Consider the following 144,179-nt stretch of genomic DNA (forward strand, 5'->3'; position numbering starts at 1 on the left):
ATATTAATGTGTTAATCATTTTTTGCATATGGGTGCAATGTGTTTATCCTTTTTAATTCTATTCCTGGAAATGCACACATTTTATAGAGAGCAGTGAAATAGGCTGTCTCCTTCTCTTGTCTCCCATCCAAAATTTTGAGGAAATCCAAGATTCTAAAATCCGCATATCCAAACGGCCCCTTATTGTATCTGTCAAGGGTAAGCCCAAGTGTTTTCCATGATGATTAATGCTCCCAAGAACCATATTTATAGAGTGGGAAAGAAAAGTAGTTGTTATGGCTTTTCCAATGGACATGATGGACGAACCACAAACGTCTGTGGATCTAGCCGTTGGGGAACTGGCTGTTGGCATAATTCCTTGGACGGTCGACTGTCCCTATGTACGGTCATCCTTGGACAAGCTATGGTCGACCGTTCTGAACAACGGTTGTCCGTGAAGGCTGTTACAGCAGTTTTTTTCAGATTTTTCACAACTGATTTTTCAGTTATGTGTGCAAGGCATTTTAGATCCATTTTAAGTATGATTACCCTTCTTTAATCTATCATAGTGACATTACTCACATATACATTAACGAATTAGTTTTACAATCTAAGACTAGACTTATAATCTTCAAGTCTTCAATCTTGAGCTTGAGCACTTCTTCATTCTCCATGGATCTTCAATCTTCTTTAAACTTTGGCTTCTTATTCCAAGCCTTAACCTATGCTTCAATATGCTGCAAATTGATCTTTGTAGAGAATTCTTAAGCAACATTGAAACATTAGTAAAACAACTAAAATAAAATGTCATATTGTGTTTGGAGTCATCAATACATGACTTGAGAAAATGACCAAGGTTGAACTCTCTGCTAACATAATTATTAATGAAGTTGAACCAGTAATAGCTGACCAATGAAAATCGAGTTCATAGCAGGATCAAAACAGTGAAGTTAGGAAGTAAACATAGAGGTCTTGTACCCTCATTTGTAATGAAATGGAAAAACATTAGAAAGAATGATTAGGCTTTTAAGTATCCTATATTCTCCTTGGGTGGTACTTGTGCTTATTCCAACCATATTTATTTTCTACCCAGGTCTTATGGTTGTTTTTCGGCGAGACATTTGAGCCATTCCTTTATCTATTCTGTAAGACATTGGAATCATTGTGTTATGTAACATCTGACTCCAATATGTACAGGCTTTCATGACGGAGTTATACAATATAGCGGGTGTGTTGTATGCACTTCCATATCTTTTCTGTTTAGAGCACATTGTTAGAATGTGTAAATGTGCCTAAGGGCACTTTTGTCCATGTACTCTTCTCGTTTATATAAATACATTAATGAGGAGGAGAAGATCCTAACTCACTCTTTCCCTCTATTCTCGTCTCCTCTTTCTTCTCTCCCACATAGTATCAGAGCCCTAGGTTTATGGTGCCCTAGGGACACCATAGAAGACCATTTTCTTGTTCTTTTCCTCCTCCCTCACTCTTAGCCACTTCTTCTTCTTCGTCCTCTTCACCTTCTTCTCCTTCTTTTTTTCTTCCCTTCAGCCATTTCACCCCCTGTCCACCCCTTCTTCCCTTCTTCCCTTCTTCTCTTTGCACTCTACTTCCTACCCTTCTCCCTTATGACCTAAGTCTCTTTGTTCCTCCCGCGGCTTTGATTCTCTTGATGGAACCCTCTTGGTTGCCCTATTATGTCTCTTGTTGCTTCGAGCCCTCTTCAAAGCTGCGGTTCCCAATTTGGGCTCGTCTAGTGACTTCTTCGTACTATTTGCCTTGCCGTTGTTGTGGTTGAGAGTATTTTTCTCTCCCTGTCTCCATGGATCCTCCCGTTATTGAGGATCCCTCTCTGGACCCGACTTGAGGTCCGTGACACTCGACCAGCTTCGACTCCTTCTTCATCTACCCATTCTTCGTCAATGGAGGGTTCATTCCCACCAATGACTACAGTTAAACAAGACGGGTCCAATTACCTGAATTGGAAGATGGCCGTGAAGACCTACCTTGCTCGGGGTAAGTTTAGCTTCATTCGTCGCGATCCTCCCTCCTTCATTGATCCCACTTATGAGAGATGGGAGTAGGATGATGCTCTAATTCGCACCTTTTGTGGCAAAGCATGGCTCCTCACATTGTTGGCACCATGTTGGCACCATGTGCCTTCCGACGTCCAAGCAAGTCTGGGACCACACAACGATCCTCTATTCTGGGATTGACAACCTCGCACGCATTTGTGCCACCTATTCAAAGTGGATGCACCTCCGGTGTGGTGACACCTCCTTCTCTGCATATTACAACCCGTTTGTCTCCCTCTGTCAGCAGCTCAACGTTTCTATGCCCCTTACATCTGATTTGGCTATGGTCGCCCGACAGTGCGACCAGCTTCGAGTTGTTCACTTCCTCGAGGGATTGGGTCCTGACTTTCTACGTCTCTGTCAGTAGATATTTGGCTCCGGCTCTATGCCCTCTCTCATGGAGGTGTACTCATGCGCCCAGTTGTGACTCGTAGGGGATTCTACTTAGTCTGGTTCTAGTGATGGCTCTACCCTTGCTGGTTTTGAGCCTGGTGATCATTCTATCCGTGGTGGCAGCACCTTTGGCCGTGGTCGGGGCCCGTGGTGGTGGCCGCGATTTTGGTAGAGGCCATGGCCCTGGTAGGCGACCACAACCCTATTACACTCATTGTCGGAGGGAGGGACATCATGTTTACACTTGCTACGCTTTACATCCCGAGCTCCGTCCTCCTCATGAGCCTCGTTCAGGCCGCTCAGCACATGGTGGCAGCACCTTTGGCCGTGGTCGGGGCTCGTGGTGGCGGCCGCGATTTTGGTGGAGATCATGGCCCTGGTAGGCGACCGCAACCCTGTTGCACTCATTGTCGGAGGGAGGGACATCATGTTTACACTTGCTACGGTCTACATCGCGAGCTCCGTCCTCCTCCTGGGCCTCGTTCAGGCCGCTCAGCACACATTTTTGCTCCTACCCCTCCTGATGCATCGACGTCTGCTTCCATCGTCAGGCCCGCGGCTCCTTCTAATGGTTTCTATCTCTCTCGAGCTGACTAGGAGGAGTTCCAGCACTTACGATTGGGTAGTCGACCTTCTAGTGCGGGTTTTGCCCGGCCAGGTAGCTCCTCTACCTTCGCATTAGCCTTAGCTCTTGGATCATTGATTCCGAGGCCTCAAACCATATGACAGGTACTTCTTCCTAAGTTCATTTCGAAGCCTTGTCTCTACCTCTCATTCTATTACTTTTGTTGATAGGAGTACTACCATCTCTAGTATTAGTAGTATCTCTCCACGCCCTGGGCTCACCTTATCCTAAGTCCTGTGTGTTCCTAAGTCAGCATTCAATTTACTTTCTGTGAGTCAAATTTCGAAACATCATAGTTGCTTAGTCTCATTTTATCCTTCTTATTGTTTATTTCAGGAGCTCTTGACTGGAAGAATGATTGTTTCAGAAAGTTAGGTGGTGGGCTCTACCATCTGGTGTGTGGCCCCTCCCGTGCCATTTTGCACAGTTCCATCGATGCCTACCAGTCTATGTCACAAATGTCGTTTTCGGGAATTTCTCGGCAAGGAAAAATCTCTGGATATATTAATTTTAATTATTTTTTCGGGTTTATATCGGAAAATAAGCGGCAAAAACAAAATTATTTAAAAATAAATAAAAATATTAAATTTGAGAAAAAAATAAATTAAAAATATCTTAAAAATATTTGGATTATATCGTGATATTATCGGGATATTTTATGATAAAAATGAAAATATCATTATATTTTTAAAATCTCGGGATTAGTTCGGGATTTTGTTGTTTTATCAAAATCTCGCAATAAAAACGCTATATTTTGAAAATTTCAGAGATATTTGTGACATAGCTACCCGTGGCAGTGTCGTCGTGGCCATCCCTGCTTAGAGTGCCTACAACGGATCTTGGAAAACACCATCGTGTGTCACTTCCTCGTAGGCTTGTTAGTTGGGTCTCGCACCCTTTTGAGTTACTGCACTATGATTTATGGGGTCCCTCGAGGACTACCTCTCATTTTGGATATAGATATTTTATTGTCTTCATTGATGACTTTTCTCGTATGACATGGCTCTTTTTACTTAAAGAATGCTATGAGGTCTTTCCTGCTTTTCGCACTTTCCATGCCGAGGTCACAAATCAATATATCTGCAACCTAAAAATGTTTGCGCACTGATAACGCTTGAGAAATTTTTTCCAAATCCAATAGCTTTTAGGATTTTCTCACTGTCATGGCATCCTTCACCAATCTTCCCGTGCTTACACTTCTCAACAGAATGGAGTTGCCGAGTGCAGATTGCAGTCTTTACTGGATGTGACCCGTACACTTCTCATTCAAATGAGGGTTCCTAAAATTTATTGGAGTGATGCCATCTTCCACTCATGCTTCATAGGCAACTGACTTCCCTCTTCGGTCCTTGTTGGTACATCCCCATTTGCCGTACTACATCCTCACCATGATCCATTTCCTGTCATCCCTCGGGTCTTTTGTTGTGTGTGCTTTGTCCACAACCTTGGTCCTGGTTTAGATAAATTGGACCTTAGGGCTGAACTATGTATCTTTCTAGGCTATTCTCGTATCCAGAAAGGATGTCGATGTTATAGCCCTCGGTTACGTCGGTCCTTTGTCTCTGACAATGCTACCTTTTTTGAGTCCGAGCCTTACTTTACTACCCCTCATGAGGGTAGTACAACAGCCCTTCATTCGGATATCCCGCTTCCTGTTCCGGTTCTTCTGGATCTAGTGGCCTCTCCTTCTCGTTTCGTACCGGTTTTTAAGGTTATTCCGTATCTCGCGGCCTCTCCTTCTCTTTCCTTGCAGGTACCACAGGATTCTTCTCGACAGCCTCCAGCTATTACGAAGAAATACCAGCGGCGGTTGAAGTCTGCAGCCCACCTTCCTCTTTCCGAGCAATCGTCCTTACAGCCAAAGATCCCGGCTCCCACTTCTCAGGTACCTCTTCTTCCCTCTCCATATGTTGCTGCAGATTCTCCCATTGCTTTACTTACTCGTTCCCATAGCAGTTGGTTGCCAAAGGTTTTACTCAGACTTTTGGAGTTGACTACAGAGAGACCCTCTCACCAGTTGCAAAGATACCTTCGGTTCGGGTTCTCATCTCTTTTGTTGTCAATCAAGGGTGGCCCCTCCACCGGCTCGATGTCAAAAATGCCTTTCCTCACGGTGAGCTCACTGAGGAGGTTTATATGGAGCAATCTCCTGGGTATGTATCTCAGGGGGAGATGTCCTCCTTAGTGTGTCGCTTGAAGAGATCTATCTACGGCCTAAAACAGTCTCCTAGAGCGTAGTTTGGGAGATTTAGACTGGTGAAGTTACTTGAGCATTCTCCAGATATTGGAACTGAAACATCTAAAATTGTCGGAACCTTTGGTTATCTTGCTCCCGAGTGAGTTAAATACTTCTTTTTTATTCAAAGTAGTTTTATTTTATTCCAAGTAGTAGACATCCATTGCAATGTTACATGCTTGTCTATTATGTTCTAAAGCTGCCTTCTTGGCCTCTACCACTTTGACAATTTACCTTCGCAATCAGGTATGCTCGAGATGGATGTGTGACTCCAAAGTGTGATGTCTATGCCTTTGGGGTTGTTCTTATGGAACTAATTACTGGAAAACAAGCACTTGATAGAAGCGTGAGTGCTGAAAATGCTCAATGTATTGAACATCGATCTGTTGTGGCCTTTGTAAGTATGCACAACTTTTGTCAGTTCGTAATTCTCAATCCATAAATACTATCTTTACATGGCTTTGTTTGGATGCCAACTGCAAGGGATCCTCATGCAACCCCTACGCAAAAAAATGCAGTTTTTGGATTACTTGGTTTGCGTTTTTGCCAAAGTAACACCCAAAAGAGATTACCAGACAACAAAAAAGGTGTAATAATTGCATGTCTGGTGACGTGGTGTCATTTCTTTTTTCATATGAAATATCTTAAAAAAGACAAGATTTCATAGGTAATCCTCTCCTCTCTCTCTCTCTCTAACTTTCTCTCTCTCTCTCTCTCTCTCTCTCTCTCTCTCTCTCTATCTCTATCTCTACCTCCCTTGGTTAACTTGCATCCAGATCCAAACAGAATAAAGCTCATGGTTTTCCCAAGGTTCACATGACATCCAAAATCATGCCCCCTTCCGCGGACTTTACTTTTCTAAAGAATGCTTAAGCATCTGAAATTTACCTATTTATGGGATACCGGTGGTGGATCAGAGCTGGCTGGCGCCCTGGGGGGTGTGTTAGGCATTATAGCTATGATTGGGTTTAGTGTCACGGTTTCTTCTTGCATGTACAGAATGAAAACTTCATTCTCGATTCTACGAGAATTTTTGTGAAATCGTTTCATTTGTGAAGCATACTTTTGTATATGCAAGGAAGACTTTTGACTGGTTTACCCCTTGAGGAAAAACCCATAAGGTAGAACGAATGAGACGACCCTTTTGAGAATTCGTTTAGCAACTGATATGGGATGATGTTGAGTCACCGGAAGCGAACGGAGAAAGATTTTCAACCTACCTAGCCTAGCCTAGAGTCTAGGGCCGTTATTTTTTCTCTGACAGAGTAAGAACTTAATCTGGGTTCGAATCCTACTAAGAGGTCCACTAGAGATCAGAAATTGTTGAAGAAACAACTTAGTTGGTATATTTTTTCCCCGCTCTTCTCATTTACTTTTACTTGTACCACACTTGGAGTTCATTGTTTAAAAACTGAGTCAGTGCTTGAAAAACTTGCTGATTTGACTTGTCTTAAGGCCCAAAGAACTTGGCCAAGTGCATAAAAAATCCATCAAGCACAGCAAAAGCTTGAAAACATAAGATTTTCATAATCTTTTTTAAATAAAGAGCCCAATCATGTGCTAGCTTGAGTTTTGAGTGGACTTCATTTAAGGTTGTCATGATTTTTTTTCTTTTGAGAGCTAAGGTTCTCATGAATTATAAGTCATGTACTAACTTTCTAAACCTTATTTTTTTTTTAAATTGACATTTATTATTCCAAAAAGTGCCAAATAAGGGACAAGTTGTCCCCTAAATGGCTACAACAAGATCACCCCCTACATTATGTAGAAGTAGCTTACATATCCGTTATATGCTACCCATCCTCATTCCCCATTAGATTACCCCACTTTCTAAACCTTATTAAAGTCTGGTTTTCATTGATTTAATTGTAACTATAATTGTAACTATAATTACAATTTTCATTATATTGCAGTCTAGTTTACATGATCTAATTTCTCCAGGTGCTATCAGCTTTAGAAGATGACCATGAACTAATGGCCCAATTAGTGCAACGTGTTGATCCAAAACTTACGCACTACGATAGAGATTCTCTCATTCAGGTAATACATATTTTCTCCTCTCTTCATATTTTCTCCTCTCTTCGGTTGAGTAATTATTATCAGTCAACTTTTTCCTGGGAAATATCTTCTTCGTTTCCATTTATTAGAGGAAAATGACATGGTAGCTATTTTTGAGAATGTAGACTACATGCACCGTCCAGATTCCTTTTTCAATATGTGAAAATCTCAATGTAATATTGTTTCTTTTATTTTTTGGTGAATGATTTTTTATTGGAGATGAAAAGAAATAAATATAAGCCGAAATCTCAAGCAAGCCTAGAGAGATTTTGAACACCATCTCCCATTGCTATGAAGTTCTATCAACTAAGGATTGGAAAGCTAGCCAAATGGGGTGGTGGATGGGGTGAGGTGCACTAGCGATGTCACCACAATGTCGGCAGAGGTCCAGCAACAATCCGATTCCAAGGGAAGTTTGAAATCCTTTCCATTTGAACTATGGGAGTTTACAATGATTTTTCAAAGCCTTATTTCCCGTTTTGAAGTTTCGTATTGTAGTTTGTTTTTGGGTGCAAAATTTCTTAAGTTAGAAAATTGGGTTTTGGTTAGAATTGAACCCTTTGTTTGAGTTGATGCTAGTAGGCATTATTCACCTAAATTTGCTTGAAGTTTTGAGAGGGAATAAAGACATGTATTTTTTTTTTCTTTTTGATATTTAGCCTCTGAGTTTCTTGTTGTTATGAAGAATACTGCTGAAATGTATATAATATTTTTCTTTCTGTCTTGGGTTTTTTTAGATTACTTGTACATGCAAGGGCAGTGTTCAATAGTCCCAAATCCCCATGGAAGTAGAAGAAGAAGAGAACAGGAGAGTAGAAGACGAGAAGTGAGGGATAAAGAGAGGATAAAGAGAAGTTTGTTATGAGACCTCTGACATAATATGATATATTTATATGTATACTAGGGTTATATGTAAAGAACAAAATACCCCTCTAACACTCCCCCTCAATCTGGAGTGTAGATGTCATACAACCCAAGCTTGTTACAAATATCTCCCAACCTGGACTTTCCCAATGATTTAGTAAAGACATCCAGCAACTGATCTCTAGACCGAGTAAAGACGGTGCTAATCTCTCCACTTTGAAGTGACAATCAAATTCGATATGCTTCTTCCTCTCATGGAACATTGTATTGGAAGCGATATGAAGTGCTGCCTTATTGTCACTATTAAAGTATAAAAGATTAAATAACGCCTTCTCCAACAGTTTAAGCTTTTGGAGTAACTGGTAGTTTCGCATGGTATCAGAGCAAAGGTCCTGAGTTCAAACCTCCTTGATAGCAAAAATCCACATGCAACGACCAAACCCATAAGTGGGGCCACATGTGCCACGTGTAGACCATCCCAAAGAAATAGGGGTCACACACGAGGGGGAGTGTTAAAGTATAAAAGATTAAATAACGCCTTCTTCAATAGGTTAAGCTTTTGGAGTAACTGGTAGTTTCACAGTCTCAATAGATTAATGCTGGAGGTGAAGAAGGAAAACTGATCTGTGACAGTAGAAACCTCAACTAAGTCAACTCCCCACATGTATTGGCCATGGCTACCACCTCTTTCTTCTTACCTCTCTAAGACACCATATTACCTCTGATGAAGGTGCAATAACCGGTAGTCGATCTCCTATCTGCTGGAGATCTTGCCCAATCTGCACCGGTGATCCTTCCAATCTCATATGATTATACTTCCTGAAAAACAAGCCTTTTCCTGGATCACTTTCAAGTATTTAACTATCTGCAGGGCTGTCCCTAGCGTGAAGTATGAGGTGAACTCATAGTCTAGCTAACCACTCCACTGCATAAGATATGTCGGGATGAGTCACGGTCAAATAAATAAGCTTACCAACCAGTCTTCTATACCTTCTATGGTCCTCCAACAACTCCCCCTAATCTAGATAAAGCTTCAGATTTGGATTTATAGGAACCTCAGCTGGCTTTGTTCCTAAGGAGCCCATCTCCTCTAATATGTTCAGTGTGTACTTCCTCTTAGACAAGGAAAGGCCACCTCTAGAATATGCCACCTCGATGCTCAAAAAATTTCGAAGATGACCAAGGCCTTTGGTGCAAAATTCCGTCGAAGGGACCTTTTAAGGCATTGAATACCCGCCTCATCATCTCCAGTTATCACAATGCCATCTACATAGACAATCAACATGATATTGAAGGAAGGTTATCCCCTTCCGGCAAGATCACTATGTGCAGCGGAACAAAAATCGCATAGAATTTTAAAATTTTCTTTTGATCTTGCTTTTGTCCAAGATCCTAGAGTCTAGATTAGTTAATTAAGTTAATCAAACATAAATAAATACCTCTTTGAAGAAGAAATCAATGAATCACGCTGCTTGATCTACTCCTCGAACGGTTGCGATCGTTCTAAACGCTGCGAACCCCGCAAGTTGAACCGATGGATTCTTTTTCTTTGCTTAGACTATTGTGGATGTGAATAACTCTTATTCACCTATTTAAGGTCTGATCTAATCAATACCTTTGTTGTAGAGAATAGAGAAATTGATTTGAAGCCTTTCTCTTTGAAATAATTTCAATTGGAAGAGAGAGAGGGAGAGAGAGATGGAAAACTATTTTCCAAAGGGGGGAAGCAAGGGAGAACGAATTTTGAGTATTCCACACTTGAAATTTCATTCTCCCCTCTCTCTTTTATATAAAGTAGAGTTTTGGTTTGATAAATCCTTGTTTCTCTCTCCCAATTCCAATCCAATTGAGAAACCGACTTGAATTGAGACTCCTCGAGTGAATGGGACTCTCCCAAACCTCCAAGGCTATGTGGCGACACTAAAGATATATGGGAGAACTTGTATGGAGGCCTCCCTCCAGCTCTTGTGGCCTTATCTCATAAGAGTTGGTGTTGGAAACTGTTAACCGAGAGTTTAGAGAGAGAAATGAATGAGTTAGGGTAATCTCCCCATGACTCATATCTTTATACTAAAACATAAAGGAATGTACAAAGTCCTAAATGCCCTTAGGCAAGTTACATATTCCAACACTCCCCCTCAAGCTGGAATGTAGATATCATACATTCCAAGCTTGTTACATATATCACTCAATTTTGACTTATTTAAGGACTTTGTAAACATATCAGCTAATTGGTCCCCTGACCGAGTAAACACAGTACAAATCTCTCTTTTTTGGATTATTTGACGGATAAAATGACAATCCACTTCAATATGTTTGGTGCGCTCATGGAAGACTGTATTGTTCGTAATGTATATTGTAGCTTTGTTTTCACAATAAAGCTGCGCAGGAGAAGATGAAATGAAGCCAATTTCAGAGAGAAGTGAACGTAGCCAAATAAGTTATGTGCTTGTCTGTGCCATTACCCTGTATTCAGCCTCTGCACTGGACGTAGCTATAACATGCTTCTTACTCTTCCATGAAACAAGATTGCCACTTACAAATGTACAATATCCAGTGGTGGACCATTTATCTGCTGGGGATCCAGCCCAATCTGCATCAGAGAAGCCTTCAACTTTCATATGGCCATGCCTTTTGAACAGCAATCCCTTCCCTGGAGCCCCTTTCAAATACTTGAGAATCTGTATCACCGCAGCCCAGTGAGAAGTACGTGGAGAGCTCATATACTGACTGACAACTCCAACAGCATATGAAATATCTGGCCGAGTAACCGTGAGATATATAAGTTTACAGACAAGCCTACGATACCTGCCAGGATCCTCCAACAATTCTCCTTCTTCTGGAACGAGTTTCACATTAGGATCCATGGGTGCAGAAGCTGGTTTAACTCCAAGATTGCCTGTTTCTTTTAGCAAGTCCAAGACATACTTTCTCTGTGATAGGAACAAGTCTCTAGAAGAACGAGCAACCTCTATCCCCAAGAAATACCTGAGCTGACCCAAATCCTTAGTAGAGAATTCCTTTTGCAAGAAAGTTTTCGAACGCTGTATACCTTGTGAATTGCTCCCTGTGATGATTATGCCATCCACATAAACTATCAACAAAATACACCCAGCTGAAGAGTGATAACTGAAGACTAAGTGATCCACTGCGCATTGTTTCATGCCAAAGCGCATGACTGCCTCACTGAATCTCCCAAACCACGCACGCGGAGATTGTTTGAGGCCATAGAGTGACTTGCGTAGGCGACACACGTAGGAGGAAGTCTCCCCCTGAGCAAAAAACCCTGGTTGTTGCTCCATATTCACCTCCTCAGTCAGGTCGCCATGGAGGAAGGCATTCTTCACATCCAGCTGATAAAGAGGCCAACTATGATTAACAGCAAGAGACAGGAGCACACGTACAGAGAGAATTTTCGCAACTGGACTGAAGGAAGGTACCATCAGGAAGGTATTTGATGGAGAAAACCCACCGACAACCAACAGGACGGGCACCAGGGGGTAGGGAAACCAGATCCCATGTATCATTACTATGAAGAGCGCCCATTTCGAGGTGCATAGCATCACGCCAGCTAGGATGTTCAAGAGCCTCAGCCACTGACTGTGGTAAAGACATAGAAGACAAGGAGGAAACAAAGCTCTGGAAGATACTGGTGAGCTAATCATAAGAAACAAAATTCGAAATAGGAAATGCAGTGGAACGGGATCTCGTACGAGATGCAATAGGAGAATCAGAAACAACAGAGGAAGGCGGAAGAGAAGATACCTAAGAGCGGGAGAGAGGGATCATTGGCTCAGAAGATGATTGTGCAAGAGGAGGTAGAGATTTGTAACTTGGCACCGCTGATACTGCTGTGTAATTTTAGGTGGAGCTGGCTTCTCCAACGTGGCAGAAGAAGTAGAATTTGTAGAAGCTGCCTGCACCGAAACAAGAGATGACGGAAGAGAAGCAGGTAGATCTGGTAAGGGAAGCGAGACCTCGGACTCGAGAGAAGGAGTGAAAGATGCCACGCCATGTTGGAAGAATGCCTCAGACTCAAAGAACGTAACATCGGCTGAGACAAACTAGCAACGCAGACGAGGGCTATAGCAACGATAGCCTTTCTGCGTACGGGAATACCCCAGAAAGACACAACGCTCAGACCGGGGATCGAGTTTGTCACGGCCAGGTCCAAGGTGATGAACAAAACAAACGCATCCAAATACACGAGGTGTCAGAGGAAATTGGTCCTTACCAGTAGATAAAATCTCGAAAGAAGAAGCACCCTCTAAGACGGAGGAAGGAAGGCGATTTGTTAAGAAACACACCGTGAGAAGGGCATCACTCCAGTATGCCTTAGGAACACTCATCTGAAAAAGAAGAGTGCGACCTACTTCAAGCCAATAATGAAGTTTCCTCTCAGCAACACCATTCTGTTGAGAGGTGTACGCACATGAAGACTGATGTAGAATCCCATGTTGTGAGAGATAGGATTGAAAGCCATTAGTGTCAGAAAAGTATTCTCTAGCATTGTCAGTACGAAGACATTTAATATTGCAATTATATTGATTCTTAATTTCAAAATGAAATGTGCGAAAAGCAAAGAACACGTCAGATCTACTCTTCAGTAAAAATAACCAGGTCATGCATGTGAAGTCATCAATAAACACAATAAAATACCGAAAGCCAGTAGTAGACGCGACCCTAGAGGGTCCCCATACATCAGAATGGACTAATTCAAATGGACTAGACACTCGACTAATGATGACCCGGGATGGAAACGACACACGACGGTGTTTCCCGAGTTCACAAGACTCGCACTGAGTTCACAGGATTCGCACTGAGTTCACAGGACTCGCACTGAAAACTAGAAAAAGGTCCGGGAACCAGAGAAGTCTGCTGCAGCCGCTAAAGTGAAGGATGCCCCAGGCGACAATGCCACTGAAATGTATCCACAGAGCTATATAAGACAGTAGGCGGCTGGCAGTCAAGACGATAGAGTCCATCTACCTCACGACCCGTTCCAATCGTTTTCCCAGTCGAGAGATCCTGAAACAAGCAGTAAGATGGAAAAATGAGACAGAACAGTGAAGACATTTAGTAATTTGGCTAACTGAAAGTAAACTAAATGGTGATTTTGGTATACATAAAACAGAAGATAAGATAAGAGCAGGATGAAGGGAGATATGACCAACACTAGTGATAGGTGTAGTGGACCCATTAGCAAGGGTGATAGACTGAGAGGGAGACGAGAAAGAGCGAAAAGAATGAAGCTGAGAAGAGTTACCAGTCAGGTGGTTGGATGCACCAGAGTCAATGATCCATGACCCTGAGCTAGATAGAAGGGTAGTGGGTGAACTACCTGGTTGGACGAAACCTACAGAGGGAGGACGAGAACTTAGCCTCAGACGCTGGAACTCCTCATAATCGGCACGGGATAATGTATAGGCGGAATCCGCTGGTGCAGGAAAAGAAGCAGAGGGAGCGGAATCTGAAGTAGAAGCAGTAGTAGCACCCATGTGGGCCGAGCGTACCTGACGAAGCTCGGGATGCAGGGTATAGCAATGGTCAAAATAGTGTCCCTCGCGCTGACAGTGAGTGCAAAAAGAACGGCCACGGCCAGCACCACAACGACCACCACCACGGCAGGCACGGCCAGAGGAGGCCCCACCACGAGGCAGACGGTACTGCCATCATAGGTCGCGAGAGCAGAACCATCAATAGGAACAGATATCACTGGATAACCAGGAGAGCACTGCTGGACGCGGGAGTAAACCTCAGTAAGGGAAGGAATATCGCCAGAACCGATAATGTGCTGACGAAGATGCATGTGCTCTGGACCCAAACTCTCAAGGTACTGCACAACACGGATCTGATCCCTCTGATGGGCAGCCTCTGTGAGATCCGTGGTAAGCGGCATGTAAACATCAAGCTGCTGACATAGGCCAACAAAGTGGCTGTAATGGGTGGCAAGAGGGAGATCGCCACGGCGGAAACGCACGCACCCACTCAGAATAGGTAGAGCAGATCCGACTAATGTTTGCCATGCCAAAGTATAGAAGAGTTACCTGATCCCAGATCCGTTTCGCAGTAGGCAAAAGCATTAATGGCCCAGAGACGTGATGGGCCATACTCTGCCACAGGCAATAAGGTACTTCTCGACGGCTGCTTTTCAAGTAACGTAGTTTGCCCCATCCAACATAACAATAGTGATCTGTGGGAATGATCCATCCACAGAGAGAGATGATGACGAAGAAGACGCCAAAGAGGGTGTCGGACGAACACCAGGAGCCACTCCTGTGGAAGGATTGTCAAGCACCTCCTCCATAACAACAAGCAAGAAAGAAACAGACAAGCCAAATCAAGACGAATAACAGTAGACAACTGAATAGGTGGGCAAAGTAGGACACGCCAAGAAAGCTAGACGCGGCTCCAAGAATGATGGTCATCAACGAATCTTGACAAGAGGGAAGACATGGGGCACATAGAGGATAGGAGATGAAGATCTAACACATAGTAAGAGGGAGAAAAGAGTTTTAGGTTTTACCGAGGGATGAAAGGAAGAGGAGGAAAAATGATGTGGGTTGAAAATCTTGGGGTGGAGGGCTTACCTGCAAACCTAGGAATTGGGGGCTGGAAAAAAAAAATTTCAGGGGCGGGGCGGATTGCAGCCCTGTAAACTAATTTATGAGAAAATGAATTGGGGGGGGGAGGGTCAGAAAATAGTTTCCATGAAAATTTTGGGGGGTTGCAAATCCTCGTTCCTGGATAAAATTTTCCGGCCAGGAGGTGCAGGTGGCTGCAAGGGGGCGAACAAAGGGAGAATCAAGGGGTATGCGCAGGGAAGGAGAAGATAGTGGCGATGGGGGGCTGATATCGTCGGCTCAGAGGAAACGACTCCTTCTCAACAAGAAAAAGACAGCGTACCGTTGTGCCTCAGATGAAAGTTTGGCCAGAGTTGGGGTTAGGGTTTCGCGGCGAGAGGGAAGGGGGTTCGGCTATGTGAGGGTGGCGGAGAAGGTGGATGCTGATAGAGAACCCTAGGGATCAGAAAACCCTAATGCTTGGATACCATGTTAACTGAGAGTATAGAGAGAGAAATGAATGAGTTAGGGTAATCTCCCCCTGACTCATATCTTTATACTAAAACATAAAGGAATGTACAAAGTCCTAAATGCCCTTAGGCAAGTTACATATTCCAACAGAAACAAATTGCTTGCTTTGTAGATCCTATAATTTAGCAATTCTTATCCAACAAGGAGTTTGAGTGCAACTCAAAGTCCTTGAGCATTTAGAACTCTTTTTCCCAGCTCTCCAATTGATTTAGGAGTGTTGTGGGCCCCACAAACCTTATCCAAATGTTGTGGGCCCCATTTAGAACTCTTTTTCCCAGCTCTCCAATTCTTATGTGAAGAAGACATCAGACTTGTTGCTTCACGTGAGAGCTCGCGTTGGTGATAAGAAAAGACTTTGGGGGCCAGGGCCAACCCCTGCGATCGTGAAAATGATCTGGACCATTCATCGCGTATTAGTTTATACTATACCGGGACGTGATAAATTCACCTTGTTGAAAAATAGAGGAGTGATAAAATGAAGGGCGCCCTTGCAAATACTAGCTCCAAGGACGCCCCCATTGGTCCATCTCAATCAATGGTGTTTATTGCTCATTTAAGTTCATATTTTCCTTGGCCACTTTTATGTGCCCTTGTAAATGCCCTTTATTGAGATGAACCAATGAACGCGTGCTTGGAGTTCTTTTTGCAAGGGCGCCCATCATTTTAACATTCTTTTGAAGGATAATTTCACCCCCATTACCGGTTTATACTAGACTTGGCAAAATCGACCCTTGCCCACGGGTCGACCCAACCCACCCGCAAATTTGCGGGTACAGGATGACATTTGAGTTACTTGTCCAAATTGACCTACGGGTCACCCAACCCACCAAAATAGGGGTTTGTTCGGGTGAACCCGCAAGTACGCACCAAAACATGGGTTGGGTAGGGTGAACCCGCAGGTTTCGTTTTTTCTTTTTTTTTTCTTCTTCGTGAAGACGACATATGAGGGTATGTCCTCTCACCGAAGGCTTCGTGCAGATGGGCTTCGCTTTGGCCCTTGAGAATGGGAAAGCTTGGTCATGTAATGGCTTATTGATCCGGCCTTGAAGGAGGATCGAGATAGTGGAACTAGCGCGTGGACGTGAAGAGTGGAGTAGGTCTTGTGATAGACCGAAACACTATAAATCTTGTGTTCATTTTTTCTCTCTCTTCTCCTTTCCTTTTCTTGCACGTATGGTGAATGGTAATCTCTAACCTAACTTGTATTTGTGATTTTGATTGAACAAGGGTTAGTAAATGCACTTGATTGAAATGTTTAATCCCTAGGCATTATAATATCTATTTGAACAAGGGTTAGTTAAATGTACATGATTAGAAAGTCTAAACCCTAGCATTTATTAACATGCCTACTTGAACGAGGGTTAGACTAATTAGTGCTTAATTAAATGGATTAATTTTTAATCTCCCTTCATTAAGCCTAATATTTCTAATTGACCAATTCACCCCCCCTCTTGGGTTGTCACACCTGTATTTCATTTGGTATCAAAGCTAAGGCTCTTAAAGTGATTTTTAATTTTAAAAAGCTACAAGAGAAAAGACCAATGACAATCCATATGGATTTTGAGAAAGGTCGTTCCACCCTAATTCCTCCACTCTTTGATGGAACGAATTATGGAGCTTGGAAAGCACAAATGCAAGCCTATCTCAAATCCATAAATCTGACATTTTAGATGTCATTGATGAGGAAATTTCTTTTTCAAGGAAATGCACTAAAGGTGATATGAAATTATTGACCTTGAACTCAAAGGCTATAATTTTTTTGTGTTGTGGTTTAACTCCTAATATTTTTGACAAAATTTCAAATTGCATCAATGCAAAAGATATTTGGACTTCATTAGAAAATATTTTTGAGAAAAATGTTTGTCTCTTTTAAACTGATGAAATTCTTAGACAAAAAGAAACTTTACAAAAATCTTTTGCAAATGAAGTTTCTTTCAAACATTTAATTTCTAATTTACAAATTCAAATTGAAAATTTGAAATTGGAAATAAATGAAAGTTTGAAAAGAAATGAAAAATTAAGTCAATTAAGCATATTTTTTATAAATAAAAATGTTGACTTATTTCGAAGATGCAATGCCTTTGAGAGAGAAATTAAAAGCCTTGAAATCACAAACATTGAACTTGTTGAAAAATATAAGCATGTTTGTGTAGACACCCCATTTTGACCGAACCCTAATAGAGTCGTTAGGATAGAAACCCTATCAAACTAGTGTTTTAATATCCCAAATTTGTTCCCAGGCTAGCTTAGGGTCCCACCAAGGTCCCTGTAAATTTTCGTCAAGATCCGAGCGCGTTTCCCTACTAAGCGAGACGAGGTAAGTGTCGTGTTGCAGGTTTATAAGGGTGGCGATTCAGCCAGAAACAGGGGTGCGCAGGAGCCTAGAAAACCAGTTCAAATTTTTCGTAATGGGCTGTCCAGGAGGATATGTGGGTACACAGATTAGTGTACAGTATAATTGAGGGGTGCATTATTCGACGCTGGGGCAATTTTATAAATAGTAAAGATGCTTTTCTTCCCTTCAAGTTACCATTAGGCCCTAATCTAGATTACTAAGGGGTTAGGGGCTAGGATTAGTTAGGAGGCATCTTAGGAAGCTTCCTTGGAAGCTTTCTAGATATTTTTAGGGTTTTAATCCTAGCCATCCAATGCAAGAGGTAAAATGAAGGCCTAGGATTTGTGGAGAAAAACAAAATATTTGCCCCCTGTTTTCTGCTTAGGACCACCCCCTGCTAGTATAAAAAGATGTTTGTAAATAGATTAGAGGGGGGCTGTCCATGAAATAGTGGGGGTGAGGATTTATCATAGTCCCTTTAAATGCTAAACGAACTAGGGTTTGAAGGGAGGAGGGGATTTTTGCAGCCGCAAGGGAGAAAAGGTGAGGACGAGGAAGAAAAACCAGGAGCAGACAGAGATACAGAGAGAGATACAGAGAGAGAGAGAGGAAGGAGAAGGAGGAGAAAGCCATTTTTCTACCCCCAAAACCCCCATTATCCCCTCGATCTACCCCATCATCTTCCACCTCAAAACCCAGACCCACCTCCATCACCACTATCTGTCCTTTTCTCCATCCCGTCCACCATTGATTCCGGCCACTTCGCCGGAATCCGACCACCCTAACACCATCAGCCGCCCTTACCCCCATCACAGCCACCATCAAACCCATCTGATCTTTCTCCCATTTCTATCCCTTCCTTCACAGCCACAACCCATAAACCCACCTAGATCTAAACCCTATTCGGCTTCAAACCCATCTCGTTCGATCGACCATCTTCAACCTCCCCCAACTTCGGCCGGCACCACCATCTCCATTAATTCCGGCCGGCCACCTCTTCTTCTCCCCCACACCCACATCTCCCCATCAAACCCATCTCTTTCTACACACCATCTTCATCTACCATTTCTAGCCCCAAAACCCATCTTCCCCTTTATTCCCATCACAAAACCCATTTTCATTTTCCCTCAAACCCATTTCATTTTCCCTCAAACCCATTTCATTTTCTCCTTAAATCCAACCTCTGCAAACCCACCACCACCGTCTTCTTCAGCTCCTTTTTCTTCCTTTCTCTTCTCAAAGCCCCTTCCACCCAAACCCTTTTACCCCCATCAAATCCTTCTCCGGTAGGATTCTCACCGGAATCCGACCACCCTAGTCTATTCTCCGGTCTTCACCACCACCACCACCTTTTCTGCTACCTTCACCCTCACCACCTAAACCCTCACCTTCAAAACCCATTTCATTTTCTTCCATTCAAACCCATCGGATTCCGACCGGCCGCCGTTAAATCCGATCGAACCCCCTTTACCACCCCTATTCAACCTCTCATTTCCCTATTTTCATCACCATCTCTAACCCATTTCATTAATCCTAGCCTAAAATTTGACCTCATCCCCTTCTTTATACACCTCACTCCCACATCCCTTACCTCCTCTGCGATTCTGGCCAGCCACCTCCATCTCAGTCGCCACCACCCTTTCGCTCGAATTCCAGTAGCCAATTCTGGCAATCCCATTAATTCAGACCATTTTCCTCGGAATTAGACCTATCAACGGACATCCCTGCAAGACCCGTGTCATCATTGTCCGCACAACAATCTGCGGCTGAGGCAAATCCAATTACAGAGAGAAGAGTTCAAAAGGAAGGTAATCCTTATTACTTTTCTTTATATACTCTTCTCTGTGTGGTATGAGTGGCTTTAATCTTCAGATAGAAGTGAATTTTAAAAGGGCTTTTGATGATTTAGCTCAATTCCTATTCAATTTTGGGTTCTCTTCTACTTTTCATAAATGAAGTTTCAAGAGGGTTGTGATGGCTCAGTTCTACTCTTGTTTGATTTTGGTCAGCAATATTTCAAAGGAATTAAATTTTTTAACTCTTTTGTGGTTCAAATTGCAAATTCCCACCATTGATTTCTCCCTCTGTATCTTTTGGAAAATAGTCTCAATATCAACATGTTCATTAACTACACAAGCTCATCTTGTATTTCACAATCATGTGAGTATTGAGAAGCGGGACGAGTTATTGTATTTGAAGGAGTATGATTGCGGTGACATCATCAGGAGACATTAATATTTGCAATTCGTAATTGGTTCTTAGAGTAACATGTCTAATTATCCCATTTTGTTAGGAATTGCAATATAAGATCCAAATGAATTTTTTTTTACCCTGATAAGCTGGTTAGATATGTTGTCAGTGTTTTCTATATCCCTTCAAAGTGGTCTTGTCTCTTGCTCTCTGTTTCTCTATTCTTATAATATCTTTCATCCCTCGAGTGTGGCTCTAAAAGGAATTCTGATGGAAATAGTGTTGGTTTGCTCGGTATATTCTACTTCGACTTATCTCGGGCTTTGATGATTTTTTTTTATATGGGTTCCAGAATTTGCTAAGTTTGGAAGCAATGTAATAATCTTTCTCCTTAACTATGAAATTGTGTGTGAATTGTCATCATTGTGTAAATTCATCTACAGCTTAGCTGAATGTCCCTTATGTCTAATCATAGTTGCTTTGCAATCCAATCTATCCTTCCTGTTAATTGGGTGAATTTGTGACGGCCATTCATTTGTAAGGTTTTGTAGATAGACACTGTTGGCTTCTTCGATTAGGTGATCAAGGGTAAATGGAATAGTTGAGCGCACTCTCTATTCATATGGATCTGAAGATGTGTGCCTTTTTCCTTAGTTCTTTGAGGGTGCGGTTCAAGTTTTAATAGGAGATCAGTGTTTGCAAAGTAATGGTAATTACTTGAAGCCCCTCCTTTCTTCTCTCCTTTTCCCCCCTTCAAGTTTTCAGTTGATATTCAGGTTTCTAGAGTTTCCCCTGTTTTTTGGACTTTCATTGGAGTTCAAGGTTTTCAATAGCATTTGATATTGTCATCGATTTTGAGAACACTTCCTTGGGTTAAGACGACGATGGAACGTTTCTTGAGCCAGCCTCTTCCCTTTCTGCCTCAGAGTTTTCGCAGGTTAAGGGATTCTCTCCTCTTAGAGTGTTTAGCCAGTTAGGACCTTTCCTAAGTGACTGATCGTTTAATAGATCTTCTTATAGAGTTTTTGTCTGTCCCTTTTTGTTTAGGAAGCTTTTCATCTATTGTTAGTTTTGTTTTCGTCTCTTCGAGATTGTTCTTTTCTTTGGTATTTTAGTCCCCGCTATTTTTGATTTATTTCCCCTTAGGCTTTAGGGATCCCGTTTCCCTCTAAATTACTCTACCGCGATATGGTGGGTATAGAGGCTCTTCTATCGGATCCCCTTTAGCCGAAAGGGTGTTAACACACTTTTAATCGTCAAAAATATAAAAGCACTTCAAAAACATTTGAAAACATCAAAAACCTTTTAAAAAAATCTAAAGTGTTGAGTTTTGTAGCGTATTAGGAGAGTTCATTTCGAACTACGTTGGCTTGATCCTCTTCCACGAGATACGTAGTGCAGCTTGGGATCTTCATCCCAAGTCCAGCCAAACTTTGTAAATAAATGCCTTACCCCTTTTTCTTCAAAACCTTGTTTTCAACAAGATCTTCCTCTAGAGTTAGGAGTTTGTCCTAGATAGAGAGTTTTAGAGTTAGGAGTTTGTCTTTGATTTGTTATGTGCTTTGTTTGTGTTTGTTTTAGAATTAGGGGTTTGTCCTAGAGTTATAGGAGCGCCTCCGTCCGGTCAGTTGGCGATCCACATCGCCGACTGATGACTAGAATAGGATGCGTTAGTCAACCCTTTGTTTTCCTTAGGAAATACAGCCTAGTTACACATAGGTTGTAGGAACCACCTGCATTAGCTTAGGACTAACCTGCATTTAGTTAGGGCATATAGGGTGTCCTAAAATCTATAATTCACTGGAATTTAAATAATCGTACAAGAAGCTTTAATAACTAGTCCGGTCTTTTAGATCGAGTCTAAGATAGAGGTCTAGGTGTCTTAGGCATCATAGTTTAGAATAGGTGCGAAGAACTACATTGCCTTGATTCTCGTGGAGGCGGGGATACGTAGGCTTCTTTGGATGAACATCAGACCATCCGAGGACTCGGGCTAAATCATTTAGAGTCTTAGGATTTGTTATGTTGTGTGTTTTGTTATGTTCTCTTACTTTCTGGTACTGATCCTATACCTTTAGCTGTAGCTTGTATGTATTTGTCCATCAGAACTTAGACACCAGTTAGGTATGTCACTCATAACCTAGCAATATTTAGGTGGCGCCTCTTTCATTATTTTTTGTGTGCTTATTATTTTTATTCTCAGGAAATGCATGCTTAGATAGACGACTCCTGAGGATTGTTCCCATTTCACATAATTTTTGTCCAAAACTCTTCGAGGTTAATAATAAATGGCATAAGAGACCAAGTGTTCGCACTCGGGCGAATTGGGGGTGCTCTTCAGACCTTCTCCATTCGTCATCAGGCACGGACCTTTTGTATCTCTGGTTATCCATTGCAAACAGAGCATTTGTTTAGGTTCCATGGCGCATCCATGGATGACGACTCTGAGTTATTTTTAGATATATCTTGGTTTCGAGCCCTGGCTCATGATCAGGATGTATCTCTTTCTTTTTATATCGCCACTCATGCTATGCTGTGAGGGTGGCAACAGTTTCGAGAGTTCCTTGGTAGAGCTCTCCTTCACGTTGTGGAGATCCAGAGGATGTAGGGACTCGTTCCCTCACCGTTCCTTGGATCGGGGTCCACAGTTTGTGAAAATGAAGAACAAATAAATAAAAAACTCTCTAATAAGAATCAAAGACTTCAAGAAGAAAAAGATAAACATACTTCTAAGTCTTGTTATTACATTTGTTCCTTATCTACCAATCATTACTGTTGTACTCATTGTGGTAGATCTGGACATCACAATTCTGAGTGTAGGCTTAGAATTATGAAATCTAACAAGTTTATTTGGATAAGAAAAGGTACACTCATACAAACAAACTTAGATGCAACCAAAGGGATTTGGGTTCCAAAAGAATCCCTCTAAAACTAATTAGTGAATGAGTTAGTTTAGGGGTTATACTAAATTATTTTATCATTTACATTCCTGCTAGATACTTTAATTCACCGAATACTCTTTGTATCTAGTTTTCATGAGCTTAACGATATATCTTTTAATTTTGAGCTTAGATACTTATCATTATTCATGTTCTTAATAGTTTGTATCTTTGCTCTTTATGCTTAAATAATCACATTTTTTTGTGTGTGCGCATTATTGAATATTTTTTTTAAAAGCCTATCTAAGTGCAAATCACATCACTTGCGCACTTAGCATCCACAAAGTAAATCTATAATAGAAAATTTACTGTGAAAACCATATAAGTGCTTTTATGAAAATTGAACATTCTTTTTGCCCTTGAGTTCAAATTGATCTTTCAAGTTCATTCCCTTCATTCTTGAACACTATTTAGGACAATTTTCGCATTTGCTAGATCTCTGTATATTCAACTTAGGTAGAATATCATTTCTAGTAAAATTGAGTGTTAACAGCCATGTCTAAGGAAATCTACTCAAATCCTTTCTTAGACATCTCTTTTGCCATAGGTGAGTAAGTATGTTTATTACTATGCACCTAGTTGTCCTTCTAACCCATTCTTATGTGCTTAATGATTATCATTAAATACATAAGAAATCTTGATGGGTTAAATTGATGTATTCCAAAAATGTTTAAAATGAATATCCTCACACGACTAAGATAAAACTATCTAGTCATAGTAGTTCATTTTGGAATGCATGTCTCCAAGGTGTTCATCACTTGACATTATCTAGAAGTCCTTGGATTATTCTCTACAGTCCTGCATGAATATTTTTTTGTGTAGAGAATTGAAAATGAGTCTAGATTCAATGAATGAAACTGAATCGAGTAAAATTGAAAATGTCATAGGAATCTAGTACCATTGTTGGGCAGTTTCTCATTGTAGTGGTTATCATGTAACACATGGTGATGGGAACACTTGTATCCCACACATTTTGGTTTTCCACGGGCTTGTGCACTTTGTGCTTGTATGCCCTATCTTTATATGGTGGTTTGTGGATGTAGGCATAAATGTTTGGACCATGATTCTTGTGTCCAAACATGGCAGACTATCCATGAATGCTCTCACTTGTATGAGCCATTGATGTCTCTCTTAGACATGGGATTCTATTGATCCCTCTTTTAATGTCTAAGATTCTATAGAATAGTGCTTTATTGATAATATATATATATATATATATGTTCTATAGCTATATCCTTATGATATTAGGTACATGGTAAAGATGGTAAACTTAATTTTAAAAACTACTCAATTGATATTCTTAGTCATCTTACCTAGTAAGTTGGAGAGGGTAAACTCATCTTTAATTAAAATAACTAATTACTTTGGCTTCTAGCCAACATCTTAACCATGATAAGCCATATGTGCTTTGTATATTATACTTATATATATTATTTGCACATATTTAGGAGGGCATGGTTTGTTAGGTTGTTGTCATCTCTTTTAGTATCATATGACTACCTATAGCAAATCATGCATTAATGGCCCAAGGGTGGTTTGAAAATTATTCACCTTTAAATCCCTTGGTGTCCCTTTGGTTGGACAGCCCTTTGGATTCATACACTGTATGAGTCACTTTCAAAGGGAGAGCTATACATGCTCAATGTCTGTCCTTCCATCTTATCATATGATGTTTGATGTGCATCACATATGATAAGCACACTCATATGGAGCCTTATTGCTTCATATGTGTGATAATTGGGTCTTGCCCTGTTCTTTAATTATGAAACTATGTCTCTTTGTTGGCAAGTATTTTTAGCCTGTGTCTTATTGATATATTCTTTTAGTCTTCATCTTTATCATGGATGAACTCATATGATATCATCATCTCCAATGATAAGTATCTTGTTCTTGAGTTTGAAAAATCTCTAGAACTCTTCCTCATAAGATCATACTTTAGTTGATCATCTGGTTTCCTATGAGTTATCTCTTATCATGTGTTTTGAAGAAGAACATGTTTTATCATGATAAGATCCAATGGCTATACATTTAGAGACATGTCTATAGCCATTGTGTATTGTCATGCCTTATCCTATAGTTTTTATCTAAGGCCAATGACAATTGTTTGAGGGAGAGCTAATTCTTTGGGCTGGCAAAGTATCTTCCCTAATATCTTTGAGTTTGTCATTTCCCATTGCTAATCAGCTCACTTGTCTGCGACAGAAAAGACCAATTCAGATAATTGGCTCTTCACAGCTGTCTAAGGTACTTGTCTCTCTCCATCGTGCCAGATGTAATAAGATGGTAGATGTACACAATTTTTCTCTGTCCAATCCCATCTCTTTCCACAGTGAAGGATGAGCAGAGACTAAGGAAATTGTTGATTCATCTCTAAAGGCTGGCATGTGCATTTCATGAATCTCTTCAAGGATGATCTTTTGTTGAGAGAGAAAGATTAAAGACAAGTACACAGTCCCTCAAACCTGGAAGTGTGTTAAAGTTGCCAACATTAAGGACATGGATGAAAGGATTAAGCTCTGATTGAGGTTCTTCTAAACTTTCATCAGTAATCTTATATCTCAATTGTTTCTCTCTTGGAGAGTCATTTTGTAACTCATTTGACAGAGTCGAAAGGCTTTGCATGAGAGCTCTGACTATATGTAGAGTATTGTAGAGCTCATCTAAATTATTTTGAAAAAGAGTTCCGGAAAGTATGATGTGCAGTTCAGTTTTACTTCTTTCGAGAGATTTCCAAATCATTTCGAGAAGTAACATATCTGCCAATTCCAAGAGGATCGTTAATCATGTCCAAGGCTTCCTTAACAACCTTCCGAGCAAGGTATATGCTTATCATTTATTATGCCTAACCTTTATAAGCATATCCTTTGCTGCTTCATGGGTCATAGAAGTGCATTAGAGTAATTCTCTTCATCTATGCCCATTTTCAAACACAGATGTGCCTTACACTGGCATACCACATGTCTATGTTTGATTGTTCTTATCATGTATGGTTTAAGTTAGACATCTCATATACATGATAAGTTCTTTGGGAGAGAAATCATGATATTATAACTCGAGCTTTAATGGTTAAATCTCTTCCATTTTTAGTTCATGTATATAAAACTTTATTTTTATCCTATTCACATATATACATTTTCCATTATAGCGTTTAATGCTTATTCATCTAAATGTTTAATATCTCCTGCCTCCCTAATCGATTTGTTTGCCATCATCAAAAAGGAGGAGAACGTAAGTCCAAGGGTTCCCATAGGTTAATCATTCACCTTACCTTTTTGTTTTGATGCTAGCAAACTAAATTGATTAGCATTTATGGCCTGATGTGTTGCTTTGAGGTGTTGTGTTGTATACATGATTTTCATGTCATAATCGCCATTACACAACTCTTCTCAACACATGGCTTGTGGATCAAGGAGCAAAGGAACCAAGAGCTTGTACCTACATTGGAGTCATCCTCATTTGGAGATGATCAAGTCAAGAAGCTCAACATGAAGATCCCACAAGTTCCCTAAGCAAGTGTCAAGAAGGAGCTTGGAGTTGAACATGACATGGTGACTCCTCATGTACCTCAACATACATTGAAGATTAGAGGACAATTCACAAGAGCCAAGACAAGGTCAAGATGTTCACCCAAGCAGAAGAAGTCCAAGAAAGTGCACAGGAGAGAATACATTCCAAGAAGATTCAATGGTATCATTTTTAGAATGTATTTAGAGTCTTCTTGATTTTATGTTTAAATGCACTTTTGAAAGGTTTTCAAATGATTTTCATACTTAACTTTTCACATCTTTGAAAACCATACACACACCCAAAAATGTGTTTGAAAACTTAGGACTTAAGCCCAAAGACCATGGCCCAAAAGCCCCTGAACTTTTATAGTAAAAATGAGATTTTATACAGGGCCAGTCGACCGGGCTATACCGAGCGACCGCGGGATGGTACCTGGAATTCCAGGACATCCCGAAATTTATCGGGCCGGTAGACCGGGTCAAACCGGGCGACCGTAGATATGTGTCTGTTTCAAACAGAACAATCCATCATGAGTTTGAGCGGGCGACCGTCGTGGGTCAGTCGACCGTAAATAGGTTTTTGAGACAAATTGTTTGAGCGGACAGGTTGACCTCGCCGGACGACCGCCATGGGGCTGGTCGACCGCGACGGTAAGAAATTTGAAAATATAAAAAGGGCGCCCGATAGGGGCGGACGACCGCGATGGCTCGGTCGACTGCCGCAGTGGAGCAAACTAGCCATTGGGGCTTTCGCAGGTTGACTTTTTCAACCCAGTTTTTTACAGTTTTACCTCTAAACGGTCATGTTTCCAAAAACACTATATATACTTGATTAAAACCTATCTCTACAAGCTTTTGAACATTTTGAGAAAGATCAAATCCCATTTCTCTCTGAGCTTCAACATTTTATTTCAAAAGCAAAAACCACTTTGATCTTTCATTTCTACATCTTATCAAGAGGAACTCTATAGAGCTTGGCATTTGTATTTTCTTGGAGTGATTGTGAGCTTACAAAGTTGTAATCCACCTATTAAGAGGCATTGAGTGTTTTTCAATTTTTTCTTTGTTCTTCATTGATGGTCTCCTCTTTGGCCCGTTAAGAATCGTGAAGATGAGGGTTTCCTCTTCGGCCCGTTAAGAAAGGTGAAGACGGGATATGAGGGTTGTCCTCTCGCCGAAGGTTTCGTGCAGTTGGGCTTCGCTTTGGCCCTTGAGAATGAAAAAGCTTGGTCATGTAATGGCTTATTGATCTGGCCTTGAGGGAGGATCGAGATAGTGGAACTCGTGTTTGGACGTGAAGAGTGGAGTAGGCCTTGTGATAGACCGAACCACTATAAATCCTATGTTCATTGTCTCTCTTTCTCTTCCTTTCCTTCTCTTGCACGTGTGGTGAATATCTCTAACCTAACTTGTCTGTGTGATTTTGATTGAACAAGGGTTAGTAAATGCACTTGATTGAAATGTTTAATCCCTAGGCATTATAATATCTATTCGAACAAGGGTTAGTTAAATGTGCATGATTAGAAAGTCTAAACCCTAGCGTTTATTAACATGCCTATTTGCATAAGGGTTAGACTAATTAGTGCTTAATTAAATGGATTAATTTTTAATTTCCCTTAATTAAGCATAATATTTCTAATTGACCAATTCACCCCCCCCTTGGGTTGTCAACCAGTACTTCAAAAAGGCTGCAGGAGTCATCATGACTTCCCCAATCAGGAAGTGAAAAGTGTTGGTCGTCTCCCACCATCTCTCAGCAAGGGCAAACACAAAGCTTGTACCCACCCCCTCAGAATCGATATAGACTAATCTGTCTAAACCCGTCCTCACTATATAATTACCAATTCGTTTGAGGCGAATTTGGGGGAATATTCCCCCAATTTCGGGAATATTAAATATTTCCCCCAATTTGGTCGTTTTTACCGCTTTTCGCCCGTTTTACTCGCAATTCGTCCGTGAATTCCGCCAATCTTTCAGCTTTGGATTAAACCTGCTCACTGAGCAATCCCCAGACCTTTCAAATGTGTTTATTCGGAGTGTTCTCTGCAGAATCAAGTCTCCCGTACTCTCGAATAAATCGAGGATTCACTCATCTTTCTTTCCAAAGTCCGCTTAGGGTTTCCTTTAAGCATCAACCACCTCTCAGGCCTTTGCTTTGGGATTCTGGAATCCTTGGAGAGAAGCCAGAGCATCCTAAATCATCCCCAGCGGAAACCTAAGCATCTTTTAAAACAAGTCTCGTGCCGCGCCAAATTCAATCTGAGATGCATGAACATCCCAGTTTCTCCCCAGCTGAGTATGCCAATGTCTACCCGTTATTAGAAACTTTCTAAAGGCAATCTTATGCCACTCAAAGCCTCCCTTAACAGAGCAATCCTCCTCACCAGTAGAGTCAAAATTCTACGTCAGGACGTCTCTCACCCGGCGGACCAATCAATCGCCCTACGAGGCCAGGGGATGCCAAAATCATTTCCATAATGATTTGCCTGATAGTGGATTTATCCAAACATGGGTCAATCAAGATCAATCTCGATCTTTCGGCAGATGTTTACATCCCCTTCAGAATCGATTCTTCAATTCATCGACAAGATGTCGATCTTTACCTCCCAAATTATTCGGATCCCCTGCAGAGTTTGCAAAGTAAACATGGGTCAATCAAGATCAATCTCGATCTCTCAGCAGATGTTTATATCCCCTTTAGAATCAATACTTCAATCCATCAACAAGATGTCGACCTTTCCCTCCTGAATTATTCAGATCCCCTGCGGACTTGGCAACCAAATCCCCATTGGAATTTGCAATCAAGTCCCCAACAAAGTTTGTACCTGCATCTACAATTGAGTCTGTGACCAAACCAGACATTCAAACACCAGTAAAAGCTCCAAGAGGCATCATCCCCAACAAGAGTCTTTCTAAATACTTTCAAGCCAGAGTAAATCCATTTTCACGCGGTATCTAATCTTAGTTAACCCGTTATGGCGCGTTAACTCTCCAGGGGAAGTCTGTCTAAACACGTTAGCCCTAGCAAGCCAGTGCAAATCCATTTCCACACGGTATCTAATCTGAGTTAAACCGTTATGACGCGTTAGCTCCTCAGGGTAAGTCCTTCTGAACACGGTGACCCTTTTAACCCAGAATAAACTCATGACTCAATTTCCCAGCAAGGTCGATGAAATCCATCTAAACATGGTAGCCGTTTCAAACCAGAATAAACCTGTTTCCACACGGTATCTAATCAGCTAACCCGTTATGACGTGTTAGCTCTCCAGGGTAAGTCCGTCTGAACACGGTAACCCTTTCAAGCCAGTGTAAACACATTTCCACCTGGTACCTAATCTGAGTTAACCCATTACGACTAGTTAGTTCTCCAGGGTAAGTCCGTCCAAACACGGTAGCCCATTTCAAGCCAGTGTAAATCCGTTTCTACGCGGTATCTAATCCGAGTTAACCCGTTACGACGCGTTAGCTCTCCAGGGTAAGTCCGTCCAAACACGGTAACCCTTTCAAGCCAGTGTAAACCCGTTTCCACGTAGTAACTAATCTGAGTTAACCGGTTACGAAGCGTTAGATTTCCAGGGTATTCCGTCCAAACATGGTAACCCTTTCAAGCCAGTATAAACCGGTTTCCAAGTGGTATCTAATCCGAAGTAACTCGTTATGACACGTTAGTTCTCCAGGATAAGTCCGTCCAAACACGGTAACCCTTTCAAGCCAGAGTAAATCCATTTCTACGCGGTATCTAATCCGAGTTAACCCGTTACGACGCATTAGCTCTCAAGCGGAAGTCTGTCCAAACATGGTAACCCTTTCAAGCTAGTGTAAACTCATTTCCACGCGGTATCTAATCCGAGTTAACCCTTTAGCTCTCCAGGGTAAGTCTGTCCAAACACGGTAATCCTTTCAAGCCAGTGTAAACACGTTTCCACACGGTATTTAATCCGAGTTAACCCGTTACGACGCGTTAACTCTCCAGGGTAAGTCCGTCCAAACACGGTAACCCTTTTAAGCCAGTGTAAATCCATTTGTATGCGGTATCTAATCTGAGTTAACCCATTATGACGCGTTAGCTCGCCAGGGTAAGTCCATCCAAACATGGTAACCCTTTCAAGCCAGTGTAAACCCGTTTCCACGCGGTATCTAATGTGAGTTAACCCGTTGGACGCGTTAGCTCTCCAGGGCAGTCCGTCCAAACACAGTAACTCTCTCAAGCCAGTGTAAACCTGTTTTCACGTGGTATCTAATCCGAGTTAACCCGTTACGATGCGTTGGCTCTCCAGTGTAAGTCCATCCAAACACGGTAAACTTTTCAAGCCAGTGTAAACTCGTTTCCACGCGGTATCTAATCTAAGTTAACCCGTTATGACGAATTAGCTCTCCAGGGCAGTCCGTCCAAACATGGGACCCTTTCAAGCCAGTGTAAACCCATATCCATGTGGTATCTAATCCGAGTTAACCCATTACGATGCGTTACCTCCTCAAGGTAAGGTCGTCCAAACATGGTAACCCTTTCAGGCCAGTGTAAACCCGTTTCCATGCGGTACGTAATCCGAGTTAACCCTTTAAGAAGCGTTAGCTCTTCAGGGTAAGTCCGTCCAAACACGGTTACCCTTTCAAGCCATCGTAAACCCATTTTCAGGCGGTATCTAATGTGAGTTAACCCGTTACGACGCGTTAGTTCTCCAGGGTATGTCCGTCTAAACACGGTAACCCTTTCAAGCCAGTGTAAATCTGTTTCTATGCGGTATCTAATCAGAGTTAACCCGTTACGACGCATTAGCTCTCTAGGGTAAGTCCGTCCAAACACGGCAACCCTTTTCAAGCCAGTGTAAACCTGTTTCCAATCAGAATCTAATCTGAGCGAGCCCGTTACGATGCTTTAGCTTTCCAGGGTAGTCCGTCTGAACACGGTATCCCTTTCAAGCCAGTGTAAACCTGTTTTCACGCTGTATCTAATCTGAGTTAACTTATTACGACGCGTTAGCTCTCCAGGGTAAGTCCATCGAAACACAGCAGCCCTTTCAAGGCAGTGTAAATATGTTTCCTCATGGTATCTAATCCGAGCTAACCCGTTACGACGCGTTAACTCTCCAGGGTAAGTCCGTCCAAACACGGTAGCCCTTTCAAGCCAGTGTAAATCCATTTTCACGTGGTATCTAATCCGAGTTAACCCGTTACGACGCGTTAGCTCTCCAGGGTAAGACCATCTGAACACGGTAACTCTTTCAAGCTAGTGTAAATCCGTTTCCACGCTGTATCTAATCTGAGCATGCCCATTCTGATGCACTAGCTCTCCCGGGTCAACCCGTTATCACATATTAACCCTCCAAACCAATATAAACCCGTTATCACAAGGTATCCAAACTGAGCCAACCTGTAATAACATGGTAGCTCTCTAGGAAACATTTTTTGTTTTTCCACAATAAGTTTCCAAACCAAAAGTGTTTCGCTCCTGCAAATCAAATCAAAGCCCGAGTAAAGTCCGTTTATACACGGTAACTTGTCGAAATCAAACACTGTTTAAACACAGTGTCATATCGAAATCTTGCGTACGATCCGTCGTATCAATCAACAGATGTCGCTTTGGCATTTTTTATCAGTGCCCGCACTTGATGTCAAAATGACATCCCCTGAGGTCCCTCCCCAAGTCAGGTGTCCTTAACCTGCCTCGAAGGTCCCTCCCTAAATTAGGTATCCTTCACCTGATTCCCGATGTTCCTCCCGGCTGTTAGTAATGACGTCCATCCTAGGGCTCGTTCTAAACGGTCGTATTTAAAAAAAACCATCAGCGAGAGGTTTCCACTCAATGACCTGACAGTAAGACTCCTCGGTGAAGGTTTTACACCTAAGGATCCAATGTGAATCTTGCAAGCTTATCATTAGTCTCCGTTGGCAAAATTTTGTTGTCTCCTTACTTTGGCATTCAGGTGCCTTGCACCCTCTACCAAAGAGGGGCATCTGTAGACACCTAATTTTGTCAAGAATGTATTAGTGATAGGTGATGCGAGGAAGAACCAATTTCCAGAGCACCAGTCGTGTTTCTCTCAATCTCTCTTTAGGGTACGTAACGATATTTTCAACCACCGAAAGCCTGTTTTAACATAGCACCCATCCTTTTCGGAAAACTAAAACCCTGTCTACACAGCACCAGTGTTTTACGGCATAAACCAGTAAGTCTGTCTGCACACGGCATTCCCAATCGGTAGGCTAACCTAGGGTCCGAAACCCTCTTTTTAGCACCCAAAGGACACCCTCTCTCTCTAAAACGCCCGATGTCGGATACATTGGAAAGCATTGAACACAAGGAATCCAACGGACTTGACTCCGTGCGAATCGGAGTCCAATCAGAAGAGATATGGACAACCAAATGCATTAGCAAAGACAAAACCACCACCACCCAGAAGCCTGTTTAAACACAGCAAATGCTTTTGTCGGCAAACCAGAAGCCTGTCCACTTAGCAACCGCCATTTACGGCATTCGTCGGTGAGCCCGTCTACACATGGCATTCCCAATCCGTAGGTTAACTTTGGGTTTGAAACTCTCTTGTGGAATCCAAAGGGCACCCAGTTTTTCAAAAGCACTCGATTTCTGGTCCATTGGAAAGCCCTGAACACAAGGAATCCAATGGACTTGACCGCGTGCTAATCGGAGTCCAATCGAAAGAGATATGGACGACCGAAAGTACCGATAAAAGATGAAAATACTACAAAACAAAATGGAGAAGAGATGAACTATCGCGACAACCGGGGATGACATCACCCAGATATTTATGGGTGATTTCATCACCAAATTCGTCCTAGATGAATTACAATATGTCCCAGACGAATTGCAATTCATCTGAGATGAATTTGGGTCGAGCCCAGATATTTTTTACCCAAGGAGAGGGGGTAAGGTTTTTTAACACTTATCTCTCCTCTCTCTCTCTCTCTCCCCTCAGGTGTATACACCTTCTTTCGTGTATTTCTCCCTTTTTCCATACCCCAAACCCCTGCAGAAAATCAGACAGAAACCCTAGTTAGCTTGATTTAAAAGAGAGAAAGTAGAGAAACACTAGGTAGCTCCTTTCGAACGTCGGCACTTCGCCGAATTTCTGAAAGTTCAGAGCTTCTTTTTTTGTTTATACCGTTGTTCTGTCGAATTTTGCAGAACTACGAGCTACTTTTCCATAGTAGCATCGCTGTTCTACTGAAATCTAGGTAAACTCGGACGCATTTTCGGTTATACAGCGCCGTTGCGCCACCGATTTCTCCGCAGCCTCGAAGTCCCCCTTTTCAATACAAGCGCTGTAGCGCTTCCAAATTTTAGAGAACCCAATGCCCTATTCTCAATATAGCGCCGTGGTTCTATCAAAATTTCGGAAATCTTTGAAGTCTCCTTCTTCCAACAAGCACGGTTACGCTGCCCAACTCTCCAGTGGTAAGATCAGAAAACCTAAAAAAATGTAATCCATTTACTTTTTTGTCGTAAAGTAAGTTGCGAAATCAGCCTCTGCCGAAAGCAACTAACGATACAAACCTAAAAAATGTAATCCATTTACTTTTCTATCGTAAAGTAAGTTGCAAAATCAGGCTCTGCCAAAAGCAACTTACGATACAAACCTAAAAATAGTAATCCATTTACTTTTCTGTTGGGTATTTACAGAACGGGTAGTGTGGGTTTCATCGCCTTGATGTCAAGCCCCTCTACGTACCTTTCACTAATTTCAGCACTTTACTGCTTTATGTACTTTTACATTTGCACAGTAAGATACGAGGTTGAGGTGTCAAAGAGACTTGTTCCGCTACGGCCGAGCGCTTGAGACATTATTCCCTCTGACTTGCTCTTTACTTTATGCAATTTACAGCTTTCTGAACAGTAAAGTACGAGGTGGTGATATCATAGGATCTCGGGCGCACAAATTGCCCCCTGAACTTATGAAATAAATTCCTCTGCCTTACTTTTACTTTCTGTACAGTCATTTTCCGTTTAATTTAAGTTAACCTGATCGTGAGTAGTTCCAAGTTCCATTCAAGTCGTAAACAACTTACAACACCGATCAGGTTAATTATCACTTATTTTTGTTTTCTTTTGTAAATTCATTCCATTTACATTCAGAATTAAGCATAATCTAACAAGGGAAATAAGATCAAATCCTTTTATTTAAATCCTTCCAAAAATGCCAATTTAAGTTAAGAAACGGGATTAAGCTGGGCAAGAGGGGTGCTTAATACCTTCCTCAATTGTAACCACAACCCTTACCTGGATATCTGTAAAGACCTTGGCTTAAGCAAACAGAGTAAAATATAAGGTTCTAGGCCCAGAGCAAAGGAACCCTTGATTACTATTCTTCCAACGAAATTCAAGTCGTTACTTATTTTCTTGGAAGAACAGACACGGGTCCTAGGCCCTAACCTAGGTGGCGACTCTAAGTTTTTCTAACTTGCGAAATTGGGACTGCGGTCCCGAATCCGCAAGTAGCGCAGATCAAATAACACTGCATACGTAAAACCCGATTGTGGTGATCCCCTGTCGTCCTGCGCAAACACAAGAAAAAACTAGCTCCCACTAGTGGATTACCTCAAAGAGACAAAACTTGAGAAGAGTGGAGTAGGTCTTGTTTAGACTGAACCACTATAAACCCTTGTATGTATCTCTCTATCTCTTTCTTTCATTTGGTTGTTGTTATTCTGGTATTTGTTCTTTCCCTTCAACTAACCTTCTTTAACCGACCAAGTGTTTGACAAAAAGTCTAAAAGAAAGAATCAACAAAGTATTTCAAAGTAACCCACTAAATGTTTGATAAAAAGTCTAAAAGAGAGAATCAGCAAGGGATTTCAAAGTAACCCACTAAGTGTTTGATAAAAAGTCTAAAAGAGGGAATCAACAAAGGATTTCAACACACCAAGTGTTTGATAAAATTCTAAAAGAAAGAATCAACAAAGGTCTTTCCAAACCAACCCACCGAGTATTTGTCAAAAGTCCTAAGTGAAATCTATAACCTAAGTCCTTGAAAAACCAATCTCATGAAAGTTCTTAAGCGGAAATTTTTTTAATAGCCAACCAATTCACCCCGCCTCTTGCTTGCCCAAATAGGAATTCAAAATGTCAGAACTTACCAACCTCGATCAAATATCGAAGGCCTCCATGTGCCGATCAGAGCCCAAAATGACTCGCCTATAAATTCAAAACCCCTTTGAAGATGCCTTCAAATCCTTGAATTAGCGGACCTGATCCCAACCTCTTTAGGGGTACGTACGCAGCTTGACAAACTCATGTTCGGTCACCCTTTGGCGAAGCCAACAAAATCCCTTCGTATTACCCCCTCGATGATTTTTCCCCGCTGAAAAGCCTCGAACTACGCGGGCTTGATCCCAACCTTCCTTGGGGGTACGTAGGCAGCCTGGTTAGTTCAGGTTTGGTCACGTTCTGCAAAACAGCCCAAAGTCTTCGAGACTTCACAAGCAAGTCTTTCCGATATTTAGAACAAGAAGATCTGAAGACCCACTGTAAGTCCAAGGGCTCCCATGGGTTAATCATTCACCTTACCTTTTTGTTTTGATGCTAGCAAACTAAATTGATTAACATTTATGGATTGATGTGTTGCTTTGAGGTGTTGTGTTGTATACAGGATTTTCATGTCATAATCACTATTACACAACTCTTCTCAACACATGGCTTGTGGATCAAAGAGCAAAGGAACCAAGAGCTTGCACCTACATTGGAGAAATCCTCATTTGAAGAGCTTCAAGTCAAGAAGCTCAATATGAAGATCCCACAAGTTCCCTAAGCAAGTATCAAGAAGGAGCTTGGAGTTGAACATGCCATGGTGACACCTCATGTACCTCAACACGCATTGAAGATTGGAGGACAAGTCACAAGAGCCAAGATAAGGTTAAGATGTTCACCCAAGCCGAAGAAGTCCAAGGAAGTGCAAAGGAGCCCATACATTCTAAGAAGACTCAAGGTTTACATCTTTTAGATTGTATTTAGAGTCCTCTTGATTTTATGTTTAAATGCACTTTCAAAAGGTTTTCAAGTGGTTTTCATACTTAACTTTTTACATCTTTGAAAATCATACACACACCCTAAAATGTGTTTTGAAAACCTAGGACTTAAGCCCAAGACCATGGCCCAAAAGCCCCTAGATTTTAAAGTTAAAATTAGAATTTTACTCAGGGCCGGTCGACCGGCCTATTCCGGGCGACCCCGGGATGAAACCTGAAAATCCAGGACATCTCGGAATTTATCGGGCCGGTCGACCGGACCAATCCGGTCGACCTCGGATTGATTTTCTGGAAATCCAAAAAACATCCAGGTTGGGCTTGGCGGACGACAGCAATGGGTCGGTCGACCGTGGATAGGATTTTAGCTTAAAATTTGAGCAAACAGGTAGCCCTTGCCGGGCGATTGCCATGGGGCCAGTCGACCGCGACGGTAAGAAATTTGAAAATATAAAAGAGCGCCCGATAGAGGCGGGCGACCACGATGTCTCGGTCGACCGCCGCGGTCGAGCAAACTAGCCATTGGGGCATTTTCTGCTTGACTTTTTGAAGCCAGTTATTTACAGTTTTACCCCAAACGGTCATATTTTCAAATACACTATATGTACATGATTAAAACCTATCTCTATAAGCATTTGAACATTTTACAAAGATCAAATCCCATTTTTCTTGAGCAAAAACTTTCTTATCAAAAGCTAAACCTCTTTGAACTTGAATTTTACATTCTATCAAGAGGAACTCCATAGGCTTTACATTTTATCTAAGAGGCATTGGGAGTTTTTTATTTATTTTCTTCATTGTATTTGAGGTCTCCTCTTCGGCCCGGTAACAAAGGTGAAGACATTGTGAGGGTCTTCTCTTCGGCCCGGTAACAAAGGTGAAGACATTGTGAGGTAACAAAGGTGAAGACATTGTGAGGGTCTTCTCTTCGGCCCGGTAACAAAGGTGAAGACATTGTGAGGGTCTACTATTCGGCCTGTTAAGAAAGGAGAATACATTATGAGGGTGTGATCCCTCATCAAGGCTTCATGCGAAAAAGGGTTTGTTCCTTTTGGAGTTGGAGGAGTCGGGTGTACGGCTTCGAGATTCGCCCTTTGAAGAATCTCATTGTTTTAGTGGAGTGCCCTACGGAGGAAAACTTGGAAGAGTGGAGTAGGTCTTGTCATAGACCGAACCACTTTAAGTCTTGTGCCTTGTGGATGCTTTCTCTCCTCTCTCTCTTTGCACTTTGTGGTGATTAGTAAACTCTACCCTTTCTTATATTTATGTTTTATTAAAACAAGGGTTAGGGCAAATAGGCTTAAAGTAATATATAAATCCTAAATTTCATTATCTTGAATATTTGAACAAGGGTTAGATTAATAAGTGCTTAATTAGTAAATTAATTTTAATAAGCCGTTTAATTAAGCCTAAAGTTTTTAATTGACCAATTCACCCCCCATCTTGAGTTGTCACACCTGTATTTCATTTGGTATCAAAGCTAAGGCTCTTAAAGAGATTTTTAAATTTAAAATCTACAAGAGAAAGATCCGTGACAATCCAAATAGATTTTGAGTTAGACCAATCTGCTCAAATTCCTCCATTCTTTGATGGAAAGAATTTTGGGAGCTTGAAAAATTAAAATGCTAGCCTATCTTAAATCCATAGATTATGACATCTTAGATGTCCTTGAAAGGGAACTTTCTATTCCAAGAAAATGCACTAAAATTGATGCAACATTATTTTTGTTAAATTCAAAAGCTATTATTATAATATGTTGTGGACTATGTCCCAATGCTTTTGATAAAATTTTATCATGTACAAATGCAAAAGATATTTGGATCAATCTTGAAAATTTTTATAAGACAAATGATAGTCTCTCTTCAAATGATAAAAATGTTATTTTTGAACTAAAAGAGAATTTACAAAAATCTTTTGCAAAGAAAAATTCTTTCAAACATTCAATTTCCGATTTAGAAAAGCAAATTGAAAATTCGAAATCGGAAGTTATTGAAAGTTTGAGAAGAAGTGACAAATTAAGTCATTTGAGCAAAATTTTGATATATAAAAATGATGACTTAATTAAACAATGCAATATCCTTGGAAAAGAAAATGAAAGCCTTGAAAACACAAACAAGGATTTAAATGAAAAATATATACTTGTTTGTGAAAATAAAGAAAACCTAAATGCTAATTTATCTCAACAAATAAATTGCCTTGAAAATCAAGTAAATTAGATAAAATTAGTTAATGAAGAACTCTCCATAAAGAACCAAAGATTACAAGAAGAGAAAGACAAACACATTTGTCATCATGTGCATTGTTGTGGTTCTTCATGTTCCTCATCGACCAATCATTACTCATGTACTTATTGTGGTAGATTAGGACATCACAAATCTAGGTGTATGCTTAGATTTGTGAAGTCAAACAAGTTTGTTTGGGTAAGAAAAGATACACTTCTGCAAACAAACTTGGTCAGAACCAAAGTATTTTGGGTTCCAAAATCCCCCACTCAAACCATTTATTGAACATATTGATTTATGGGGTTGTCTTTAATTGCTATATCATTTGAATTCTCTCTAGATACAATTTCAATATTGCATTTATTGTATCTAGATCACATGTGATTAAACGATATATGATTTCATTTTTGAGCTTAGATACATACCATTATTCAGGTTTTAATAGAATGTATCTTTGCTTATTGTGCTTTCATGATCACACCATTCTCATTCTTAGGCTATGTAGAAAACTAGAATACATCTCTATAGACTATATTTTTGTGCTTTAATTGAATATTATTCTTATATGTTTAGTCTAAGTGCTTATATCACATAATAAATCTTCTTGCACTTAGTATTTATCCACAAGAAAATCCACAAACAAAAATTCAATGTGAAAACCATGTATGTGCTTCTATAAAAATCAACCACTCCATTGCCTTTGAGTTCAATTTGATCTATCAAGTCCATTTTCTTCATACTTGAACTCTATTTAGGATAATTTTGGCATTTGCTAGATCTTACAATATTCAACTTGGTTTGAATATCATTTCTAGTTAGATTAAGAAGTTTAAAGCCATGTCTAAGGAAATCCACTCAAATCCTTTCCTAGACATCTCTTGTGCCCTAGGTGAGTAGTCATGTCTATTACCTTGCACCTAGTTGTCATTTTAACCCATTCTTGTGTGCTTAATAATTATCATTAAATGTATAAGAAATCTTGATGGGTTAAAGTAGATGTGTTCCAAAAAGAGTTTAAATGAATATCCTCTCATAACTAACATGAAACTATCTAGTCATCGTAGTTCATTTTGGAATACATATATCCAAGGTGTTTATCATTTGATATACTCTAAAAAGTCCTTGGATCTTTTTCTAAGTTCATATAAGATTATATTATATAGGAAAGTTGGAAATAAGTATAGATTCAATATATGAAACTCATTTGAGTAAAGTTGAAAATGTTTTAAGAATCTAGTACCATTGTTGGGCATTTACCCATGTTGGTGGTAGGTATACAATGCATTGTGATAAGAACACTTGTCTCCCATACAGTTTGATTTTCCATGGGATTATGCACTTGGTGCTTAATAACCTACCTTTGTATTGTGGTTTGTGGATGTAGGCATAGATGTTTGGACCATGAACAATTTTGTGTCATGATCATTGTGTCCAAACATGGTAGACAATCCATGGAGGCTTAAAATATCATATCATGCTCATGTTTACCCATAAGTGATATATTATCACTTGCATGAGCATGGATGTCTCTCTCAGGTATAATCCTTTATAGTCTACTTGTCATTTGTCTGAGTCCTATAGATTTGTGCTAAATAGACATATGTATATAATCTATAGTTAATTACCCTCGTGTGGTATTAGCTACATGGTAAAGATGGTAAACTTAAATTTAAAAATCACTCAATTGCTACTCTTAGTCCTCTTACCTAGTAAGATGGAGAGTGTACACTCACCTTTAATTAAAACACTATTTTTTTTTTGCTTTTAGCCAACATCTTAACCATGATAAGCCATATGTGCCTTGTATATTATACTTATATATTATATGCATATATTTAGGGGGAGTATGGCTTATTAGGCTATCATCCCTTTTAATATCATATGCCTACCTATAGCAATCATGAATTAGTAGCCCAAGGGTTGTTTGTCAATCCTCACCCCAAAATCCCTTGGTGCTTTTGTGTTAGGACAGCCCTTTGGATTCATTTCATGTATGAATCTCTAACAATGGGGGAGCAATATATGAAAATATATGTCATTTCCATCTTGTCATATGTAGGTTGATATGGGTCTCACACTACATGTGATGAGTTCACTCATATGGAGCTTTATTGCTTCATATGTGTGGTAGTTGGGATTTGTCTTATGCTTACATTTTGAGATCATCTCTCATTTTAACAAAATTCATTCGCTTGTGCCTCAGTGTCATATCTTCTTTGGCTTTATACTTATCTTGGATGTACTCTTATGGTTTTCATCATTTCTAATGATAAGTATCTTGTTCTAGAGTTTCAAAAATCTCTAGAACTCTCCTTCATAGGATAGCGCTTGAGCTATTTATCTCATTGCCTATGAAGTGTGTCTCTTATCATGAGTTTTGAAGAAGAACATCTTTCATCTTGATAAGATCAAATGGCTAAACATTTATAGACATATCTATAGCCATTGTGTATTGTCATGCCTTACCTTATAGGTTCTATTAAAGGCCAATGATAAATTCTTGGAGAGAGTCTATTCTTTGAGCTGATAAAGTATTAAAAATATTTTTGAGCTTATCATGTTCCATTATCTCTTCCAAGATTTTAGCTTTGAAGGACTCAAGTTGATTGATTTCAGATAATCAGTCCTTCATAGCTTGTTTAAAGTACTTGTCTCCTTCTATCATGCCAGATGTAATAAGATGATAGATGTACACAATTTTCCTCTGTGACTAGGAAAATTGAAGATTCATAGCTGGCATGTGCATTTCCTAAATCCTACCAAGGATGATCTTTTGATGAAGGAGAAGATGTAAAACAAGTACCTAATCTCTCAATCCCGGAAGATTTGTAAATATGCTACCCTTACGTGGAAGAAAGGGTCAAGCATTGATCTAAGTTCTTCTAAACATTCATCAATAGAAGACTTTCGGATAGATCTTTCGAGAGATTCTCAAATACCACTTTTATTATTTCAAGAGATATTAATTGAAATGTGGTATCAATCTTTCATCTTTGATTCATGTATATGGAGCTCTATCTTTGTTTCATCCATATATATACATGTCTCATTATTTGCCATGGATATGTACCTCATTGGTTTCATTCCCTTATCCATGTGCTTATTAGACTATGTTCTCTTCATTGTCATATCTTGAGTCTAATAATCATCCATTCCTATTCAAATTGTAATTCTCATTTGAATGGAGCAAAAATTATGAATGGTTAAGGTGATTCGAATCAAGGGCTTATGTGCTTGAAACTATTAAATTTATATTTGGATGCACATAGTCAGGGGGAGCTTACTTTTCATATGTGTAAATCTCTAAGGGCAAGCAACAAGTGATCTCTAAAAGTTATATCATAGTTCAGAGCATATCCTTACTCTGGAAGAGACTTATCTTGTTACTGTCCAGAGAACCCCTCATGGAGCAACTTGTGAACCTAAATGGTTGCGTCATAGATATGAGCATATCCTTGCTTAGGTAGACTCTTTCATGATCAAAAGTTGCTAATGGAGCTCAAGTATTCAAATCATTCACCTTTTCCATCATAAGTGTCCGTATCATGCCCTAACATAGGTTTCACCAAGGGCCAATGACAAATACATAGGGAGAGAGCCAAATGGTTATATATTCATGTTTATATGAATCATTGTGATGTGCTCTGTAGACACCCCATTTTGACCAGGCCTTAAACCATCCAATTTTGAGCAAAACTCCATCAAATTAATGTTTTAAAAATCCAAATTGCACCTTGGGGCAGCTTAGGCCCCATCTAGGTCCCTACAAAATTTCAGCCCGATTCGAGCAAAATTACCAAATAAGACGAAGCAAGAAAGAAGTGCCGTGCAAGCAGAAGGGGTTGAATTATCCTAGAGAGGGTCGACCCAGATCCGTATAGGACACGATACGGTCGTGCGTTTATCAATTTTTGGGCAAACCGCGAGCTCATCAAAACTTGTAGTGCCGATATCAGCGACCTGGTTTTTCCTATAAATAACAAAGAGGGGAGCTCGTTTAAAGGGGGTTCTCATTTTTTCGATCCACACACACACACACAGAGAGAGAGAGAGAGAGAGAGAGAGAGAGAGAGAGAGAGAGAGAGAGAGAGAGAGAGAGAGAGAGAGAGGCGATCGGCATTTTCCCCAAACTTCATCTTCTCAGGTGAATTCTCCGGCCAAATTCCTGCCATTTCGCCACTGGCTAGCAATATCCAAGCTCCTTTTGTCACATGGTTGTTCTATTAGGTTTATTTTTCTCATTTCTTTTAGGCTAGAAACCCTAGTTTCTCCTTAAGAAAAAAAAACTTAGATCCATTGCTAAAACCCTAGATTCTCTCTTTGACCTCACTAAAACTCTGATTTAAGCAATGAACCTCTGATTCGATCCGTAAAACCTGAAAATCTTAGAGCTTTGATTTATGTTTCATCATGAGATTCAATTTTTAAGTCACAAATCCTCTAGATCTGAAACCCTAACCCTAGATCTGAAAATTTTCAAACCCTAGCTCTCCGATCATTTCTTCTCTGGCCATTTTTTGGCAAAAGCTCCGGCCACATCTCCGGTCTATTATTGCCAAGCAAGAGAGATCTCAGATCTACTAATTCTGATCTCAGTGATTTTGCATTCAAGATCTGTTGAAGGAAGGTAAAAGCAAGGGATAATCCAAAGCAATAATCTCATTCGGAGAAGGTATTTCTTTTCTTCTCTACTTTTTTTTACTCAGTGATAGTTTTCAATAGGCTGATTTAATTTTTAGAGGTTGATTCTTTTGTGGAGATGATTATTGCATTGCGAATTAGAATTCATAAATGGATTGCTTGTTAATCAAACTATATATATATATATATATATATATATATATATATATATATATATGATTATTTTGATTTATTTTGAGGATCTATATGACAACTTGGCAGTGATTATAAGTTGAATATTACAGATTGGGCCAAATTTTATAATTTACAGGTTGGAAAAGCTAGTTATTTTCATATGACCAGAGATTTTCTTTGATGAGATTTGGCTATTGGATTAGGGAAATGAGTATATGCACGTGTGAACTGAAAGTTTTTCTTAAAATCATTGTTGAAAGTGTTAATTGAATTAGTCAATATCTCTGCTACTTGGTGTATGTTGAGGCATACTAGACTATTCCCTGCCTTACATATGATTTTCTGCCATAAGTATTTGTCATTATTTTGATATTTTAGCTTGCATAATTAAACCAAGATATTTTTTCTAGGGCTGATGTTGATAACTATCCTAACCTGGTTGGAAGGGTCTTGGACAGGGAATCCTCATGTTTTACATCATCAGTCACATGAAAAATCTTCCATTATAATAGCCAGCTTTTATTTCATTTTTAATCGGATTGTATAGAGTCATAATTCTTAGCTCAAATTCCTCATGTTGCTGTTGTCATTGTATGTTGCTCCCTTGAGAAATTCTCATTTAAAATATTCATGGATAAGACTCATTCATTCTCAGTTCATATGTGTTTACTATTTCTATTTTGTAGCTTAATCTTATACACATTTGAATTACCCTTAGCCCCTATTTACAGTTTAATCATATGTCATACACTTTTGAGGTCCAGTTCATCTATCTATATTTGTATGGTTGAGGAATCACTTATTCCATGGCATGTGTGGGTTTAAGTCATTTGGGGTATTTGTAAAATCATTATACATAGGTAGTAGAATGTGTGGTTTAGAGATCTTCTCTTTCATGACAAGGTCAATGCCTTTAATCCAAACAAAGCTTCTCCTCTCATCAGCTCATAAATACTAGGACATGGAGGTGTTAATATCATTTCTTAGGGTCAATGATAGGTGTAAGGGGTTTATATATGCTATTTTTGTATTGCTCTATTTTGGTCACAACGCTATTGCACTTATCCTTTTTTTTATTGTTCACCTGAAATTAATTTCTATTAGTAGCTTCAAATAGGCATCATGTAGTCTATGAAATCAATGTTAAGTCTGTTGGGTAGAGCTAGAAATGTCTAAATTATGATGTGGTGTGTATATATGTAAGGTTTTTTGGTGTAGAATTTTTTATTTTTTTTTAAAGAAAAATATCTGTTCTCAGTCATTTTGGGATATTAGTTTTGGATTTTCAAGTGATTTTACTTTGTAATAAAGAAACTATAGGTTTGAAGGAATGTGATTGTTGTGTGAAATAGTGCTCTATGTTGAAAAATTTGTAAAAATGAAGGGCTTTAAAAAATTAGTATCATATTTTCTAGATGAAATTGTTTTGCTTAAAATTTTGATTTTATGCAAGTGAATACACTTATTTATAAAAATTTATCAGTTTAAGATGTTCTACATTTAAATGGCTGTACAAAATGGAATTTCACTCTATGATGGATTTTCAACATTATTTGATTAGCCGTCATTTTCTTATTTAGGTTGAGTCTTTCTTTTAGGAATTTACAAAAAGAATTCAGGAAATCCTCTTCTTTAGAAAGATAAATAAGTCAAGTATCTATATTAGGGTAAAGTAGCGTTTATAGTTGTGTCATGCTTCAGTAATATCATATGTTCAGATTATACAACTTATGATAGGCAAAAAGTCATCATTTCTTCTGTATACTTTGTGTTTTTTTACATATATTTTATCTGTTGTATAAAGGTAGAGTCAGCAAGATAGATTCTTCATTATCATGCCTTAGTACACAAACATATACATAGTTAATCCTAAGAATTCTGTGTTGGATGTCATGCTCTTGGATTTTCATTTTTTTTCTTTTTCGCAAATGTAAATCAGTAGTATTCATTGTATAATGCAAGATTGGATTTCTCGTTTAGCTTCATTATTTGTCTTGATATGGGCATCAGCAGCATGAGGCTTTCATTGTTTAGGTGTGTGGTGTTGATATCTGTTCTTTCATGCTCTGTGTAAGTTCAATCTTTTTAGAAGTTTCATAGTCCTAGTGGTCTTCCCTATCTAGATTCTGTTTCCATCTAGATACCCCTCTTCCCCATTTAAAGATATGTCATTCATGTTTTTTTTTTTTTCCACTTTCCCATAAGGATTTCATTATAACATTCTATCTCAATATTCTGGGAATATGATGTGGGTCATGCTTCGTGAACTGTTGGTGATGTTAATTGAAACATATAATATCGTTGTTCAGATGTTTGGTCATAGCCATTATATGACTTGTTTCATATTCTTTGTTCTAATAAAAAAAAAACATGATGGTCACTAGAAACTATGGTAACTGTGATGATTTTCTTCTGGTCAAAGGCAAGTAAGAATAGTGTTGTGTGGGGATTATAATGCATATGGGAATGTCAAAGGCAAGATCTAGTTGGCCTTAGTTTCACACACACACACACACACACCTTTATAGGTGTTAATGTACCCAAATTATATTTTGCCCTATTGCTTTGAACATTTGTATTGTTACTTTAGGTAGCCTCATTTATTTTTTTTAGTTCAGTTAACCTGCAAGTGTTTGGTAATTATATTTTGGTAATGTCTAGTTTTTACAAGGGAGTTTCAGTTCGATATCTTGTTTACCTCATTTATTTATTTATTTTATTTTGATGTGGTAGTGCAATTGATATCTTGTTTACCTCATTTATTTATTTATTTTATTTTGATGTGGTAGTGCAATTGTAAAGTTGTGGCTGTGGAGACATCATTTCAGTAGAATGGTTATAGGGAGCTCATATCATCATTATATCTTGGTAATGGAATCACTGTGTGGTCTCATTATACTCTCATAACTTAATAACAATTTAGAGAGTTATATCATATGTTAACTTCAATTTTTGAATCATATTTACCAACGTTTAAAAAAAATGAAAGTAAAAAGTGTTAGATATGGAGGTATATTTGTATTCTTTCCAACCAGATACATGGACTGTTCCTGCTTACAACCTATTAGAAAATAGTAAGTAAATTTGATTTTGTTTTTGTTCTTTATTTTTCCTTTTGTTAGAAAAAGAGGAAGAAAATGTTTTCTTGGGATTGTTGACCCTGTTACTCTAAAGTTATGATTTTTGTTTGATTAAAAGCTTATAACTGCTGTCCAACAGGATTTTATACTTTACAGCTGTACTTTGTGCTTCGATTAGAAGCTTATAGTTGTTGTCCCATAGGTTTTTTTTTACACTCCATAACTATGATTTGTGATTGTTTAGAAGCAGAACTGTTGTCTTATAGGTTTCTATACTCTTCAATTATGATTCATGTTTGTTTAGAAGCATATGATGGTTGTTGTTTTGATATCAATGGTATTGGACTATTATAAAGAAGTGAAAATTGTTCTTCTAAACAATTAAAAAAGTACTTAAAAGATATTTTGGTAGGTATTCATTCAGTTTAATATTGATAAAAGCAATAGGTTAATTGGTATCATTTCGATTTGGATAACTTGATAGAGTTGGATAAAAATTGGCTTTGTATATTTGGCTAAAAGTCATTAACTGTGTTAATTTTCATTTTGGAATGGGATATTAAGAGGGTTTATGTCTAAAAGAGTAGAAACAGGTTATTTGTATTCTGAAAAGATAAGAGAATTAAAAGGCATTAGTAAATTGTAAGGTGTAAGTAAATGATGTAATTATTAGTTAAATGAACGAGGCTAGTAATTATTAGTTACATGAATGAGGCTAGTACATAAATTTTTTTTTTTCTGTTTAGTACTTTACATATATTTATCGAAAATATTTTGTACTGCTACTCTGTACTGATATTAATATGCTTCATTAACAAGAGTATATGTTTCTGTTGTACTACTTGTTGGGTAATGCTCAGTTCATGTTCTTCATTCTCATTGATTATGGTTCTGTGACTATTATGATCGTTTGTTTTTCATGGCTAAATGTTAAGCTATTCTAGTTCAGTAAATTAGTTAATGACCGAGGGAACTAAAAGAATTAATTGAATCATCTTCTTTGAATTGTATTAACTAAATGGTTGTCTTTGGAGGATTGCTAATGATTGATATTATGAAAACAATGAGAAGAAAATGTGAAGCGCAACATATAAAATGATAGTAGTATTATTTATTCATGTAGTTTAATATTGATAGAAGTTTTAGAGCCCATCTTTTAAGGAGACTTGTTTAGTCTCTAAAGCATCCCTTGCTTCCTCTTTTTCTTATAGGGGATTTATCTAGTCCTATTCCTATGGTATACTTCACTTATCTCTTATAGATTATTCCTTTCTTGTTAGGGACTGGACAAGTCCTTTCGATTAGTGTCCTGTCATTGCAAGGGCAATGAAGGTGTTAGCCTAAGCCCATCATTAGAGGGACTTACTCGGTTGTGGTAATATCCTCTTTTCTTTTCTTCCCTCTTCCTTTGATAGAGTTTCTTAGTCTTTTAGACCCTTAGACCTTAGCTCCCTTCATTGCAAGGGCGATGAAGGCGTCCTCCCAAGCCCATCATTAGGGGACTTGCTCATTCCTAGTAGCACTCCCCTCTTTTATTTAAAAGACTAGCCCAGTCTTTTAGATGTGCATCCGTTACGACATTAAGTTCCCCTATTAATTGCACGGGCAATGAAATGATTATCTAGAGCCCTTTTAGAGAGACATGCTTTGTCTTATAGAAAGCTTACCCTTTGGAGACATGCCTTGTCTCATTAGTGAGTCACTTTTAGGAGACTATCCAAGTCTCACAAGTTGTACCCTTACTAGTTAAAGACTCAATTGGTCTGTTAGTTGCCCTATTTCCTTCTTATCATTCCAAGGGCAATGATAAGGATACTTGGAGCCCTCCATAGGAGACACTCAGTGTCTCATTAGATGGTCATTCTCATTTAGGGAGACTCGCCCAGTCTTATCTTTTTCATTTAGGGAGACTCGCCCAGTCTCATCCTTTTTCTTTTAGGAGACTTGCCCAGTCTCATTCTCTTGTCGATTCTTGCCTTTTAGGAGACATGCTATATCTTATTGATCCTAAGGGCCATTTTCATTTGAGAGACAGGCTTTGTCTCATCTGCACACTCTTTCAGAAAAGAGCAGTGCAAGACTTCATTTCTGACTCAGTATTCTTAGGTTTTACACCTTCTCAGGATTTCATCCATTTTATCATCTATTTGAGACATCGGTTTGCTTGTTTAGGACAACCCTTAGGCTAAAAGGGTAATGTCTTTTCATCTGACACTTCTCCAGGCTATGGATCACAGGAGTATTCTTCTCCTTCTGATTTTCTCTTTATTTCCCCTTTGGCTAGAAGGGAGAATCCTTTAAAATTCCAAAAATATTGAAACATTTCAAAAAAAACAAAAACACTTGAAAAACATCTGAAATCTAAAATATGTCAAAAATCTCGAGTCATTAGGAGTAGTTAGGAGAGTCTGTTTCCGAACTACGTTGGCTTGATCTCTTTTCACAGGGTACGTAGGCAGCTTGGGATTCTTATCCCAAGTTCAGTCAAACCTTTCAAAATAAACATTTCAAACCTTCCATAAATGTAAAAATTCTTCAAAACCCTTTCAAAAAGATCTTCCCCTAGAGTTAAGAGTCTGTCTTAGAAGTTTGGGGTGTCTTAGAGTTAGGAGTATGTCCTAGTTATGTGGATGCTTTGTGTCTTGTAGTGTGAGTGTCCCTAGAGTTAGGAGGCCTCGAGTTGTGGTCGGTTAGACACTTAGTCGAGTCGATTACTAGACTAGGATGCACTTAGTTAACCCATTATTTTTCTTAGGACATACAACCTAGTTACACATAGGATGTAGGGCCCACCTGCATTAGACTGGGTTGATTTGCATTAGTTTAGGGCATATAGGCGTGTCTAAAATGCTTAAACATGAGTCGAGCCGTGTCGTGTTGAGTCTAGTGTGGTCTAGGCACAGTTAGGCATCATAGCTTAGAATAAGCTACCGAACTACGTTAACTCTGATTCTTCCTGAGGCGGGATACGTAGAGCAGCTGGGATGACCATCCTGGTCCTATTCAAGTATCACATTAGAGTCTAGGATTTGTTGTGTCGAGTCGTATGTAGAGTCGAGTTGTGTTGTGTGTTTTATTGTGTTTTCTTACTTTCATGTACAGACTTATACCTTTAGCTGTAGCATGCATGTGTTTGTCCATCAGAATTTAGACACCAATTTGGTATGTCACTCATAACCTAGCTATGTTTAGGTGACACTTCTTTTATTTATCTTTTGTGTGTGCTTATTATTATTCATCTCCGAGACATGAATGATTAGATAGACGTCTTCTCGGAGATATATGTTCTTATTTCACGTGGCTTTCGTCCAAAACTCTTCAAAATCAATAAATAAATGGCATAAGAGACCAGGTGCTTGCACTTGGGCAGACGATGTGCTCTTCGGACCTTCCAAATTCGTAACCAGGCACGAATCTTTTGTATCTCTGGTTATCCATTGCAACAGAGCATAGTATGGGATCCAGGGCCGACTTCCTTGGATGGCAACTCTTCTTTATTTAAGGTACGTCTCGAATCTGGGCTGATCCCCAAATCGAGAGGTATCTCACCTTACATCGCCACTCTTGCTATGAGAGGCACCTTTTTTAGAGTTCCTTGGTAGAGCTCTCTTTCACGTGGATGATATAGAGACTTTCTGGGGGCTCGTCCCCCGCCTCTCTTGAATCGGGGTCCACATGCTCACATGATTTATTGCCCCCTTAGTTGTGCTTAATTTGAAAATCTTTAGATCAAAATAAATAAATAAAACTGCTTATCATGCATCTTACCTTATTTTCTATTTTGATAAGTATCCTATGAGCTTGAATGTCATATCATATACTATATATATATATATGTATATATATATCTTATATAAGCTATCATTCATCTTGACACCCCACTTGAACTCACACTTGCATATCCCTACCTTTTTGCTGCTGGCAAAAGGGGGAAAGTTTTGGGAATTGATTAGGTAATTCATATTTTGTATACACTTCATGCTTTACATTCATGTATTACACTTGTGCATATAGTGAGGGGGAGCATTGCTTCTTTGTTTATAGTGTTTAATGCTTATTCATCTAAATGTTTAATATCTCTTGCCTCCCTAATCAATTTGTTTGCAATTATAAAAAAGGGGGAGAATGTAAGCCCAAGGGTTCTCATGGGTTAATAATTCACCTTACCTTTTTATTTTGATGCTAGCAAACTAAATTGATTAGCATTTATGGACTGATGTGTTGCTTTGAGGTATTGTGTTGTATACAGAATTTTCATGTCATAATCGTCATTACACAACTCTTCTCAACACATGGCTTGTGGATCATGGAGCAAAGGAACCAAGAGCTTGCACCTACATTGGAGACATCCCCATTTGAAGATGCTCAAGTCAAGAAGCTCAACATGAAGATCCCACAAGTTCCCTAAGCAAGTGTCAACAAGGAGCTTGGAGTTGAACATGCCATGGTGACACCTCATGTACCTCTACACGCATTGAAGATTGGAGGACAAGTCACAAGAGCCAAGACAAGGTTAAGATGTTCACCCAAGCCGAAGATGTCGAAGGAAGTGCAAAAGAGCCTATACATTCCAAGAAGACTCAAGGTTTATATCTTTTAGATTGTATTTGGACTCCTCTTGATTTTATGTTTACATGCACTTTCAAAAGGTTTTCAAATGGTTTTCATACTTAACTTTTTACATCTTTGAAAACCATACACACACCCTAAAATGTGTTTTGAAAACCTAGGACTTAAGCCCAAGACCATGGCCCAAAAGCCCCTAGATTTTAAAGTCACAATTGGAATTTTACTCAGGGCCGGTCGACCGGGCTATTCTGGGCGACCGCGGGATGGAACCTGGAAATCCAGGACATCTCAGAATTTATCTGGCCGGTCGACCAAGCCAATCCGGTCGACCTCAGATTGATTTTCTGGAAATCCAGAAAACATCTAGGTTGAGCTTGGCGGACGACCGTAATGGATCGGTCGACCGTGGATAGGTTTTTAACTTAAAATTTGAGCAAACATGTTGCCCTCGCCGGGCGACCGCCATAGGGCCTGTCGACCGCGACGGTAAGAAGTTTGAAAATATAAAAGGGCGCCAGATAGGGGTGGGCGACGCGATGGCTCGGTCGACTGCCGCGGTCGAGCAAACTAGCCGTTTGGGAGTTTTCTGCTTGACTTTTTCAAGCCAGTTATTTATAGTTTTACCCCAAACGGTCATATTTTCAAATACACTATATATACATGATTAAAACCTATCTCTACAAGCTTTTGAATATTTTACAAAGATCAAATCCCATTTTCTTTGAGCAAAACCTTTCTTATCAAAAGCTACACTTCTTTGAACTTGAATTTTACATTCTATCAAGAGGAACTCCATAGGCTTTATATTTTATCTTCCTTGGAGTGTTTGTGAGCTTTCAAATTTGTAGTCCGCCTGTCTAAGAGGTATTGAAAGTTTTTCATTTGTTTTCTTCATTATATTTGAGGGTCTCCTCTTCGCCCGGTAACAAAGGTGAAGACATTGTGAGGGTCTTCTCTTCGGCCTAGTAACAAAGGAGAAGACGTTGTGAGGGTCTACTCTTCGGCCCGTTAAGAAAGGAGAAGACATTGTGAGGGTGTGATCCCTCATCAAGGCTTCGTGCAAAAAAGGGTTTGTTACCTTTGGAGTTGGAGGAGTCGGGTGTACGGCTTCGAGATTCGCCCTTTGAAGAATCTCATTGTTTTAGTGGAGCGCTCCAAAAAGGTAAACTTGGAAGAGTGGAGTAGGTCTTGTGATAGATCGAACCATTATAAATCTTGTGCCTTGTGGATGCTTTCTCTCCTTCCTCTCTTTGCACTTTGTGGTGATTGGTAAATTCTACCCCTTCTTGTATTTATGTTTTATTAAAACAAGGATTAAGGCAAATAGGCTTAAAGTAATATGTAAACCCTTAGTTTCATTACCTTGAATATTTGAACAGTGATTAGATTAATAACTGCTTAATTAGTAAATTAATTTTAATAATCAATTTAATTAAGCCCAAAATTTTTAATTGACCAATTCAGCCCCTCCTCTTGGGTTGTAACACCTGTATTTCACCCGCTAAGTAGAAAACTTGAAAGTGTGGCTTAGGCAAAAATTAGGGTCATCATACCCGCAGAAACAGAAATCCGAAAGGGCGTTTCTTGCAAAAGTCAGGGCAACACGGTCCTCTAAGTCGAAAACCTGTAATAGGCGACTTGGTTGTTGACAATGCTTGTCTTCAATAAAGACCGGGCGAAGCACTCTTTGGTCTTAAAACAAAATGCGTTAAAACTCTGAACAATTTAAAGGGTCTTTGGACCATGATTGAAAAACGGGGGGTAGGGAACACTGCCCATGTACAAATACATCCAAAACTCATCTTCTAAGGTTCGACCTACCTAAAATAAATTGAAAGCAATCGTTTCTGTAAGGGTTGAGTCTCCTTCCTTTCTTTTCTACAGGAAAATTCAGAAAAGAAAAGCCCCTTTCCCCAACTAAGTTGTTAACCAGCAAAGGTAATCATAGGTTGAAGGAAAGATACAGCGAATCTCTCCCCGATTAGAAGAAATCAGGATGCAGCTCAGTACCCCACGTATAGAAGAAGAATGTTAAGAAAGATGTAACCTCATGATCAGCAGCGCTCAGAAAGAACTCTCTTATCGTTGCAATGAAATTGCCCTCTTGTTTCTTACCTTGTATTAACTTTCTCTTATCTATAGGAATATATACACAAGGGGCATTTTGTATTATTAGCCATAGAAGTATGATTAATAATACAAAATGTATGACCAAATCATTAAGGAAACCATACTAGGGGCATTTAGCATTATTAGTTGTCACTAACAATGCAAAATGCTCAATTCAAGTTGTCAAAAGAATTAAACTAGGGACATTTTGTTTAAATACTCGCCTAGAATGGCGACCATTTACACAAAATATACTTTATTTCAAAACAAACAACAATACAAACAAAGTGCAAATAAAAGGCAATCAATCCCCGGAGGAATCTATTAACTCATCACACCAAGATCCTTATCAGATTGAATCTTGTCAGCCTAAATCGGCCCTGGCACACTCGCACGCCAAGCCAATCCCTGATCGACATAGGCTCACTCGCTTACCTAGTCCATTCCATTGGCGCTAGGCACACTCGCACACTAAGCCAATCCCTGATCAGCATAGGCTCACTAGCTTACCTAATCAAATCCATTGACTCAAGGCACACTCGCGTGCCAAGCCAATCCCTGGTCGACATAGGCTTACTCGCCTACCTAGTCAATTCCTTTAGCTCTAGGCACACTCGCGCGCCAACCCAATCCCTACTCGACATAGGCTCACTCACTGACCTAGTCAATTCCATTGGCCCTGGCTCCTTCGCTCACCAGGCCAATCCCCGATCAATATAGGCTCACTCGCTTGCCTACTTGATTCCATTGGCTCTAGGCACACTCGCGCGCCAATCCAATCCCTGCTCGACATAGGCTCACTCGCTGACCTAGTCAATTCCATTAGCCCTAGCTCTTTCGCTCGCCAAGTCAATCTCTTATCGATATAGGTTCACTCGCTTGCCTAGTCGATTCCATTGGCTTTGGCACACTTGCACGCCAAGCCAATCCCTGATTGACATAAGCTCACTCGTTTGCCTAGTCGATTTCATTGGTTGTAGGCACACTCGCACGCCAAGCCAATCCCTGATCAACATAAGCTCACTCGCCTGCCTAGTCGATTCCATTGACTCTAGGCACACTCGCTTGCCAGGCCAATCCTTGATTGACACAGGCTCACTCGCCTGCCTAGTCGATTCCATTGGCTCTAGGCACACTCGCCCCCCAAGCCAATCCTTGATCGACATAGGGTCACTCGCTTGCCTAGTCGATTCCATTGGTTCTAGGCACACTCGCGTGCCAAGCCAATCCTTGATCGATATAGGCTCACTCGTCTGCCTAATTGATTCCATTGGCTCTGGCACACTCTCACGCCAAGCCAATCCCTGATCGACATAGGCTCACTCACCTGCCTAGTCGATTCCTTCGGCTCTAGGCACACTCGCGCGACAAGCCAATCCCTGATCGACATAGGCTCACTCGCTTACCTAATCAATTCCATTGGCTCTAGGCATACACTCGCATGCCAAGCCAATCCCTGATCGGCATAGGCTCACTCACTTACCTAGTCAATTCTATCGGCTCTATGCACACTCGCGTGCCAAGCCAATCCCTGATCGACATAGGCTTACTTTCTCACCTAGTCAATTCAATTGGCTCTAGGCACACTGTAAGCCCAATGGTTCCCACCTTGGCATTCCCATCTTCTTTTGATGATTCCAATACACAAGTGATTTTATATCACTAATGTGTCTGATTGTCTAAGTTGTAGATCATGAGTGTGTTAAGACAAGATTGCTTGGGTTGAGGCCGAGAAGCTCTCATTGGACCGCATTATGAAAGCCAAAGACATCGGAGATCCAAGACGCATGAAGACTTGAAGCATCACAATTGAAGATCGAAGTCGTTTTAGAATGTAAAGATCCAATCCTAGTTTAGGTGTTTATAGGCATAAATGAAGTAAATCACACACCCTTAAATGTTTAAGAGATTGTCCTTGTGGTGTTCCAACACTTTGGAACCCTCATAACAATCCCAACTTGGTGTAGAGTTGGAAGCCCAAATGAATAAGAAACTAAAATGAAAAACCAGCTGAAAATAGGTTTTTCGGAACTCCGAGAAATGGTCAAGGGATCAATTTTCAACTTCTGTTTGTATTCCCGGAACTTCGAGAGAAATTTACGGAATCGGAGCTCTGAAAAAATCTCTCGGAACTCCAAGGCCACTATGTCGGGAACAAAATTATAGCTGTTGGGGATTTTGCCAGTATTACCTCTATGCCCCTCAAACGGTCATATTTGGGTTTTCTATATATATGGGAGTTCTAAACTTCCCAACGATCAATTCTAACACTCTAAAAACCTATTGGAATATCTTCAGAGTGTATTAAGCGTGTTTATGCCTCTCATCCTCTAGAATTACGATTTGGATCATAGGCTTCAATTTGTACATCTTCTTCAAACATTGTAAACCCTTGTGAGGGATTTTTTTGTTCTTTTTTTATTTGCTAAACGATTTTATTTGGGTGAGTGTTCGGAAAAGCGAAGCCCTCTCTCCGTGGTGAGGATTGCCACCAAGGTTAAAGGTAATTGGAATTGTAATTGGCACCGATCTTCGCCGAAGTTAAGAAGATCAACATAATGAAGCCATCAACGGGTTTGGTTGGTGGAGTGGAGTAGGCCTCGCGTTTTGAGGACCGAACCACTTTAAATCTCGGGTGCACTCTCTCTTATCTCTTGCTTTACATTTGCATTGCACTTAGGATTTAACTTGTATGCTTAATTGCCTTTTTGATCTCTTAAATCTTCAAAATTGGGTTAGAGTTTTCAAAAGCTTAAAACTTGTTAGGAACCTAATTTTCCCTCATAAGTTGCCATTAGAATAATACTTGGGCCTACCCTTGGAATTGCACTTGGTATGAAAGCCTTGGCTCTTAAAAGATTTTCTTTTCTTAAAATCTTTGGTAAATTTTTTTTAAATTTAACAAGGGAAAGATCATAAGATCATTGGCAACTTTCTAATTGTGAAATGGCAAACATAAATGGAACTGGACTTCCGGAAGGCCATTCCACAACTAGACATCCTTTCTTTGATGGGTCCAACTATGGACATTGGAAGACAAGGATGCGCATCTATCTTTTTTCGATAGAGGTGGAACTTTGGCACATTGTAAACAATGATTACACTTTGCCTTCCAAACCATTTGAAGAATGGAATGTAGTAGAGAAAAGGCAAGCAAATTTAAATTACAAAGATAAAAATTCTTTATTTTGCGCCTTATCTACGGAGGAGTTTAATAGAGTAGCTCTTTTTTATTCCGCCAAGGTTATTTGGGATACTCTTGCCGTTACCCATGAAGGAGCATCACAAGTCAAGGATTCCAAAGCAAACTTGTTAAAGAGCAAATATGAAATGTTTAGAATGGGTCAAAACGAAAATATTTTTGAAATGTATACCCGATTTTCTAAAATAAAAAATGAATTAGCTAATCTTGGTAAATCTTATCCTACTGATGAGCTTGTGGGTAAGTTGCTTAGGTTACTTCCTTCACATTAGGATCCAAAAGTCACCACCGTACAAGAGTCAAAGGATCTCAAGACGCTAACTATGGAGGAGTTTGTAGGATCTCTTATCACTCATGAGATGCTCCTCACTAGCCGTCAAGAAGAGAAGAAGCCGAAAGAGAAAGAAAAAGAAAGTCGATCTCTAGCTCTAAAGGCCTTCAAGACGGACTCATCATCCTCAAGTGAAGCCAATAGTGATGAGGAAGAAGCGTTAAGAAAATTTAAAAGCATTTGGAGAAAGAAGCACAAAAAGGACAAAAAGAAGAAGAAAGAATAAAGTGAAGTAGAAGAAGGAATAAGGTGTTATAATTGTAAGAAGACGGGACACGAAAGACCGAAGTGCCCTCTTCTCAACTCATCATCCTCAAAGTTCAAGGGTAAGAAGAAAGATTGGAAGAAGAATAAGGGTCTCGTCGCCGCTTGGGATGCGTCAAGCACCTCGGGCAAGAGTTCAAGCGAAGGGGAAGCTAATAAGGATGATCTTTGCTTCATGGCACTCACCCATGAAAATGAGGTAAATTCTAACTCCTCTTGTAATTCATCAAGTAGTGATAGTGGAAACATATCTTATGATGAATTGTGCATTACTTTGCATTCTCAAATTTCAAAAAATAAAGTTCTTAAAAAATCTATTTCAAAATTAGAAAATGAACTTGATGTGTTGACAAATAAGTCATCTTCTTCCATATCTAAGTCTCAAGCACAAATTGAAAATTTTAAACTTGAGATTGAAACCCTTAAGGGTATTTTGGATGAGAAATCTTGCCAATTAGTACAATTTCACAATGTGGCAAGCTGTTCCAAATCTTATGAAGATGACACTAATGATTTTTTAAATCAAATAACCCTTCTTCATAATGAAAATGAAAGGTTAAGATTATGTCTCCATGGATTCTTAAATGGTGATAAAATTATTAACATAATATTGAAGAAGGCTAGTCATGGACCTAATCATGTATTTTATGATAGGACTAGTCTATCTAACCCTCATGTTAGATGCCATTATTGTGGAATATATGGTCACTACCAATTCCAATGTGCATCTAAGATTAGGTATTGTGGTGGAACAAAGAAAGCTTGGGTTCCCAAAGCCCCCATACGATTCTATTCATATGTGTTTTTAGATTAGGAGCTTGCATTTAAAAAATTGAATATCTTTTTATGGTTATTTAAATATCCCCTCTTGTGTTGAATAAAAACTCTAAATAGGGGGAGTTCTATGTTTGTCTTTTTTCTTGAAAAAGGGGGAGCTTAAAATTGTAAATTTCATCCCTTTGATTTTCTTTTACCCCATCTTTTTGATTGATGCCAATGGGGGGGAAAATATAGTGTAAGTAAATATATGTGTGCTTTTATTGGAAAATCTCTTGTGCTTGTCATCATCAAAAATGGGGAGATTATAAGCCCAATGGTTCCTACCTTGGCATTCCCATCTTCTTTTGATGATTCCAATACACAAGTGATTTTATATAACTAATGTGTTTGATTGTCTAAGTTGTAGATCATGAGTGTGTTAAGACAATATTGCTTGGATTGACGCCAAGAAGCTCTCATTGGACCGCATTAGGAAGGCCAGAGACATTGGAGATCCAAGACGCATGAAGACTTGAAGCATCACAATTGAAGATCGAAGTCGTTTTAGAATGTAAAGATCCAATCCTAGTTTAGGTGTTTAGAGGCATAAATAAAGTAAATCACACACCCCTAAATGTTTAAGAGATTGTCCTTGTGGTGTTCCAACACTTTGGAACCCTCATAACAATCCCAACTTGGTGTAGAGTTGGAAGCCCAAATGAATAAGAAACTAAAATGAAAAACCAGCTGAAAATAGGCTTCTCGGAACTCCGAGAAAAGTCTCGGAGCTCCGAGATATTATCCAAGGATCAATTTTCAACTTCTGTTTGTATTCCCGGAACTCCGAGAGAAATTCTCGGAACTCCGAGACCACTATGTCGGGAACAAAGTTATAGCCGTTGGGGATTTTGCCAGAATTACCACTATGCCCCTCAAACGGTCATATTTGGGTTTTCTATATATATGGGAGTTCTAAACTTTCCACCATCAATTTTAACACTCTAAAAATCTATTGGAATATCCTAAGAGTGTATTAAGCCTGTTTATGCCTCTCATCCTCTAGAATTAGGATTTGGATCATAGGTTTTAATTTGTACATCTTCTTCAAACATTGTAAATCCTTGTGAGGGATTTTTTTGTTCTTTCTTTCTTTGCTAAATGATTGTATTCGGGCGAGTGTTCGGAGAAGCGAAGCCTTCTCTCCGTGGTGAGGATTGCCACCAAGGTTAAAGGCAATTGGAATTGTAATTGGCACCGATCTTCGCCGAAGTTAAGAAGATCAACATAGTGAAGCCATCAATGGGTTTGGTTGGTGGAGTGGAGTAGGCCTCGCGTTTTGAGGACCGAACCACTTTAAATCTCGGGTGCACTCTCTCTTATCTCTTGCTTTACATTTGCATTGCACTTAGGATTTAACTTGTATGCTTAATTGCCTTTTTGATCTCTTAAATCTTTAAAATTGGGTAAAATTGGGTTAGAGTTTTCAAAAGCTTAAAACTTGTTAGGAACCTAATTTTCCCTCCTCATAAGTTGCCATTAGAATAGTACTTGGGCCTACCCTTGGAATTTCACACACTCACGCGCCAAGCCAATCACTGATCGACATAAGCTTACTCCCCTGCTGTAGACACCCAATTTTGTCAAGGTAGTACTAATGATTGGTGTCGCGAGGAAGAACTAGCATAAGTGAAAGAAAACCCACTTGTGGAATGTATCTGTGAAACTTTGAGGACTTTGTTTGATGGAAAGGAACATTGTCATAATAGGCTTCTTTTTTTTATTCCAAATGAAGGCTCTCTACCATCCATCTCTAAAGTCCCTCATCACATCCATAAAGCTCTGTTGCCAAAACGTAAATATAAATATTATATTATGTTATAGAAGATTATATTCATGATAGACAATAATAATAATAAAAAGGATCAAAAGGAGAATGATGTTCATAAATACTTGGGTAGCGGTTATGGAGTGAAGTTCCCCTTTTCTTTTTATCCATAACAGATTGGTAATAAAAGGCCATTGATATTTGTATCACCATATTTGTATGTTGATGAGAGCGGGAAAGGATAAGTGCACTCTCTTCATTGACGAACATACACACACATATCTATATGTAGGTATCCAAAACGGCCAAAAAAACCTATGTGGAAGAACCGCACACCCCATTTTTTTGTTTGTATGTTGATGAGAGCGGGAAATATGCAGTTTGAGATAAGAAAAACCTATAAGCAAGATATCTCATTTTAACAAAGGGCGATGATAAATTCACACCCCCTGTAGGATAATACGCACCCCCTCTAGGATAATACACACCCCTTTAATGCAAATTGATGTGGCAGACTTTAAACAAAGGAGCCATCTTGGAATCTAACTTGTGTTTTGTTCCTCGTATTTTTTCATGTTGAACCTGAAAAAGCATTTTCATGTTTCCACTTTTATGGCCAATTATTAAAAGCACACATATCTATATATGGGTATCCAAAAACCCCTAAAAACCTATCAGTAAGAAGCACACACCCCATTTTTTGCTTGTACTCTAATGAGTGCTGGATATGTGCAGTTCCAACCCACAAATAGCTATCACCAAGATATCTCATTTGAACAAAGATAAGATTGTAGACCAATGAACGCATGTAGTTTGACTTTAATCTTTAAATGTTCTAATGTAAAAATAAAGAAAAAAGATGTTAGAAGAGTTTAAAATTACCTGCCATCTAAGTAAGGCTCTACTTGGATGGAAAACAAAGTTGTCTGTTTGCTCCTTGCTGAGAAATGACAGAAGAATTCATGAGTGGCAAAAGGAATAAACAAAAATAGAAGGGTTTAATAGATGCACACAAACGCTTAAATTTATCATTTTGGATTTATTTCTTTATTTATGTAATTGTAAAAGAAGTCAATAAACATGTGTACTGAAAAATATGAGCAACTAAAAAAGAACGGTAATTATGATGTCAAAAAAAAAAACGGTAAGTAAAAAAATGGAAATTATGACGTAAAAAAAAACGGAATTAATTTTCATTAATGCGTGCATTCTTGTAACTATTTTCCTTCTCTATATGAATACATTTGCACTAATTGCATTTTGATCATGCATATCACTGTGCTTCTTATATCGGTTATGTGAAAATGACTGATTTTAATAGCTAGAGAAACATAAAGTTCAGCACACAAAAAAAGGCTGGAAAGGTATTGGGGTTTTGTTTTGATTTCCGTATCTTGGAGGAAACTTGCTAATCGAAAGATCATATACAACTTTCAATCATGTACCATAGATTGCCGAAATAGCTTTTCGCCTCTTGTGAGTCATGACAGGTGTACCTAGAAAACAGCAATTTAAATCCGAAGTAAATTGGATATAAATTTAATATTCTGCAGTATAAATGAGCAATCCAAAATCCCTAATCTACCTCTTCAATGACACATGAACTCGGTAATTCTCCTAATGTCCCTCCCATGAGAACTACAATGAAAAATATAGGAAATCCTAAGTACTACAATGAAAACTGTGCATAGGGTGGTTGTTAATTTGATTCATACGTGTTTAGAAATGAAGCCCACAAAGTGGAATAAACTAAAATTGAAGGAAGAAGGATTCCAGCAGAATATCACATTGTGCAGATGGAATATGATCCATGTTCTGGGCCTCTGCTTCAAAGAACTGTTACATGAAGAATACCAAAGGCCATACCAGGTTCTTCAATGGTCATATAAATTCAGTTCATTGATTCTTTAATGTTAATAAAGTCAGTTTGTTTTAGAGAATTTAATAAAAACAAAGGAAAAAAGAAATGAACTTATTGGAAGGTGCAACAAATGGTAACAACCCTATCTTACCTGCTGAAAGGTCATCAGAGAAGTGAAAACCCAGCAACAGACTGTAATCGATAAACTTCTCTGCTTCCAAGAATTCAGGTACATGAAATCTTATTCCTAGTGGAGCAGATCAAGATATTAAGGATAGTGCTGCTATGGAGACCGATTTGGGGACCTAGAGTGGAACCACACAAATTGTTACATGCCACATGGCATGGGAAGGGTGGTTATGCCATTTAAGGGGAAAATGCCAAAAAACAAGGAACCAGGATTGCTAAGTTGTGAAAAGGCTATTAGTTCAGTTCCACTCTAGGACCCAAATCTTTCTCCATATCATTATTCTATTAAGGATCATGGAACTACAAGTATGCAAAAGGATGAGCATAGGAGGATTTATTTATTCATAATATAATTTTTTGGCTGAAACATAAATGAATCAGAATAAACAAGTAGAAACAATATTGACTATCTTAGCAACAACCATACAGCCCAAATTCATAGAAACGAAAGAGAATGTTGAAGAACATTACCGCCACTTCCATTGGAATCATCCCATATAGGGTAATGAATACTATTTTTTGGAGGTTTGATTAACTTTTCCCTAATTTGCTCTTCAGCTTCGTCTCTGGAAGACAAAAACTTTGTTGGACTCTTGATTTGAGGAATATCATCAAACAGTTTGCGGGCATTTTTGCAAAGGAAGTTAAATGACAGACAATATTTTTGCACCCATTCTCGTTTAACATCTGTCAAAAAGAAGACTTTCTAACGTTAGCTGCATCATTTTATTTGAAGACTATGTACATTTAGAGGAAATCCAAAGTAGAGGACAATGCAATCCATTTGGTTTTTTACCATGTTGCAGGTAGGCCTGGCAAAATTGGCCGAACCGGGCCGAAACCGAGCCGAAACCGAACCGATAATTCGGTTTCGGTTTGGGTAAATCAAACCGATTCAAATTTCGGTTCGGTAGAACCAAACCGATGTTCGGTTCGGTAGAACCAAACCGATGTTCGGTTCGGTTCGGTTTCAGTTTGAACCCTTGCCGAACCGAAACACTAATCCAGTGTTCGAAACCACCGTTGAAAAAATTGCAGTAAAATTTTTTTCATGGAAAATGAGTGACAAAGTTTTCATGTAAAATTGCAGTAATATAACTTTCCCTTATATTGGAAACCCTAGTTTCCCTCTTATTTTTCTCGACTCAAGCACGCTGCTGTGAGGAGAAAAACCAAGGGGAAAACTCCATCTTCAACCTCCCACAGCCAATCAAAAGAAGAAAAGGTAATCACACATAGTTTTGTTCAAGTTTGTTCAAGTTTTGTAAATGGATCGCCTTTGTTACTACTATTAGATTAGTACTTTATTTATTTTAAGCTTGTGTTTGCTAGTTAGGAGAAAAACCAAGGGGAAAACTCCATCTTCAACCTCCCGCAGCCCGCTTGGCCATCGTCTTCAACCTCATCGTCCAAACAGTTGGTACTCTCTCTCTCTCTATCTACAATTTCTATGTTTCTTGTCTTCCTTATCTATCTCTTTCTCATTTTTGCATTTTATTTTTGAGAAACCCTTGTGTGCTCATCTTCTCTAAACCTAAAATAGGCTTTCTAAACCTGAAATAGATCTTGTGCTCATCTTCTCCAACCTGAAAATTTCGTGTGAAACCCTATTTCATGATTTTGAGAAACCCTATTTCGGGTTAATAAATTGGGGGTTTTGGTTGCTAGGGTTTCTAGGGATTTTTTGACTTTTGTTTTTTGATTTTTTAACACATAGAACTATAGAAGTATGATTCAAACTCTCTCTCTCTCTCTCTCTCTCTCTTGGTTTTTTCTTTTTACAGAATTTTTGTTTTTTGATTTGTTTTTAATCTTTTTTTGCCTTCTTTTGTGGTTTGATGTTCTATAAAACAATCACAAATGCAGGAAATATTCCCTCTTTTGCTAAGGTATCAGCCCTCTCATTGACACCCCCATATATGTGTATGAAAAATGGAGATGTTTATCTGACATTTCCCATTGTTTTGTTACCTTGATGGCCCCTATTTAGATTGCTTATTCATTTGCTGTTACAATTCCAATCAGTTGAACACATTAGACAGTTGAGGGGTGGAAATATCATTTCCCTTTACATATTAACTGCTGCTTTAGGCTTCTAATGGGGGTTTTCATCTCCATGTCGAGAAGCACGATGTCTCTGCTCGACATTATCTCCAGGGCTGGAGTGTTGTTAATTACTGTTCTTCTGAGTTGGCTTAACTTTCCTGTTATTCCTACACCGCCAGTGTGTCGTGGATCAAGTTAAAATTTTGATGGATCTTTGTTATGAAATCTGGGATCAGCAGGTACAGGAAATTCAATATGATTTTGATGAACATATTACTGTTGTAGTTTTGCTTATTCATCATCACACATTGCAGAGATTCCTTTTAGTGTGTGGGTTGCTCTTGGTTACAATGCTGGGCTAGTCCTCAGATCTCCGGGTTATGGATCAATGGAGACTTGAAAGATCTAATCCAAGATCTGTAGTTCCCTGGTATGGCGAAGAGATTCAACTTTTTGGTTCACTTTCTACTCTGTCTGGGAAACTAATCCACACAGCCATTCTCAGAGCTGAACTACCTCACATGCCCTTTGCAAAGCTATTTTCGCTGGAGCTTTCCCTACCAAATAGTTACTGAAGAATGGAACTGTTTCCATTGTTTGGATCATGAGTTCCTTGTTATGGACCTTGCTGGCTATATGTCTGGAATCTCTTGTTTTTATTTGCAGTAGGGAAAAAATTTGATGAATCGCTCAAGAATCATTAGCTAGAACTCTAAAATCAGAATCACTTTAGAAAATGGTTACCGAAACAAAGCCTAGACTTCTTTTCAACAAATTTATCCTTACAAACACAAAAATCTCATCTACCAAATCTTGAGAAGTAGAATGAAGCTCACTCCCGACCCAAATTTGATATGTTTTTTTTTAATTTTCAATATTTTTTTACAGATTTTGGTTTTTGAGGGTTTTGACTAATACACAAGTATTGTAACTTGTAAGTCTAATAATTTTTGCTCAACCTTTCCTAACTTTGCAGGAAGATGAGTTCGCAAAGTCCTCCAATTGAGACTACTCAGGAAGTTGTTCGTAGCCCACGTCGTGCTCGCATCCCCCGCCCGGAAAAAAAGAATCTATCTTATCAAGGATCTTCAAGCCAACCAGTGGCTAGGTATATAATCTCACTTTTTAGAACCTTATTATGTTGTTTTAGAAGTAGAATGACATAAGAGTTTTTAGATACATTTGAAGAATCTATTTATTTTCTTTTGTTACAGTCATTCTTATTCTGTGGAAATGAATGTGCCTATTAATGTTGATGAAGATGATATTCCAATGTCTGATAAAGGTGCCTATGATAATGCCTTGAATTTGAGATCAAAAGTGTGGATCGATTTTAGGAAAGAAAAAAAGGAAGATGGGTCTGAATGGGCTTATTGCAAACATTGCAATAAAAAATACGCAGGAAGTAGTAGAGTTGGAACTAGTAGTTTGAGTAACCATTTAAAGACGTGCTTTGCTTATAAAAAGAGCAAGAGACAAAAGCTTGATGTGGGCCAACAGATTCTTAAAATGGGAGAGAAAAAGATTGATGGGAGTGTTGATATTAGTTTTTTTGAGTTCAATCAACAAATAAGCCGTGATGATTTTACTCGGATGGTTATTTATCATGAATATCCCTTTTCTATTGCCAATCATGTTTTTTTTAGAGTTTTTCTCAGAAATCTTCAGCCAATGTTTAAGTTGATTACTCGGAATACTGTGAAAGCAGATTGTCTGAAAATGCATGAAATTGAAAAGAAGAACATTTATGAGGAACTTGAGAGCCTTCCTTGTAAAGTAAGTCTAACATCGGATATGTGGACTTCAAGAACCATGGAAGGCTACTTATGCTTAACGTGTCATTTCATTGATAATGATTGGAAGCTTCAAAAGAAAATTTTAAACTTCATAAATGTTGAAACTCCTCACACGGGTGAAGAGATCTCTAAGTCAATTACTGCTAGACTTTATGATTGGAACATTGATAATAAAGTCTTTAGTATCACCTTGGATAATTGTACTACTAATGATGTTGTCATTCGGGAGATGTTGAAAGTATTCCACCCAAAGAAATCTCTTATCTCGAATGGAGAGTTTCTTCATGTTAGGTGTTGTGCACATATCTTAAACCTCATTGTTCAAGATGGTTTAGGATATCTTCGTGAAAGCATCCACAATATTCGTGAAAGCATCAAGTTTGTTAAATCTTCACTAGCTAGATTGGAGAGGTTCAGAAAAATTACAAATCAAGTTCGGTCTCCTAAAAGCTCTCTTTTTTATGATGTGCCTACTAGATGGAATTCCACATACTTGATGCTTGTTAACACTCTTAAATTCAAGGAAGCTTTTAATCGTATGGCTGAATGTGATACGAAGTACACTTGTGCACCATCAGAATATGAATGGAATCTTGCAGAGATGATTGTTGGTTGTTTGAAATTATTTTATGATGTTACCGAAAGGATTTCTGGTTGTCGATATCCCACATCAAATCTCTATTTCAATGATATTTGTGATATATATCTTGCTTTGAAGAAATGGAATACTAGTGAAGTTAATTGCATTAGCAACATGGCCGTGTCAATGCTTGAAAAATTTGAGAAGTATTGGGGAATTACTAGCATTACATTGGGGATTGCTTCCATTTTAGATCATCGATATAAAATGAAATCGATTCAATACTTCTTTCGAGAAATTTATTCATATGAAGAGGAAAGAAATATGAATGTTGAGAATGTGAAGAATGCATTATTTCGTCTTTATGATGCATACGTGGAAAAATATGATAGACATGATATAATTCCATATGGGCATGTTTCCACATCGATTGCAACTTCCTCGACATCAAATTCCAACTTGGCAAAACTTGCTGTTTTTGTTATGGAAACTACCGAGGAGACACCACAAAAATCTGAATTAGAACTCTACTTGGACGAAAAAGTGCATCCTGGGGCAGGGATTGAAGATGGTACTTTCGATATATTGTCTTGGTGGAAATTAAATGGTCGAAAGTATCCAATGGTTGCTCAAATTGCTCGTGATGTTCTAGCCATTCCGATCTCTACTGTTGCTTCTGAAAGTGCATTTAGCACAGGAGATCGAGTTCTTGATGAGTATAGGAGTAGCTTGAAACCAAGTACTGTAGAAGCTTTAATTTGTACTCAAGATTGGTTGAAGGCTAAAGGAAATGGTAATATTTTTTCTTTACTTAATAAGTTTTTTTATGATTTATCTTTTTTTAACTATGTAAATTCTTTTGATATATTTATACTTTATTTTTCATAGGGATCGCACATCTCGGGTCGATTGATGCATATTCAACTGTTACCTCGGCTTCTACAATTGATAGTGGATATGATAGTCATTTAATTGAATCATTGGATGATGAATCAACGATTGGATGATGGTAGGTAATTTTAAGCATTAGTAATGTTGCATCTTTTCAACATGGAATGTGTTATGGGTGGGATGGAAGAGTGTTTATTAGTAGTAACTACTTGTTAGTGTTTATATTCATACTTATGTTTGTTCGTCTTCTTTTCTTAAGTCATCTTATTGGTGTTGTTTCTGTTGTGCTGTTGTTCTAGATGCAATACATGCCACCATTCTCACGGGGAAGGATGAGGAAATGGCTGGGGAAGACGTATGATTTTAGTCATATGTAATGTTAGATTTTAATTTCTCGAAAAACAATTGCGGTCTATGACTTGACTTGGGAAAAGAAATTCCTACATCTGTTTTTGAGACTTTTCTCTTTTGTATGTAATGACTAGTCATCATATAGTAGTGCTGTGATAATAGAGTGTATGTGTGCCATGCTACATAAATGTGGGTGGGTTGCATCTTTTCGGATTTCTGGATGTGTACAATGGTTCTTTTAATTGTGGGGATGTCTGTAACCTTGTGAAGATTGGTGGAATCTTTCCTTGATATCATGGCAATATTTTTCAGGTAGTATATTCTATCGTTGTGTTTTGTTGGAGGTAGCTCAACAAATGGGAATATTTTTTTATGCTTGATTCATAACATGAGTGGGGCTTATCAATCATCATTTTACATCAGAATCTGAGTTGTTAACTGTTTTCTCATAATGGGCTGGAATTCCTTATCTTTATAATTGTTAGCTGAAGGAGTAAAGAGGTTTCATTAGAGGTTGGCTTTCTCTCAAATTTTGTTATCATAATCATGTCTTAACACTAATAACCTCTTTTAGCTTTACTAGCCTTGCGATTAATTGAAATGAGTTTTACTATAATTCAGTGTTCTCATACATACGATATAGAATCCTGTGGTTTTCTCAAATGCTTGTTGATACTCAATTGAGTTGGGTACGTGGTCATTACAGGGTATGGGCTGAAAGTATTTGATGTCGTCTTGAAATATTTGCCCTGTATTTTATTCAGTGTAAAATGGAAAATGCTATGACTAGTAACAGATAGTTAAGATAGTTAATGTAATTACTTGAGAAATGCTAACAAATGCAGATTTATTTTGTTCAGTTAGATAATGTCCTTATCAGGTTGAAAAAATGATATTAACTTGCTCAAACTTGTATGTTCATATTAACCTATGGGTAAATTCATCTCTTTTATCGTTTGAGTCCCTTCAAAGAATGTGATCATTCTTTCAATACTAAAAGTTGGGATGAGTTAACAGGTAATTAGATGAGTGTGTTAGTATCAGTGTTTTGTGCAAGCTTAATTTGCGATTTTTACTTATACTGGCAATTTGTGAGTTAACAAAGGAAATGATTTATTCTGGTTGTGCAATGCTAGCTCATGGTATGAGCTCATTATGTAGTTTCCATTTTCTCTTTGTTGCCAGTAGGAAATAATTTGATATGTTGCTAATATTGTCAATTCACTGTTTGCATAATTGCATTGCTCTTTATAAAAAACTGTCAGCATTAGTTCACGATATGAATTTGACCTTTGTAAATGTCAGTTCCTCATGTCTTGAAGGTCAAAAAGTAAACTTTCACACACATCACCAAGACATGTACAAGTTTATGTAAAATTTTGTTCATATATCTGAAAAGGATACCTCTTTGGTCTCATGTCGATATTGTTGAAAAATGTTTCAGGGAGCATTTAATAAGCCTGATGAATTCTAAAATCAAGTTTTTTTTTCGTGCACGAAGCAAGCTCTTCAACATTTGATTGCACTCCTTTGTGTGTGCTAGTTAGCATCCAATCTATCTCGCCCTTCATTTTTTCCCCAAATCTATCTCGCCCTTCATTTTTTCCCCAAATTGGGCCATGCATGGCCATGCATTTGTACAGAAGAGGACTTTGTATAGTCGCCCCATTTTTTTGAGCCATTTTTTCTCATGATCAAAGGTCTCCAAAATAGAAACAATCCAGTTCCTCCTTGCTATCTGTGAGGATATGATGTCTCATCTTGAATTTTCTCAATGAAACGAGACAGGAGATTGTGACGGGAAATGAATTTGAGTATTTGTGAGTTGTTTCTGTGGGGTTTTAAGGCACTTTGTTTGTGATGCCCATAAATTGGAATTTGACATATTCTTCTCAAATTCCAATTTATATATAGTTTATGTGACAGATCATTTAGAATTTTCTTGACCATGTTGTGTGAATGCTCAAATTGGTTAAACTCGTAAACAAAATCATACACCAACATTCAAAAAACAACTAGAAATGCTCCTTAGCGGTTGAGGGCTGTAGTCTTCTAAGCATTTTCACCTCCATTTTCACCTCATGTTTTTAATGGAAAGGGGCCAATTATTTTACACCCCGAAAGAAACCGAAAACCGAACCGAAACCGAAAATTTCAAATCAGTTCGGTTTGGTTCGGTTTGGCCATTCAGAATTTCGGTTCGGTTCGGTTTCGGTTTGGAGAGTAGGATGGTTCGGTTCGGTTTGGGGGTCAAACCGAGCCGAAACCGAACCATTGCCACCCCTAGTTGCAGGGGGGTTTTCAAAGATAAAGGGAAAAAAAAAAACATAACCAAAAAATCAGAAAATCTTACCAATATTCTTCAAAATGTATACGGAAAATCATACACAATCAAACCTTATTTGCAAAGAACCCCATTAATTCTAAAACCTTTTGTGCAAATAACTTTTTAGAGATATCAAAAGAAGCCCTGAGCTTGTTAACCATTTCGAGGAAAATGGAATTAAGTATTCTGGATGGAAAAGGCTGCAGGGAGTGGTATTCTTGGGTGTACCTGTAAATCGGTAATGAAATATGTAAATGAGAGAGAGAGAGAGAGAGAGAGAGAGAGAGAACATTAATATATAAATAGACCCATTTTCTAAATTTGTAGAGACTCGATCTTCACAGCATTCATAAATTAGTAATGCACTAAATTCCGTTAATTTGTTTAGAGTGAAGACGCTTTTGAAACAAAAAAAAAAGAGACTGAGAGGGAGAAAGAGGGAGAGAGAGACTGAGAGAGGGATTGAGAGAGGGAGAGATTCAGACTTCAGAGACAGTGAGAGAGGGAGAGGGAGCATACCTGGAAAAATTACAGGTAAAATGGTTGAAATGAGAGAGCGTTTTGAAAATGGTTGAAATGAGACGATGGTACCAAAGTAAACCCGCCAGACAAAAAGCACGGATGGGAGGCAGGTGGCGGGATTGGGATGACACCTGTAGCCACAACAAGACTAAAATGAAGACGGTTGGCAGTATTTTTGGACGTATCCAGAGGGGTAAAGTAAAGATGGAAATGACGGAAAAGCCTTTAAGGAAAGAGGACACAGCAGAAAATTTTATGAAATGAAAAGTGGGACTTAAAGGGAATTTGACCTAAATATGTTGACGAAATTTCAAAGCTTTAGGCTTTTAGAATAGTAAGGATTATACTTTTTTCCTACTGTAAAACTCATTTACCCTGATTTTATTTTCTTATGAAATGTCAATAGTAAGCAAAAGAAAATACAGAGAACTAGGCCATGTTTGAGCAACATGACATTTTTCTTTTACCAGCATGAATAATTTCAATTACAACAGTAGCACATGCCAGAAGTAAATGAAATGAAATGGCCAAAAGGAGAATAAAATGACTTATATGTAATGGATGAACGTTGTTAGGTCTAAAATTGGTAACAGGTTATGGTAGGGCCGGAAGGGCTGATCTAACAAGTCACGAGTGAAGGGCTGGTGGAGTCCTGCGCTGCACAAGGGCACAGACAAGAAGAAAAAGGGTCAGAGGACCAACCCGGAGTGGTGCTCCGGACGGGCGCTTTGACACTCAAGTCAGTATGAGCAGGAGTGCAGAGCAATGTCAGAGCAAAAGCTTAGGGTTTTGATTTTCAGATCCCTCACCTTAGCACAAGTGAAGGCTATTTATAGTGATTCTGAGCCACCTGTCTAGGACAGGTGGTAGTTCTAAGCCACCTGTCTAGGACAGGTGGTAGTTCTAAGCCACCTGTCCAGGACAGGTGGTGGCCTCTGTATGGACCAGGTCTCATACCTAGGAAGAGTAGGTGGAAGTCCCTGATTGGTCCAGGTGTCACACCTAGCAGGGACAGGTGTTGGCTTTCCAGCGGTCCCTGTGAGGGCCACGCGTCAATAGCCAATTGGCTGCTGAGTTCGGACCTCATCAGTGCTGAGTTTGGACCCATCAGTACTGAGTCCAGACCCATCAGTACTGAGTTCGGACCCCATCAGTTGCCCCCTGGTTCTCCGAGTCGTGACAGCGGCTAGGGGAAGCAAAAAGAGGGTTAAAGCAGTATCTGGCCGGCCCTGAGGCCTCTGGGCAGCTAAGGCCGGCCTCAGGTATGGGCCAGAGAAACTGCAGTGGGCAGGGGCCTCTGGGCGGCCTGGTCTGGCCTTGTGGCTTGGCCTGAAGGAGCATGGCCGGGCAGGAGCCCCTATACAATCCGGTCTGGTCGAATTTTGAACCAGAGGTCTGGCCGGCTAAACTCCCTGGGCGTCTTGGCCGGGCAGATCTCCTGGACGGGGTACTAGGCCGGACAGGCCCTCTGTTGCCTAGTGAACACGTCATATCCTGTCCGGCTAAGCCTTCTGGGCGGCAAGGCCGGGCAGGTATTTTGTCGTGTGGCGATTGCGCCATATCCTGTCCGGCTCCGGTTAAGGCGTTGGACGGCCAGGCCGGACAGATATGTTGTCTTCCAGCGAACGCGTCATATCCTGTCCGGCTAAGCCTTCTGGGCGACAAAGCCGGGCAGGTATTTTGTCGCGTTGTGATTGCGCCATATCCTGTCCAGCTCCGGTTAAGGCGTTGGACGGCCAGGCCGGACAGATATGTTGTCTTCCAGCGAACGCGTCATATCCTGTCCGGCTAAGCCTTCTGGGCGGCAAAGCCGGGCAGGTATTTTATCGCGTTGTGATTGCGCCATATCCTGTCCGGCTCCGGTTAAGGCGTTGGACGGCCAGGCCGGACAGATATGTTGTCTTCCAGCGAACGCGTCATATCCTGTCCGGCTAAGCCTTCTGGGCGGCAAAGCCGGGCAGGTATTTTGTCGCGTTGTGATTGCGCCATATCCTGTCCGGCTCCGGTTAAGGCGTTGGACGGCCAGGCCGGACAGATATGTTGTCTTCCAGGCGTCATCACTTAGCGCTTTGGAACTTGTACCTTGCATTTAATGCGGAGCGGCGCATTTAATGCGAGCGGCGCATTTAATGCGGTAGGTGACGTGGCGCACTCCGGCTGGTGGGAAAAGGGCGGGATTTTTCCCGCTCTTCCAAGCCTATATATACCAGAGTTTTTACTCCTCATTTTTCACTTTTTACATTCTCCTCTCCTTCTCTACTGCTCGGCTAGTCAATTTTCTGCCCGCCTCGGATCAGTGAGCCCGGCGATCTTCAGTCAGCACCTCAGTTCGGTAATTTCTTTTAGCTTTTCTTTTGTTCCCTTTTAATGTCTAGCACCAGTTCCGAGTCGGACTCCGGCTCAAAGGAGTCCGGTTCGACTAGTAGTAGTAGTGGGTCCGGGGCGTCGGAGAGGACGGGGCCGGCCTCTCCTGCGGAGGCTGGTGTTGAGGACGAGGAGGTAATAATTGTAGTAGACGAGGAGAGCGGAGAGGAAGAGATTGTGGACTTAGACACAATCCCGGTCCGGGGGGACGGACCGCACCGGGTAGAAACCAGCGACGACGAAGAACATATTGAAGTTCCTCGCTTGCCGCGCGCACCCGTAGAGGTAATAGCAGAGGCACGGATGGAGGCCAACCCACAGTACAACGTCGGGGCTCTGTACGAGGTGAATCATCTAGGCCCGGGCAAACTTCAGGCCGTCCGGGGGAAATACTGTATTCCTGACCGGTACCTTTTGAGGGCGGCCGTTGAAGGGGACCGGACCAGCAACGATAGTGCAGATCTATGCCTATACGAAGAAGCCTTACGGGCCGGGCTCAGACTTCCCTTGCATCCATTTTTTGTCGAGGTGCTGAATTATTACGGGCTGGCGGTCACACAGGTCGTGCCGAACTCTTGGAGGACGCTGGTCGGCTTCCTGCACCTTTTGGGAGTCCGGGTCCGTAGGAACCCCACCCTGCCCGTCTTCAGGATGTGTGCGCATCTGAAGAGGCATAAGGACGGCGGCTGGATCTACATCAGCCAACGGCCCGAGGTGAAAATGATCACTGGCATACCTACTTCCATTCACACATGGAAGAACAGGTTTTTCTATGCTTGGGACACCGAGCAGAGCTCCCACTGGCCGTTCTCGTTGGAATGGAGAACACCGGACACCAAGAGTCTTAGTCGAAAGCCGGTCCTCAAAGGCTACGACTACATGACCTTTGTTTTGATCAAAGAAGAGCTGAAGCGCGGTCAAACAAACTGCTCGGAATTCTCCGAGGAGGCCGTCCTGGTGGAGCTCGGTGTCAGCCGTGCGACGCCGGCACGTACGTAAATGTTCTTAGGCCAGCTCTTATATTTTGAACTGTTCCTTTCTTTTCCTTTCTTTTCGTCTATCTTCTTCGCCCCCTTTTTTTTTATAGTTCTAACTCTGTTCTGTTTTTTACGTTCAGAAATGGTGAAGCAGATGTCCATGATGGACAGAATAAGGCAGAGCTCCCAATCGTCCCCAACGCATGAGCAGCCCCAACCTAAGGGCAAGAAAAGGAAGGTGTCGGAGTCAACCCCGGCGATGGTCGCACTGGCTAATCCCCTCAAAAGTAGCCGGGCGACTCACAAGCTCGCAGTCAAGCCGAGCCGGCCAAGCCTCACCGGGCAGAGCTCAGGGTCTGCACGGGCGGCAGAGCCCCGGCACAGCGGGCCAGTTCTGGGTATCCCCGCCGCCACCGCGGCGAGAGCTGATAATGTTTTTCTCCCAAACTGGGCGGTGCAGAAAACGGACACCGGCCTGGGTGATCGCTTGCCGCGCGCACCCGTAGAGGTAATAGCAGAGGCACGGATGGAGGCCAACCCACAGTACAACGTCGGGGCTCTGTACGAGGTGAATCATCTAGGCCCGGGCAAACTTCAGGCCGTCCGGGGGAAATACTGTATTCCTGACCGGTACCTTTTGAGGGCGGCCGTTGAAGGGGACCGGACCAGCAACGATAGTGCAGATCTATGCCTATACGAAGAAGCCTTACGGGCCGGGCTCAGACTTCCCTTGCATCCATTTTTTGTCGAGGTGCTGAATTATTACGGGCTGGCGGTCACACAGGTCGTGCCGAACTCTTGGAGGACGCTGGTCGGCTTCCTGCACCTTTTGGGAGTCCGGGTCCGTAGGAACCCCACCCTGCCCGTCTTCAGGATGTGTGCGCATCTGAAGAGGCATAAGGACGGCGGCTGGATCTACATCAGCCAACGGCCCGAGGTGAAAATGATCACTGGCATACCTACTTCCATTCACACATGGAAGAACAGGTTTTTCTATGCTTGGGACACCGAGCAGAGCTCCCACTGGCCGTTCTCGTTGGAATGGAGAACACCGGACACCAAGAGTCTTAGTCGAAAGCCGGTCCTCAAAGGCTACGACTACATGACCTTTGTTTTGATCAAAGAAGAGCTGAAGCGCGGTCAAACAAACTGCTCGGAATTCTCCGAGGAGGCCGTCCTGGTGGAGCTCGGTGTCAGCCGTGCGACGCCGGCACGTACGTAAATGTTCTTAGGCCAGCTCTTATATTTTGAACTGTTCCTTTCTTTTCCTTTCTTTTCGTCTATCTTCTTCGCCCCCTTTTTTTTTATAGTTCTAACTCTGTTCTGTTTTTTACGTTCAGAAATGGTGAAGCAGATGTCCATGATGGACAGAATAAGGCAGAGCTCCCAATCGTCCCCAACGCATGAGCAGCCCCAACTTAAGGGCAAGAAAAGGAAGGTGTCGGAGTCAACCCCGGCGATGGTCGCACTGGCTAATCCCCTCAAAAGTAGCCGGGCGACTCACAAGCTCGCAGTCAAGCCGAGCCGGCCAAGCCTCACCGGGCAGAGCTCAGGGTCTGCACGGGCGGCAGAGCCCCGGCACAGCGGGCCAGTTCTGGGTATCCCCGCCGCCACCGCGGCGAGAGCTGATAATGTTTTTCTCCCAAACTGGGCGGTGCAGAAAACGGACACCGGCCTGGGTGATAGCCGGGTGGCCACAGAACTGATGTTTCAGGGCGTCCTCCCGAATGACCGACGAGAAGTCGAGAAAGAGGCGCCGGAGACCTGCGCAGAGGCGATCGTCTCCGCCCTCTATCAGCTCCAAGTATACTCTAGAGACATGGCAAAGAAGAGTTATCTCTTCTCTGACACGCTCACACAGATACAGTCCGAGAAGGGCGAGCTCCAGAGGGACAAGGACGGGCTTAGTGAAATCGTCCAGGTCAAAGAGGCCGAATGCAACAGCCTCAAGGACGAGGTGCAGAGGGTCAAGAACCAAGCCGTGCAGGATCTCCTAACTGCGAGGGAGAGAGCCGACCAGAGGGAAAAGGCGGCTGTCGAGGCTGCCGTAAAAGTGGCAGTGCGGGAGGCCGAAGAGAGGAAGGACACACAGTTCTTCAACCTGGGCCTCCAAGCCTATAAGGCGGGGTTCCTCCTCTGCTCTGAGCAGGTTAAGAAGGCTTACCCCGACATCTCTCTGGACGGACTGGACGTCCCGTACGCACCTCCAGAGGATGAAGAGGACGAGGAGGAAGAAGGTGAAGTGGGCTCCTCCCAACCCAACGAGGTAGAACAAGAAGTCGCTCTGGCTTCCGAGGTCACCCCTCCAACCGCCGAGGCCGGCCAGGATGCAGCCCTTACTGCAGAGGCGGTCACCGACGAGGCGGCCGACGGGGAGGCCTGAGTGGCCAGGCAGACCTCCTGTTCTTATTTTTTGTAAATTTTTGTACTGGCCCGAGAGGCTCAATCTTTGTAAGCCAACTCGGCGAAAAGAGCACTTTTGTAATACGAATACAAATTCAATTTTGTCTAACTGTCTGTACGGCTATCTTGTTTTTGTACGTATGTTGTCTGTGCTTCTTCCTCATCTCTCTGCCGAGCCGGAGTGGTTAACCGGATGTCATTAGCCGGACTGATCCACTTCTGTCTCCGTGTTTGCAAATACTTAGAGTATTTTTGGAGCCTGGTGTTTGCGCCGTATCCTGTCCGGCTAAGGTTGTAGACAGCTAGGCCGGGCAGGTGTTTTGGCGTTTAGCGGTTGCGCCATATCCTGGCCGGCTTCGGATGTAGACGGCTAGGCCGGGCAGGTGTTTGAGGAGGTTTTCACTAGGGCGGGTCCATGTGGTCGGAACTGGTCTCCACACCAAATTGGACGCGCCGGAGTGCTCCACTGCTGTTCTCTAAGTCTGTAAACACTTAGAATGAGAGCTAAGTCTGCAAACACTTAGAGTCTTTTTGGCGCCTGGCGTTTGCGCCGTATCCTGTCCATCTAAGGCTATAGACGGCTAGGTCGGACAGGTGTTTTGGCGTTTAACGGTTGCGCCATATCCTGGCCTGCTTCGGATGTAGATGGCTAGGCCGGGCAGGTCTTTGAGGAGGTTTTCACTAGGGCGGGTCCATGTGGTCGGAACTGGTCTCCACACCAAATTGGACGCGCCGGAGTGCTCCACTGCTGTTCTCTAAGTCTGCAAACACTTAGAATGAGAGCTAAGTCTGCAAACACTTAGAGTCTTTTTGGCGCCTGGCGTTTGCGCCGTATCCTGTCCGGCTAAGGCTGTAGACGGCTAGGCCGGACAGGTGTTTTGGCATTTAGCGGTTGCGCCATATCCTGGCCGGCTTCGGATGTAGACGGCTAGGCCGGGCAGGTCTTTGAGGAGGTTTTCACTAGGGCGGGTCCATGTGGTCGGAACTGGTCTCCACACCAAATTGGACGCGCCGGAGTGCTCCACTGCTGTTCTCTAAGTCTGCAAACACTTAGAATGAGAGCTAAGTCTGCAAACACTTAGAGTCTTTTTGGCGCCTGGCGTTTGCGCTGTATCCTGTCCGGCTAAGGCTATAGACGGCTAGGCCGGACAGGTGTTTTGGCGTTTAGCGGTTGCGCCATATCCTGGCCGGCTTCGGATGTAGACGGCTAGGCCGGGCAGGTCTTTGACTGGAGGAGTTGGCATATATTAGTGACTCAAAAGTGAGGGACACAGTTTAGTGACAACTCCACTTTATTTCTTTTTGAAATTTCATTACAGAGATTCTTTACAGGCCTTCAAAGGCAAAGGAAAAGACTATTGATAGTATATTCGAAGATTTCTGGAATTCCAGGCGTGCGGCAGCAGCTGCTCGTCAAGTGTATCTAGGCGGTAGCTTCCTGGGCGGATGACCTCTTTGACTCGGTACGGCCCTTCCCAAGTCGGGGAGAGATTGCCCACCCTTCTTGGCTGGGAGACTGCCGCTTTCCTCAAAACTAGGTCGCCTGTGCGGAACTCCCTTGGTCGGATCTTCGTGTCATGGTATCTAGACGCCTTTTGCTTATATGCTGCGGCCCTGATCTGTGACTCCTCACGGACTTCTTCAAGCAAGTCGAGGTTGGCACGGAGCCCGTCCCCACTAAGCTGTTCATTGAAGCGAACAATTCTTGGGGAAGGAACGCCGATGTCAACCGGGATCACAGCCTCTGTTCCGAAGGAGAGATTGAAAGGCGACTCACCCGTTGCAGTGCGTGGGGTAGTCCAATACGCCCAGAGCACATGGTACAGCTCGTCAGCCCAGCGTCCGGCCTTATCATCCAGTCTCTTCTTTATCCCCTGCAGCAGAGTCCTGTTCGTCACTTCGGTCTGCCCATTCGTCTGAGGGTGTGCCACGGAAGTGAACCTTTGCTCAATCTTCAGATCCGCACAAAACTTTCTGAAATTCCTCGAGTCGAACTGTTTGCCATTGTCCGTTATGAGGACCCGGGGTATCCCGAATCTGCACACCACTGATTTCCAAAAAAAGTTCTGGACGTTCTGCTCGGTGATCTTGGCCAGGGGTTCAGCTTCTACCCACTTCGTAAAGTAGTCGATGGCGACAACGACGAACTCGCGGCCTCCGGAAAAGGACCTAAGATGTCCATTCCCCAGATAGGAGCCATTGGCACGGCAGGCTGGTGAACGGCGGGAGAAAATTTCTGACACTTCTCGCACTTCTTCACAAGGCTCAGTGCATCTTGTCTCAATGTAGGCACAGGCCTCTTAGAAGGACTTTGATGGCCAGGGCCTTGCCCCCAAGATGTTCTCCGCAAATCCCCTCATGGGTCTCTCGCAGGGCATACAGGGCGTCGGTTGGCCGGAGACACTTCAAGTACGGGAGGGTGTAAGATCTCTTGTAGAGAGTCTCGCCGTCAAATGAAAACCTTGCTGCCCGCTGTACGACTTTACGGGCCTCTTTTTTCTCCCCGGGGAGTTCTCCGCTGCACAAATATCTGATGATCTCATCCATCCAGCATGGCTCGTCGTCGATCTGCATTACTACGACGGGCTGGTCATCAATACTGGAGGTCTTTAGGAACTCCATACGGATTTCTTTGAGAGCGGTGTAGCCTGAAGCCGCTAGCTTTGAGAGCACATCAGCCTTTGTATTTTCAGCCCGGGGGACTCTGATGATCTCAAAACTTTCGAACTTGCCGGCCAGGACACGGACCCTGTGCAGATATTTGATCATTCGCTCTTCACGGGCCTCATATACTCCTTGAATCTGACATACGACTAGCTGCGAATCACAGTACGCCTTCAGTTTCTGAGCGTGGGCCTGAGTGGTGAGGTTCATTCCGGCGATGAGCGCTTCGTACTCTGCCCCATTGTTTGACGCACGGAATCCAAACCTCAAGGCATAATTCAGGACGAAATCATCTGGCCCTGTGAGGACTAGCCCGGCACCGCTGCCACCTTTATTTGAAGATCCGTCAACATACACCTCCCAGAGCGGCTCTTCAAAACACGGAAGCGGACTGGTCGGAGGAGGTGCGTCCTCGGGCCCTGTAAGCGGAACCGCTTCGGCTTCGACCTGCTGCTCGGATATAGCCGGTTCTGCTGCTGTAGGAAGCGCTGCTTCTGACCCGGGGTCTGAATCTGGCATGGTACATTCAGCTATGAAATCCGCAAGAACCTGGGCTTTGATTGCCGGCCTGGGCAGATATTTGATGTCAAACTCGCTGAGCTCCACGGCCCACTTCACAAGACGACCTGAAGTGTCTGGGCGGTGGAGGATTTGCCTCACGGGCTGTCCTGTCAGGACTTTGATCGTATGCGCCTGGAAATACAGCCTTAATTTTCTGGCCGCCATAACGAGGGCGTATACGAGCTTCTCGACCCGCTGATATCTTGTCTCTGCATCATGGAGGACCTTACTGACATAGTAGATCGGCTTTTGCTGGTGGTACTCCTCTCTGATCAGTACTGCTGCGACTGCCAAAGGTCCCGCTGAGAGATACAGAATCAGCTCTTCTCCTGGCTCTGGCTTCGAAAGTAACGGTGGAGAGGACAAGTACTGCTTCAGCTCCTCAAACGCCGCTTGGCACTCCAGAGTCCAGGGCGCGGTTTTTATACCCTTGACTGTGTTGAAGAACGGAAGACATCTTTCTGCGGACTTAGAGATGAACCGCCCTAGGGCAGCTACCAGTCCGGTCAGGCGCTGTACTTCTCTGATAGTTCTGGGTGGAGTCAGCTCCATCACCGCCTTGATTTTCTCAGGATTTGCTTCTATCCCTCTCTGGCTTACCATGAAGCCCAGAAACTTGCCCGCTCCAACGCCGAACGTACACTTGGTCGGATTGAGCTTCATGTTGTGCTCCCTCAAGACTTGAAATGCTTCTTCGAGGTCGGCAACATGATTGCAGGCAGCTCTGCTCTTGACCATCATATCGTCCACGTAGACTTCCATATTGCGGCCGATTGGCTCTTTGAACAACTTGTTGACGAGCCGCTGGTAGGTGGCCCCTGCGTTCTTCAGTCCGAAAGGCATAACTCGATAGCAATAAGTCCCCTGATCGGTTACAAAGGATGTCTTCGGAATGTCGGACTCATGCATTCTGATCTGATTATATCCTGAGAAGGCGTCCATGAAGCTTAGAAGCTCGTGACCTGCAGTAGCGTCGATGAGCTGATCAATCTTTGGGAGCGGGTAGCTGTCCTTCGGGCAGGCCTTATTCAGGTCTGTAAAATCTATGCAGGTCCTCCACTTCCCATTAGACTTTTTTACCATCACAACATTCACGAGCCAGTCCGGGTACTGGATCTCGCGAATGAAGTCGGCCTTCAGAAGCCTTTCCACCTCTTCTCTAATGGCCCTTCGCCTCTCTGGTGCAAAGTGCCTCCTCTTCTGCTTCACGGGCTTGCAGGTCTGATCAACCCCGAGCTCATGGGTGCTGATTGCAGGGTCGATGCCGGGCATGTCGGAAGGAGCCCAGGCAAAGACATCTGCATTTGCTCTGAGGAATTGAACGAGATCCTGCTGCGCGGCCTCTTGCAGGGCAGAGCCGATCTGAACAACCCTCTGGTCGTCGCCGCTATACAACGGGATAGATATAACGTCCTCAGCCGGCTCGTTTACTGTGATCTGGGCTTCGTCCCTTAGATCGAACAGCTCGATCGGCAGAGACTCGGACGCATTTTTCCCTTTCAGCGCTGCTGCATAGCACTGCCTTGACTGGGGCTGGTCCCCTCTGACTTCCCCTACACCCCCTGGTGTACTGAACTTCATCTTCTGATGATAGGCGGAGGGAACGGCTCGGAGGAGATTCTGGCCGGGGCGGCCCAAGATAGCATTGTAGGCCGACTTGGCCCTTACCACCAAGAAGTTTACCATGGCGACGGACTGGCAGGGCGGCTCCCCGATAAGAACTGGAAGCTCGATCTGCCCTTCGACTTTGACAACTTCTCCGGAGAACCCGAACAGATCCGAGTTGGCCGGCTTCAGACGGTCGGTTCCGATCAGCATCCGCTCAAAAGCGTGATAATAGAGGATGTCTGCGGAACTCCCGTTGTCGACCAAGATCTTCTTCATTTCCCAGTTGGCCACCAGCATGGTGATGACCAGGGCATCATCATGCGGGAGGATTAGGCCATCGAGATCTGCATCTGAAAAGGATATCTCGTTCTCTAGCTTGGCCTTCTTGCTGCAGGTATGGACGGCGTTTACTTGCCAGGCATAGGTCCTGCGGGCGGATGAAGAGGTTCCTCCTGCGGTCGGCCCTCCTGAAATGGTACCAATAACACCATGAGGTTGAGGTTGAGGTACCTGAGGAGGGGGGCTGGCCGGAGCTGGAGCTTGAATGCGGTCGCCTAGAGGTTGAGCGCCGCGAGGGCTTCTGCCTCTAGGCTTTGGCTTTTCCTTGCGTTCACTTTTGTTGTCATCATTCTTCAAGTACCTTCCAAGGTACCCACGGCTGATCAACTGCTCGATCTCCTCCTTCAGATGAAGGCATGCGTTGGTGTCGTGGCCGTGGTCCTTGTGGAACCTGCAGTACTGGGACATGTTTTTCTTCGTCGATGAGTTCTGCCTCTCCGGCCAACGGATGAAGTCCTCTTTCCGAATGGCTGCCAGGATTTGTGCTCTGGACGCGGTCAGCCGCGTGTAATGCTCTCTCGCTTGGGGGCTTCTCCCCTTTCGAGAAGGGCTTCTCTCCCTGCGGGGAGGGCTTCTCTCCTTCTTCTGAGACTTATCATCCCTACGCTGCTTGGTAGGGTTCTTCTCCTCGGGCCTTCTCCTGCCAGCGGAGTCCAGGGCGGCGAGAGTTTCCTCCACCGAGATGTACTCCTCCTCTGCGAGAGACTGCGGGTTGCGCCGAGCCACTGCTCGCCTGAAATCAGTTGATCGGACGCCGGTCAGAAGGGCGTTCGTGGCCGCGGAGGGATCCAGGTTAGGAACCTGGAGAGCTTCCCTGTTAAAGCGACCAACGAACACTTTCAAGGCCTCATCATCTCCCTGCCTGAGGGCCATCAGCGAAGCGGTCGTTTTCCTGGGTCTCCTGCTGCTCATGAAATGGCGGGCCAGGTTATCCCCAAAATCATCAAAATTGTCCACGGACCTGGGCTTAAGCCGCGAGTACCAGTCCCGCGCTGCTCCGGTTAACGTGGTGGGGAATGCCCGACAAAGGAATCCATCCGACGCCCCGTGGAGGAGCATTGTGGTCCTGAAAGTCTCCAGGTGGTCCACGGGGTCGGTGGTCCCGTCATACTGCGGAACCTGGGGCATCTTCCAGCCCGCGGGGGCCTCCGCGCTGAGCACTCTGTCTGAAAATGGTTGAGCGCTTGTGAAGATCCGGGAGGCAGGTCGGCCCTGCTCTCTGGCGAGCTCTTCGATCCGGTGGTCGATCTGTTGGATCCTTCGCAACACCGGGTCCTCTCTTTCCTCAGCCCGGTGGACGGGCCTCTCTCTCCTTGCTGGCGGGCTCATAGCCGATCCGGACTGACTGGCCGGACTCCTTCGCTGGTGCCGCGATCCCTCTCCGTGCGTGGCGTCTCTCTTGCTGCCATGCCTTTGTACGGAGGGTGATCGTGACCGGTGATGTAAGCGAGGCTCGGGACGCACATGCTTGTCCCGGGAGAGGTGATCTCGTCTTGTGGAGTGGCGAGTCTGCTCCCGGGGCGGAGGCGTGTGCTCTCGGCGGGATCTTCCCCTCCCCTGGGCGGGCTGAGAGGCTTCGGCTGGGTGCTGCTGGAGTGCGGTGGCCGGATTCCTAAACTGCGCAATTACAGCAGTCATCTCTTGAAAAAGGGCCCGCATCTCCCTTGGGGTCAGGGTAGGGTCTGAACGGTCCGAGCGAGTCGGACTGCGCTCCCCTGGCGCTCCGACCTCTATCTGCGAGGCCAATCCTCGCTTCTCCCTTCGCGGGGGGGGGGGGGGGGGGGGGGGCTGTAGCCCGGGTCGTCCGGGAGGTTGGCACATGCTTTCCGTGTTTTCCTACCATTGCTTAAGTGAGGTTCCGAACAGCTTTTTGTTGCGGGGTCCCACGGATGGCGCCAAATCTGTTAGGTCTAAAATTGGTAACAGGTTATGGTAGGGCCGGAAGGGCTGATCTAACAAGTCACGGGTGAAGGGCTGGTGGAGTCCTGCGCTGCACAAGGGCACAGACAAGAAGAAAAAGGGTCAGAGGACCAACCCGGAGTGGTGCTCCGGACGGGCGCTTCGACACTCAAGTCAGTATGAGCAGGAGTGCAGAGCAATGTCAGAGCAAAAGCTTAGGGTTTTGATTTTCAGATCCCTCACCTTAGCACAAGTGAAGGCTATTTATAGTGATTCTGAGCCACCTGTCTAGGACAGGTGGTAGTTCTAAGCCACCTGTCCAGGACATGTGGTGGCCTCTGTATGGACCAGGTCTCATACCTAGGAAGATTAGGTGGAAGTCCCTGATTGGTCCAGGTGTCACAGCTAGCAGGAAGAGGTGTTGGCTTTCCAGCGGTCCCTGTGAGGGCCACGCGTCAATAGCCAATTGGCTGCTGAGTTCGGACCTCATCAGTGCTGAGTTCGGACCCATCAGTACTGAGTCCGGACCCATCAGTACTGAGTTCGGACCCCATCAAACTTCTACAACACCAAAGGATAGAAGCTGACTGTTCCAATGTGCCTCACGTGTTACAATAGTAGCACGGGCTCTTGTTGCTGTAAAGAACCAAAAGCTCTTGTATAATAAGAATTTTATATTTGGTTTGGTTGCCGGAATTTTTTTGGTTCTTGGGATTTCTGTGGAACAAAAAACTCCATGGGAGATTGGTGGAAATAAAATCTCCCTGGAAGTATCTTGGTAAAATAAAAATCCCATGTTTGGTTGACCGACTATGGTGGGAAAAAAACTTTGTTTGGTTGCTTGACCTGTTGGGAAGAAAAAAATTCTTCTACAAGCTTATTTTTTGTTCCTGGGAGTATTTTTTTTCCAAGGTAGGGTTTTGTGAGGGGTTATTTTGGTTCCTGAGATTATTTTGGGCCCAGCAACTAAACGTGGGTTTCTTGCCCCTGCGGAAATTCCACAAAAGTCCCAAGAACTAAAAAAATTCCAGCAACCAAAAGGAGCACGGCGCTGATATTCCCCCCCCCCCCCCCCCCCCCCATGTAGGGTATTCCTCGCCCCCTGGACGGCTGCCAAATTATGACGTAGTGTGTCCCCACCCACCTTGAATCAGTTGGTGCACGTTTCCACCTCTCTCTCTCTCTCTCTCTCTCTCTCCATAACAGGAACCGTTGATGGGCCTCCAAAATTCTCCTCCTTGGTGCCCAAATCCAAGTGACAGTGTACCGTCCAGACCATAGGATGATCCAAGCGGGCCAATTGATAGGCCACATCCTAAATAGGTTGTGTCCCAAAAAAGCATTTCCATATGATGATCCTAGCCCTAAGATATAAAGAGAAATTGCTTATTATGGAAACCTCTATAGATTGGAGGGTTGTGATCATCCTATGCAAATGATTTTGGGGGCGCAACCCATTTCAGTTATGGCACATCAAATGGACGGCTCGGATCATCCGATCCATAGAGGTTGCATAAGATGTAGTTTCTGTTTAGATTGGACGGCTAGGGTCAGCCTATGGAAATGATATTTTGGGACGCAAACTATTTATGTTTATGGCCCATCAAATGGACGGTTTGGATTATCCTATGGTCTAATATGGGCGGGGCCTACGTTGTTCAAAGATGGGCCCACCATTCCACCAACGGTTTCTGTTGGCCCACCATCTCACACGTAGTACCTGCCAAGATGACAATTTTTTAAATTATTGAAGGTGCCAAAACAACTGGGAAAAAGATCATTCCAGACATTTCAGGTACTTTTTTTTTTCACTTCCCTACCGGCCAGTGAAATATTTTTAAGTTCGTCACTTTAGTGCAGATCTCCGCACATTGAGCTCCAAACCTACTATTCGTGTAGACATGAACGCCAACCGTTTGTAGAAATTCCTCACACATAAAAGTCGGTAACTAATCCTGCCATGTTGAAGTGTCTGACCAAAAATCTCCCTTCCAAAGCGATCAAAATACTCCAAAAACAACTCCGCTCACCCTGGATCGTTGACATCGACCATATCTCCCTTTCAATGGCCCTCAAATTCTGCAGCAAAGACCCAAAATCCGGCACCCAAATTCACGGCTTCGCCATTTCTTCTGGGCTAGATTCCCACGTCACTGTCTCGAATTCCCTCATGAGTATGTACTGCAAATCTGGAAATTTTGATCAAGCATTAGTAATCTTCCAAACCATACCCAATCCAGACGTTGTTTCTTGGAATACACTACTCTCTGGTTTCCATCAAAGTGATGATGCAATCAAATTTGCTTTTCGAATGCATCTCACTGGTGTTTTATTTGACGCTGTGACTTACACTACTGTTCTTTCCTTTTGTTCTAATACTCAAGGGCTTGAATTTGGATTTCAATTGCATTCGCTAGTACTAAAATCCGGTTTTGAATCTGAAACATTCGTTGGAAATGGGCTTATTTCATTTTATTCGAGATGTCAATGTATCGGGGACGCTAGGAGAGTGTTTGATGAAATGACCAACAGAGATTTGGTTTCTTGGAATGCAATGATTTCGGGGTATACCCAAGAAGGGAGTTGTTATTTAGAAGCGATTTGGGTCTTTCTTGAAATGGTGAGGGAAAGTATTGGACTTGACCACGTGTCGTTCGCAAGTACTATCTCGGCCTGCGGGCATGAAAGGATGTTAAAGCTTGGAAAACAAGTCCATGGCCTAGCAATAATAAAAGGGTATGAGACCCATGTCTCTGTTTCTAATGTTCTGATCTCAATGTATTCAAAGTGTGGAATCATCCATGATGCAAATATGATTTTTGAAAACATGGTTGAACGTAATGTCATCTCATGGACGACAATGATTTCAATAAATGAAGAAAATGCTGTGTCTCTCTTCAATGAGATGAGGTGGGATGAAGTTTATCCAAATGATGTCACATTTGTAGGATTAATCCATGCCATTGCAGAAGAAAATTTTGTAAATGAAGGACAATTGATTCATGGGTTTTGCATCAAAACTGGTTTTTTTAACGAATTGAATGTCTGTAATAGTTTCATTACCATGTATGCTAAATTCAAGTCCATGGAAGATTCGAGGAAGGTATTTGATGAGTTGAATTATAGAGACATCGTTTCTTGGAACACTTTGATTTCGGGCTACGCCCAAAACGAGCTATGTGAAGAAGCTGTACAGGCATTTTCATGGTCAATTTTAGAATCAAAACCAAACCAGTTCACTTTTGGTAGTGCCCTCAGTGCAATCGCTTCTGCTGAACCCATCTCTCTAACATACGGTCGGCGGTGCCACTGCTGCATAATAAAGCTCGGCCTCGACACTAACGTGATTGTCTCAGGCGCACTTGTCGACATGTATGCCAAACGTGGGAGTATTGATGAATCTCAACAGGTGTTTGATGATATACCTAACAGAAGCCTAGTAGCTTGGACAGCAATCATCTCAGCTCACGCCAGGCACGGGAACTACGAACAAGTAATGGGTTTGTTTAAAAAGATGGAAGGGGCCTGCGTGCACCCGGATTCAATCACTTTCCTTGGAGTTCTGGCAGCTTGTGGGCGCAGGGGGATGGTGGACACAGGATGTCAGGTGTTCAATTCTATGGTTAGAGAGCACCAAATTGAACCATCTCCAGAGCATTTCGCGTGTATGGTTGATATGGTGGGGAGAGCGGGACGTCTCGAGGAGGCAGAGGAGTTTGTGAAACAGATGCCAACTAAACCGGGGTTGTCTGTCTTGCAGAGCTTGCTTGGGGCTTGTAGGATTCATGGGAATGTGGAGATGGGGAAGAGAGTGGCTGAGGCTCTGTTGGAGATGAAACCCATGGAGTCAGGAGCCTATGTGTCGATCTCTAACTTGTTCGCTGAGAAAGGGGATTGGGAAAAGGTGGCGAAGATAAGGAAAGGGATGAGGCAGAGTGGGGTGAGGAAGGAGGTTGGATTCAGTTGGGTCGACGTTGGTGGTGTTGATGGCTCCTTACACATGCATGGATTCTCGTCGGATGATAAATCTCATCCAAGAATAGAGGAGATTTGTAGGATGGTTGAATGTTTAGGGTCAGAGATGAGATTCTTGGAGAAAAAGTGTGGGATTTGTGTTGGGGTTTGATGGGCTTGGGCTGTTTTTATTGCCTCTTATTCATCAAATGCTCTAAGCATTCATTTTGAAAGATAAACCAGATAAGAAAAGTTAGAGGGTAACAGGCAAGCATTGATCAAATTCAAAACCCATTGGATACATGGAGACTTAACCAGGTTGATTCAACGATATGAAGTTCGGCTGAATTGAAGAGGCTGATTCAACTTCTACATTACCATCGAAAAGTTTAACCCTCAATCAAATAGCAGTCCAAGAAACAGTGAAGGGAATTTGATCTGACACTAAAAAATCGTGAACTGTGCAAAAGAATAGGCAATTTAAACTCCAAACACTTGATGTCGCCGCGTTTATCTGGAAGCAGCAAACCTAGCCCTTAAAAATACCATGAAACAACTCCACTCCAGAATAGAAATCCCCCGACAACTTTCCTTATGATGACAGAGAAATCAGCTCTAAAAAATGCATGTGCAAGAGCCCAGTAGCAGCCTTTCCTCGCCTACAATTTCATTTCACTTTAGATCCAAATCAACCTTCTTTGACAGTGATAAGGGAACCCTGCTTCAGCTTGGACCCCATATAAGCATCGCCCCCAGCTACCCAGCTGTAGATCCTCCATAAAATTCAAGGAGAAATCTAAATTTTAGCTAGTTTCCTTCTCAATGAGACTTGGAATTGCAGGAACTTAACTAATCCAGTGCTTTCCTCTAGCGAAACTCTCATGATCTCTAACTATTTCAGGTGGTGCAATAGCATGTTTAGCGATAAATGGAAAGACTGACATGATTTTGTCAAGTAGAATTCAAGGTTGAATTGTGAGTCTGTAGGATACAAAGGTTTGTCGCTAAGGTATCAGATCTTTCTCTCTTGATTCTTTGTTCATCCCCTACCAAGTTATCATATCTTTCTCTCTTGATTTGCCGTTCATCCCGTACCAAGTTTCCATTAGAGCGTTAGGATTAAATTTGAATTGTCAAGCGATTAGGAATCATTTGGAGTAAAAGAGGAAGTTGGGAACTGCCTTGTTTCCCATGCCTCACTTTCACTTACAACTAGACTGCTAGGTACTGATGGCGTCTGGATCCGGGTCTGCGATCGCGCGGTCGGTAGAGGGCCTCCGCGGGGTCTGCAATCACAAACAAAAGGGGGTCAGGGGGTCCGGGGTGGGTCCCGGACGACCACTTCGACACCAAAGTCAGATCCTTCGACCAGTCAATATAAAGAACAGCTAGAAAGGGAGGGGGTTTTGACCAGGGTTACCAGGGCCGGTGCGCGGGGACATTTCTGGGTGCATAAATGAGTGAGTCGGAGGGGACTAGCAGGGAGGGCAGGATGGGATTCCTGGCCTCCTCTGTTGTTGCCTCGCCTCTTTTTCCGGTGTTGCGGGGTGGAGGATGGGTGAATTCCCTGCTTTCCGGGGTCAAAAGAAAAAAAAGGTCCCCCTCTTCTTCCTTTCCCTCCCCTTTTAAAGGGAGGTGTGCGGCCATTTTCATCATTATGGAGGGAAAAACTTCCTTTGCAGGATTGGGCCGTCCCTCTGCCTCGCCGGCGCGCGTGGCTTTGGCGGCCATTTCCTTCCCTAATTTGTGATGATGAGGCCTGGGTGGTGAGAAGAACTTCCTTTGCAGGATTGGGCCGTCCCTCTGCCTCGCCGGCGCGCGTGGCTTTGGCGGCCATTTCCTTCCCTAATTTGTGATGATGAGGCCTGGGTGGTGAGAGGGCGACATGTGTCATGAATGTGTGGTCTTTGCCGTTTTCCAACACCCTTCTTCATGATGGTTGGGCTCTGCTCGTGCATGGATGACACGTGGCGATATTTGGGAGCGTAGCCGTATTTGTGCCCCATCATAACTCCCCCTTACTCCTTTGGTCCATTGAATGGGCCAAGGGAGTAACGTTTTGTTCGAGCTAAGTCATGATGAGGATATTTACGAGGGCTCCGGGATGCGTGGAGACGTGCCGTTTTATCCGGCGGCTGTCCTTGGGAAGCGGCGGCGTCGTTAGGAAGGCTGCGTTGTCTCGAGGCACCAGGATTTCTTTCCCGAGTTTAAAAGAGGGGAATTACCCTGGTGTCTTTTTGTGGCTCCTCTTCGCTCTTCTTCTTTCTTTTGCGGTAGGGGTTCTTTTCGTATATTCTCCAGCAACATGTCTGGCTCTTCTTCACGAGTTAGGGGCAAGGCCTGTTTCCTCCAGGAGTCGTCGAGCGACCCTGACTTGTCCTCCGATCCGGGGGAGGATCTCGTGGCTCGTCGGAAGAAGGCTAAGAGGGGCCCGGGCGCTTCGTCGGGCTTCCCCCCCCTTCGCCTTTCTTCCCTGCCTAGGAAGGACAGATTGTCCAGGTCTCGCGTTGCCCGGGAGTGGTCGTTTTTCTCTCGAGCCTATCGTCAGGGAACGGAACTGCGTGGACGTGTTTCGAAGATGGGTCAGGAGATCGAGGACTTGAAGCAGGAGAACAAGGTTCTACAGAAGAAAGTTCATCTTCTCAACGAGCAGCTGTTGGAATATGAGGTGGACCCCTGCTGGAGACCTCTTGGGAGGAGGAGGGGAACTCCTCTGGGGAGGAGTCGTTCTCCGATTAAGCTTTGGCTTTCTATGTTTTCCTGCGTGTCTATCCCCTTCTCTGGCGGGGATTTCTGAGGCCTGCGTGCCCTGTGCTGTTTTTTGGTTTCCCTTTATTTTTGTAGGCCTATGGGCCAGGAGGATGTTAATGCATAGTTTATGTGTATTTGGGCCATATCTCTTAATGTTGTTCTTGGCTTGTGATGGAGAATCTCTGTGTTTGCAAGGATTTGCGATGCTCCGACCCTTCTGGGCGCTCTCCCTTTTTTTTTTTTTTTTTTGGGGGGGGGGGGGGCCGAACCTGCGTGGGGTCGGGATAGCGAGGCGTGTCGAATTCGTATGATTTTGCCCTTTACCCTCTACTTCCTTTATCAAGGTTAGGCTTTATGTAGATCTGGGGGCGACACGTGGCGTGCTCCGGTGATAGCACCGTCTTTGCATGTTATCGTGATATGACCTTTAGTCCATTGATTGGCCTCGGGGAGCGGGCCCGTTGGCATAGTTAAAGGATAATGTAGTGAAGGCGTTTATGGGAGCATTGGGGTGCGAGCGGATATTCTGCTCCGTCCGGCGGCTCCTTCCCGAGGCGCCCTTTGTTTCTTCTTTGCCTTTTTGATTTCTTCAGGCCTTTCTTCAGGCTTGTCCGAGATGTCGTCGCCTTTCCAGGGTCCCTTTGCGGGCGGCGATCGTAGGTCTGATCGCGACGGGAGTCGTCCGAATAACCCCGAGGCAAATTCTGGCATGCTGGGGCCTCAGCGAGGGGTTCCGGAGGGGGACGTGGATCATCCTCCTCCCCTGCACGAGAGGGAGTCTCATGAAACGTTTATTCACCGCAACCGTTCCTTCTTTTCCTGCGTCCATCGTAGGGGAATGGAGATTTTTAGCCGGATGAGGGACATGGATCGGGAGATTGCTGCTATGCGCGCGGAGAACGATCTGCTGAGGAACCGGGTGCGTTGGTTAAATGACCAGGCCCGTTTGGCTGGGAATCGGCGTTGGGGAAGCTCTTCGGACGGGGAACAGAGTGATAGGGAGATTTCTGATGCGGAAAACTCTTTCAGCGGCTAGTCCCTCTGAGCTGATTGCGGTTGGAGTTTGGAATTTTTGGAGGAAGCCTCTTGTCTTTGCGCTGTCTTTTTTTTTTGTCTTAGGGATCTTGGGGGATTCGGGCCTGCGTGCCTATTGTCCTTACTCCCCTTTTTGTAGGCCTTTGGGCCAGGAGGAAGTGGTTTATGAATGGTGCCTTTCTTTTTCCTGTTTCTGATGTGTGTTTTCTCCTTACGTGTTTGCTTTTCTTTTGCATGCTTGCTTTCTCGCGCATTTCTGAGCCCTTGTCACTGCGTTCGATATTTTCGGCCCGGTGGTATTTTGTATGGGGTATCTAGTCGTACCTTTATGAAGGGTTCCGAGCTCTTTGCCATCGAATGTGGTTTTTTTTTTTTTTTTTTTAAATTTTGTGGAGGTGTATGTCGGGCCCTTGTGACGGGGTCCGAGCCCTTTCTTTATGAGCGCAGTTTTGTCCATCTGGTGGAGGTGTATGGATGGCTTGCTGGTGAAGTTATGTCGTGGGTAGGGGTAGAGACGTCCTTTCCGTATGGCGCTTCGACTTATGGCAGTTCCCTTGGGTTTCTCAATCGGCGCCACGTGTGCGCGTCCCATCGACTTAGAAAGGGCGGGAGATCGAACGACAGATGTCAAAACCCTAGCCCTTTTTAAAGCCTTTTTGGAGATTTCATTTTTTAACTTTATTCCTTCGTCTTCCTCGATTAGAACGGGTTTTTTCTCCGCGGCGATTCTTTTACGTGTTGCTTGTCGTCCACGCTTCGTTCGGTGAGTTCTGTGTCTTTGTTTCATAGCTTACGATGTCTGTTGCGACTGTGCCTCAGAGCCCCTCTTCCGCGTCGGTAGAGGTGGTGGAGAGGGCTCCGGTGAGAAAGAGGAGGCGGTTGTCTGTAGAGGGTGGGAGCGGCGTCGCTGAAGATGTGCGGCAGCCCACGGAGTTGAGGGATAGTTTCGGGACCTCCGGGTCGTCGGTGGGGGCCGCTGCTTCGGAATCTCCGGCTCGAGTTTCTTATGCTCGTGGGGCGGAGATTGGGGACATTCGGCCTGGCGCCGTTATTCGTCTCGGCCGGGTGGCGTGTTTCAAGAATACTTTGGAAAAAGGGGCGGCAGAGAAAATTAGGAGGGAGTTCCATATCCCCGACGATTATGGGATTAGAGTCCCCTCCTTTGTAGAAGGGGTGTGTGGGGGTACCACGGAGGAAGAGGTAGCTTTCTACGTGGAAGCTTTCCGGGCGGGGGTTAGGTTTCCGCTCTTGGACATTATAATAGAGGCCCTCGAGTTTTACCAAGTGGCTCCTTCCCAACTGGCGCCTAATAGTTGGCGCACACTCCTGGCCTTTGTGGCCAAGGCGGGTCTTCATAAGGTTCAGCCCACCCTTCCGCTGCTACGGGCCTGCGTGGCCCTCAGTCCGTTGGTGAAGGGGGAGGACAGCTGGCTTTATCTGACCCAGCGTCCTCAGGTGAAGATTGCAGCGAACTTGCCTTCGTCCATCAAGAAGTGGAAGGAGGAGTATGTGTTTGTTACCCCCTCCATCAGACGCTGGCTGGGATTTTCCTCGTTCTTGGAGGCGCTCCGTTGAGTGGCGGAGGAAGTCCCTTCCCGACGAGTCTGACTACAGCAAGTTTGACTTGGGGAAGCTCGCCTCTGGGGAGGCTATTGACGTCTCCGAGTTTAGGTGGGAGAGGAGCCTGAAGAGGTTTGGCTTGGTGGGAGCTGTGGAGAGGAGGGTCCGTTGCACGGGCGAGGGAACGGGGGAGAGTTCAGCCAGCTATCGTGGTGAGCCCCTCCCCTCTTCCTCTCTCTTTTTTTTTTTTTTTTGTTTTTCCTTTGCTTTGAGCGATTGTTATTTTCTTGTTTTTGGCAGGAGAGATGTCTTCTTCTGGTGACGTTGGTAAGGGGAAGGAGGTTGCGGCGGTGACAACGGGCTTGTCGAGCCGTAAGAAAATTCCTTCTGACTTTATGGCCGCGGCCAGGCTAGGTCGGTCGCAAGCGAGGCTCGCAACATCTATGCCTTCCAGCCCCTCTGGTCGAGCGGTTGGAGAGAAGGGGCCGGTTAGTTCCTCACCCCCGGGGTCTGAGCATCCTGCCAAGAGGGTCGCCGGCCGTGTGGTGTGTCCTTCAATCTTTGCGGAGGACGTGCCAAGTCGGATGGAGGGGGCGGTAATGACCAAGCTTCTTCTGGAGCGGGCGGAGCTTCCCCCGCAAAGTTTCCAGATGCGAGGGGAACTGTTTAAGCCTGGCTGGAGGATTGGTGTTGAGGACAGCGTTCTTGCGAATCCCCGGGTTGGGGTGGAGCTAGGGGTGACAACTGCCCTTCCTTGTGACGAGGCTGAGTTGAAGGGCTATGATCGTAGGGCTCTGGGGGCTCAGTATTTTCAATCAACTTCCTGCGTAAGTAATGGGTGGCCGGTTTTCTGATGGTATTTTTCTCTCCTCGCTGTTTTGGAGATTGTATGTTGGAATTTTCCTGATAACTTGCCTTTTGCAGTCCCAAAGTTATGCCAGGAGGATGGTGCAGTGCCTTCTTGAGGATGAGGCTGAGATAAGTGCTGTGGGGGAGCTAAACCGGCAGTTACGCGAGGAATTGGGCAGAGCCCGGGCGGAGAGCGACCTTTGATGACACTGTTGCTCAACTCCGGGAAGATCTCCGGGCAACTGTGGAGGGGAGGAGTCGTGCGTCGGACAAGTTGGCGCTGGCCCGGCGAACTCATGCCCGGGAATTGGCGAAGGCACGGGAGGAATGGCGCGACTCTGCGGAGTTTTTTATGGTTGCGGCTGTGTTCAGCGTGGATATTGAGATTGATGCGTTTGCTGAATGCCGGCGGCGCGTTCAAGAGGTCGATCCCTCCTTCCCTCTCGATAAACTGATGCATGAGTCTGAGGTTGATCCTTTGCCGGCACCGGCGGAAGTGGTGGAGCCGGTAGGAGAGGAGGTGGCCGCCCCGGTGGATCGCGTAGTTGCCGAAACTTCCGAGGGGGGCCCAGTGATGTTGTGAATGCCTCGGGGGGCTTGCTCTTTTCTTTCAATGTTCCTGGTTATTTGGTCTGTAATAACTTTTGAACTACCTATTTTTTGTTGTTTGGTGTGTAACCGTATTGACATCTCTGCATATATACGATGCGCCGCGAGGTTTTCGAGGTCCTCAGGCCTTTGCGAATTGTGTTGCTGAGAGTATTCTTAGTGCACCCCGTAGGGCGTCTGTTTATGGGAGGACTATCTTCCCCTCGAATGATCAGTTCGGGGTTAATGGGTCCCGCCTGCCCTTAAAGGGGGAGGTCTTTTTTTTTCATGGGGAGCGTTTTAGGGTATTCTCGGGGGGATCGGCCCCGATGTTACCTCTGTCTCACTCCCTGTTTTCTTTCGGGTCCCTCATTTATCGTGGGCCGGAAAGTGGAGATGTACGCTGCTTTTGTAGAAGTGCTTTTCCATTAATTTGTTGACAAGAATACATCTTTGCTTCTAGAACACAAAAAGGAAACCAAAACACTTGTCATATTTTTAAAAGAAAGGCACGGAACTTACCCTGTCGTTTTACTGATAGAACTTTCGGAGGTTGTCCATGCTCCAACTGCGAGGGACCGGGGTCCTATCGAGGCGTTCTAGTTGGTAGGCCCCGGGTCGAAGTGCTCGAACGACTTTGTACGGTCCTTCCCATTTGGGTGCGAGCTTACCCGTGTTGCGGGGGTCTGATACCTCTGCACGCCGTAGCACCAGATCTCCGGGCTTTACCGAACGCTTTTTTACCCGGGCATCGTAGTATCGTGCCACCTTTTGCTGGTAGGAGGCGGTTCGGAGGAGGGCTTGCTCTCTTTTCTCGAGCACGAGATCGAGGTTGTTCCGGAGGAGTTCGGAATTTCCCTGCTCGTCGTAATTCGCGGTGCGGAAGCTGGGGAGGCCAATTTCTAGCGGAATGACCGCTTCGGTCCCAAAGGTTAAGCTAAAAGGGGATTCTCCAGTTGCGGTTCGTGGTGTTGTTCGATAGGCCCAGAGGACGCTAGGGAGTGTGTCCAGCCAGTTTTTTCCGGCTTCTCCCAATCTCTTCTTGAGACTTTGTAGCAAAATCCTGTTGGTTACCTCGACCTGCCCGTTGGCCTGCGGGTGTGCTACGGAGGCGAAACGGTGTTCGATTCTTAGGCTATCACAGAATCTGCCAAATTCGACGCTTGCGAACTGGGGACCGTTGTCTGTTACAAGGGTCTTTGGAATGCCGAAACGGCAAACGACGTCGTGATAGAAGAACTTCTCCGTCGCTTTGGAATTGGGTTTCACCACGGCTTTGACCTCAACCCACTTGGTGAAGTAGTCGATGGCGACGTATAACATTGTATGCCCCCCGGGGGCCTTGGGGAATGGTCCGAGTAGATCCATGCCCCACATGGCGAAAGGCAGGGGTCCTGCTATCGCGGTGTACGGTGTAGCCCGTTGGTGGGGGGTGGTTGCGTACCTTTGGCAGGGGCTGCATTTTTTGACGAATTCCTTGGCGTCCCTAAGGACCGTGGGCCAGAAGTAGCCGTGCCTTACGATTTTCTGGGCTAGGGTCCTGCCGCCTCCATGGTCTCCGCAGATCCCTTCATGTACTTCTCGTAGCGCGTAGTCTGATTCGGAGGGTACCAGGCATCGGAGGTACGGCCATGTGTACGACCGTTTGTAGAGCCTGGGCCCGTGGACCACGTAATGGGCGGCTCTTGCGGTTAGACGCCGGGCTTTCAGCTTATCTGCGGGTAGTATACCGTCTTTCAGGTATCGTATGATGGGGTCCATCCAGTTTGGCCCCGGTGGAATCTCCAGAACTCGTATCTCGTCGATGCTGGGGTGGGGCAGGATTTCTGTGAGCACGGTGCCGAAGTCATGGGTCTCTTCGGCGGCCATTCTTGATAATGCATCCGCTCGGTTGTTTATGTCTCGCGGCACCTGGAGGATCTCTACCTCTCCCATCCCCTGCAGTTTCTCTTTTACCTTGTGGAGGTATTTTTTCATTCTGAAGCCCTTGGCTTCGTATTTTCCGTTTACTTGGTTAACGACAAGCTGTGAGTCGCTATAGACTTTCAACTTGCCCACGCCGAGCTCCGCGGCTAGACTTAGTCCTGCTAGTAAGGCTTCGTATTCGGCCTCGTTATTGGAGGCTTTGAAATCCAACCTGAGGGCATATTCCAGTGTGAACTCTTCTGGGCCGTGGAGGACCACTCCCGCTCCGTGTCCTTTATTGCCGGCGGAGCCATCAACGTGCAGGATCCAAGGGGTTTCGCTGTTCTGTTCCGAGGGGTCCTGCATCTCGTCGTCGCAAACCGTGTGCGCAGTGGGGCCCTCGCTGCTCCCCATTGTTGCTGGTTCTTCGGCCGGGGCCGTGAATTCCACTATAAAGTCAGCGAGGGCTTGAGATTTGATAGCCGGCCTTGGGCGGACTTGTATGTCGAACTCGCCCAGCTCGACGGCCCAACTTACCATCCTACCCGAGGTCTCTGGTTTTTGGAGAATCTTCCTGAGGGGCTGGTCGGTTAGCAGGACTATGGGGTGGGCCTGGAAGTAGGGGCGGAGCTTTCGAGCGGCACTGACGACTGCGAGGGCGAATTTCTCTATGTTCGAATATCGGATTTCTGCACCGTGGAGAGTCTTGCTCACATAGTACACAGGGTGTTCCTTTTTGTCGCTTTGTTTGGCCAACACCGCGCTTACTGCCGTGGGGCTGACGGCCAGATATAAAAATAGCTCTTCCCCCGGCTCGGGTTTGGCGAGTACGGGCGGTTTCTGGAGGTATTGCTTCAGAGAGTCGAAGGCCTCTTGGCAGGCCGGGGTCCATTCGAATTCCCGTATGTTTTTTAATTGTTTGAAGAAGGGTTGGCACTTCTCTGCTGATTTGGGCATGAATCGCCCGAGGGCCGTGATCCGTCCTGCGAGCCTCTGTACTTCTACTGCTGTCGTCGGGGGTTCCATGTCTAGGATGGCCTGGATTTTTTCTGGGTTGGCCTCGATCCCTCTTTGGCTGACCATGAACCCCAAGAACTTTCCGGAAGTTACCCCAAAGGCGCATTTCACGGGGTTCAGCTTCATTCGGGCTCGTCGTAAGGTGTCGAAAGTTTCCTGAAGGTCGGAGATGTGTCTGGCGGCTTCCAGGCTTTTTACCAGCATATCGTCGACATACACCTCCACGTTCCTTCCAATTTGCGTTTGGAATAGCTTATTCACGAGCCGCTGGTAGGTGGCGCCTGCGTTTTTTAACCCGAAGGGCATGACAGTGTAGCAGTAGACGCCCTGATCGGTGATGAACGCTGTTTTCGGGATGTCTGGCTCGTGCATTTTGATCTGATTGTAGCCTGAGAACCCGTCTAAGAAGGTGAGAAGTTCGTGTCCGGAGGTGGCGTCGATGAGTTGGTCAATGCGCGGGAGGGGATAGGGGTCTTTTGGGCAGGCCCGGTTGAGGTCGGTGAAGTCTATACAGGCCCGCCATCCTCCGCTAGCTTTCTTGACCATCACGACGTTTGACAGCCACTCGGGATACCGGATTTCCCTGACGAATCCGGCTTGTAGCAGTTTTTCCACTTCGGCCTTTATGTGAGTTTGGCGCTCTACTGTGAAGTTCCTCTTTTTCTGCCGGACGGGTTTAAGGGCGGGGTTCACATTCAACTTGTGGACGGCCATTTCCTTGGGTATCCCGGGCATGTCCTTGGCGGACCATGCGATCATGTCTTTGTTTATTCTGAGGAAGTTGATCATCTGGTCTCGCAAGGGGCCTGTTAACATGGAACTTATCCGGACTTGTCTCTCCGGCTGATCTTGGGTCAGGGGGATGGAGTCTAGCTCCTCGGCGGGCTCTCCTCTGATTGCGTGAGCCCGCTGCCGAGGGTCTTCACTGCCGATTGTGAAGTTTTCGGCTGGGGCGTTGGTTCCTTTCAGGCTTGCCGCGTAGCACTGGCGTGCTATCATTTGCTGTCCCCTGACCTCTCCCACTCCGTCCGGAGTGGGGAATTTCATCTTGAGATGGGGGGTGGAGACTACGGCTCCCAAGTCTCTGAGAGCAGGGCGCCCAATGATGGCGCTGTAGGTGAACGATATGTCTACGACCAGGAAGGTGGTCAGGATGGTTTTCTGCAAGGGGTACGCTCCGAAAGTCACGGGCAAGTCGATCTTGCCGTCTACCTGTACGGATGACCCGGAGAAACCGTAGATGGAGTATTCCGCGGGTCCCAGCCTTTCCCTGCCCAGCTTCATTTCTTCGAAAGTTTCGAGGTGTAGCACATTGACGGAGCTTCCTGTGTCCACCAAGATTTTTCCTATATCGAAGTTGGCGACGACTAGCCTGATGACCAGTGCATCGTCATGCGGGACTTGCAGCCCGTCGAGGTCTTTGTTGGAAAAAGTGATGATCTGGTTTTCATGGGGTGGATTTGTTCGGGCCTTCTTGGAAGGTATATCCATGGAGAATACCCGTTCCGCGTATGCCCGCCGACCAGCTGTTGTCGGCCCTCCCGCCGCGGGCCCGCCTGCGATGATATTGATTTTTCCTATGATGGTAGGCGGTTGCTCGCGAGCCTGTGGCTGTTCGGGGGGCTCGCCCTTTCGGGGGCGCTGGTGGCGGCTCGTGTCGTGTCTGCTGCGGGATCGGCGTCGGCTTCGTGAGTGATACCTACCGGGGGATCGGTGTCGGCTTGTGGACCGGTGGCGGTTTGGTGACCGATGCCTACCTCTGGGTTCGTCGAGCGGGCGCTGGGCCTCGCATGGGCTTTTGTCAGGACTCCTGAGGTATTGGTTTAGGTGTCCTTCCTCGGCCAGCCTTTCCAGCTGGAGGTGGAGGTGGTCAGTTTCGTGGCCGTGGTCCCCGTGGAATTCGCAGAATTTCCTGGCGGACCTCTTCTTTGGATCTGTGGCCATTTTCTTGGGGGGGTCAGGAGACCCTGATCCCTAATAGCCGATAGAACGTGGGAGAGGGGAAACTTTAGTGGGGCGGTTCCCAGCCTTTCGAAGACGGGGATGGGCTTGCGGCCCGTCTGTCTTTCATCGGTTCGTGGCCTTATGGCCCTTCGGCCGTCGTTTTTTCTTTCGTCGGGGCCAAGCCGATTCTGTTCTCGAGCGCAGGCTTCTTCTGCTCGGACGAACTTATCAGCCTTTGATTCAAGCTCCTGTAGGTCCCGCGGGGGCTTGAGGATGAGGTGCACCTTAAGATTCGGATCGGTGGTGGCATGCTTTAGTGTGGCGACCGCTATCTGGACGTCCATGTTGGAGAGTTGGGCCAATTCGGCGTTGAACTTCAACATGAAGTCTCTTAGGGTCTCGTTTCTGCCTTGGCGGAGGGCTAGGAGGGCGTCCGCAGGATCATGGCGGAGGCGGTTGTTGGCGAACCTCGTGCTGAACTTTCGCCCGAATTCGTGGAAGGATGCGATGGAGTCGGGCTCCAATCTCATGTACCAGTCGTTGGCGGTTTTTCTTAGTAGGGATGCAAAGGCTCTGCACATGAATCCATCCTACGCGCCTCGAAGCGTCATTACTCTCTTGAAAGCCTGGAGGAACTCGAGGGGATCCGTGCTCCCGTCGTATAGACCGAAGCGGGAGAGGTCTATGCCTGCTTTTGCGGGGGTCTTTAAGACCTCTGAGGTGAACGGGGATGCCGTTTCCCTTTCCCACTCATCGAGGATGCCGTGGGCGTAGGGTTTTTTCATTTCTAGTTTTACCTCTCGGATTTGCCTTTGCAGGTCCGCTATTGGATCCAAGCTGGGCGGTTGCGCCGAGGTTGCAACTTCTTCTGCCCGAGCCAAGGGCGGTTCCCGGAGACGGGTATCTTGGACAGGGGGGGCGCGGCTGTTAGTAACCTGTCCCCTGCTGCCTCGCTGATGTCCCCCGGCTGCGTGGGGCAAGGGGCTATTTGTTGATGGGGACGGCGTTCTGCGAGTCGGTGCTCGCTTTCGCAGGGGATGTCGTTCCCCTGATTGTTCCTCGTTGCCTTCGTCGTAGGCTTATGTCCGGTCCTGTGTCGTCCCGGGCTTTTTCGAAGCCGGGAGAGGCAAACGCTGGAGTAGTTCGTTGCGAAGTTCGTTGAACATCTCCATGGTGGGGACCATCTGCGGCGTGCTAGAGGAGGGTCGGGGTTGGTCCGAAGGCGGTGAGTTTCGCTCTTGGGAGCTTGAGGAGCTGGTTTGTGCGCGCTGGGCCTGACTCCTGGTTATTACCCCTGTTTCTGGCTGTTGGGTGTGGTTTCTCATCGCCATAAGGCGTTCAGTTACTCGACGAGTCCCACGGATGGCGCCAATATGATGGCGTCTGGATCCGAGTCTGCGATCGCGCGGTCGGTAGAGGGCCTCCGCGGGGTCTGCAATCACAAACAAAAGGGGGTCAGGGGGTCCGGGATGGGTCCCGGACGACCACTTCGACACCCAAGTCAGATCCTTCGACCAGTCAATATAAAGAACAGCTAGAAAGGGAGGGGGTTTTGACCAGGGTTACCAGGGCCGGTGCGCGGGGACATTTCTGGGTGCATAAATGAGTGAGTCGGAGGGGACTAGCAGGGAGGGCAGGATGGGATTCCTGGCCTCCTCTGTTGTTGCCTCGCCTCTTTTTCCGGTGTTGCAGGGTGGAGGATGGGTGAATTCCCTGCTTTCCGGGGTCAAAAGAAAAAAAAGGTCCCCCTCTTCTTCCTTTCCCTCCCCTTTTAAAGGGAGGTGTGCGGCCATTTCCTTCTCTAATTTGTGATGATGAGGCCTGGGTGGTGAGAAGAACTTCCTTTGCAGGATTGGGCCGTCCCTCTGTCTCGCCGGCGCGCGTGGCTTTGGCGGCCATTTCCTTCCCTAATTTGTGATGATGAGGCCTGGGTGGTGAGAGGGCGACATGTGTCATGAATGTGTGGTCTTTGCCGTTTTCCATGACCCTTCTTCATGATGGTTGGGCTCTGCTCGTGCATGGATGACACGTGGCGATATTTGGGAGCGTAGCCGTATTTGTGCCCCATCAGGTACGGTATATTTTGGAACGATTCCAAAAATATATCTGCTACTTTTGCAGTTTGCATCTTATGTGCTAATGACTCCAAAATAAGTAGACTCGCATCCAAGAGTTTAGAAAATGACCAAAAGGAGACAATTTCTCTTGTTGTAAAAAAGAAAGGGAAAATTACAGATAGGCCGCCTCAACAATCTAACATTTTCACTTCTAACCCTATAGTTTCGAAGTCACCAACTACACCCCGCGGGGTTTCGTTAGGTTTTTTTAACGGAGAGCAAGAAATGACTATAATGCCCTCTTCTTCTCCAACAACCCAGGTTAGTTTGAGTCATTCCGTCAGGTTAAATTGACGGACCGTCAATGGAGGAGGTCTACTTAAATGTCTTTGAAAGTTCAGGGGGTGTTGTTGGTGAGTTCAAAACTATATGGAGAGAGAGAGAGAGAGAGAGACCCTTAGAGGTGGAGATTTTCTCTTGGTTTTCTGGAGAACGACAATGACCGATTTCTTGCTTGGATGAGTGATAAGAGAAATCTTCGTTATTCTCCTCTGTGCCAAATGAGAGAGGATAGCAAGTAGGGGTTGTGGAAAGGTGATGCAGGAAAATCCCCATCCACATCAGCCCTACAAGGTTCCTTAGTGTATTGGCATTTTACTGTGGGGGCCGGTTTTTTCCCACGCACGCTGGGGCGCTGGAGAATCACCACATCGGGTTCTCTGGGAGTGTTTGTTGATCTGCGTTTCTTGTGAACTCAGGATCGTGGTCCGAACTTCACAAGAAAGAGAAACTCAGAGTCGCCCCCTTGGTTAGGGCCAAGGATCCGTGCCTATTCTTCTGATGAAAAGGGGATAAGTACCCGAGTTTCGTTGGAGGAACAATAACCAGAGGGATTTTTTTGCTCTAGGCCTTGAACCTGTAATTTTTCTTTGTTTGTTAAGGTATGGTCCTTACAAATATCTGGGTAAGAATTATGGTTACAATCGGGGAACATGTTAAGCACCCCTCTTGCCCGGGTGAATCCGGTCTCTTGACTTGATTTGGCATTTTTGAAGAATTTAATCAGGATAAATTATCCTTTTATCCTTTATTTGGATTGCGCATAATTTCAGAATGTAAATAAAATTAATTTACAAAAGAAAGAAAATAAGCCGTTGTTATCCTGATTGAGATCGTATGCTGTTATATGAGTCCGGAAAGATCTCGCAGCTCACCACAATCAGGTTAACTAAATCAAACAGAAAAGACAATACAGAAGGGAAAAGAAACTCTGGGTTTATGATTTTCTCTGTTTGTCCAAAACCGTGGAGCGTCAGGGCTCTTGTCTCTGTCTCATTTGTCTATGGTAAGGCCGAAGAGAGAGATGTGGGATAAGGAGAGGGAACGTAACCCTATTTACAGAGAGGAGAGGGGTTTACCCTGCACCGAGTTTTGTAATAGAAATGCAGAAAGGTGGGAAATAAATGTAAATTTACCAAAGGAGCGAGAAAGCTTGTTGGCAAACCGGCGGCGTAACGACGCTGATTAGACGAAAGGGCTCCGGGTTTGTCGAGATTTCGGCAGAACAACGATGCTATTTAGATAATAGGGCCTTGTGTTCTCCAAAATTCAACAGCATAACGACGCTATTTTGATGAAGGGGCCTCGAGTCTGCAGAGATTTCGGCAGAACAACGACGCTATTTAGATAATAGGGCCTCACGTTCTTTGAAATTTAGCAGAACAACGACGCTATTTGGACGAAGGGGCTTCGGGCTTGCCGAGATTTTGGCAGAACAACGATGCTATTATGGAAAAATATGTCGTAGTTCTACGAAATTCAATAGAATAACGACGCTATTTGAAGGACGTCGAGAATGCCGATGCGCAGTGTGAGATACCTTAGGATTTCTCTACTTTCTCTCTTCTAAAGCAAAGAAATTAGGGTTTTTTGAACTGAAAAACCAGAAGATAAATAACCAGAAGTTTAAAAACTAAACCAGAGAATAGTTAAAAACTTTTTTTTATGGGTAAGCTGGGGTTAGGCAAGACCCCGACTAGATTTCATGAAATAAAGATAAATATACATGAAGATAGAAAGCAAATCCTAAGGGGAGAGGGAACAAAGACAGCAAAGGAAAAACACAAAAAAAAAAGCGATAACAACCAAACACCAAACACCACCAACCAAACCCCACCACCAACCAAAAACTAGCAAATCTAGCTAACCGATGCTCCATATAGGAGATTTACTGCATAAAGAAGGGAGGATGCAAGATGGGGATATCGGAGGAGAATCGACGAGAATCTTCCTTTCTTCTTTTTGACCTTTTCCCAAGATCCTCCTTCACTTGAATTGAGGCTACAATCTTCATAGTTATGGCAAAATTTTTACACTTGGCACAGGCAACTGGCTTCCAGTTGTAGACTATCTGTTGAGAAATTACTCTCGAGGAAGTTCTTAGGTTGATTCGATCCCGAAGATCTCGGTCTCCCTTTACTTGAACACAAAGTCTAGCAAAGTTTAGCCTTGAGGATTCTGCAGTGTGAATAGTTAAAAACTTAAAATCTAATTTTTACTCTTACCCGCCCTATTTATAGGGGTTTGGGCCACAATTTTGCAGAGTACGAAATTGGATAGCTCCAATTTCGTAGAGTGCGAATTGGGACCTGACTTTTCGGTCGACAACATTTCGAAAATGTGATTTTTTGACTTTTTTTGTTTCGAAAAACTTAAATTTTCGTCTCTTTTTACGGGTTTTCTAGGAGTTTCGGCGGACCATAACTCCATCGTTTGGACTCCGAATCGCACGTGGTCAGATCCGTTGGATTCCTCGTTCCGAGGAGATTCCAATGAACCTAATATCAGTGGTTTTCGGAATATAAAGTGTTTTTGGGTTAAAACGAATGTTTTTTACTCAAAGCTAACTTCTCGGTTGAAAGGCAGTGTGAAAACGGGCTTTTGGCCGTGCCGTGAAAGGCGGGATACCGTGTAAAGACGGGATTTTGTTTCACCTTTAGGGTAAAGTTCTTTTTTGAAAAATTATCATAGTTTCGAAACCTAGAGAGAGATTGAAAGAAAGACTACAGGTGCTCTGGGACTCGTCATGAGACTGTTCCTCGTGACAACCTATTATGAGTTCAACCTTGACAAAATTTGGTGTCTACATTTACATTTGTTTAATTGATCATTTTAGTGGCTAATTTAGTCATTTTAGTGAGTTTAGTATCCTTAGTAGTCATTTTGCATTAGTAGGGTAATCTACTCATTTCCTATTATAATGGGCTTGATATATAAAGTCTTTAACTCTTCATTTTTGTTATTTTTGATGAATTTGAAGTTGAAAATACAGGTAGATCTGAGATTCCCCTCTTGGAGAGAAAATTTGTGTGCATGAATTTCACTCGTCTTTTCTTGGAGATTTGAAGTTGAGGGCATGGATTTTCTGCTATTCTTCCTTTTTTCCCACCACATCCACTTTGTTCTAGCAAGGATCTGATGTTTCTTGCGTCCCCTCGCAAGATTTGAAGGCGATTTGTCGAAGAGTTTCAAAGATCATCAAGAGGCGCATTCAAAACAGTAAATCTGCCTTGAAATGCAATTAAATTCCAATAAGCTACTGAAAAACACAAGAATTCATGACTTTTATGTGTTAAAATTCGAATTTTATTAGTCCTTTCAATTTCGTTTTGGATTGAACCAATCAGCCAACGTATATGGTAATTTATTCTCTGCAGTTTCGTGAAATGAAAAGCTGCTGCAGAAGTTCAAATTTCCCAAAATGCACATGATTTATTTTGAAAATGCAAAGTACATGATAGTTCATTGGAACTGTCCTAAATTTTGTGAATTGTTTTCCTGCTAGTTGATTTGAAATTCAATCCTCAGTTCTACACGTTTACAAGATTTTCATCAAGCCCGAGCACTAACTTTTCTATGCTTAAAAAAAAGAAAATAGAAGTTCCAAATCCGGTATGACAAACCAGAGAGTTGGGTTCGGCTGCAGGTTTAAGAGTTTCTAGGCTTTTGAGATCGCAAGAATCTCTATTGTGGTTGAATTTTGCTCGTTGTTAGATTGAATTACTCATGGTTGACATATGAGAACATATCCTACTCATTAAGATTTTGTCTACTTGGAAAATTAAGTTCCTTTATAGTCTGCTAATTGTCATCACTATTACTAGGCAAGACTAGAGGTTGACCTGTCGAGATTCCTAAATAAAGCTAAAGCCAAAGAGTCCTGAAAAAATTTAGAATTTTAGCACAATTTTAAATTGACCGAAGTGTGAATGACTCTTGTCTTTGTTCATATTAGAGCTTTCCCTGCATTGGATTATATTGCATCAAATTTGTATGAGAGTAGACTGGGGTTTTTCAACTTTGCTAATCTTGGAGAACTATTTGCAAGGAGTTTGACAAAGATTTCAAGTTGTGGTTCTCTGTGTTTGCTGGTCGATTGTTATTGCTTTGATATTGGTTTGATGTGGCCCGTCCTACCAAGAGTTGTTTACTCAACTCGTCTAGAGTGCACAGAGGAAAGATGTGATATTAGATGAAATCGAAGGTGCTTGTTGAAAATTGGATCGGCTTATTTCCCAACACAACTAGCCCACACCATTGAGTAGATATGTTTTCCAAGAAGTAGAGCAGATTGGTTTTGAGCAAAAGGGGGCAGCTCCAAGGCCTAGTCTTCATGTACATGATGAGCGGCTTTGTGATTCACACCTTATGGATGAAATTCCAGACTTTGTTTGAGGAATGGAGGCTATGGAGATGATTGATTGGATACATATAGTGGATGACTTGTTTGACTCCAAGCAATATAGGTCCAACGGAAGCATGACATGGAAGAAACCTTCTAAGAAACACCTTTCCACCGAAGAAAAATTAGGAACTACTTTTGGTAGGGTTGTCCATGGTTTTCTTCATAGGTAATGGAAACTTAATTGAAAACAAAAGCAGAAATTGCAAAAGGGACAGAGCTTCTTTAATTTCCATGTTATTCTCTTATTGATTTATTACGTGTCATGCCCCAAACCCCACCCTGGGCGTAGGACGTGGCAGCGCCATACACCTGCAAAATAAATCCCACAAGCTAACAAGGCTACAGAGTAATAACAAAAATAACCTGGCATTCCATAACTAAAATATCAAAGTCTCAAATAATGTAGACCCAACATAATCAAATCAAATCTCAACTCCCCTCTGAATCAAAATAAATAAGTATAGAAGTAGTCTTACACATTTGGATACCAATGCTCATTGTCTGAAACAGAAGTAAATAAGCTAAATAAAATCTCCAAGCTCCTACTTTTCTGAAACTAAGCTTCTTCTTCCTCGTTCACGTCACGAGGATCAAACTCTGAAAATGTTAATATAACCACTGTCAGCTGAAAAGCTCAGTACATAATAAAATACTACTCTAATTGTAGGTCTAAGCATGCCAAGGGTCAAACAGAAAGGTCAAAATTAGATATTGAAGTCTCAAACAGAAAGAGTGGGTATAACGACAATCCTAAGAGCTTATCAAAACAGAATATTGAACGGAGGTGCAGTCGAAACTAAACAGTATCAAAACAGAAATCGAAGCTAGTATCGAAACGAAAATCAAAGCCAGAATCAAAACACAAATCAAAGCCAAAAAGGGTGTCCAGAATATCAGAACAATATTCAATGCCAAAGGGTGTCCAGAGTACAAAGTCCAGAATGCAAACTCCACTTCGAGATCATTGGCCTGGTCCAGAAGATGTGTTATTGCTTATACAGACCGTCCACGGTGTTGGAACTAGTTCCTCCAAATTCAAATACCTGTCGACAGGGCCAATTGTTTCACCGCCATATGGCAGGGTCCAGAAGTCACACCTACTACCGCCATATGGCAGGGTCCAGAAGTCACATGTACTACCCCCATATGGCAGGGTCCAGAAATAACCTAAGCCTCCTCCAAAGTGTCCAGAAAACAGATCCAAAGTCAAGAGTCCAAAACAGATATTTTCCAGAGGTTCAGATGTCATATCAAAGGTTCATAAGCAAACTAGAACTACCAGAGTAGTAGGGGTAACAAAAGTAGTGTAAGTTCAAACAGATGTTGTTTCGTAGGAGTCCAAAATAGGCATGCTAGACCTAAGATAGTTTCAGAGATTCAAAGCTAGAATACAGATACATAGTCTCAATTATAGTCTTAGTTTAAACTAGGTAGGGTTAAAGAAACACCCAAAGTAGTACTTTATTACTTACCTTGATGACAAAAACTTTTCTTTTTCATAATCACCTTAGTTAGCTACAAATCAAGTGTATGAATATTCTCCATGAGTTTCATCATTAATTTCAATCCTATCAGCCATATATATTCTTCATACTGACACAAGACACCCTTTGGTGCTCCATCGGAAAAGAATCGGCAAACTATCCTAGGGTTCTTTTTAGTATTTTGGAATTACCATCATTATTGAGTCTCCAAAAATATTTGAAATTATTTTTAACATAAAGTACGCATTTTTGGCATGTCCGTGGAGTACAAGAGCGTTGAAAACGGACGAGAAACGAAGAAATTATTAATTTTCGAAGTTTCACAAATTCCTACGTTCGGACACCCGAACGAGATCTTCGGATGCCCGAACGTCTCTGTAAACTTCCGAAGGAAAACTACACTCGGGTTCCTGTGTTCGGATTTCCGAACAATCCTTCGAACTTCCTAAGACAAAGACTGGGTTTTTCCCTGAGAATTTCATATTTGTCCTCAATTTCACAAAAATTTCTATGGACCATAACTTTCTCGTTTTAGCTCCGATTCGCTCGTGCTCAAATCCATTGGACTCATATTGATGAGAGGAATCCACCTAATCCAATTTCACACTCCAAAGGTCAAAATTTATTTATCAAAATTTAATCTAAACTTTTAGGCCATAAACCCAAACCTAGGTTCTTAGAGCTCCAAAACTCAATTCTTAGTTTCTTAGGGATCCATAAATTCATCCCTAAATTCTTATACAATTATTTACACTAAACCTAATCATCTAAATCATAATAACAAGTCTCATTAGTTCCTAGTTTAAGGGTTCTTAACATGCCAAATTTTATGTAGAAAATAAATCTTAACTTGATTTGCGTTTTTCCGATTCCAAGACGCGATCTCCTTCTTCTCCCTCACGAATTTCCTCTCTTGGGGCTAAACAAAGCGTCTAGGGTTTGTTTAGATCCCTAATTTCCACGAAAGAGGTGGTATTTATAGGGTTTCTTAAAAGAGCCCTAATCTAATTCTAATACTTGATGACAAAAACACCCCTCATTAACAAGGGGAAACAGAATTTTAATTAGGGGTATTTTCGGGTATTTACATTAGGTTGCCCTCATTTTCTCCTCCAAGCTTCTTATTTTATGTCACGGTCTTGAGTGGGGGCCGCCTAGGCATGGAAAGGGCTACCTGGAAAAAAGCCTAGAGTGAAAGCCATCACAGAGTGGGCCGCCTAGGATGGCAGATGCAGAAGCATGGTGAAATGTTATGGTCATGAGTGGGGGCACGCTTATGTATGGGCCTGGGAGGGACCCAGCCTGGTATGGGATAGGTTTAAAGGGCATTGCCTAATGCGTTCCATCAGCTCTGGAGCTTTTGGCATATCGGTAAGGTACTTAACATTTTTGCTTCAAAACATTTTACCCATTGCTCTTCAACAAATATCTGCCTTGGGTCTCTCGTATGCATAAACATAACTTTTAGATTTCATTAACCAATTATGGAAGCCACGACCAAGAATTTGTTTTCATAACAATCAGTAGTCTTCAAGTGGAGATGAGGGTGAAGTATCTAAAACTCGAGAAGCAGAATCCAGGAATGTAGTGTCTTCTGTGATGAGATGCCGCTAAAAATCAGGAAAAGGTCAATCTGATTTTGATTAGAGTTTTTTGTCTCCTGATTTTTAGCCGCATTCATCGCCAGAAACATTTGTTTCCTGATTTTTGGCAACATCAGCCTCATCTCTACTTGGAAACTACCGATTTACCATGTCAAATAATTCCTGGTATCCAAATGTGCCCACATGCTGCTCAACAAACAAATTTCCAAATTCTCTTTATTTTCCCCAAACCCTAACCTTAGTGTTTCTTCTAAATTGGCATTCAAATTAGACTTCTCTGGCCTTCTAAAATACAGAAGGAAGCAGATGCAAGAGTACGGGCAGCAATAAAGAGTAGAATATAAACTAGTTTCAGACACTCATTTTGACGGTAGCAAGCTGACCCAAAGGGAGGGTAGAATATTGATTTGAATTAGTTGCATTCCTCTCTTAAGAGCCCTCTAAACTTTATATTGAGGATAATTCAGGTAGCTTTAGTGGGAGTCTCATCCCCCTTCTCAGCCTTTGTAATTTGTTCAATTTTAATCAGAACCAAAAAGAACAATCATCACTGAATTAGAACCATAAACTAGACAACAAAGACAACACAACATTAACTAGATCTCTTCGCATTCCCACTCACTTTGACGACACTTTTGGAATAAAGGACTCAACTAAGGCGAAAGTATTGAGGCCTGAGAATCTTGTGAGATTTTCTACTGGGCTTCTTATTGTGGAAGATGAATCAGTTTTATCCAATGGATAGGAGTCTTCTCTTATACAGCAAAAATAATATGGCATTAATTAGATCGCTAGGTAATCCTTCCCTCTTTGAAGAGACTCCTTTGGAATAAGAAACTCAATTAAAGCAAAAAGCGACGGAGGTATGAGAATCTTTGTGAGCTCATCTGTTGGGTTCCTTGGAGTTGAAGATGGCTCAGTTTAACAAACGCATTGATTGAGGTTTGAAAAGAAAATATCTCATTTTGAAAGTAACAAACGAAATTTAATGACATACAAGTACAAAAGGAGAAAAGTTTGCCCAACAACAAGCTCCTCTTAAGGAACACTTGGCTTAGCAGGAGTGCCGGGCATGTAATTAGCTTCTCCATGAATATAGGCATAACACACATTAAGGGCACATTTGGCCACCATGAATGTTTTTTTCATGATAAATCAGTGTCTTCTAGTAGAGATGAGGACGAAGTGGCTAAAAATTAGGAACCATAAATTAGGAAACTAGCATCTCCAAGTGATAAAGAAATAGCTAAAAAATAGGAAACAAAAAACTCTACTCAAATTAGGATTACAATTTCCTACCCCTCTCTCACGACTTGGAGACACCCATTTATTATAAAAAAAAAAGAAATTTTGGCTTCCAAACATGGCCTATGCATTCCACTCAAATAACGAATCTCATCCACAATATTAGTGATTCACAAGGACCTGGCTACATGTGACATAGCCTAATAACTAGTATTTCCACCAAGATCGTACATTATAATCCTGCATAATCTCGTACATAGACCAAATAAGACAATGCGAGCAAAAGTTCCTAGATTCATGGAGATATAGAATAGCATATAAGTTATCTTGCTTGCATATCCCCAGGCACGTACTTAGCTTCTCCATGAATATAGGCATAAGTAGACCTGGCAAACGGGTGGGCTTGACCGGGAAAAACTAAAAAAAAAAACCGAAAGATGGTGCTTCTTTAGAAAAATTACAGGAAAAACTATAAAAAAACTGCTAGAAAATATGAAAACTACGAGAAAAGACCAAAATAAAATGTTGTTTCACTTCTCTACGGGCACTCGCAGGTCCACCCGGACCCGCCCAGTTTTTACGGGCCGGGTGGATCCGTGGGTCGTTTTGAAACGGGTCGCAAATGAGTGACCCGGACCCGAAAAATACGGGCGGGCGGGGTCGACCCGTGGGTCCGGGTCACTTCTTGCCAGGTCTAGGCATAAGACAGATTAGGGGCACATTTGGCCACAACGAATTTATTTTTCGTTATAAATCGGTGTCTTCTAGTAGAGATGAGGATGAAATGGCTAAAAATTAGGAACCATAAATCAGGAAACTAGCATCTCCAAGTGATAAAGAAATAGCTAAAAATCAGGAAACAAAAAACTCTACTCAAATTAGGAGTACAATTTCCAGATTCTTAGCCAATTCCCATGCTTATCTCAATCGTGCCTTTTCCAATCTCTCTCCTCCCCTGCTCCTCTCTCACGACTTGGAGACACCCATTTTTTATGAAAAAACATCCTGGCTGCCAAACATGGCCTATGCATTCCACTCAAATCACAAATCTCATCCACAATATTAGTGATTCACAAGGGCCTGGCTACATGTGATGTACCCTAATAACTAGTATTTTCCACCAAGATCGTACTTAATAATTTGAGGACTAGAGACCTCATTTAATAGAACCATTGACGCAATCTTTAAAAATTGTAGGTTGTAAAAATCATTTTTGCCCATATTTTCATTAGGGTGTCAATATTATAAATGAGTATCATTATCATTTAATATCATAAAAGATGGAATGCCATTATCATTAACGATCCCGATATTGACTTTTCCGTTGTGTGAAAATGAGAAAGTCTTATCATAATTCAAAATTATAATATTTACCCAATTATCTTTTGTCTTTTACCTTTCACAGATTAAGCTTTTGTCATCATTTTAAAGCAAACTTGAGTTTCCCTCCTCTACCGTTGTCCCTTGTGGGGACATTTAGTCTAGTATTGAATACTGGAGGAAAGGCTCGTGGGTTTTTATTGGTTTTCATTTCTCTTCGTTTGTGAATGAGAAGAAGAAAAGGGGGGCCTACGCGCATGAGTGGACGAGTAGACCCGGTGGGCTTTGGCTATACCACACATGGGCCGGCCGGGCGTTGTGGGACCCGATCCCGCGAGAGAGGTGGGGCGCGAGCCGCCACACTCTCTCTTGGTCTCTCGTACCCACGCGATTGGCGTGTGCATTTTTATTATTGATTTTAATTCATCTTTTATGTGAACTTGGGATCACTAAGGCAATCCGAATTTCACACAAAAGAGAGTGACAGAGTCGCCACCTAGATGTGGGATCTAGGACCCATAATTAACCAGAAATCTAGACTCGTTACCTGGTTACAAGAATGGATGGTATGGGGAGTTATCCACCACATGCATCATTCCTGCCCGATAATCGGTCTTCAATTCCAAAAGTTAACTCTTTTAAATTTATTTTAAATGGCTCATTCAACTCTTTGTTAATGTGCGAACTATGTGACATGCATCCTATGATCTAATTTCAATGTAGATCCTAAATGTGTATCTTGATTTCTTAATTTGTTTGAATTCAATCTAAGTGAAAGTTCTCCTAAAATTCTAATTTCATGGAAAAATCCTAAGTGATTTAATTAACCATTTACAAGAAAATTAATATACAAAACCCCACAATTTGTTGTGGAGCCGACTCGCTGTTGGTATGCCATCAGACATCCAAGCTGCCTACGTACCCAAGCCTCACTGGGATCAGAGTCGACGTAGTTCGGTGCACCTAAGCTAAGCTACTTATGCCTAACTCAACTAAGACACCGATCTAGACTGGATTGACTGTTTCAACAGTTTTAAGAGAAGTTATTTAATTCAAGTTGAAGATTTTATTATCCTAGGATTTCATCTAAGATGCTATATGATCCTATCTAAGTGCAAGTTGTCCCTTAGACAATGCAGGTTAACCTACATCTTAGGTAACTAGGCTTGTCCTAGGGAAAATTTTGGTGACTAGTGTAACTAAACCTATGGCACGGTTGCTATCCATAGCAAACGTCCGTGATGAGGCTGGACTCCTAACTCTAGGATTCCCTAAAACCTAAGACTCCCTAAGACCTAAGACACGACCTGACATAAGTGTTCATAAGTTGGCTCTAATGGTTCTTATATCGGAAACCATAATCCAATGGTTCCGAAAGACATGAGATAAATTGATTCAAGTTCTTGAAGTTAATTAATTTCAGATTTCAAGGATTTTTGATTTCTGGACATTTAAGGAATACCAAAGGTTCTAGGGTTCTCCAATTTCGGCCTCGAATGGCATCAAAGGAAGGGAATCGTGCGCTCTTTCCTTGTGTAATTTAATACTTAGGTTATAGCACCTTATTGCCTGGCATATCTCAGGATTTCCGTGGACAGTAACCTCGGAGCCAATAACATGCTATAGCTTAAATATTCAAATTGTCAAAGATCGGTTGCAATTGGGATACGATTATTGATGCACTGGCCATTTTACCAGGGAAATCTAAAGATCCTAAGATTTCTGTTTCAATGGATTAAAGAATTAATATGTAACAAAAATTTAAGGTTCTTTAGAAATTTTGATAATGATTTTTAATTAATTTCAATTTTGAGTGGATTTTATCAATTTTAAACCGCATGAGTGATTTTACAAGTGAATTTATTGCAAACGAATTCGAAATGGATTGAAATTTGTACAGCAGCAAGATGGGAATGTATGTAGCTTACTGGAAAAGTTTTACAGATTTTTACAATAAGCTCCTATTTAATTTTGATTTAACAATAATATAACCAGATTGTTAAAATAACACAGAAACTACTAGAAATAGAAATATAAATTCATTGAAATTTCTACAGAAATAAGATATCGGTAAAAATAGCATGCTGTGAGATTTTCATGAATTGTAAAAACCATTTACTACCAATTTCGGATTTTTCAATTTTAAGACCAGATTATGGATTTACACTACAACTCTTAGGAAACAAAATCCAAATCACTTGAAAATTTTACAGCAGCAAGAGATTAAAATATAAGACTACTGTAAAAATTTTGAGAATTTTAATTGTGATCTGATGTTAGTACAAATTCTCATAAAATCTGATAAGTTTCAAAGAAAACATTAAATCATATATCAAACAAAATCCAAAAATTTTTAAAACTTCATGGTAGAATGTATCAGTATCATATTAGTTTTTCACAAAATTTATTTAATTTTGGAATCTGTTTAGTATATATTATATTTTTCTTCGTCAAAAAGATATTTTTGAAGAGTTTTCTATTTTTAAAACACGATTTTCGAAAAAATTACGACTTCGGAAAATGTCCTTTAACCTTGTTCTGATGTGATGAACACAAGAAAAATTTGAAATTCCACAAAACAAATCATCCTGAGATAGCTATTTTTTCAACTTTTGTAATTTCTCAGCCATTATTTTAAATGAAATTCCACTCTTCACTCAAATTTTCAAAATCTTTTGATTCAATGTCCGATTCGATCCGATGGTTATTTTAGTCTATTTAAATAGATCAGTGTATTAAATTTCGGGACGAATCGGAATTGAAACACTCATGCAGATCATGATTTTGAGCACACACATATAATATCGAATTAAATTCAATTAAATGCTAAAAACCATGCAAAAATATATAAAGAATACCAAATAATCCTGGAAAAATCTGAGAATAGTGCACCTACCTGTGATGGAGATCCTCGTCGAATCCAAAAGCCGAAAATTTTGAAAAATCTCGCCGACGCTCGATCCTGCGTCCTTTCTTCCCTTTCTTTCTTTGCTTTTTTTTTATTTCCACCACGTTGATCGCGCTCCTTGTCTTTAGGGTGCGTAGATCCGAGGTATACGCTTTGTCGCACCCTTTTTATGATGAAGAAGACCCAAAGAACACTCCAATAATTCTTGATTGTATGATGCCTTGGAGAAGAAGAAGGAATTCAAGAATTCCTTTTTTGAAGAACACTTGAGAGAGAGATCACACTTCAAGGGAGAAAAGAAAAAAAAAATTTCTTGAGAGGAGAGAGAAAATGGACGAATTTGGATTTTTCTCCCTTTTCTGGATTGTTTGCTTTGATTTTTATATAAAAAAAAGTTAGGGTTAAGAGAGAAATAGCAATTTCCAATGTGAGAGCTCCCTTTTTGGCTTGTTTCCAATTTTTCCCTCTTGCTTTCTTTCTTTCTTGTTTCCAAATTGGATTTGATTTCAATCTTAATTTCTTGTCAATCAAGACATGTTATTCTCATTCCACATTGCTTCTTTGGAAGAAAACCTTTTTAAGCAATCATTCATCTTTTCCTTCTTTCCTTCTTTTCATTTTTTATTCTTTTTTTTTTCTTTTAACAAATATGATGTCACCATTGTGACATCATCAAGGTGGGTGCTCAACTCATGTGGGTCAACCATGTGGGCCGCCCACCATGGTGGTTGACCCATATGAGTGAACCCACATGAGCTCCATCTTTGCGGGCTTTAGCCCAATGGGCCATTTCACACGGGTTTCGAATTTTTCCGTAAAAAATCAATAAAATCTTTCTAAATTCAACATTCTATATATGGACCCAACCCATTTGACATTTATGGTGCATCCCTCACACATGATCGGACCATCTTTTTTGGGAAATAACTTTTCGGACCAAAATGCCCCTACTTGACTGTTAGACATCCAAATGCGACCAAAATACCCTTAGATTGGTTCACCCCTAAAGGGAAAAATTAAAAATGGAAAGTCTTTGCGGTCAAACTTCAAAAATAGAAACTTTTAAAATTGGGTCCTTTCGGTGAGCAATATTAAACAGAATCATTTGGTATCCCCTGAAAATACCCAAAATGCCCTCAACACTTAAAATCTCCAAATTAAGCGAAATTCCTGAGAAATTCTAAATTTAGCAGGTTTTCCAAAATTCAGGAAATCATTCATAATCTCTCAGACATATTTCGGGGATCAAAAGAATTACACAGGAAAAGACCAAATTACCCCAAGGTGCTAGAATTTTGGCGAGACTAGGGAAAACCCTGAGAAATTCTAAAAATAGCAGCTTTTTCAAAATTTGTAAAATCACTCAAGATTTCTCAAATATAACTCGGGGGTCAAACGAGACACATCGGGAATGACCAAAATACCCCTGCAGTGCAAAATAGGCAAAAATGAGGGAAACCCTGAAAATTCTAAAAATTGCAGGTTTTTTCATTTGCTTGGAAACTTGAACTTTCATCTTTCAGAGGCCAAAGGAACCCCCTAGAGACCTTTAGGATTGCGAATCAACTTCAAAACTCTTATAATGAATTGAAATCTACCCTAAAATGCATGGATGCCTAATCTAATGCTGAATATAGATATAAAAATTGATGATACTACCGAATCTTTTGCTTTTTAAAGCCTAGCAAAATGGGGGTGTCTACAGGCGTGTGGTTCAAAGCTTTCCCTATCTTTATTTTTCATTTTGTTACTCTTAGGGACCTTCGACGTTATTGGAAAATAACTTCTCCGTTCTTGAAAAATAACTTCGCCCGTATTTAGAAAATAACTTCACCATATATTCTCAGTCAAATAACTTCGTCGTTTCTGAGAACTTCAATGTTATTCAGCACGATGTTTTGATGCTTTGGTTTTATAACGGCCCATTAAGTATGGTTTTGTCTTTCTTCCCGTTGGGCAACATTAACAAAAATGTCCCTGTGGTCATCCAAGATAAGTATAAAGCCTAAGATGATATGTCATTAAGGCACAGGCTAAGGGATTTTGTAAAAAATGAGAGATGATCTCAAAATGTAAGCATAAGACAAATCACAACTACAACACATATGGAGCAATGTGGCTCCACATGAGTGTACTTATCATTTGTGATGCACATCACACATCATATGATAAGATGGATGAACAGACATTGAGAATGTATAGCTCTCCCTTTGAAAGAAACTGATACAGTGTATGAATCGAAAGGGATGTCCAACCACATAGACACCAAGGGATTTAAAGGTGAATGATTTTCAAACCACCCTTGGGCCACTAATGCATAATTTGCTAAGGTTGAAGGTATCAACCTAGCATACTATGCTCCCCCTAAATATGTGCATATAATATATATATATATATATATATATATATTTATGTATGTATAACACACACGTCACACATATGGGTAATCATGGTTAAGATGTTGGCTAAAAGCCAAAGAAATTAGTGTTTTAATTAAAGGTGAGTGTACACTCTCCATCTTACTAGGTAAGAGGACTAAGAGTTTCAATTGAGTAATTTTTAAATTTAAGTTTACCATCTTTACCATGTACCTAATATCACAAGGGGATTAGCTATAGAAAATATATATATATATATATATATGAGAAAACATTTCCTACACACTTGTGTAGGTAAGTTACCTACACACTAGCTTAAAATACAGTGGGGGCCCACATTGTTTGGGTGATCCAAACCATTCATTTGAATGGTTCTCACAGAGATAAGGTGTCCACAAAAAATCAGATCCATAGGATCATCCCAACCCTAAGATTAGTGGAGGTAAAATGGACGTTGTGGGACCCGATCCCTCGAGAGGGGTGGTGCGCGAGCCGCCACGCTCTCTCTTGGTCTCTCGTACCCACGCGATTGGCGTGTGCTCTTTTATTATTGATTTTAATTCGTCTTTTATGTGAATTTGGGATCACTGAGGTAATCTGAATTCCACACAAAAGAGAGTGACAGAGTCGCCGCCAAGATGTGGGATCTAGGACCCATAATTAACCAGAAATCTAGACTCGTTACCTGGTTACAAGAATGGAAGGCATGGGGAGTTATCCACCACATGCACCATTCCTGCCCGATAATCGGTCTTCAATTCCAAAAGTTAACTCTTTTGAATTTCTTTTAAATGGCTCATTTAACTTTATGTTAGTGTGCTAACTATGTGACATGCATCCTATGATCTAATTTCAATGTAGATCCTAAATGTTTACATTGATTTCTTAATTTGTTTGAATTCAATCTAAGTGAATGTTCTCCTAAAATTCTAATTTCATGGAAAGTCCTAAGTGATTTAATTAAGAATTTACAAAAATTAACATACAAAACCCCACAATTTGTTGTGGAGCCGACTCGTGATTGGTATGCCATCAAGCATCCAAGCTGCCTACGTACTCAAGCCTCACTGGGATCAGAGTCGACGTAGTTCGGTGCACCTAAGCTAAGCTACTTATGCCTAACTCATCTAAGACACCGATCTAGACTGGATTGACTGTTTCAACAGTTTTGAAAGAAGTTGTTTAATTCTAGTTGAAGATTTTATTATCCTAGGATTTCATCTAAGATGCTATATGATCCAATCTAAGTGCAAGTTGTCCCTTAGACTAATGCAAGTTAACCTACATCCTAGGTAACTAGGCTTGTCCTAGGGAAAGATTGGGTGACTAGTGTAACTAGACCTACGGCACAGTTGCTATTCATAGCAAATGTCCGTGATGAGGCTGGACTCCTAACTCTAGGACTCCATAAAACCTAGGACACGACACGACGTAAGTGTTCCTAAATAGGGCTCTAATGGTTCTTGTGACGGGAACCGTAATCCAACAGTTCCGAAAGACATGAGGTAAATCGATTCAAGTTCTTGAAGTTAATGAATTTCAGATTTCAAGAATTTTCGGTTTCTGGACATTTAAAGAATACCAAAGGTTCTAAGGTTCACAAATTTCGGCCTCGAATAGCATCTACGGAAGGGAATCGTGCGCTCTTTCCTTGTGCAATTTAATACTTAAGTTATAGCACCTTATTGCCTGGCATATCTCTCAGGATTCCCGTGGACAGTAAACATCGGAGCCAATAACATGCTATAGGTTAAATACTCAAATTGTCAAGGATCGATTGCAATTGGGATACGATTATGAATGCTATGGCCATTTTACAAGGGAAATCTAAGGCAAAAAGGAGTGAACATGTGACAAAAATTTTTCAATGGATTAAGGAGTGAACATGTGACAAAAATTTAAGGTTCTTTAGAAATTTTCATAATGATTTTTAATTAATTTCAATTTTTAGTGGATTTTATCAATTTCAGACCACATGAGTGATTTTACAAGTGAACTTATTGCAAACAAATTCGAAATAAACTGAAATTTCTACAGCAACAAGATATGAAGGAATGTAGCTTACTGAAATTTTTTACAGATTGTCATATTAAGCTCCTATTAATTTTTGATTTAATAACAATATGACCAGATTGTTAAATTTACACAGAAACTCTTAGAAATAGAAATCTAAATTCATTGAAATTTCTACAGTAATAAAATATGAGTGAACATCGTACGCTGTGGAAGTTTCATGAATTTTAGATACTATTTACTATAAATTCCGGATTTTTTAATTTGCAGACCAGATTATAAATTTACACTACATCTCTTAGGAATAAAATTCCAAAGCAATTGAAAATTTTACAGAAGCATGAAATATGGCATATAACACTACTGTAAAAATGTTGCGAATTTTAATTGTGATTTGATATCAGTAAAAAATCTCACAAAATCTGATTATTTTCAAAGAAAGCATCAAATAATATACCAAATAAAATCCAAAAATCCTTAAAAATTCATGGTAGAATGTATCAGCATCATATTATGTTTTTACGAAATTTCATTAATTTTGGGAACCTATTTAGTATATTTTCAATTTTTCTTTTTCAAAAAGATGTTTTTGAAGAGTTTTCTATTTTTAAAACATGATTTTCGAGAAAATTACGTCTTCGGAAAATGTCCTTTAAACTTGTTCTGATGTGATGAACACAAACAAATTTAATATTCCACAAAATATATCATCCTGAGATAGCTATTTTTTCCAATTTCTTAATTTCTCAGTCATTATTTTAAATGAAATTCCATTCTTCACTCAAATTCTCAAAATTCTTTGATCCAATGTCCGATCCGATCCGATGATTCTTTTAGTCTATTTAAATAGATCAGCGTATCAAATTTTGAGACGAATCAGACTTGAAACACTCATGTAAATCATGATTTTGAGCATACCCATATAATATTGAATTAAATACAATTAAATGCTAAAACCATGCAAAAACATATATAAAAAAAAATACAGAACAATTATGGAAAAATCTTAGAATAGTGCACCTACCTTTGGTCAAGATCTTTGCCGAATCCGAGAGCCGAGGAATCTGAAAAAGTGTGCCGACGCCATCCGATTCCCCTTCTTTCTTTCTCTTTTTATTTTCTTTTTATTCACCACAGAGGAGCCGTTGCTCTGTTGAGCGTGAGAGTTGCAGTGGGGAGCGAGAGATAACAGAGAGAGTTGAGAAGGAGAAGCGACAGAGAGAGAGTTGAGAGTGAGAGAGAATGATATAGAGGAATAGATATAGAGAGGGATAGAGAGAGAGTTGAGAGGGAGAAACGACAAAGAGAAATATAGAGAGAATGAGAGAGATAGATAGAGAGACAGATAGAGAGAATGAGAGAGACAGATAGGGAGACAAATAGAGAGGATGAGAGAGACAGATACAGAGACAGATAGAGAGAATGAGAGAGACAGATAGAGAGACAGATAGAGAGAACGAGAGAGTGAGAGAGACCGAAAGGGATCAAGAGAGGGAGAAACAGAGCATGATCAAGAGAGGGAAAGACAGAGCATGAGAGGGAAGTAGAAAATACGATCCTCTGTTTTCTTGTTTTTTTTTTTTAACTTTTTTTTTTAAGAACAAGAAAAAGAGATAGAGAGATTGAGATTAAGAGAGACAAAGAGGTTGAGAGTGGGAGAGATTGAGAGTTTGAGAGTGAAAGAGATCGAGAGAGATTGAGAGTGAAAGAGATAGAGAAGAAGTGACACACGGCACTCTGTTTTTTCCCTTTATATATATACTTTTTTTCTTTCTGCTTTGGCTTTTGTGGGCTGTAGAGGGTAAGAGAGATAGAGAGATGAGAAAGCTATGGAATGTAGGGAGGGATCCGAGAGAGAGAACAGAGACAGATTGTCCTTAAGGAGCAGAAAACAGAACCACTGTCTCTCCCTTCTTTTTCTTTTTTTTTAAGGATCCTCAGAGTTCTTGCTGTTGGAGAGAAGATGTAGAGAGAGGGCTGTTGAGGGCTTTAGGGGTTGAGAGTGAGAGAGACGAAGGCTAAAGAGAGAAAGATAGAAGAGCATGAGGTCATCCCTCCTTTCTTCCGAGCTCTCTCGAGAAGAACTTATCTCCCACCCTTTCTAAACATGGGCTGCCCCAAAATCTCCTTCGAGAGATCCCCCTTGCCACTCTTAACATTATTGCCATCTAATAGGGAAGAAGAATTAAGAATTGATTTCCCAAAAAAAGAAGGCTGCCGAATACTATTTCTAATATAGGCCAAGGATTTCCAAAACTAAATACATATGGCAGAGAGAGTTAACAATCATGACTTATTAACAAAAATGGCTTTATAAAAAAAAAAAAAAAATCTCTTACGTGAACTACTTTCCAATATGGAGGTATGGACCAATGGAAATGTGGTCTACATTGTAAGTTGATCCCCACCATCCATTTAGCATGCCACGATGTAGATTGGTTGCATTCCCAACTCATTTCCAGACCACTCATTTAATGGGATGATAGATTGGTTGCATCATCGCCCGCTTGGAACTTCTCAAATTACTTTCCATAAGATAGTCCAACCGTCCATTGATGGGCCCACAGAAATTGCATCCCAAAATATTTCCATTGGATGATTCAAACCCTCCAATTGTCGGGTCTGGACATGAAAAGCCATAAGCTCACCACTCATATTTAATAAGAACAATGAGGGGTATACTGACTTGATCCCATTCCAATCAAAATATTCAATGCGGGCCCACCCAGTGGGTCCACATTCTCTCTTGCTCGGATTCTCGTGAATAACCCTTCTCGACACTTAGCGGGAGAATGCTAAACACGGCAGAAATGATTGAAAAGATTGAGAAAATATAAGAGACGGACACGGAAATAGAAAACGGTAGAAAACCAATAACACAACACTAACTTCTTTGCTTAAAGCGGAGCAAAATGGGGGTGTCTAGAGATGCCCCTCTTTGGTAGAGATGACGTAGTCATTGAAAACCAAAGCAAAAGTGACAACACCATTTTGCGCAGCGTTTTGCCGACAAAGGACTCTCTAGACAAAATGCAACACAAATGCGAATGCATGCAACCTAACCTAATGCAAGACCCTAGATGAAATCCTAGAATTTGAACATATATCAAAAACCTTTTACTCTAAACACCATGAGATGGCAATTTAGAATCACGGAGAATCAGATTTACTATGGGTGCAAGAACTTGCAATCCAGAACAAAAGACGATTATGATGCGGCGCCGTTTTCGAACGGGTAGCGAAGGAATGGGATACCATTTTCAAACGGATATTCGGAGAGAAAGGAATACCGTTTTTGAACGGTTTCCGAGAAAATGAGATGCCATTTTCAAATGGTCTTAGAGAGAATAAAGGATGACCTTCGAAAGATTTTTAATGAAAACGAAGCATCATTTTGAATTGGCTCAGACATATTTATATGGATTCAAAAGACACGAGATATCATTTCGAATGGATTCAAAAAGAATGAGGCCTCGTATTTGTACGGGTTCGAAGGGCTAAGAGACTGTAGCTGTACGGACTCGATAAGAATGAGACACCGTAGTTGTACAGGCCCACAAGGAATGAGATATCAGAATGAGACACCGTCTTTGTACGGTTTCCCAAAGAATGAGCAACCATATTTGTATGGATCCCAAAGAGGAATAAGAGACTATTTTTGAATAGACTGAAAAAGGATGAGATACCGTATTTATACGACTCTCAAGAGAGTAAGAGACCATTTTCGGATGGGCCTGGAGAGGATGAATCAATCGTATTTATACGAATTCCAAGAAATGAGACATCACATTTATATGATGTTGAAAGAGAAGAGACTATTTTCAAGATGGACTCAGAGATAATGAAATACCATATTTATACAGATTTTAAGGAAATGGGACACCATATTCGTATGATGCTCAAAGAGAAACAGAGACAATTTTCAAATGAACTCAGAGAGAATGAAATACCGTATCTATACGGATTCCAAGGAAATGAGACATCACATTTGTATGATGCTCAAAGAGAATAGACCATTTTCAAATGGATTCAGGGAGAATGAATTACCGTATTTATACGAAGCTCATGGAAATGAGACATCACATTTGTATGATGCTCAAAGAGAATAAGAGACCGTTTTCGAATGATTTGAAGATAATGGAATACCGTATTTATACGGACTCCAAGAAAATGAGACATCATATTTGCATGATGTTCAAAGAGAAGAGACCATTTTCAAATGGACTCAGAGAGAATGAAATAACGTATTTATACGGATTTCAGGAAAATGAGACACCATATTCATATGATGCTCAAAGATAACTCAGAGATAATGGAATATCGTATTTATACGAATTCCAAGAACTGAGACATCACATTTATATGATGTTGAAAGAGAAGAGACTATTTTCAAGATGGACTCAGAGATAATGAAATACCATATTTATACGGATTTCAAGAAAATGGGACACCATATTCGTATGATGCTCAAAGAGAAACAGAAACAATTTTCGAATGTACTCAGAGAGAATGAAATACCGTATTTATACGGATTTTAAGGAAATGAGACATCACATTTGTATGATGCTCAAAGAGAACTCAGAGATAATGGAATATCGTATTTATATGAATTCCAAGGAAAGGAGACATCATAGTTGTATGATGTTCAAAGAGAATTAAGAGACCATTTTTGAATGGACTCAGAGAAAATGAAATACCGTATTTTTACGGATTCCAAGGAAACGAGACATCATATTTGTATGATGTTCAAAGAGAATTAAGAGACCATTTCTGAATGGACTCAGAGAGAATGAAATACCACATTTATACGGATTCCATGAAAATGAGACATCACATTTGTATGATGCTCAAAGAGAATAAGAGACCATGGTTGTATGGACTCGAAGAGAATGGAATACCATATCTATACGGATTCCAAGAAAATGAGACATCACATTTGTATGATGCTCAAAGAGAATAAGAGAACATTTTTGAATGGACACAGAAAGAATGAAATACCGTATTTTTACGGTTTCCAAGGAAACGAGACATCATATTTGTATGATGTTCAAAGAGAATAAAAGTCAATAGTTGTATGGACTCGAAGAGAATGAAATACCATATTTATACGGAGTTCATGGAAATGAGACATCACATTTGCATGATGCTCAAAGAGAATAAGAGACCATTTTCGAATGCTTCGGAGAATGAGACACCGTTCACAAACGGGCTCAAAGAGGATAAGAGACCATTCACAAATGGACTCGAGAAATGAAACACCATTCACAAACGGGTTCAAAGAGGATACGAGACCATTCACAAATGGACTCAGAAAATGAGACACCGTTCACAAACGGGTTCAAAGAGGATACGAGACCATTCACAAATGGACTCAGAAAATGAGACACCGTTCACAAACGGGCTCGAAGATAAGAGACTGGAAATGACAATTTAAAAACCGGAGGACTCGATTACCGGAGAATTAGAGGCTTAAGGACTTGAGAGCCGGAGAACTGAGAAACCGAATAATCAAACAGTGGATGGACTGGAGAATTGGAAGACTGGATAACTTGAAACTGGAGGATTGAAGATTTGATGAACTGAAGAATTGAAAAACTGGAAAAGTAGAAAATTTAGGGACTCGATATTTGCAGAGCTGAAAATTGAAGAACTGGATGATTAAGGGACTCAATAGTCGGATAACTGAAGAATTAAAGAACTGAGAAGTTAAAGAGCTAGTTCACTGGGAATTGTAGAACTTGATTACTGGAAAACTGGAAAGTCAAAAATTGATAATTGGTGAACTGGGGATTAGATTGGGTTGACATTTTGATTGATTCAATTGGGATTGGAATTTGATCATTAGATGTTAGGATTGGAAACTGAAGACTGGAATCTTAATCTAAACATCGGGAACCGGGACTCTAGAACGAAGACATACCGGATACTAGAATTAGAGTACTGAAACACTGAATTTTCGGACACTGGAACTGGGTGTTGGAATTGGAGTGTCGAAATACTGGGAACAGGAATACGAGTACTGGAAAATGGAACACTGGAATACTGGTGATAGGGATACTGGACACTAGAACTATGATACTGGAATATTGGATACTGAAACTGGAGACTAAAACTGGCATAGTGAAATACTGGAACACTAGAATTGAAATTGGATACTGGATGCTGGAACTGGAATACTGGAATTGAAACTGAATACTGGACGCTGGAACTGGAATACTGGAATTGAAACTGAATACTGGATGCTGGAACTGGAATACTAGAGTACTGGATATTGGAACTGGAATACTAGAATCGGTGAACTGGTACTGGCGAATTAGGAATTGGTAACTGATGAACTAGTAAACTGGTTCTTACACAAGTTTATTAGCATTTTGAATTGTTTACTGGGGATGAACAAGAAAGTCTCACAGGGCTTGAAATTTCTTAGATCAAGATCTTCTTTACCGGGGATATGAATTGGGACCTCGGAATATTTGGATACTGGTACAGAGGATTCTTCTTTTGACAAGCATTCAGACAAATATTCAACTGACTGGAAGGAGATTCCGATTTTTAATGGTTCATCTTTATGAGAAACTGGCTCAACCACCATTGCATCTAAGGCTCTTCCAAGCTTAAGGTGCTTTTCTAGGGTATGATCTTCTTATGGGAACTGGTTTTTTGGATTTTTCTGCTTCTGGATTCTTCTGGAACTGACTTTGCTTAGACTGGATTTTTTTTCTTAACTCCTGAAATCCTTGCCTGCGGATTAACTTAGCTCTGGAACAATTGCAGGGGGTTAGCTACACCAGGCATCTTTTACCGAGACAGCTGCAACATTTGACTAACTGGACAATGATCGACTCTACTAAAAAGGGGAAGATGGTAAAAGACGCTATTGGATGAACGGGAAGTTTCTGAAAGAATGAGCTAAAACGAACAGGAATGGACTGACTGGACTGATACACAATGATGCTCCTGACTTAGTTATCGTTTTGTTTGGTAAGTCTAGCCTTTCAAAGAGTAGTTTCTCAATTGATAAGCACTGGAAATTTTATTATTATTATTTTTAAACAGTAATGCTCTTAGAATTTGATTACCACTCCTAGGATTGCTTGGTTTCAATGCCCCCAAGTTTTTTGGATGACATTTAAGCTTGCTCGAACTTCTTTTCTCTTCTTCAATCTTGATACCGGTTGTAACCTTCTTATAATGACTCTCTTACCGTGACTGATGAGCACATTTATGTGTGAATTGTAGGTAGAAAAATCATGTAATTCTCTCATTTAAAGCGGTGCTACTAATGTATTTTTCTTGTTTTTGGTGTTTCAGGGTTATTTATGGATTATCGTGAAAAATGGAGCTAAAACGATGAAATTCCAAAGAAAGATTCAAAAGTGGAAACAACTATTGGATCAACACCATTGTGGATCATCATTTGAAGGGTTCGGATTATTTTACGATCCACCAATTGGTTGGTTCAAAATAGCCTTGGGAAGTCATTTTAGGAGTGCAACTAATTTAAATGCCCACAAGACGAATGCTTCGAATCATCCATTTGACGGCTCGCCAAATGGATGGTTTAGATCATCCCATGGAATGGACCACTAAGTACTCTCATTACCCATAGTAGAAGGGGTTGGCTTGGGAATATAGAAGGGTTCGAATATATCATTTCTCCATAAGTAGGGGCCCACTATTGTGCAACACCAATTCATCCATATTCGGTCAGCCCACTTTGGGTTTAGAAAGTGAGTCTATATTTATTAGAAAAAAAAAAAAAGAGTTCTTTTGAGTTCATGTGGGGGCCACGATTGTTGGCAATTGGAAATTGATGGAGTTAGGTATGAAATTGGAGGGGGGTAGGAATGAAAAGTATGAAAATATAAAGTTAGTGGAATATGGTGGACGTTGCATGTGCATCTCCAATTTTGAAAGCTTTATAATAATAGGATACCATGCAAAGGTTTAAGGTTGGAAATATTACCAATGGTTGGCAGCATGCATGGAAATAGTATTGGAAAGTCAATAAGATATAGGTGGGCGTGACATCATGCAATTTCAATATAGAAGCTGCTGTTTCTTTTTATCTCATGAGAAATCCATGCAACGTCCATTTTAGATAGCAATTTGTGTATTCTAGGCATGCATATGAAATGGACGTTTGTGATTGTTTGGGTATTTTGGCACAAAAAGATTCAGCCATGGTTTGTATTTGGAAATGGGTCCCACTTGCTACTTTTCTTTTGTAAAAACGTGGAAAGTGAGAGAAGCAAAGTAACTTCTGTTTTTTAGTAGGCTCGGTTTTGGCATCTTGTCTATAACCGTGGGACCCACCAAGATCATGCTCATTTGCATGAAGATTCAGCAAGGTTATTTTGATTTTTTTTTAGCAACAAACCATATTCAGTGGGTAACATCCAGTGATATTTCGGTTCCATTACTTCTCATGATTTGGAAAGTTATATGTAGGGCCCACTAAATTGGATTGTTGGGAGAAAGAACGCAAGGGTTGTTAATTACTTGCTAAAGAAGAATTCAGCTATTCTTGAAGAAAATATAGTTTCGGCCAATTTTTTTTGTAAGGTCTCTCTTGATTTTGGCAATCCTACCTATTGGGCAATCTCATGATTAGCAAGCTTTCTTTCTTTCTTCACTCTCTACTTTCTGTAATTTCTCATTTGTCTTCTCTATATATCTCTCTTTCTTCCAACCGGCGAAAAAAGAGGATTCTCTAATTCTCATTCTCTTTAATCTCTTGCTCTCCCATACTCTTGCTCTCTCTCTCTCTATGCTTTTGCTTGTTCTTTCTTTCTACTATCTCTTATTCTTTCTTGCTCTCTTTTCAACCTCTTTTTCTTTTCTTTCTTTCAATCAAAGAACGATCCAACCGTCCGAGATCCTAATCCAAGGCGACATCAAGGAAAGAAGGAGAGCGATCAAGGATTCAACCATTGTTCGAAGGAGAAAAAGACTAAGTTTACTTTACTTGTGTTCTTTATTTTTAAGTTCAATTCCAAGTTATAATTCGATGTACTTTTGTTTTGAAGTTTAATATTAAAGAGAGTACTTGTGTTATTTTTCTTTTTAAAGTTCTTATATGGCACTTCTTCCCTTCTCTATCCCCTTTATTTTTGTTTCTTTAGCCTTCTCCATGAGTAGCTAAACCCATTATACTTAGGGTTTAGATGAAGCCATGGGGAAGGAGAATGAGAAGTAATTAAAACCAGTGGCTTATCTAACAAATTATGTAGAGTTTTGTTTTTTGTACAAATCCCAATCATCCATGCCACTGGCTTTTCCCTTTCGTATGGATGATTGTTGATTAACAAAGATTAAATTCTATATAATTAATATAAATTAGAGGGTTAATTTGATTAAATACTCATAAATAATGACATCTTTTAGATCTTATTATTTATTGACTGTTTATTTGGATTTTCAACCTAATTCAAAAGAGTTGTTTTAATTAATCAATCTAATCCAAACCCATGGTGGATTCTAACCCTAAGTCATCTTTTATATTGAATTAAGATTTTTACACTATTCCAAATTACTTTTGCAATTTTTTTCAATTTTCTTAAGCCCTTAGAATTTGATTTTCTAATTAGATTAGATAAGTAGTTAATAAAGATCATTAGAATTTTGGTACACTTTGCCTAAATTAAGATTTCCAAATCAAGATCGTAGTTGAATTTGATTCTTAGATTGAATAGAATACACGCTTATATATAGTGTTGGCTCCGAGGTCTAAGTCCACGGAAATCCTGAGTCCATTCCAGGCAACATTATATCATAGCTAGTATTCTAATCGGTAAAAGAATAGGATTGACAACTAGATTTCTCTTCCTTGAGTTCGACCCGTATTTACACGATCCGTGCACTTGCGGTTATTTAATTTTTCAATCAAGTTTTTGGCGCCGCTGCCGGGGAAGAGAGTTGCATTAGAATCTTAATTATTCGAAGTGTTAGATTAGTAGTTATTTTTAGTTTAGTTATATTTTTGGTTTCTTGCCTATCCATCTCTCTTACTTGGTTTTCTTGTGTTTATGAGTGAAGGTTGGGTGCGGAACTCGGCTAATCGACTAGAAAGATCAAACCGGTTAGAGACGGCGGAAGACATCGCACCAAATCCAAATCAAGTAGTCATGGCGGAAGAGCAAGAGCCGCCAAAGAGTTTACGCGATCGCTTCTATCCGGCCCGAACCGCGCAACCTTCTTGCATTAGATTGCCGGTTGCGCAGGGCAATAATTTTGAGCTAAAATCGCAATTTATTTCTTTGCTTCCTCATTTTCATGGCCTCCCTTCGGAGGATGCTTATTTATTTTTGCGTGAGTTTGAAGATGTATGTGCTTTAATTAAGATGCAACAACTTACCGATGATGCGGTAAAGTTGCGGTTTATTACGTTTTCACTCAAGGAGGGAGCTAAAAAGTGGCTCTATGGCTTACCAACGAACTCCATCACCACTTGGGAGGAGTTCGCCGTCGCTTTCCTAAAAAAGTTTTTTCCATTACATAAAACTAATAAGCTTAGGAACGATATTTTACAATTCAAACAAAAGCCATTAGAGTCATTTTCTAAGTTTATGGAGAGGTTCAAGGACCTACTCCAAGAGTGTCCTCACCATGGAATTGATGTGTGGCATTTATGCCAAATTATTTATGAGGGCATAGATTACCAAACAAAGCAACTTCTTGAGTCCATGTGTCCTAACGGTTTTACATCTTTCACAGATGAGGCCGCGGCATGGAACTTCTTACTTGATTTGGCGGAAAAAACAAGAGAGTGGGAATCCACTCAAGAAGGTGAGAGAGCCAACACAGGTAAGGGATTTCTAATAGAGGGTGCCGTGGCTAAGGAGGCCCATCTTGATAGCCTAATCAAAAGGCTAGAAGCAATAGTTGTCAAAGGACCTTCACAGGTCCATCAAATTGCACATAGTGTTCCTATGTGCAATTGGTGTCAAGCCACGGACCATGTCATGGAAGAGTGCCCAACTCTTGCTAAATTTGGTAATTCTAATGAAAATGCAAGTGCCATGGTTTTAAATAATCCATATAGTAGCACATATAATCCGGGATGGAGGAATCATCCCAACTTTTCTTGGAATCAAGGGAATTATCAAGGAGGGCCATCAAATTTCCAAGGTCAAGGCCAATTTGGCCAACCTAGGCCCACCTTCCCTTCTATGAATGTTCGACCACCCCTAACCACACCTCCACCTTTTCAAAACCCAATTTTAAATAATGTTTCAAATCAGCAACCATCGGGTTTTCCAAAACAAGGGGAGTTGGCACGCATAACTTCCTTAGAAAAGAGCATAGAACTTCTCACTAGCACTTTCATGACAAGCCAACACAATATGGAGAAACAAATCTCCCAACTTGCCATGGCCTTGCATGAAAGGGAAAAGGGGAAGATGCCAAGTCAACCAGTTCCTAATCCAAGGAATGTGGCCATGAATGGGAATCAACAACCACAGGTAAATCAGTTGAATGCCATGCAACCAAACTTGCCGCAGCAGGAGCCCTCCGATCACTGCAATGCTGTATTTGCTTTAAGGAGTGGCAGAGAATATCAAAGGGAGGAGGGCAGATCCGAACCTTCTAAAGATGCTCAAGAATCTCCAATTAAGGTAAGTAAAGAGTCATCCTCCATTGGTTCAGAAGAAGAGCCCGAACAGGTAAGTATAGAGCAGGCAGTTTCTCCACCTGAAAAGGAGTATGTGCCTAAAGCTCCTTTTCCAAGGAGACTTGCTAATAATAAAAAGGTGACTGCTACGGAGAAAATTTTAAATATGTTTAAACAAGTGCAAATTAATATTCCATTGTTAGATGCGATTTCCGAAGTCCCGACTTATGCCAAAGTTTTAAAAGACTTGTGCACACAAAAGCGCAAGTCTAATGTACCCAAGAAGGCATTCTTGGCTGCAAACATTAGTTCCATCTTGTCTCAACAGATGGTGGCTAAGTACAAGGACCCGGGATGTCCTACCATTGCATGCACTATTGGAAATACTCATATTAATCATGCTCTTTTAGATTTAGGGGCCAGTGTGAATTTATTACCTCTTTCTGTTTTTAAACAATTAGGATTAGGAGAACTCAAACCCACCACCGTCACTCTTCAGTTGGCGGATAGATCAGTGAAGAAACCGAAAGGGATGGTTGAAGATGTCCTAGTTAAAGTAGGAGAGTTCTTATTTCCTGTAGATTTCATTGTGCTAGAAACTGAGCCCGTTGCTAATATCAAGGATCAAATTCCTATAATTCTGGGTAGGCCTTTCCTTGCTACTAGCAACGCCTTAATTGATTGTAGAAATGGTTTAATGAAATTAACTTTTGGGAATGCTTCCATGGACTTTAATGTTTTTAGATTAGGTAAGCAACCTAATTTACAAGAAGAAATTAATATGTTGCACTCCTCTCCTGAGACTAATTGTGAAAATATTTTGAATGCAGGACTTGAAGAAGCTCTAGATGAAGAAGGCTTGGAGAATGCAAGAGATATAGGGGACTCCTTTTCTGATGACCTTAGCATCCAACAAATAGAATTTGGAGCATCCCTATCTCCGCCCCTTCCCAAGCCTCCACCCAAAAAGGCCCCACAGTTAAATTTGCCGCCTTTGCATTCAAATTTAAGAAAAGCATATTTGGGTAAGACTTGCACATCTCCTGTGAGAATCAAAATGGACTTAAACTCGACCCAAGAAGAAGAGTTAATTAATTTTTTAAAAGAAAATAAGGACTCTACTTGGAAGGACAAGTTTCATTTACTCAGATTGAAGTCCTTTGTTGAGTTACCAAGATCTAATTTAGAAGAGGTCATGGATCTTCATGAGCCTCTTTATTCAAATCTCTCTTAAAAGAACAAGGTACGCCCCTCTCTTCTCTTTATTGTCCTTGTTTCTATTTTTGCATGCATTGAGGACACTGCATGATTCAAGTATGGGGGGGGTAGCTTTTAGAAACTTTCTTTTCTAATCTTTTCTATAGTTAAAGTTAGAAAATTTCCTTTCTTTTTATTTTTGGTAATTTTTCGCAAATTAGAAAGAACATGGTATTCTTAAAAAGAAAGTTGTTTTCCTATTTTAAGAAAGAAAGTTTGTGGATATTTTAATTTTGGAATTTAAAAAATTAGAAAGAATACTTTCCTTTCTTAGTTTTGTTTTCTTTTGGAATCTTTCTTTTAAAAGGATTTGAATAAGAAATAGAAATAGAAACTTGCTTTTTATATGGTATGGATAAAAAGGAAAGAAAGGTTGAAACAAAAGAAAGAAAGAATGATTTTTAGAAAGTTTGCTTCTTGATTATAGTTTTGATTTGTAGCCTTTTTGACATGAGCTATTAAGTCTGAAGGGTTTTTATGCCTAGTTCCTTAAAGCCAACTGGCTTGAGAGCAACTGACTGAAAACTACATACATGGGTCAATTAGAAAGCTTAATAAATCAAAGCATTGCACGTAATCAAAGGTAAAGTTTGGACTCATATGCATCAATGTCTATGACATATGCAAATCAAAGATTAGTCGGACACTGCTTAGTAGCCTGGGTGTCTGGTGCATGCCCTGCATGTCATTCACGCCAAAAGCAGTAGAGGATTACAAAAAAAAAAAAAAAAAAAAAAAAAAAATGAGTTCTATTCTTAGAAACTATGGGAAAAGTTGAAAGTATGGTGGACCATATAAATTTGTAAGTTTTCTACGAAGTTTCCGAATCAAATTTCTTTTATGGTACGATTACATCAGAGGCAAGTTTAAGGGAGCAAAGTAGGACAAATTCAAAAGAGGATTCCTTGATTAAAATATTTTTCAAATTTTTCCGACTTGGGATAGGATGCAAAGTTTAAGTATATAGGTATTCTTGTTCTTCTATTTTGAGTAATTTATCAAACAAATAAAAAGGATTAGAAATTTTTGGCTTTACTCTATAGTGGGATTTGAAAAGAAAAGTTTGTTTTCAGAATTTTGTGTGCATATTCACTGCAAACACTCACGAGACACAACTCGTCCACTAGGGTAACCTAGGGGTTTAAAGGCTTGTTGCACGTGCTAAGTGCAATCGTGATTCCTACGAAAGTGAGTTAGGATATTATTTTTATTTAGTTTTTGTGTTTGTTTTAGTTTTTCTTTTTGTTTGCTTGAGGACAAGCAAAGCTTAAGTATGGGGGAATCTGATGAGCACATTTATGTGTGAATTGTAGGTAGAAAAATCATGTAATTCTCTCATTTAAAGCGGTGCTACTAATGTATTTTTCTTGTTTTTGGTGTTTCAGGGTTATTTATGGATTATCGTGAAAAATGGAGCTAAAACGATGAAATTCCAAAGAAAGATTCAAAAGTGGAAACAACTATTGGATCAACACCATTGTGGATCATCATTTGAAGGGTTCGGATTATTTTACGATCCACCAATTGGTTGGTTCAAAATAGCCTTGGGAAGTCATTTTAGGAGTGCAACTAATTTAAATGCCCACAAGACGAATGCTTCGAATCATCCATTTGACGGCTCGCCAAATGGATGGTTTAGATCATCCCATGGAATGGACCACTAAGTACTCTCATTACCCATAGTAGAAGGGGTTGGCTTGGGAATATAGAAGGGTTCGAATATATCATTTCTCCATAAGTAGGGGCCCACTATTGTGCAACACCAATTCATCCATATTCGGTCAGCCCACTTTGGGTTTAGAAAGTGAGTCTATATTTATTAGAAAAAAAAAAAAAGAGTTCTTTTGAGTTCATGTGGGGGCCACGATTGTTGGCAATTGGAAATTGATGGAGTTAGGTATGAAATTGGAGGGGGGTAGGAATGAAAAGTATGAAAATATAAAGTTAGTGGAATATGGTGGACGTTGCATGTGCATCTCCAATTTTGAAAGCTTTATAATAATAGGATACCATGCAAAGGTTTAAGGTTGGAAATATTACCAATGGTTGGCAGCATGCATGGAAATAGTATTGGAAAGTCAATAAGATATAGGTGGGCGTGACATCATGCAATTTCAATATAGAAGCTGCTGTTTCTTTTTATCTCATGAGAAATCCATGCAACGTCCATTTTAGATAGCAATTTGTGTATTCTAGGCATGCATATGAAATGGACGTTTGTGATTGTTTGGGTATTTTGGCACAAAAAGATTCAGCCATGGTTTGTATTTGGAAATGGGTCCCACTTGCTACTTTTCTTTTGTAAAAACGTGGAAAGTGAGAGAAGCAAAGTAACTTCTGTTTTTTAGTAGGCTCGGTTTTGGCATCTTGTCTATAACCGTGGGACCCACCAAGATCATGCTCATTTGCATGAAGATTCAGCAAGGTTATTTTGATTTTTTTTTAGCAACAAACCATATTCAGTGGGTAACATCCAGTGATATTTCGGTTCCATTACTTCTCATGATTTGGAAAGTTATATGTAGGGCCCACTAAATTGGATTGTTGGGAGAAAGAACGCAAGGGTTGTTAATTACTTGCTAAAGAAGAATTCAGCTATTCTTGAAGAAAATATAGTTTCGGCCAATTTTTTTTGTAAGGTCTCTCTTGATTTTGGCAATCCTACCTATTGGGCAATCTCATGATTAGCAAGCTTTCTTTCTTTCTTCACTCTCTACTTTCTGTAATTTCTCATTTGTCTTCTCTATATATCTCTCTTTCTTCCAACCGGCGAAAAAAGAGGATTCTCTAATTCTCATTCTCTTTAATCTCTTGCTCTCCCATACTCTTGCTCTCTCTCTCTCTATGCTTTTGCTTGTTCTTTCTTTCTACTATCTCTTATTCTTTCTTGCTCTCTTTTCAACCTCTTTTTCTTTTCTTTCTTTCAATCAAAGAACGATCCAACCGTCCGAGATCCTAATCCAAGGCGACATCAAGGAAAGAAGGAGAGCGATCAAGGATTCAACCATTGTTCGAAGGAGAAAAAGACTAAGTTTACTTTACTTGTGTTCTTTATTTTTAAGTTCAATTCCAAGTTATAATTCGATGTACTTTTGTTTTGAAGTTTAATATTAAAGAGAGTACTTGTGTTATTTTTCTTTTTAAAGTTCTTATATGGCACTTCTTCCCTTCTCTATCCCCTTTATTTTTGTTTCTTTAGCCTTCTCCATGAGTAGCTAAACCCATTATACTTAGGGTTTAGATGAAGCCATGGGGAAGGAGAATGAGAAGTAATTAAAACCAGTGGCTTATCTAACAAATTATGTAGAGTTTTGTTTTTTGTACAAATCCCAATCATCCATGCCACTGGCTTTTCCCTTTCGTATGGATGATTGTTGATTAACAAAGATTAAATTCTATATAATTAATATAAATTAGAGGGTTAATTTGATTAAATACTCATAAATAATGACATCTTTTAGATCTTATTATTTATTGACTGTTTATTTGGATTTTCAACCTAATTCAAAAGAGTTGTTTTAATTAATCAATCTAATCCAAACCCATGGTGGATTCTAACCCTAAGTCATCTTTTATATTGAATTAAGATTTTTACACTATTCCAAATTACTTTTGCAATTTTTTTCAATTTTCTTAAGCCCTTAGAATTTGATTTTCTAATTAGATTAGATAAGTAGTTAATAAAGATCATTAGAATTTTGGTACACTTTGCCTAAATTAAGATTTCCAAATCAAGATCGTAGTTGAATTTGATTCTTAGATTGAATAGAATACACGCTTATATATAGTGTTGGCTCCGAGGTCTAAGTCCACGGAAATCCTGAGTCCATTCCAGGCAACATTATATCATAGCTAGTATTCTAATCGGTAAAAGAATAGGATTGACAACTAGATTTCTCTTCCTTGAGTTCGACCCGTATTTACACGATCCGTGCACTTGCGGTTATTTAATTTTTCAATCAGTGACCAAGTCAGCTCTTCAGCGTTTTTAACTTGGCGGACCGTGTTAGCCTTAACTTTTGCCTGAATCGTCCTTTCGGATTCTCAACTCAGCAGGCCATCCCCTTAGCTTTTGCCTAAGCCGCCCTTTCGGGTTTTCAACTTAGCAGGGGAATGATCTTAAATTTTGCCTAGACCACCCTTTCAGGTTTTCAACCTAGCAGATCTTCAAACTCCATTCTTCTTTTTTTTTTTTTTTTTGTATTTTGGGACCTAGATCATTAATTCTGAACACTAGAAGGACTTTATAGGTAGGATAGGGCTTTTCAAAGAATGGCTTAAGGTTCAATAAAAATTTCGACCGAACCTGTGAACAGGTTGCCTACGTATCCCAGGGTAGGAATCAGGTCGTGCGTAGTTCAGGGCGAATGCCCGTAGTTTGAAGATAAGTTGTTTGAAGGTTAATTGATTTTCTTTTCTTTTCTTTCTGGAATAATTGACTTCCCTTCTTTTGGAACCTGTCCCTTTTTTTTCTGAAAGGATTGAATTTCTTTTCTTTTTTTTTTGAATCGACCGAACTCGGTTTAACCGAGCTGCCTACGTACCCCAGTGTAGGGATCAGGTCTCGCGTAGTTCGGGGCGAATGCCCTAGTCTGATGGGTTTTCAAGAAAATTTCATTCAGGCTCGAAGGGTTTGCAAACTGGTATTCTTTTGACGCTGGGTTCTGATTTTGGGATTTATTTGGCCAAAGGAGGCCTTCCGATGTTCAGATTGGGAATCGATATAGGTTACTAGAGTCCCTCTGGTACTGATTATTTATTTATTTTTTTTTCTCTTTTTTTTTCACGGAGTTTGACGGCATTTCCCGGTAAGAGATAATGATTCTTCTTCCTTCTGGATATTGATAAGTAATTTGACCTTGAGGGTGCATACCGGTTTTTGGACATCATTTCATCCTTGAATCGGTGGCCCTTAATATTTTGATGATCGCTCTGAGATGATTGCTCTTGCACTTTTCATATTGAATTTGATGGCTTTACATTGTCACCGGTGAAACCTGTGACCGGGGCTATTGACTGGAGATATGGAAGTTGTTTCGAATCCATGCTCCTTGTATAGCATGTGATATTCACTTCATTCTTTCTTGAACCTTCTATCTGGGTCTTTCTCCTGGCATTAATGGTAGCGCTTACTGGACCATCTCTTTATCCTCGAAATGGGTTTACCAATTCCTCACACTCTTCAGAGGGTAATGTATTTTCAATCGGCATTCACTGAATCAAAGTTTCAGTGCCAGTGTTTACCAGTTCAATTTCATCTTTGAAAGGCTGGGATTGGCGCTCCTCCTCTTGTTCAAGTAATTGTTGTGACTCAAGTGGAGTTTCGTCAATTTTGTCCTCATTTGAGGAGGGAGTATTATTCTCATTGTTTATTAAAGTCAGAAGCGCAAACTGGAATGTATAGAGAAAGCAAGTTTCATTGAATTGAAAAAGACCACATCTGATAAGACTTATTCTGAACAGACTCAGAATTCACACTCTTGACTCAAAAATAAAAGTACTCAACTGGACTAGAAATTTAGTCAAACTTTTAGAAGACTGCACTTAATAACTGGACTTGACATCATGACTGGACTTAATTAAAATAACAAAAGGACTAATACTGCTGCAACTGTCTGGCTTTGGAGGCTCGGCAAGGGCTGGCTCATAACTAGACCTGTTTCTTTTGTTAACCATAGGTCGTCTAAGCATCCAGATCATCCGGCGACAGGGGATCAAGGAATCCTTCTGGCAACACTACGTTTAGATCTCCTCCGGCATCTGAGTCACTGTCGTCGTCAGTGCTACTACTGAGCTTGATTATTGGATTTGGTTTGGATGATCTTTCGTGTTGATGCTCATGAGTCAAAGACTTGAGTGGTTCCTTAGAGCTTTGACTGGCCGAGTTCCATATAACAAAATTTCCTTCTCTATCATCTTGGAGCTTGGAGTCTTGCGGTTGGAAACAATTGGTCTTCATTTGTTGCTTCATTTGATTAATCTCCTGCGCGAGGGCGGCCACTTGTCTAAAGAGATTCAGAATCAATCCTTCAGAACCCGTGGCCATGGAACTTTGAGCACGCCCATATGCCATGGAGAAGCTAGGGATTTTGCCTTTAGAGGTAACATCAGCTGAGCCAAATATCTCATTCAATTGAACCCTGATGCAACGATTCTCTTCTTTAAGCTCTTGCAATTGTTGGAGGATAAGAGCCAAGGTATCAGCAGTGGTATTAGACCGGGTATTTCTCGAGCTTTCAGCCACAGTAGCTGACGGAGGAAGTGGTGCAGAATCTGGATCAACAACAGAAGGTTGTGGAGAGCCAGGCCTCATTTGTAATAATGAATTGATCCGAACCTGAAAAATATTAGACATGGCTATGACAGTTCCTGGAATGGAAACAAGGAATATAAAGTATAAGCTTGACATTCAAGGTGCGCTCTCTTCTTGACATACAAGCAATTGAAATGACATAATGAATCCCATAATGACTGAGACACGATGATGGCGACACGAATGCACTAGGGGAATTCAACGGTTCCGAAAGACATGAGGTAAATCGATTCAAGTTCTTGAAGTTAATGAATTTCAGATTTCAAGGATTTTCGGTTTCTGGACATTTAAGGAATACCAAAGGTTCTAAGGTTCACAAATTTTGGCCTCGAATAACATCCACGGAAGGGAATCGTGCGCTCTTTCCTTGTGCAATTTAATACTTAAGTTATAGCACCTTATTGCCTGGCATATCTCTCAGGATTTCCGTGGACAGTAAACCTCGGAGCCAATAACATGCTATAGCTTAAATACTCAAATTGTCAAGGATCGATTGCAATTGGGATACGATTATGAATGCTATGGCCATTTTACAAGGGAAATCTAAGACTCCTAAGATTTCTGTTTCAATGGATTAAGGAGTGAACATGTGACAGAAATTTAAGGTTCTTTAGAAATTTTCATAATGATTTTTAATTAATTTCAATTTTTAGTGGATTTTATCAATTTCAGACCACATGAGTGATTTTACAAGTGAACTTATTGCAAACAAATTCGAAATAAACTGAAATTTCTACAATACCAAGATATGAAGGAATGTAGCTTACTGGAAAAAGTTTATAGATTTTTATATTAAGCTCCTATTAAGTTTTGATTTAATAACAATATGACCAGATTGTTAAATTTACACAGAAACTCTTAGAATAGAAATTTAAATTCATTAAAATTTCTACAGTAATAAGATATGAGTGAACATAGTACGCTGTGAAAGTTTCATGAATTTTAGATACTATTTACTATCAATTTCGGATTTTTTAATTTGCAGACCAGCTTATAAATTTACACTACATCTCTTAGGAAACAAATTCCTAAGAAATTGAAAATTTTACAGCAGCATGAAATATGGAATATAAGACTAATGTAAAAATTTTGCTAAGTTTAATTGTGATTTGATGTCAGTAAGAAATCTCACAAAATCTGATTATTTTCAAAGAAAGCATCAAATAATATACCAAATAAAATCCAAAAATCCTTAAAAATTCATGGTAGAATATATCAGCATCATATAATTTTTCCACAAAATTTCATTAATTTTGGGAACCTATTTAATATATTTTCCATTTTTCTTCTTCAAATAGATGTTTTTGAAGAGTTTTCTATTTTTAAAACATGATTTTTGAGAAAATTACGTCTTCAAAAAATGTCCTTTAAACTTGTTCTGATGTGATGAACACAAAAAATTTAATATTCCACAAAATATATCATCCTGAGATAGCTATTTTCTCCAATTTCTTAATTTCTCAGTCATTATTTTAAATGAAATTCCATTCTTCACTCAAATTCTCAAAATCCTTTGATCCAATGTCCAATCCGATCCGATGATTCTTTTAGTCTATTTAAATAGATCAGCGTATCAAATTTTGAGACGAATCGGACTTGAAACACTCATGTAAATTATGATTTTGAGCATACCCATATAATATTGAATTAAATACAATTAAATGCTAAAACCATGCAAAAACATATATAAAAAAAAAATACAGAACAATTATGGAAAAATCTGAGAATAGTGCACCTACCTTTGGTCAAGATCTTTGCCGAATCCGAGAGCCGAGGAATCTGAAAAAGTGTGCCGACGCGATCCGATTCCCTTTCTTTCTTTCTCTTTTTATTTTCTTTTTATTCACCACAGAGGAGCCGCTGCTCTGTTGAGTGTGAGAGTTGCAGTGGGGAGCGAGAGATAACAGAGAGAGTTGAGAAGGAGAAGCGACAGAGAGAGAGTTGAGAGTGAGAGAGAATGATATAGAGGAATAGATATAGAGAGGGATAGAGAGAGAGTTGAGAGGGAGAAACGACAGAGAGAAATATAGAGAGAATGAGAGAGATAGATAGAGAGACAGATAGGGAGAATGAGAGAGACAGATAGGGAGACAAATAGAGAGGATGAGAGAGACAGATAGAGAGACAGATAGAGAGAATGACAGAGACAGATAGAGAGACAGATAGAGAGAATGAGAGAGACAGATAGAGAGAATGAGAGAGTAAAAGAGACCGAAAGGGATCAAGAGAGGGAGAAACAGAGCATGATCAAGAGAGGGAAAGACAGAGCATGAGAGGGAAGTAGAAAATGCGATCCTCTGTTTTCTTGTTTTTTTTTTTTACTTTTTTTTTTATGAACAAGAAAAAGAGATAGAGAGATTGAGATTAAGAGAGACAAAGAGGTTGAGAGTGGGAGAGATTGAGAGTTTGAGAGTGAAAGAGATCGAGAGAGATTGAGAGTGAAAGAAATAGAGAAGAAGTGACACACGGCACTCTGTTTTTTCCCTTTATATATATATTTTTTTCTTTCTGCTTTGGCTTTTGTGGGCTGTAGAGGGTAAGAGAGATAGAGAGATGAGAAAGCTGTGGAACATAGGGAGGGATCCGAGAGAGAGAACAGAGAGAGATTGTCCTTAAGGAGCAGAAAATAGAGCCACTGCCTCTCCCTTCTTTTTCTTTTTTTTTAAGGATCCTCAGAGTTCTTGCTGTTGGAGAGAAGATGTAGAGAGAGGGCTGTTGAGGGCTTTAGGGGTTGAGAGTGAGAGAGACGAAGGCTAAAGAGAGAAAGATAGAAGAGCATGAGGTCATCCCACCTTTCTTCCGAGCTCTCTCGAGAAGAACTTATCTCCCACCCTTTCTAAACATGGGCTGCCCCAAAATCTCCTTCAATCATTTCTGCCGTGTTTCTCATTTTTCCGTCAAGTGTCGAGAAGGGTAATTCAGAGGAATCCAAACCAGAGAGAATTGGGAATCGGTTGGTAGGCCCGCATTGAGCACTTGGTTAGACTTAGGTCAAACAATGAAACCATACATTTTTCCATAGAAAATGAATTTCGGCTTTATTTGGAATTAACATTGAAACATTAATTTCTATGAGAAGGTGCCCATGTGTTTTAAGCCATGGGATGGGGCCCATCATGTGCTCAACATGGTGTGGGCCCATCACCATATTTGTAAAGCATTTGGACAAATTGGAATGGGGCCACTACGATAAAAAGTTTAAAAGTAGGACCGCTATCATTTTGAACTTCATAATCTGATGTGCGGGACCTACAATTACATATCAAGCTATGTTTGGGTGAGGCCTATCATCTTATGTTTTGAATATGATTAGAATTCAATGGTCTGATCTGCGAGGCCCACCATACTCCAATTACGTACATAATACGGATGATTACAAGGTTTGGTAATTCCACCATCCTAATAGATAAATTCGGTAATGTTGGGGAATTCCATATTGTCATTACTTTGAAAAGGAAGCTTTTCTTCAGAAGAGCATAGTTTCGGTCCTTGAAATATTTTTGGAAACGTCCTCTCTTTTTCTAGAAAGAATGCTCGGGTATTCTTTTAATAGGGAGTGGGTTTTAGTATCACAGAGGGTAGCAAGGAAAGAAAGCATGGTGGAAGGAAACATTCTCAAAGAAAAAAGAAAAGAGAGGATCGATCTTAAGAGAGAGGGACAGCAACTCAAAGGGGGAAGGACAGAAAGTTCGGTTTTTTTTGGGCTGTGGGGAAGAAACCTTCGTTTGATCTCTCAAATACCAATCACCCTCGTTTTCCTATCCTCTCCCCTATCTCCCTCTGTTTCTCATCACCATTAGCCTTCTCAAGCCCTCTGTTTCTCGTTTCCAACAGCCATCCCATTCTCCATCCCTCTCCATCCCTCTCAATTCTCCCTCGGCTCCCACCCATTCTCCTTGTGATTCTCCTCCACGCTCATCATCCCTATGTCTCTTTGAACCCTTTTATCCTTTATATTTGATCGGTTGAAGAAAAAAAAAAGGGGGCCGTGGATAGTAGCTGGGGTGAAGGAGGCTCTGTTTGGTTGGCTTAACAGCAGCGAAAAATATCCTATTGGAAAGAAGAAACAGATCATCCTCTGGTGTTCTCCCTCTTCCCTCCTAGCTTCTGTTTTCCACCTCCCCATTGCTCCCTCTGTTTTTTTCTCATCATCTATCTCCAACCTTCAACACCCTACGTATAAAAAAAAAGAAAAAACTCTAAAAAAACAGAGTATCTGTTTTTCACGTTTTAATCACTATATCCGTTTCTCAAACAGATCTTGATCCCTATTCCTCTGTCCTCGTATAGCCGCCCTCCATCTCTGTGTTTTTTATCCTCTCTCTCTACACTCTGTATTTCTTCTTGCATTTCTATAAAAAAAAGGAGTGTTGTTTTGTTTTTTGAAAAGAAATAAAAAATGAGAAAAAAAAACAGAGTATCCCTCTGTGATTTCCATTTCTCTGTGTCTTGCATTCCACTTCATCACTCTCCTCTCTCCTCCTCTCTCGATCCATCTATCTAGGTTTCCTCTAACCAATTCTCTCTATCACTCTCTCTCGGTCTCTCTCTATTTTTTTATTACTCTCTATCACCCTCTGTCTCTCTTTCTATCACCCTCTCTCTCGTCCTCTCTGTTACACTCCCTCACTCTCCCTTTCTGTTTTTAATCTCCCACACCCACTTCCCTTATCATTCTCTCTGTCAACCTCTCCCTATCTCTCACACTTCCTCTCATCACAGTGGTTTTTTTTTTTAAAAAAAAAAGAAAAAGAGAAAGAAAGCGGAAGCGGATCGCACGTCGGCGAGAATTTTCGAATTTTCCGGCTCTTGGATTCGGCGAGGATCTCCACCACAAGTAGGTACACCATTCTCAGATTTTTCCAGGGTTATTTGGCATTTCTATATATTTTTGCATGATTTTTAGCATTTAATTGAATTTAATTCAATATTATATGTGTGTGCTTAAAATCATGATCTACATGAGTGTTTCAATTCCGATTCGTCCCGAAATTTAATACACTGATCTATTTAATTAGACTAAAATAACCATCGGATCGGATCAGACCTTAGATCAAAGGATTTTGAAAATTTGAGTGAAGAATGGAATTTTATTTAAAATAATGGCTAATAAATTACAAAATTCGAAAAAATACCTATCTCAGGATGACCTATTTTTTGGAATTTTAAATTTTTCTTGGGTTCATCACATCAGAACAAGATTAAAGGACATTTTCCGGAGTCGTAATTTTCTCAAAAATCATGTTTTAAAAATAGAAAACTCTTCAAAAATGTCTTTTTGACGAAGAAAAATAAAATATATACCAAATAGATTCCAAAATTAATGAAATTTCCTGAAACAATAATATGATACTGATACATTCTACCATGAATTTTTAAGGATTTTTGGATTCTGTTTGGTATGTTATTTGATGCTTTCTTTGAAAATTGTCAGATTGTGTGAGATTTTTTACTGATATCAAATCATGATTACGATTCTCAAAAGTTTTACAGTAGACTTATATTTCATATTTCTTGCTGCTGTTCAAGTGATTTGGAATTTGTTTCCTAAGGGTTGTAGTGTGAGTTCATAATCTGGTCTTAAAATTGAAATTCCGAAATTGGTAGTAAATAGTCTTTAAAATTCATGAACATCTCACAGCATGCTATGTTTACTCATATCTTATTTCTGTAGAAATTTCAATGAATTTAGATTTCTATTTCTAGTAGTTTCTGTGTTATTTTTGCAGTCTAGTCATATTATTATTAAATCAAAATTAAATAGGGGCTTAATGTAAAAATCTGCAAAACTCTTCCAGTAAGCTACATTCTATCACATCTTGTTGCTGTAGAAATTTCAATTCATTTCGAATTTGTTTGCAATAAATTCATTTGTAAAATCACTCATGAGGTTTAAAATTGATAAAATCCACTCAAAATCGAAATTAATTAAAAATCATTGTGAAAATTTCCAAAGAACCTTAAATATCTGTCCCATGTTCACTCCTTAATCCATTGAAACAGAAATCTTAGGATCTTTAGATTTTCCTGAAAAATGGCCAGTGCATCCATAATCGTATCCCAATTGCAATCGATCTTAGACAATTTGAATATTTAAGCTATAGCATGTTGTTGGCTCCGAGGTTACTGTCCACGGAAATCCTGAGATATGCCAGGCAATAAGGTGCTATAACCTAAGTATTAAATTGCATAAGGAAAGAGTGCACGATTCCCTCCCTTGGATGCCATTCTAGGCCGAAATTGGTGAACCCTAGAACCTTTGGTATTCCTTAAATGTCCAGAAACCGAAAATCCTTGAAATCTGAAATTAATTAACTTCAAGAACTTGAATCGATTTGTCTCGAGTCTTTCGGAACCATTGGATTATGGTTTCTGATATAAGAACCATTAGAGCCCAATTTAGGAACACATACGTCATGTCGTGTCCTAGGTTTTAGGGAGTCCTAGAGTTAAGAGTCCAGCCTCATCACGGACATTTGCTATGGATAGCAGCCGTGCCATAGGTCTAGTTACACTAGTCACCCAGTCTTTCCCTAGGACAAGCCTAGTTACCTAGGATGTAGGTTAACCTGCATTAGTCTAAGAGACAACTTGCACTTAGATAGGATCATATAGCATCTTAGATGAAATCCTAAGATAATAAAATCCTCAACTTAAATTAAATAACTTCTCTTAAAACTGTTGAAACAGTCAATCCGGTCTAGGTCGATGTCTTAGTTGAGTTAGGCATAAGTAGCTTAGCTTAGGTGCACCGAACTACGTCGACTCTGATCCCAGTTAGGCTTGGGTACGTAGGCAGCTTGGATGTCTGATG

At 41.5% G+C, this 144,179-nt stretch overlaps 3 protein-coding genes, 1 long non-coding RNA gene and 1 other non-coding gene across 5 annotated transcripts; 2 read left to right on the forward strand and 3 right to left on the reverse strand.

Moving 5' to 3' along the window:
- The first annotated feature begins 2,624 nt into the window (after positions 1-2,624).
- LOC143869728 (zinc finger BED domain-containing protein RICESLEEPER 1-like) lies at positions 2,625-67,172 on the forward strand. Its single transcript, XM_077376289.1, has 11 exons — positions 2,625-3,018; positions 3,409-3,467; positions 4,589-5,225; positions 5,354-5,408; positions 5,555-5,705; positions 7,250-7,348; positions 63,365-63,387; positions 64,521-64,652; positions 64,759-66,713; positions 66,809-66,883; positions 67,111-67,172. Exons 1-11 carry the CDS (start codon positions 2,625-2,627, stop codon positions 67,170-67,172), a joined length of 3,642 nt encoding a protein of 1,213 aa, XP_077232404.1.
- Positions 59,957-62,299, reverse strand: LOC143854224 (uncharacterized). Its single transcript, XR_013237465.1, has 4 exons — positions 61,970-62,299; positions 60,894-60,944; positions 60,331-60,388; positions 59,957-60,030 (listed from the first exon to the last, which is right to left on the reverse strand). It is a non-coding gene; the product is annotated as an uncharacterized LOC143854224 (long non-coding RNA).
- Positions 67,173-78,034: 10,862 nt separating the features above from the next.
- Positions 78,035-79,144, reverse strand: LOC143869729 (uncharacterized). Its single transcript, XM_077376290.1, has one exon. It carries the CDS (start codon positions 79,142-79,144, stop codon positions 78,035-78,037), a length of 1,110 nt encoding a protein of 369 aa, XP_077232405.1.
- A 5,518-nt stretch (positions 79,145-84,662) lies between these two features.
- Positions 84,663-87,551, forward strand: LOC143862135 (Pentatricopeptide repeat (PPR) superfamily protein). Its single transcript, XM_077373128.1, has one exon. The coding sequence runs from the start codon at positions 84,786-84,788 to the stop codon at positions 86,949-86,951; it is 2,166 nt and encodes a 721-aa protein (XP_077229243.1). The 5' UTR covers positions 84,663-84,785; the 3' UTR covers positions 86,952-87,551.
- A 41,138-nt stretch (positions 87,552-128,689) lies between these two features.
- LOC143870160 (small nucleolar RNA R71) lies at positions 128,690-128,796 on the reverse strand. Its single transcript, XR_013244953.1, has one exon. It is a non-coding gene; the product is annotated as a small nucleolar RNA R71 (small nucleolar RNA).
- Between the last annotated feature and the right edge of the window lie 15,383 nt (positions 128,797-144,179).

The sequence above is a fragment of the Tasmannia lanceolata genome, unplaced genomic scaffold (genome assembly GCF_043159265.1).
Source record: "Tasmannia lanceolata isolate RefF3 unplaced genomic scaffold, GAP_Taslan_0.1 ptg000003l, whole genome shotgun sequence".
In the NCBI taxonomy this organism is placed as follows: domain Eukaryota; kingdom Viridiplantae; phylum Streptophyta; class Magnoliopsida; order Canellales; family Winteraceae; genus Tasmannia; species Tasmannia lanceolata.

Bases quoted from the DNA above. Each gene is read 5' to 3' on its own strand.
- LOC143869728 (XM_077376289.1), top strand. From the start codon at position 2,625: ATGGCCCTGGTAGGCGACCACAACCCTATTACACTCATTGTCGGAGGG. The intron at 3,019-3,408 runs GTTTCTATCTCT...TGTTTATTTCAG, and splicing joins GCCCGCGGCTCCTTCTAATG to GAGCTCTTGACTGGAAGAAT. The intron at 63,388-64,520 runs GTATCAGCCCTC...CTAACTTTGCAG, and splicing joins ATATTCCCTCTTTTGCTAAG to GAAGATGAGTTCGCAAAGTC.
- LOC143869729 (XM_077376290.1), bottom strand. From the start codon at position 79,144: ATGGCGGCCAGAAAATTAAGGCTGTATTTCCAGGCGCATACGATCAAA.
- LOC143862135 (XM_077373128.1), top strand. From the start codon at position 84,786: ATGTTGAAGTGTCTGACCAAAAATCTCCCTTCCAAAGCGATCAAAATA.